The sequence below is a fragment of the Bos taurus genome, chromosome 29 (genome assembly GCF_002263795.3).
Source record: "Bos taurus isolate L1 Dominette 01449 registration number 42190680 breed Hereford chromosome 29, ARS-UCD2.0, whole genome shotgun sequence".
Taxonomy (NCBI): Eukaryota; Metazoa; Chordata; class Mammalia; order Artiodactyla; family Bovidae; genus Bos; species Bos taurus.
In genome coordinates, this window is record NC_037356.1 from 5,610,302 (window position 1) to 5,743,700 (window position 133,399).

Sequence of the window (133,399 nt, forward strand, 5' to 3'; positions counted from 1 at the left end):
TCATGGAAAATCTGTCCTCTGTCCTTGAAGGGGTTTTTAGACTCTCCATGGAATTGAATCCCTCGTGGAAAAATAGTTTTCTGGGGAGATTCAACTCTTGTACATTGTCCTAAAACTTCTTGTGGGTTTTCATTTGGATTCCTTTGAGGACATCTGATTTCTTGGAAAACTGGACACATAATTTCTTGGAATATTTCTTTGGGAACATCCATTGTCTTGGACTATTGAACACTCGAATCCTGTTCCCTGAAGTGAACCACTTTCTCCTCGGACTCCTTTGTCTCCTTGAAATCTTGAATGTATTTCAGCTTTATGTTCTCTGAGAACTACTTGTCTTTCTCAGACAGGACAATTGTCAGGCCCTGATACTCAGTGTGGGGTGTTTTGGGAAGTATTAGGGCCATAAGTTCTTTAAAAAATGGGTAAGCTTTCAGGGGCTTCTTTGATAAATTAGAAGAGTGTGTGTGTGTGTGCATGCATGCGCACATGTGTTTTGTTTTTTTGAGGAATTTTTAAATATTCCTTAATTTCCAGGAATAATTCTTAAACTGCGCAGTTTGCTCATGTTATAAAAGTTTCTAAACATTGCATTATACACATTTCTCCAGAAGTGTCTTACAAGTAACTTTTCCCCAGTCTATCAGGGACAGAGGTATTTTGAATGTGTGGCCATCACTTGGCAGGGGACTATTCTACATGTCTTCCAGTAATTTTACAAGATCTTCCTTGGACACTGGAAACTCCATTTCTAGAATTTGGGGCCACTTACAAGGTGCCAGTGATGTAATCACCACCCCAAGAGCATCCTCACACTAAAGGTATGGCAGGTTAATTCTTACTTGAAGTTCTGTAGTGTGTGGGATGCAATGATTCTGCAGAGCAAGGGAAGGAAAATTCCTTTCCTTGTATTTGCTAAATGAGAAAATCACACCACCTTTGTTATATATCAATTTTATAATCTAAGTTGACCCTTAAAAATAAAATGAAAATTGTTGCAAATCCTGAATTGAAATTTATGTTTGGATTTCAAATGCGAGATCTGTACTCTTCAAAATTCCCTTATCTCTTCAGTACATTTTCCACCCAGTTTTACAGGGCTTATCCTAAATGGAACATAACAAAAAAAAATGAGTTATTCAATCAAGAGAGTTAGAATCAGAGATGTAATCCAGGAAAGTGAAGTAAAAAGGTGAAAATGAAAAGAGAAGTGGCTGAAAGTAAAGGCCTTGGATTCTGTACCGCAGAGAACGGCCTTCTGTGAATTGAAGGACCAAGGGTCCAAGAGAAGTTCAGGAGATAAAATGAGATAAACAGAGAAGCTGGCCTGACATCTGTCAAAAAGAGACTGATTGTCTCAGGGAAATCTCGAAATCAACATTATAAAACAAGCGTATGTAGTAGATATTATTAATCACAAAATAATAGAATTTCCTTAAGCTGTGAATCTGCAGCTCAGTTTCCTCTCTACTCTTGACTTTATCCCTAGTACTTTATATCTGTTATGTTGACTATCTTTTGGAAAATTTTGTCAATGAAGGAAAAATATTTTGTCTATTAAGTTCAGTTAAATCACTCAGTAATGCCTGACTCTTTGCAACCCCATGAACCCCAGCTGCCAGGCCTCTCTGTCCATCACCACCTGCCAGAGTCCACCCAAACCCATGTCCATTGAGTCAGTGATGCCATCCAACCATCTAATCCTCTGTCGTCCCCTTCTCCGCCTGCCCTCAATCTTTCCCAGCATCAGGATCTTTTTAAATGACTCAGCTCTTCGTATCAGGTGGCCAAAACATTGGAGTTTCAGTTTCAACATCAGTCCTTCCAATGAACACCCAGGACTAATCTGCTTTAGGATGGACTGGTTGGATCTCCTTGCAATCCAAGGGACTCTCAAGAGTCTTCTCCAACACCACAGCTCAAAAGCATCAATTCTTCAGCACTCAGCTTTTTTTTTATAGTCAACTCTCATATCCATACGTGACTACTGGAAAAACCAAAGCCTTGACTAGATGGACCTTTGTTGACAAACTAATGTCTCTGCTTTTCAATATGCTGTCTAGGTAGGTCATAACTTTCCTTCCAAGGAGTAAGTGTCTTTTAATTTCATGGCTGCAATCACCATTTGCAATGATTTTGGAGCCCCCCAAAATAAAGTCAGCCACTGTTTCCACTGTTTCCCCCTCATTTTTGCCATGAAGTAATGGGAATGGATGCCATGATCTTAATTTTCTGAATGTTGAGTTTTAAGCCAACTTTTCCATTCTCCTCTTTCACTTTCATCAAGAGGCTCTTTAGTTCTTCTTCACTTTTTGCCAAAGGATGGTATCATCTGCATATCTGAGTTTATTGATTTTTCTCCTGGCAAACTTGATTCCAGCTTGTGCTTCCTGCAGCCCAGCGTTTCTCATGATGTACTCTGCAGAGAAGATACATAAGCAGGGTCACAATATATAGCCTTGGTGTACTCCTTTTCCTATTTGGGAACCAGTCTGTTGTTCAATGCCCAGTTCTAACTGTTGCTTCCTGACCTGCATACAGGTTTCTCAAGAGACAGGTCAGATGGTTTGATATTCCCATCTCTTTCAGAATTTTCCACAGTTTATTGTGATCCACACAGTCAAAGTCTTTGGCATAGTCAACAAAGCAGAAATACATGTTTTTGTGGAACTCTGTTGCTTTTCTGATGATCCAGCGGATGTTGGCAATTTGATCTCTGGTTCCTCTGCCTTTTCTAATACCAGCTTGAAAATCTGGAATTTCACACTTCACGTATTGCTGAAGCCTGGCTTGGAGAATTATGAGCATTACTTTACCAGTGTGTGAAATGAGTGCAATTGTGCAGTAGTTTGAGCATTGTTTGGCATTGCCTTTCTTTGGGGTTGGAATGAAAGCTGACCTTTTCCTGTCCTGTGGCAGGAGTTTTCCAAATTTGCTGACATATTGAGTACAGCACTTTCACAGCATCATCTTTTAGGATTTGAAATAGCTCAACTGGAATTCCATCACCTCCACTAGCTTTGTTCGAAGTGATAGTTCCGAAGGCCCACTTGACTTCACATTCCAGGATATCTGGCTCTAGGTGAGTGATCACACCATCATGATTTTCTGGGGCTTTTGTCTATATGAATTATTTAATTCATGTGTTTCTTCACTGACTGACTTAACAGTTCTATATGTTCTGTTCTGAGTACTGCACGGAGAGTGGGAATGTAACAATAATATGAAATAAGATGAGAACTATCTGAACTGTCACAGGAATTTCCCTCAAGTAGTAAAAATATTTACTAACTTGAGAAAAGTTTGCTGAAGAGTGTGATGAGATGGTATATGCTGAGAGTGAGTAAATGGTACTGGGCATTGGTTCCTTTTGGAGGTCACGCACATGTCCCACAATGAGACAGTCCTGGTTTTATAATTTTGTATAGTTCTAAAAACCATTGATTATGTAATTTAAAAGTAGTGATCTTTATGGTATATAAATGTAGTTTAAAATAATCCTTATTTTAAAAAGAAAAGCGATTGACTATATTCTATGAAATACTCCATAATAAATGTTTATTAAAATTTAATTAACAGATTTATGCATACAACACCTTTATGCCATTTTATAAACATACACTCACTATGTTACATTAAGTAACAATGTGCTGCTGGACACAGTCAGGTATCCTGTGGCCTCCCATGAAGTGAAGGGCAGCAATATCCCCAGAAAAGAAGCCCCAATAATGGTCCAAAAAATGGACAATTCATGGAGATTTAAGGCAAAGGAAAGGTATCATAGGGGAGGAGAAGGCAGAAGGAAGGAAACTATATATGAGGGAACTTCTGAAAACATCATAGAAGCTCACAGTTCCATTGTCATAATCCAAAAACACGCCAATCTTACCCAGAGGCCTTTTCACAAACTGCACTAAGGGTGGGGAGGTGGTGGACAGAATATACTGACTGTTCACCTTTGTAGAACGCAGAAAATATGCTTCTTCAGCACCAATACTGATACTGGAATCACTTGTGAAGATGCTTTTACAGACCCCCAGAACCCAGCTGGAAGACTGGGCCACGTCCAGTTCCCAGTAATGCCTCCCGGAGGTGAAGCCCCAAGCTCCCCAGGACACAATACATGACCCGCCCTGGGGCTGTCTGGACGCGATGGGGTGATCATCCTCAAACAGCGCACTTTCATCATCAAGGATTGCATGGTGAACGATCGTTGTCAGACTCAGAACATTATCCACTGTAGAAAGAATAAAAACTGTGTTAGCCAGTCGAATTTCCATGTCTCTGAGAGGTAGAGGCTTTCTACACAATAAGCTTTTTTATCAGAGAAATGCAAATCAAAACCACTATGAGGTACCATTTCACACCAGTCAGAATGGCTGCGATCCAAAAGTCTACAAATAATAAATGCTGGAGAGGGTGTGGAGAAAAGGGAACCCTCTTACACTGTTGGTGGGAATGCAAACTAGTACAGCCACTATGGAGAACAGTGTGGAGATTCCGTAAAAAACTGGAAATAGAACTGCCTTATGATCCAGCAACCCCACTGCTGGGCATACACACTGAGGAAACCAGAAGGGAAAGAGACACGTGTACCCCAATGTTCATCGCAGCACTGTTTATAATAGCCAAGACATGGAAGCAACCTAGATGTCCATCAGCAGATGAATGGATAAGAAAGCAGTGGTACATATACACAATGGAGTATTACTCAGCCATTAAAAAGAATACATTTGAATCAGTTCTAATGAGGTGGATGAAACTGGAGACTATTATACAGAGTGAAGTAAGCCAGAAGGAAAAACATAAATACAGTATACTAATGCATATATATGGAATTTAGAAACATGGTAACAATAAACCGGTGTACGAGACAGCAAAAGAGACACTGATGTATAGAACAGTCTTATGGACTCTATGGGAGAGGGAGAGGGTGGGAAGATTTGGGAGAATGGCAATGAAACATGTAAAATATCATGTAGGAAACGAGTTGCCAGTCCAGGTTCGATGCACGATGCTGGATGCTTGGGGCTGGTGCACTGGGACGGCCCAGGGGGATGGTATGGGGAGGGAGGAGGGAGGAGGGTTCGGGATGGGGAACACATGTATGCCTGTGGCGGATTCATTTTGATATTTGGCAAAACTAATACAAATATGTAAAGTTTAAAAATAAAATAAAATTAGAAAAAAAAATAAGCTTTTTAATTTTCCTTCTCCAAGGAAATCAAAACAAAGACAGCAAAGGGAGTTAGAGTGACTCTTCTCTGAAGAATAAAAGTTATTACTATCTCTGTAGCATACAGAAGTACATCAAATTAAAGAGAAAATTTAAAAAAGACATATATCATGAACTGGGTAAAGTCTGACTTAGGTCAATCTCTTCATAGTTTACTTTAGGATTCACCAAAAAGCATTGATTCTTATATTAGAAAACTTTTCTTGTGTCCTTTGTACTTAATACTATGGAAACTACAGATGGTACTTTGTTATCACATGGACACTTATGGGGGTATTATCTGTACCTATTACATTTTCAAAGGTCAAAAGAATTGATAGAAATCCATCTGTGAATAATTTGGGAGCTTCAAAAAAGATATTTTAACTGACAGTGTTCATGCATCCCTTGCCTTAAAGTTGTTGTAAGATTGAGAGCATTATAATTCTTCTACCAAAGCCCATTTCAATTTTTCTGTCATTTATTCCTAATTTTAGAAATAATAAATCTTCTTTGTACAATGTGTAATAAATGTAGCTATAATGAAGTGAAGTGAAAGTGTTATCCTTCAGTCCTGTTTTACTCTTTGCGACCACGTGAACTGTGTGTAGCCCACCAGGCTCCTCTTTCCGTGGAATTGTCCAGGCAAGAATACTGGAGTGGATTTCCGTTCCCTTCTCCAGGGATCTTCCCGACCCAGGGCTCGAACCTGGGTCTCCTGCATCGCAGGCAGACTCTATCATCTGAGCCACGAGGAAAGCCCATACAGTAAATTAAAAGCAGCAATGACGGATTTAAGCTCAAGAGTGAAATAAACTGAGTAAACAACATATTGATGGTCACTCACAGAACCAAATATTCAGTCTCTATAATCACAGTAACAACCAGGTTGCTCTCCCTTTGCTCATCCTATATCATAAATATGTGTGTGTGTGTGTGTGTGTATCTGGTTTTGCATTTTCAGGAAATTACAGGTGGCAAACATCAGACTTGGTGTTTATAATGTGACTATAGAGGCAACAAAAGAATCTGAAATGCAGTACTTGGATGCAGTCTCAGAAACCACAGAATGATCTGTTCATTTCCAAGGCAAGCCATTCAATATCACAGTAATCCACCTCTATGCCTCAACCAGTAATGCTGCAGAAAATGAAGTTGAACAGTTCTAGGAAGACCTACAAGACCTTCTAGAACTAACACCCAAAAAAAAGATGTCGTTTTCATTATAGGGGACTGGAATAAAAAAATAGGAAGTCAAGGAATACCTGGAGTAACAGGCAAATTTGGCCTTGGAGTACAGAATGAAGCAGGGCAAAGGCTAACAGAGTTTTGCCAAGAGAACGCACTGGTCATAGCAAACACCCTCTTCTAACAACATGTGAGAAGATTCTATACATGGATCACCAGATGGTCAATATTGAAATCAGATTGATTATATTCTTTGCAGCCAATAATGGAGAAGCTTTACACAGTCAGTAAAAACAAGACTGAGAGGTGAGTGTGGCACAGACCATGAAATCCTTATTGACAAATTCAGACTTAAATTGAAGAAAGTAGGGAAAACCATGAGGCCATTCAGGTATGACCTAAATCAAATCCCTTGTGACTATGCAGTGGAAGTGAGAAATAGATTCAGGGGATTAGATCTGATATAGAGAATGCCTGAAGAACTATGGACAGAGGTTCATGACACTGTACAGGAGGCAGTGATCAAGACCATCCCCAAGAAAAAGAAAAGCAAAAAGGTATATTGTTGTCTGAGGAGGCTTTATAAATAACGGTGAAAAGATGAGTACATAAAGGAAAAGGAGAAAAGGAAAAATATGCCCATTTGAATGTAGAGTTCCAAAGAATACCAAGGAGAGATAAGAAAGCCTTCCTCAGTGATCAATGCAAAGAAATAGAGGAAAACAATAGAATGGGAAAGACTAGAGATCTCTTCAAGAAAAGTAGAGATACCAAGGGAACATTTCAGGCAAAAATGGGCACGATAAAGGACAGAAACGGTATGGACCTAACAGAAGCAGAAGATAATAAGAAGAGGCAAGAATACACAAAAGAACTATACAAAAAAGATGTTCATGACCCAAATAACCACGATGGTGTGATCACTCACCTAGAGCCTGACATCATGGAATGCAATGTCAAACGGGCCTTAGGAAGCATCACTATGAACAAACAAAGCTAGTGGAGGTGATGGACTTCAGTTGAGCTATTTGATCCTAAAAGATGATGCTGTGAAAGTGCTTTACTCTATATGTCAACAAATTTGGAAAACTCAGCAGTAGCCACAGGACTGGAAAAGGTCAGTTTTCATTCCAACCCCTTAGAAAGGCAATGCCAAAGAATGCTCAAACTACTGCACAACTGCACTCATCTCACATGCGAGTAAAGTAATGCTCAAAATTCTCCAACCCAAGCTTCAACAGTACTTGAACCCTGAACTTCCAGATGTTCAAGCTGCATTTTGAAAAGCCAGAGGAACCAGAGATCAAATTACCAACATCTGCTGGATCATAAGAAAAAAAAGACAGTTCCAGAAAAACATTCTATTTCTGCTTCATTGAATACACAAAGCCTTTGAATGTGTGGATCACAACAAACTGTGGAAAATTCTAAAGAGATGGGAATACAAGACCACCTGTCTCCTGAGAAATCTGCATACAGGTCAAGACGCAACAGTTAGAACTGGACATGGAACAACAGACTGTTTCCAAATCAAGAAAGGCATAAGTCAAGGCTGTATATTATCACCCTGCTTATCTAACTTAAATTCAGAGTACGTCATGAGAAATGCTTGACTGGATGAAGCCCAAGCTGGAATAATGACAGTTGGGAGAAGTATAAATAATCTCAGATGTGCAGATGATACCACCCTTATGGCAGAAAGTGAAGAAGAGCTAAAGAGCTTCTTAATGAAAGTGAAGGAAGAGGGTGAAAAAGTTGGGTTAAAATCAACGTTCAGAAAACTAAGATCATGGCATCTGGTCCCATCACTTCATGGGAAATAGATGGGGAAACAACAAAAAAGTGATAGACTATTGGGGGGGAGTGGTCCAAAGTCACTGCCAGTGGTGACTGCAGCCATGGAATTAAAAGATGCTTGCTCCTTGAAAGAAAATTTATGACCAACCTAAACAGCATTTTTAAAAGCAGAGGCATTACTTTGCTTACAAAGATCCATCTAGTCAAAGCTATGGTTTTTCCAGTAGTCATGTATGGATGTGAGACTTGGACTATAAAGAAAGGTGAGCATGGAAGAATTGATGTTTTTGAACTATGGTGTTGGAGAAGACTGTTGAGAGTCCCTTTGACATCAAGGAGATCCAGCCAGTCCATCCTAGAGGAAATTCGTCCTAAATGTTCACTGGAAGGACTGATGCTAAGGCTGAAACTCCAATACTTTGGCACCTGATGTGATGAACTCACTCTTTTGAAAAGTCCATGATGCTGGGAAATACTGAAGGCAAGAGGAGAAGGGAACGACAGAGGATGAGATGGTTGGGTGGCATCCCTGGTCCAGTGGACACGAGTTTGAGTAAACTCCAGGAGTTGGTGATGGACGGGAAAGCCTGGCGTGCTGCAGTCTATGGGATCGCCAAGAGGCAGACAAGACTGAGCGACTGAACTGAACTGATAGAGGTAGAAAAGGTGTTAGCAACTTCAGGAATTTATGCACCACCTTCATAACCAAAAAAGAAAAAAAAAAAAGAAAAATAAAATGAAAATGAAAGAAGGGTTGTTCCCAAGAAGCTCTAATGAAATGTAGTCCTGATCACCAAAAGGCTGACTCTTACCTCTGAAGTTGTTCAGCATGTGTAGAAATCCAGAGACAGGCCAGGAAGGGAGCTCTGGGTTCACGGGCTGAGGCTTCTGTATCTGTGTCAGATGAGTCCTGTACAAAGGACATCGATTCCATGTCAAGACCAATGGCTAATCACATGAGCATAGCAAAACAGCAGACTTTACCACAGGATCCCATATGTTCTCAGGATTCTCCTACTTTTGGTGATTTGCATATATAATATATTCTACTCATTTGAGAATATAAAAATGTTGCCATATATTTTACTAAATAGAAATTACATCAAATTTCATTTTCCCCATTTTTCTCAGACAATATTCCAAATTTGTACTCACTAAACTTCATTCCCTTCCTCAATTCCATCCATTCAAAGATCCTGGGTATTTTACAGAGAGCAAAAAATTCAGGCTAAGCCTGTGAGACTTCACTCACAAAGTAGTCATCAAGGATACATTCTGTGTCTAAACAGAAGTGCTCACTGACCAGACATGTTTACTCTTGTCAGTCCAGCAAAGTGACCCAGGTCCAACCTGGCTGTCCTGGTCCTGAACGTCTCACTTAGAAGTGGGTAGCAGAAAGGTGCTCTGTGTGAAGTCCTGCCTGCAGGGCGCTTGCTGTGATGGAACAGGCTGAGTCACTGCTGCTCAGTATTAACAAAATCACAGTCTCTTGTCATGGTAGGGAATATGCCTCTTTCATGCCTTTTTCACCTTTCAATCCACTAGGATAGGTGCTTCCTCTGTGATGTCTTAGAAAAATCCCTCGCTAAGGTTTATTGTGGTCAAGCTGGAGAGAATGGGTTGAGTAGGTGGAACAAAGCCCAGAATGGCAGCAGGTTTTCAGATATAGTTGATTGCAGTCAAATGAAAAGGAAATGACTGAGACCAAGGGTCAGAAACCCTTGAAATTCTTTTGAAATAAAATAGAAAATGGCCAAAAAGACAATGTGGTAATCCATATGCTAGGGTTCTGTACTTGTGGATTCACACATGCATTCAATCTGTACATTCTGGGCTATGTATTTGCTTATTTATTCTTTTATTTTATCATAGGATCAGAGCTACTATTCTAACTATGTTTCATATACAGTGCATACCAGTCAATCCCAAATTCCCAGTGTAAACTTCCTTCCCCTTTGCTTTTGTTCTGAGTGGAAAAAAATTCACAAAACAGTCCAGAAACGTCCAAAAATGTAAAAATTGAAAATGCCACATACCAGGGAATGACTTATGTAGCATTTACTTTATACTGTATATGTTGTAAAGTTGTCTAGAGATGACAAAGTGTACAGGAGCATGTGTATTAGTTATCTGCGAATAACATGGTATTATGTATAAAGAATCCTGTCCTGAGATTTAGATATGGGGGAGGACCTGAAATCAATCCCCAGGTCCCAAGCAAGAACTTTGGGTCCACTTCATCAAAAAGACAAAAATGTTTCAGAAATCAAAAATCATTAATGTATACTCACGTTTCCAGCACATTTTCCAAGCCCTGCAAAGGAAAAAAAAAATCATGTTAATCATTAGAGTTCTGTTTCCATCTCCTATTCGTATTCTTGTTTCATAATAAGACACAGTTTTCTAAATCTCTTCTAAGTAACACTCAGAAGCAATCTTCATAACAGACCCTAACCTAAGACATGATGGGCTTCCTCAGGTCTCATTAAGGAAGCAAAGGGGACAGGAAGGGTCTGCACAATGCTGCAGCAACATCTAGGTTTCCAGTGTCACTCACTGCCCACTGCTGTCTTCAGGAAGTGATCTCACCACTTATGGTAACAATTAAGGTAAAGCAGACAATTGCATAAAAAGAACCATCGGTTGCATTAAAATTGATACCAGTTCTAAATATCTTGTCTGTATACAGTAAGAACCTCAGTGTCTTCAGGAAGAGTGGATAACAGAGAGTGCCAAGGGTTTAGGGGAATGTATACTGAGATTTACTCCAAGAAAATTAACTTCCCCCTGGTCACAGAGTCTTGCTGATTGTGTAATCATCTGTCTGGATAGGTAATATTTCAGTGTCACGGCACTCGTCTAGAAGAGTATTTCTCTCTCTGAGGATGGACCCTCCTTTCTCACCTGGAGCAGCTCCATGTCCGGCTTGTGGCACATCTCAGTCAGCTCTTTGTACATTTCTTTCAGACTTTCTCTGTACTGAGACATTCTGAACACACTCTCCTTGAGTTCTTCACAAATCTCTTTGGCTTCTCGCTCCAGGGCCTCCAGATGCATTTGCTCCTCCTCCCGGAGCAACAGAAGCATCCTCTGATATTCAAGCTTGATCATCACCTTCCTTAAGGCCACATAGTCCTGCAGAGATAGTGGATCCAAAGCATTACGTATGTTCACATTCAAAAGAAAACTCCAAATATTATTTCCTTAGTGTCATCAAGGAAGTTCCTGACAAACTGCCACATGCATTCAAAGAGTCTTGAATATTTTCAGGTCCTTATTGCCCATGCTTTCTCTGAATTCCTAATCTCTTTGCCTGTTTAAATCAAGTCATCTGAGGGACCCCAGGCTGTCTCCCAAGGAAGATTCTTCCGGGATCTTACTCCATCAGTTATTTCCTCTCCGACCTGAGTCTTGTTTTTTTCTTGTTCCTTTCTCTGATTCTTCTAAATATTCTTTCATGAAGTAAACCTCATTTTGAATATGTGTATTTTCTTTTTTCCTGCATGCTGACTCTCTTCAGTCATGCACAACTCTTTGTGACCTTGTGGACTATAGCTCACCAGGCTCCTCTGTCCATGGTTTCTCCAGGCAGGAATACTGGGGTGGGCTGCTATTTCCTCCTCCAGGGCATCTTCCCAACCCAGGGATGTAATCCAGGTCTGTTGTGGCACCCGCACTGCAGGCAGATTCTTTACCCCTGAGCCATCAGTTTTCCTCTAGGTACGACTCTCTTCCTCTCTTCTCCTTCACAGTCACAGTTAGTGCAATGCATCTTATACCCCATGTCTGAAAAGGCTTTTTCCAATCTTCAAAATGTGGCCTTGGAATACATTTCATGCCTTGGTCTTTGAATATACTAGCATTCTTTGAACTACCATATATTAGCCTGTTCTCATTCCAATTACTGATCAGTCATTTGAAACCACTCCTCCAGGGAAGAGACCAGTAGCCTTTCACAGGAACTTACATTGGCCTAAAAAAAAATCTAAGGTAAAATTATATCAATATTTATACAAATAAATAGGAACATTTTTATTCTTACCTCAAAGGACTGAGTTGTGTTAGCTTCCTGATTCAGACAGATTTGGATTTCTTCTCTCATTTTCCATAAAGAGCTCATTCTCTTCAGGAGTTTCTCCTGCAAAATACCCACAGGATTTAGTGACACAGAAGATGACACTGTAAATTTAATCCCCTTATTCATGAGAAAAGGCATTTATTAGTTACACAGAAAACTTGACTTAGGAGGCTGTTGTCAGACTTTTCCACATTAATTTGATGCCAATATTTGAATATCAAGGAATAGAACTGTATACTAGAGAATTGGGGGAACTTTACAGATAATGGAATCCATGTCCCATGATACTGAGACTCAGACTCAAATAGCCCGAGTAAGAAAGCCTCAAGCTCCCATCAGAAGCCTGTGTCCCTGGTGCCACTCGCCCCGGGATGCTGCATTTCCACACGTGTGGACAATTGGGCAACAACACTGAGAGGACACATTATATGTGAGGATCCACATTCAGAAATCCCACCTCCACTATCTCCATCCCCAGCACCATCATAGCATCCTCATCTTCCTCTCTGACTTAGGAGCCTCTGGATCCCAAACTGCTTGAGAGGCATCACCTACCCGGGATTCCTCAGCAGCCCTGTGTATTGGACTGTGGCTGTGAGCTGCGTGCTCGGGGCGTTCAGAGCAGGGCCCACAGAGCAGGGTCTGGTCAGCCTCACAGAAGAGGCCTTTGGCTTCCTGGTGTGTCACACAGATCTGCTCCTCAGAGCTGTGGTCGTGGTCAGCTCTGGCCTGCCTGGCAAGGGAAGCCAGCCTCTTGAGGGCAATGTTGGTTTTGTAATCAGGCCTCGCTGATATTCCCCTGCACTCCGGGCACCTCCTTGGTGTCTGGCCTTCTTCCCAGCAAAGGCTCAGACAGGGACGGCAGAAGCTGTGCCCACAGTCTATGGTGACAGGGTCCAGGAAGCAGTTCATGCAGATGGAGCAGGTGAGTTCACTCTGGAAGACCTGCAGTGTGTCTGAATCCATGTTTCTGAAAATTAAAGAAAGAAATAAGAGAGGGTAAGAGAAAAAGTCTTTCTTCTGCCCTCATTGGGAAAAATAAATCCTTTGGACAAAGTCCTGTCTTGAACTCTAATTTCCCTATTTGCTTACCTCCCCAGAACAAACCTAGAAATGGTGACTGCATACACCTTGGATTTACTATTATACAAAAGATGAAATACAATAAGAGTCCTTAGCAACTTTTTTGTTTCAAATAAACCAGGATTTCAATCATACTAAAATTAGTAATACATGGAGAAGCTTAAAGATTAGTGTGAGTGTGCTCACTCCTGTCTGACTTGTTGCTACACCATGGACTCTAGCCCACCAGGCTCCTCTGCCCTTGGGATTTCCCAGGCGAGAATCCTGGAAAGGGTTGCCTTTCGCTTCTCCAAGGGCTCTTCCCAACTCAGCGGCTGAACCCATGTTTCCTGCGTCTTCTGCATCGGCGGGTGGACTCTTTACCACGGAACTCCCTGGAAGCCCCTTAAAGATTAGATGGAGGGTAAGTGTTGGGATGACTTCAGAGTTACTTTATTAGCTGACTCTGACAGAAGCACACACAGAACCTCAGTCTGTCTCTCTCTCGACCTCCACGACTCCCTGACTGGAAGCCACACTAGCACACCCTTCCTTTCTCTCCTCAGGGCCTCAGTTCCTTCCATCATCAAAGTGATAGAAGTGCTTTTCTAAAGACAAAGAAATTTGTTTACAAAGAACTTAAACTTCATACAGTCAATGTTGGCTTTAATCTGATATCCTAAAGAGTTCAGAGCTTGCTTCCAGCTTAAATAACAAAACTGCTGCTTTCAAGATAAAAAGAAGAAAAAAAAAGAATGTCACTTCTAGTTCAGTAAAGCAAGTTTTCCCGGGATTGGTTCATATCATCATAGTATGTCATATTTTGAACTGGTGAATGTTCAGGTATCACAATAATCAGGAAACAATAGTCAGCATGAATATAATCATTTGTAGACTGATAGCATCAAGGACTATGATAATATTAAAACAATAATAGGAGAACTTAATATGTGTTGCCTAGTATTTCTCAGCATTGAATTAAATCCTTTCCTATAGATTAACTGCTTTCATCATCTCAACAATATTTACTAATTTTTTATTTTTACCCACATTTGATAAGGAGGTTACTTGATATCGTGTAGGCAAAAATAAGTTATTTGTCTGCAAATCCCACATGGAATCAATGCTTGAGGAAGTGCTCAAACATAGATAGTACTGACAGAATAAATACAACTAGCTTTTGTGTCCAGGACTGCCATTAAAGTTTTATTTTTAACTGAACATATCAGAATTTCATTGTACCTTGATCAGAACTCACTTTGGTTGTAGTTAATGAAGTTTCCACTCCTTTTCAGTGGGTAAGTCTCAAATTCAGTTCAGGATTTAGATGCTCCACTGCTGGTGGCAGAAACTTTGAAAAGTCTTCACAGCTCAGCCAACTCCACACACCACAGCTCTGGGCTCCAGAGAAGACTGAACTTGGTTCTTGCTGAATGTTTAATATTCTCCAATGACCACGCCCATTTCTTCCAAGTGATAGGGTTACCAACTCCATGAAAAGGTATAGGTGCACATGATTAGATTTTGCAGAGTTGGAAACACATCAGGATGCCAATGATTGAATTCAAATGTTTGAAACCTACTTGATCCAATCGCCAAAATCCAACCTCTGATAAAAGTCTCACCATGAATTCACCTTTGTAACTTACGGAGTTTTGTTTTGGAATAAACTATCCAAGTATAAATTTAACAACTCCATTTAATGACCTAATTATAGTTTTAATAGCACCTACCCATCTAGACCTATCACCCACTAGATTTACTTGCCTTTCTGAATTTGCCTGCATTCATTCGGAGATATTTCTTCAGAATGAGGAATCCCTCACATTCTATTTTTCAAGCCGGATACTCAAGCTCCCCCTAAATACACATACTGCTCTGGCCAGGATAGCCAGAAGTTGTTGTTTGGAAGTAACTGAACTCTGCAGGACTGAATTTCATATCTTCATTTCACAAACTATATGATAGTCTAATTGCAGCAACCAGTAATCTCACCAGTAACAAGTGAGAGTGTGTGAGTGCTAAGTTTCTTCAGTTGAGTCAGACTCTTTGCAAAACCCAGGGACTGTAGCCCACCAGACTCCTCTGTCTGTGGGATAATCTAGGCAAGAATCCTGGAGTGTATTGCCATGCCCTCATCCAGGGGATCTTCCCAACCAAGGGATCGAACCCTCAGCTCTATGCGTCCTGCATCGGCAGGTTCTTTACCATTAGCGCCACCTGGGAAGGCCACAAGTGAGAAGAGGGATGTGAGTTTCCTTCTAGGAGTCACGGTGACTCAGCTTGTTCCATCACAGCAAGCCTGCTTGTTCTCTAAAACCCAGCAAACTTTGCCTTACCTGACATGGAATAGGGGAAGGGAATGAAGTTCAATGAGTTGAAAATTGAAATAATGTCTGAAAAAAAGAGGAAAGGTTAAATTGAATATAATTTATATTTTGAAAACATAATATGGTAAGATTTTATATTCCCAAAGGCACCATTGCTGGTTTTTAATTTTCTCTGTATTATAACTGAATATACTATTCATTGCACAAAGAATATTTATTATTTGTAAAATCGGGAAGAATTGACAAAAAAGATTAAAATTGTCTTAGGTCAAATAATTGTAAGGATCATATACTGAATCTAAATATTAGATCCATATCAAGTAACTGAAAGGCAAGAGATATGTGAACATGGTTATCTGGAACATCCTTTTTGAAGTTTTCTGTATTCATTGATGAAGTGCGATCAAATTTTTGGACCCTTGAAAATGTAATAGGTAAAAAAAAAAGAAAATGTAATAGGTAGAGAAAACCCCCCAATAAATATCCACATGATAGCAAAGTGCCATCTACGTGCTCCATGCCTTTAACAAAAGGGACACAAGAAAAACTTTCTACTAAAAGATAAAAATAATGTTTTGGGTGAGTCCTGAAATAAAGTATCAAGATAACGGAGCTTGTGCGTGCTCAGTTGTGTGTGACTCTGTGACTCCATGGACTATATAGCCTGCCAGGCTCCTCTGTCCATGGGATTTCCCAGGAAGAATACTGAAGGAGGTTGCCATTTCCTTTTCCAGGGGATCTTCCTGACCCAGAGATCAAACCCTATCTCCTGTGTCACCTGCAGTGGCAGGGAGATTTCTTTTGCCACTGAGCCTCCTGGGAAGCCCCAAAGTATCAAGAGGCTGACATTAAATCAGACTTCACAGTTTATAACATACCTCTCTTGCTTTTGTTTTACTCTCTCTATGTGATTGGAGGTGTTTCTATATGCGGTAGTGATACTAATAACTTTTGTTCTTCCTAGAAAAGTCAGTCTGAACTCTCTGGGTTTTGTGCTCTGTCTTTCCTTGGAGAAGGGAAACTGAACTCACTCACTGAATAGAGAGACTTTCTCTCTGAGGATATGGAAATGCCATTAACTGACCTGGTTTTTCTCTTTCTCCCTTGGATAACATTCTCAGTCAGAAAATTACCATTCACAATGTGAGCCTTTCAGAGGACGATACAAGTGTGATGTTTTGAAATCACCATTACTGATTTTTATTTTGAAAAATAAACATATAACAAAAAATGTAAGTGTTGCTACAGAAAAATATTGAATCCAAAACAGTATATAAAGGCTTCAGCTCCATAGTTTGAACTCCTACAGCCCAGAATTCCAAGGCCACTGCAGTGGGAGGGAGAGCAGAAAGCGGTCCTCAGGCCCCTCTGACCTGCAGGCTGGAGACAAGCAGCCCCAACCTCAGGGTCAAGGTTTCCCCCTGGAGATGGGCGTTTGGAGTCCTTTTTCTGGCATCATCGCTGATGGAGCCACCTCCTTCTACAGAGATGTGCCTTCCCTGAGAGCAGCGTGTCTTTCAGGAGAGCCTGGTCTGCCAGGGTCTGAGCCCAGGCCATCCTGGTGGTCAGTGGGCTCCGGCCCCGCCACTGAGGGACCCACCCGAGGTGGGCACATGGGGCTGGAGGCGCTCAGACACCTGTTCCAGGGGCTCTGGGAGGTACACCAAGTCTGCACGGCCACAGGGCTCAGACTCCGCGTTTCTGGGAAGGATTTTGGTTTCTGTCTGCCCAGGAACCCAAAGGCCCAGTAGGGAGTCAGGAGGACATGCATGGCAATGGGAGAATGGCCCTATTCCCGGATCTTAAATGGGCTGCTCCAGGGAACCCCAGTATCTTTTTGTCTGCAAGTGCCTGACAGGGCCCCAGACTCCGGCCGTCCTGAGGATACAGTCTCCCGATGGACGTGGCCCGAGTGTCAGAAAAGAACTCTGATCCGCAGGCACCATGTGCGGGTCTTGGCAAGAGTCAGTGTTGGAAACAGGAGTGCTGGACCACTGAGCCTGAGGGGGTTCATGTGGATTCCGGGGCTGCGACCTCATCGAGGCTCTCAGGAACTCCACTGGCTCCTGAACCCTGCAGTTTCCCCGGCATTGCACCTGCCCACCTGCCGCCTCTTTCTGTGCGAAGCCCCGAGGGTGGTTCTCTGTCCAGGGTGAACTCAGGAGAGAAGCAGAGAAGCGACTGAGTCAGAAAAAGAAAGGTAAAGATCTTGTGATATTGACCATATGTGGAATCTAAAATAATGGTACCAATGAGGTTATTTACAAAAGAAAGACACAGATGTAGAAAACAAACTTAAGGTTCCAGGCGCTAAGAAACAGGGTGGAGGATGGGAGGGATAAAGTGAAGATCTGGATGATCATACACCCATTCCTATGCATGAAACTGTCAGAAATAAGGATCTACTGTGTAGCACGGGAAATTCTCTTCTGTACTCTGTAATGACCTGTATGGGAAAAAATCTTTTACAAAAAAGAGTGGATACATGTATGTATGTAATTGATTCACCAGACTGTACAAGAGGAACTAACATAACCTTGAAAATCAAGGATAGTCCAATGAAAATTAAAAAATACATAAATGTTCTCATCTAGTAACCTTCCCTGAGTGAAGTGTCATGGCCCATCATTGAATAAATAGAAAAATGTTTTGAGGACTAGAATGCAAACACACTGTAATAAAGAAAACCTGAAGAGATAGTTGCCCAAACTTAACAGATAATATCATATTTCTTTCACAAATTGTCTATTATTTTCTAGTCAATCTTGTGTTGTACAAAACAATGACATAATCTTTAACTCCACAACCTAGCATCAATATTTCCACTGTGCATGTATATTGAATAATAGAATGAGAAGTTATGAGGTCATATGCAAGCAATGAGGATCAGGTATAGAGTCTTAGAGAAAAACCCACCAACAGCTATTGTGTGTGGACTTACAGACATAAAGAGAAAAGCAATAGAGTGTAACCTAAACAGAAGAACAAAACAAAAAATAAGCAAACAAAAATATTCTGAAGGAAAAATTTCATGCAGAACTGAATGAAAAGAATAAAACGTGAAAGACTTTTACTTCAGTGAGGTTGAGAATACCTGTCAGAGACTAGCGGGCTATCTCAGCACAGTCAGTGGTATTTTGGGGAGACTGAGTGTCCCGTGTTGAAAAATGGAATCTGAAGGACTCTACTTTCTGAAGAAGTGTCACAGAGCGAATGCAGGCAAACTCAGACAGACAAGTAAATCTAGTGGGTGATGAGCCTGGATGGGTCAATGAAATTTAGGACTATTACATTGTTCATGAAATGAAGGTATGAAATTCATGCTTGGGGAGTTCAATTATTTCCAAACAGCAACTTCATGGATAACAAGTGTAAACCATGGTGTGACTTCACCAGAATGAAATATGTAAAGACATATATATGAAACACACACATATATACATACATTTTTAGGTATGTGTGTATATATATATATATATATATATATATACACGCATACTTATATATATGTGTGTGTGTGTATATATTTGCATACTTGTGTGTTTTCTGTATATATATGTGTGTGTGTGTGTGTGTGTGTGTGTGTGTGTGAGTGTGTGTTTATGTGTGTGTGTATACACATGAGAGGAACTTGTATCAAAGGAGACTAATGAGATTTTAAACCATGCTGCTCCCTTTCCTTTCTTCCTCCAACAGTTCCACTCTGCCCTTCAGTTTCCTGTCTGTTCCATTCCTACCACTTACATGAACAGGTTGTCTAGGAAGTTACAGCTCCTTTATTGGAAGATTTAATAGATTTTTGTCTTAATTTCCAAGTTTCATTTCGCTTAACAGCTTCCCATTTTGACTACAGTTCTTTAGAGTAAGAGAAGTTTGAATTAATCAGATATACTGGAGTTAAAAACTTCTTGCCGTGGGTTTAGAAAATTGAGAGTTTCTCAAATACTTGTTTGGTGTGCACAGTGCACGTGTCCTTAGCCACGTCTGACTCTTTGGGACCCTTTGGACTGTAGCCCACCAAGATTCTCTGTCTGTTGAATTCTCCAGTCAAGAATACTGGAGTAGGTTGTCATTTCCTCCTCCAGTGGATCTTCCTGACCCAGGGATCAAACCCATGTCTCATGTGTCCCCTGCATTACATTTTATGTGAATTCTTTACTCACTGAGCCATCAGGAGAAAATAAACAAACCAAACACTAGATGGCATAGGGGCTTCCCTGATCGCTCAGTTGATAAAGAATCCGGCTGCAATCAACCTAGATGTCCATCAGCAGATGAATGGATAAGAAAGGTGTGGTACATATACACAATGGAGTATTACTCAGCCATTAAAAAGAATCCATTTGAATCAGTTCTAATGAGGTGGATGAAACTGGAGCCTATTATACAGAGTGAAGTAAGCCAGAAGGAAAAACACCAATACAGTATACTAATGCATATTTTTGGAATTTAGAAAGATGATAACAATAACCCTGTGTACGAGACAGCAAAAGTGATGCTGATGTATGGAACAGTCTTATGGACTCTGTGGGAGAGGGAGAGGGTGGGAAGATTTGGGAGAATGGCATTGAAACATGTAAAATATCATGTATGAAACGAGATGCCAGTCCAGGTTCAATGCACGATACTGGATGCTTGGGGCTAGTGCACTGGGACGACCCAGAGTGATGGTATGGGGAAGGAGGAGGGAGGAGGGTTCAGGATGGGGAGCACATGTATACCTGTGATGGATTCATTTTGATATTTGCAAAACTAATACAATTATGTAAAGTTTAAAAATAAAATAAAATTAAAAAAAAAAAAAAAAAGAAAGTGCCAGAGAAGTTTCAGGAGAATGTTCAAAAAGTAAAGTCTCTCCAACAAAACAGTTTATCCATGAAGTGGAAATTCCACGGAGAGCCCAAGAAGCCACCGATGAATGGCTATCACAAGTTCCACCAGGATCTCTGGTGAAGCAGGGAGCTGAAAGTGGTGCCCCCGAGGGAGCGCATGGTGGAGATCAGTAGACACTGGCAGCGGGTCCCCCAGGACCAAAAGGAGCTTTATAAGAACCAGGCAGAGGGACTGCAGACACAGTACAAGGTGGACCTTGATCTCTGGCTCAGGACTCTGTCTCCTGAAGAATATGCTGCTTACAGAGAGGTGACCTGTGCTAAGCATAGGGACATGAGCGTGATGGGGGACCCAAACCCCAAGATTAGAAGGATGGGTCTGCAGTCCCCATCATCAGGGAATCTGCAAGGAAGACTGAGAAAGGAGCAAGGGCTTCAGGCTCCAGAGTTAGCATCATCAGACACGGTTGGAGAACATTCTCCTGCCTCAGGGAGATCAGAGGAAAATGAGGAAGAGGAGGAAGGAAGCTGCTCCTCAGCTCCCAGCAGTGAGGATGAAGATGGACATTCTGAGCCAGAGGACCACGGCTCCAGCTCATGGTCCTCAGGGGACTCCTCTGACTCAAATTTCAACTGAGTTTAGTTCACAAACTGAAGGGACAGAACTTCCCAGCAAAAGTCCATGGGGCTCTTCTCTCCATGCTTTTTCATTGCCTTCCTTCTTTCCCTCGCTCTTCAAACAAAGTGGGACCTGTTGGAAAGAAAGAATCTTTTGCTGTAATTTCTGGGCTATCCATCTACCCCATGTTCACCCAGAGATAAAGTCAAGACAATAACACTTCCTGGAATAAACCCTGAGCTGACTGGTCTGCGGGGCACCCTGGACTAGACTAAGCTCCCTGAACTGGAAAGGTTTGCTCTCCTCACCCTCTGCCTGCCAGATGTGTGAGGGGCTCCAGGGGTCTGTGAGCCCCTTCTCTGTGACCTTGTCCCTCAGGACTCAGGCAGTGAGCTGGGGAGGGAAGATCTGATTGACTGGAAGTAGGAGACTTACCTTAAAGAAAGCTGTCAGGCCCTGATGTCTCTGCCCCTTCTCTCTGAGGTGAGGAGCTGGCCCTTCCTTACCTTGGAAGTGGGGCCAGCACGTGGGCAGCAGCATTTCCATGTATGTGTGCATCCCGTGAACTGTCCATGAGATTTTCTCACTTATCAAAACCTCAAAATTAAAAATGTGTAACCCCTCCACCTGAATTGGCTTTTCCTTAAAACCAGCCTCCTCTGACCCAGTGGCCCTGAGTTTTCAGGCCATGTCTGAATTTCTGCAGGTTTCTGCCCCAGCCCCTTCATTCTGATTTAAGTTGTAAGTAAAACTTGTTTTTACCACAGACTCAAATTGTATTATATTAGGACTTGTGTAGTTTGTGTGTCAGTCTTTTAGTTCACAGATACTAAACTGTTGGGGGTTCATCTACCACTATGTGTTCTTTGGAGAGAATGATGCTGAGGCTGAAACTCCAGTACTTTGGCCACCTCATGCACAGAGTTGATTCATTGGAAAAGACTCTGATGCTGGGAGGGATTGGGGGCAGGAGGAGAAGTGGACGACAGAGGATGAGATGGCTGGATGGCATCACCGACTCGATGGACGTGTGTTTGAGTGAATTCTGGGAGTTGGTGATGGACAGGGAGGCCTGACATGCTGCGGTCCATGGGATCCCAAAGACTCGGACACGACTGAGTGACTGAACTTAACTGAACTGATGACACATTTTTATTATTTTGGTTTATTGATGTATTTGAAAGTGTATTTAAAGCTAGTGCCATCTTATTAAAATTTTTTTTTCTAAACTTTCCTGGCTATTTTCATTTTTGATTCTCATGGACAATTAGTATCACACAAGTAATGCTCTTATATATGATAATTGTTTAATTTGGAGACTTCCTCTTCAACCATGATGTCTTAGTGGAATATTTTATTCCTCATGAACATACAGTTGGGGAACTTACTGTAGAGCACATGGAAGTCTGCCCAATTTTGTGTGGCAGCCTGGATAGGAGGGAAGTGTGGGGAAGGATGGGCACAGGTATACTCATGGCCGAGCCCCTTTGCTCTTTACCTGAAATTACCAGAATATTATTACTTCTCTCCATTTTTTTTTTTTACAGATTAATTTCCTTATTTTTCACAGAGCTCAGTCTTCTTGCAGTGCAGGGCATGTTTCTTAGGGGGAGCTAGGGCAACTCATTGCTCCAGCTTCTCCTTGGGGTGGCTTTCCTGGTTTTGGAGCAGGGCCCTGGAGCAGTGGCTCAGTAGTTGTGACACATGGGCTTCAGTGCTCCAGGGCCTGGGAAATCTTCTGGGACCAGGAATCAAATCCATGTCCCCTGCATGGGAAGGCAGATTCCTAACCACTACACCAGCAGGGAAAACCTACCACAGAATTATAACGGGCTATACTGCAATACACATAAAAGTCTTTAAAGAAAGAGGCAGGAAAACACAAATACTAGATGAATATAGGCTAAAATTCTGAATTTTCTAAAAGAAGAAGACAACATTGGTTAAAATACTAAAATATGCATTTACCTGTTGCTTCACCTATACATGAACTGGGAATAAAACTCCAGTCCTATAGGATCTAATTTAAGATTAAGATTTAGTGCTTCCAAAATGACTTGCTCACAGTTCATTCACACCCACAAAATGTTAAGTGGATTTCTTTCCTCTTGGAAAATCTAAACATGTCTTTTGGTTGAAAAGACTCAGGGAGGAAAGCAGGAAGCACTGCTCACTGCCTGCCAGACAGCTTCTCCCTTTTATTCTAGAAATGTGATTGAAGCCAGCAGTCTAGCAACTCAATCCCAGAGATACTTCTACCTCTTTGGCAGTGGGATCCAGGTACTCCACATCATTGGACCTTCCTTCCCAGAACCTGCTCAGCCTGCACTTCTGACCCCTTCCCTGTAGAAGGACAGGCAGCAGCAGGAGGAAAGCAGGGGTCAGGGTCTCACCTCTCAGGATTCTCAGGCTGCCATTTCCTCCTCCAGGAGATCTTCCCATCCCAGGGATCAAACCCAGATCTCCTCCATTCCAGGAAGATTCTTTACCCTCGAACCACCGAGGAAGCCCAGGCTTGGCTCTTAAATACTCCCATGAAATAAAGCGACTCTACATTCAGGTGGTGACTCCTGTTTTAGTCGACAGTTTCAGTCTAATCCCTGGAACTCAGGTGAGTGGGGACAAGACACCGTGGGTTGGGAAAAGGCCTTGGAAGAGCGGCTCAAATGACAAAAAAAAAATGAACAAACTAAAACATGGAAAATATGCTTTATTCAGTGATTTTACAGAAGATTGTAGCCAGAAAGGTGTCTTCTCAGGTGGCCCTGAGGAACTATTCAAAAGTTATAAGGGAAGCCAGAGTACAGAAGGTCACGGGCTGAAAAAAAAATTCAGAAAGCATCAAAAGATTACTATGGATGATGGACATGTTACATCTCAAATTAATGATTTTTTTTTTTTTTTTGGATGGCTATAATAATTTTTTTAAATTTTATTTTATTTTTAAACTTTACATAATTGTATTAGTTTTGCCAAATATCAAAATGAATCCACCACAGGTATACATGTGTTCCCCATCCTGAACCCTCCTCCCTCCTCCCTCCCCATACCATCCCTCTGGGTCATCCCAGTGCACTAGCCCCAAGCATCCAGTATCGTGCATCGAACCTGGACTGGCAACTCGTTTCTTGATTTTCATGCTTTTAAATAATTGTTATTTATTTTTATAATCTTATTTGTTTGATTATTTTGGCTGTGCTGGTTCTTTCTTTCTGAGCGCAGCCTTTTCTGGTTGTGGCGAGCAGGGGCTACTCTCAAGTTGAAATGTGTTGACTTCTTTTGGTGGCGTCTCATCTCATAGCATGGGACTGGCTTGTGGGTGTCAGTGGTCATAGCCCCCAGGCTCTAGTCGGGTGCTCAGCAGTGTTGGTGCTTGGGCTTAGTTGCTCCACAGTCTGTGGGGTCTTCCTGGACCAGGGATCCAACCTATATCCCTGGTGCTGACCAGTGAATTCTTAATCACAGGCCCCCAGGGAAGTTCCTTTTCATGCTTTTCTCTATGAAAAGAGGTAAGAGTCTGGGCTTATTGAAGTCATGTTTATGATATGCATCTTAACTCCCTCAGGACACCATCCTGTTTTCCTCTCCTTGAATTCCCCTCAGGGCACACTGTCTTGTGGGGGCTGCAGTGGATAACGGCCTTTTACTGCAACATCCTTTGTTTACTGAAATGACAAGTGAAATATTTATCCCCAAGCAAAGGCTTAGGAGAAGACTGAAAATAGAACTGACTTGCTTTTCAGTTGCTTTGTCGTGTCTGTCTCTTTGTGACTGCAAGGAATGCAGCATGCCAGGCTTCCCTGTCCTTCACCATCTCCCACATTTGCTCAAATTCATGTCCATTGGGTTGCTGATGCCATCCAACCATCTCATCCTTTGTCAAGCAGTTCTCATCCTGCCCTCAATCTTTCCAAGGATCAATTTTTTTTTTTAACATAATGGTATACATTTAATGGTGTTTATGATTAATTATTATAATTTTTATTTAATTAATTTTTTATTATTATTTTAATTGGAGGCTAATTAATTTACAATATTGTATTGGTTTTGCCATACATCAACATGAATCTGCCACGGGTGTAAACGTGTTCCCCATACTGAACCCCCCCTCCCACTTCCCTCCCCATACCATCTCTTGGGTCATCCCAGTGCACCAGCCCCAAGCATCTTGTATCCTGCATCAAACCTGGACTGGCGATTTATTTCTTATATGATATTATACATGTTTCAATGACATTCTCCCAAATCACCCCCCCCACACACACACACACAGTCCAAAAGACTGTTCTTACATCTGTGTCTCTTTTGCTGTCTCGCATACAGGGTCATCATTACCATCTTTCTAAATTCCATATATATGCATTAGTATACTGTATTGGTCTTTTTCTTTCTGGCTTACTTCACTCTGTATAATTGGCTCCAGTTTCATCCACCTCATTAGAACTGATTCAGATGTATTCTTTTTAATGGCTGAATAATACTCCATTGTGTATATGTACCACTGCTTTCTTATCCATTCATCTGCTGATGGACATCTAGGTTGCTTCCATGTCCTGGCTATTATAAACAGTGCTGCAATGAACATTGGGGTACACGTGTCTCTTTAAATTCTGGTTTCCTCGGTGTGTATGCCCAGCAATGGGATTGCTGGGTCATATGGCAGTTCTATTTCCAGGTTTTTAAGGAGTCTCCACACTGTTCTCCATAGTGGCTGTACTAGTTTGCATTCCTATCAACAGTGTAACAGGGTTCCCTTTTCTCCACATCCTCTCCAGCATTTATTGATTGTACACTTTTGGATCACAGCCGTTCTAACTGGTGTAAAACGGTACCTCATTGTGGTTTTGATTTGCATTTCTCTGATAATGAATGATCTTGAGCATCTTTTCATGTGTTTGTTAGCCCTCTGTATGTCTTCTTTGGAGAAATGTCTATTTTGTTCTTTGGCCCATTTTTTGGTTGGGTCATTTATTTTTCAGGAATTGAGCTGCAGGAGTTGCTTATATATTTTTGAGATTAGTTGTTTGTCAGTTGCTTAATTTGCTATTGTTTTCTCCCATTCTGAAGGCTGTCTTTTCACCTTGCTTATAGTTTCTTTTGTTGTGCAGAAGCTTTAATTTTAATTAGATCCCATTTGTTTATTTTTGCTTTTATTTCCAATATTCTGGCGGGGGGTCATAGAGGATCCTGCTGTGATTTATGTCGGAGAGTGTTTTGCCCAGGCTCTCCTCTAAAAGTTTTATAGTCTCTGTTCTTACGTTTAGATCTTTAATCCATTTTCAGTTTATTTTTTGTATGGAAAAGGTCAGTTTTCATTCCAATTCCAAAGAAAGGCAATGCCCAAGAATGCTCAAACTACCAATAATTGCACTCATCTCACACGCTAGTAACGTAATGCTCAAAATTCTGCAAGCCAGGTTTCAGCAATATGTGAACTGTGAACTTCCTGATGTTCAAGCGGGGTTTTAGAAAAGGCAGAGGACCCAGAGATCAAATTGCCAAAATCCGCTGGATCATGGAAAAAGCAAGAGAGTTCCAGAAAAGCATCTATTTCTGCTTTGTTGACTATGCCAAGCCTTTGACTGTGTGGATCACAATAAACTTTGGAAAATTCTGAAAGAGATGGGAATGCCAGACCACCTGATCTGCTTCTTGAGAAATTTGTATGCAGGTCAGGAAGCAACAGTTAGAACTGAACATGGAAGAACAGACTGGTTCCAAATAGGAAATGGAGTTCATCAAGGCTGTATATTGTCACCCTGCTTATTTAACTTTTATGCAGAGTACATCATGAGAAACGCTGGACTGGAAGAAACACACGCTGGAATCAAGATTGCCAGGACAAATATCAATAACCTTAGATATGCAGATGACACCACCCTTATGGCAGAAAGTGAAGAGGAACTAAAAAGCCTCTTGATGAAAGTGAAAGTGGAGAGTGGAAAAGTTGGCTTAAAGCTCAACTTTCAAAAATCAAAGATCATGGTATCCGGTCCCATCTCTTCATGGGAAATAGATGGGGAAACAGTGGAAACAGTGTCAGACTTTATTTTTATGGGCTCCAAAATCACTGCAGGTGGTGACTGCAGCCATCAAACTAAAAGACGCTTATTCCTTGGAAGGAAAGTTATGATCAACCTGGATAGCATATTCAAAAGCAGAGACATTACTTTGCTGACAAAGGTTCATCCAGTCAAGGCTATGGTTTTTCCTGTGGTCAGGTATGGATGTGAGAGTTGGACTGTGAAGAAGGCTGAGCGTGGAAGAATTGATGCTTTTGAACTGTGGTGTTGGAGAAGACTTTTGAGAGTCCCTCGGACTGCAAGGAGATCCAACCAGTCCATTCTGAAGGAGATCAGCCCTGGGATTTCTTTGGAAGGAATGATGCTAAAGCTGAAACTCCAGTACTTTGCCCACCTCATGCGAAGAGTTGACTCATTGGAAAAGACTCAGATGCTGGGAGGGATTGGGGGCAAGAGTAGAAGGGGACGACAGAGGATGAGATGGTTGGATGTCGTCACTGACTCGATGGACGTGAGTCTCAGTGAACTCTGGGAGTTGGTGATGGACAGGAGGCCTGGTGTGCTGCGATTCATGTGGTCACAAAGAGTCAGACAGGACTGAGCTACTGATCTGATCTGATCTAATCTGATGGTGTTAGAAAGTGTTCTAGTTTCTTTCTTTTACAAGTGGTTGACCAGTTTTCCTAGCACCACTTGTTAAAGAGATTGTCTTTTCTCCATTGTATATTCTTGCCTCCTTTGTCAAAGATAAGGTGTCCATAGGTGCATGGATTAACTCTGGGCTTTCTATTTTGTTCCTTTGATCTATGTTTCTGTCTTTGTGTCAGTACCGTATTGTCTTGATGACTGTGGCTTTGTAGTAGAGCCTGAAGTCAGATAGGTTGATTCCTCCAGTTCCATTCTTCTTTCTCAAGATTGCTTTGGCTCTTCAAGTTTTTTTATATTTCCATACACATTGTGAAATTATTTGTTCTAGCTCTGTGAAAAATACCATTGGTAGTTAATAGGGATTGCATCGAATCTATAGATTACTTCGGATAGTATACTCATTTTCACTATATTGATTCTTCTGATCCATGAACATGGTATATTTCTCCACCTATTAGTGTCCTCTTTGATTTCTTTCACTACTGTTTTATAGTTTTCTATATATATAGGTCTTTAGTTTCTTTAGGTAGATACATTCCTAAGTACTTTATTCTTTTTGTTGCAATGGTGAATGGAACTGTTTCCTTAATTTCTCTTTCTTTTTTCTCATTATTAGTGTATAGGAATGCAAGGGATTTCTGTGTGTTGATTTTATATCCTGCAACTTTACCATATTCATTGATTAGCTCCAGTAATTTTCTAGTGGAGTCCTTAGGGTTTTCTATGTAGAGGATCATGTCATGTGCAAACAGTTAGAGTTTTACTTCTTCTTTTCCAAATTGTATTCCTTTTATTTCTTTTTCTGCTCTGATTGCTGTGGCCAAAACTTCCAAAACTATGTTGAATAGTAGTGGTGAGAGTGGGCACCCTTGTCTTTTTCCTGACTTCAGGGGAAATGCTTTCAATTTTTCACCATTGAGGATAATGTTTGCTGTGGGGTTGTCATATATAGATTTTATTATGTTGAGGTATGTTCCTTCTATTCCAGCTTTTTGGAGAGTTTTTATCATAAATGGATGTTAAATTTTGTCAAAGGCTTTCTCTGCATCTATTGAGGTAATCATATGGCTTTTATTTTTCAATTTGTTAATGTGGTGTATTACATTGATTGATTTGCTAATATTGAAGAATCCATGCATCCTTGGGATAAAGCCCACTTGGTCATGGTGTATGATCTTTTTAATATGTTGATGGATTCTGATTGCTTGAATTTTGTTAAAGATTTTTGCATCCATGTTCATCAGTGATATTGGCCTGTAGTTTTCTTTTTCTGTGGCATCTTTGTCAGGTTTTGGTATTAGTGTGATGGTGGCCTCATAGAATGACTTTGGAAGTTTACCTTCCTCTGCAATTTTCTGGAAGAGTTTGAGTAGGATAGGTGTTAGCTCTTCTCTAAATTTTTGCTGGAATTCAGTTGTGAAGCCGTCTGGACCTGAGATTTTGCTTGCTGGAAGATTTCTGATTACAGTTTCCATTTTCGTGCTTGTTTTGGGTCTGTTAAGATTTTCTATTTCTTCCTGGTCGAGTTTTGGAAAGTTGGACTTTTCTAAGAATTTGTCCATTTCTTCCACATTGTCCATTTTAGTGGCATATAATTGTTGATAGTACTCTCTTATGATCCTTTGTATTTCTGTGTTGTCTGTTGTGATCTCTCCATTTTCATTTCTAATTTTATTGATTTGATTTTTCTCCCTTTGTTTCTTGATGAGTCTGGCTAATGGTTTGTCAATTTTTTTTATCCTTTCAAAGAACCAGCTTTTGGCTTTGTTGATTTTTGCTATGGTCTCTTTTGTTTCTTTTGCATTTATTTCTGCCCTAATTTTTAAGATTTCTTTCCTTCTACTAACCCTGAAGTTCTTCATTTCTTCCTTTTCTAGTTGCTTTAGGTGTTGCATTAGGTTATTTATTTGACTTTTTTTTATTGTTTCTTAAGGTATTGCTATGAACTATCCCCTTAGCACTGCTTTTACAGTGTCACACAGGTTTTGGGTGGTTTTGTTTTCATTTTAGTTCATTTCTATGCATATTTGGATTTCTTTTTTGATTTATTCTGTGATTTGTTGGTTATTCAGCAGCATGTTGTTCAACCTCCATATGTTGGAATTTTTAATATTTTTTCTCCTGTAATTGAGATCTAATCTTACTGCATTGTGGTCAGAAAAGATGCTTGGAATGATTTCAGATTTTTTGAATTTACCAAGGCTAGATTTATGGCCCAGGATGTGATCTATCCTGGAAAAGGTTCTGTGCGCATTTGAGAAAAAGGGGAAATTCATTGTTTTGGGGTGAAATGTCCTATAGATATCAGTTAAGTATAACTGGTCTGTTGTACCATTTAAAGTTTGTGTTTCTTTGTTAATTTTCTGTTTAGTTGATCTATCCATAGGCGTGAGTGGGGTATTAAAGTCTCCCACTATTATTATGTTATTGTTAATTTCCCCTTTAATACTTGATAGCATTTGTCTTACATATTGGGGTGCTCCTATATTGGGTGCATATATATTTATAATTGTTATATCTTCTTCTTGGATTGATCCTTTGATCATCATGTAGTGTCCTTCTTTGTCTGTTTTCATAGCCTTTGTTTTAAAGTCTATTTTATCTAATATAAGTATTGTTACTCCTGCTTTCTTTTGGTCTCTGTTTGCATGGAATAGCTTTTTCCAGCCCTTCACTTTCAGTCTGTATGTGTCCCCTGTTTTGAGGTAGGTCTCTTGTAGACAACATATATAGGGGTCTTGTTTTTGTATCCACTCAGCCAGTCTTTATCTTTTGGTTGGGGCATTCAACACATTTATGTTTAAGGTAATTATTGATAAGTATGATCCTGTTGCCATTTACTTTAGTGTTTTAGGTTCGAGTTTATACACCCTTTTTGTGTCTCCTGTCTAGAGAATATCCTTTAGCATTTGTTGGAGAGCTGGTTTGGTGGTGCTGAGTTCTCTCAGCTTTTGCTTGTCTATAAAGCTTATTATTTCTCCTTCATATTTGAATGAGATCCTTGCTAAGTACAGTAATCTGGGCTGTAGGTTATTTTCTTTCATCACTTTAAGTATGTCTTGCCATTCCCTCTTGGCCTGAAGAGTTTCTATTGAAAGATCAGCTGTTATCCATGATGGGAATCCCCTTGTGTGTTATTTGTTGTTTTTCCCTTGCTGCTTTTAATATTTGTTCTTTGTGTTTGATCTTTGTTAATTTGATTAATATGTGTCTTGGGGTGTTTCACCTTGGGTTTATCCTGTTTGGGACTCTCTGGGTTTCTTGGACTTGGGTGATTATTTCCTTCTGCATTTTAGGGAAGTTTTCAGCTATTATCTCCTCAAGTATTTTCTCATGGTCTTTCTTTTTGTCTTCTTTCTTCAGGGACTCCTATGACTCGAATGTTGGAGTGTATAATATTGTCCTGGACGTCTCAGTTTGTCCTCATTTCTTTTAATTCATTTTTCTTTTTTCCTCTCTGATTCATTTATTTCTACCATTCTATCTTCTATTTCATTAATCCTATCTTCTGCCTCCGTTATTCTACTATTTGTTGCCTCCAGAGTGTTTTTGATATCATTTATTGCATTATGCTTTATATATTGACTCTTTTGTTATTTCTTCTAGGTCCTTGTTAAACCTTTCTTGCATCTTCTCAATCCTTGTCTCCAGGCTATTTACCTGTGATTCCATTTTTATTTCAAGATTTTGGATCATTTCCACTATCATTATTTGGAATTCTTTATCAGGTAAATTTCCTATCTCTTCCTCTTTTGTTTGATTTGGTGGGCATTTATCCTGCTCCTTTACCTGCTGGATATTCCTCTGTCTCTTCATCTTGTTTATATTGCTGAGTTTGGGGTGGCCTTTCTGTATTCTGGCAGTTTGTGGAGTTTTCTTTATTATAGAGTTTCCTCACTGGTGGGTGGGGTTGTATCGGTGGCTTGTCAAGGTTTCTTGGTTAGGGAAGCTTGTGTCGGTGTTCTGGTGGGTGGAGCTGGATTTCTTCTCTCTGGAGTGCAATGAAGTGTCTAGTAACGAGCTTTGAGATGTCAATGGTTTTGGAGTAACTTTGGGCAGCCTGTATATTGAAGCTCAGGGCTGTGTTCCTGTGTTGCTGTAGAATTTGTGTGGTATGTCTTGCTCTGGAATTTGTTGGCCCTTGTGTGGTGCTTGGTTTCAGTGTAGGTATGGAGGTGTTTGATGAGCTCCTATCAATTTATGTTCCCTGGAGTCAGAAGTTCTCTGATGTTCTCAGGGTTTGGACTTAAGCCTCTTGCTTCCAGTTATTAGTCTTATTTTTACAGTAGTTTCAAAACTTCTCCTTCTATACAGCACCATTGATAAAACATCTACGTTAAAGATGAAAAGTTTCTCTACCGTGAGGGTCACCCAGATAGGTTCACAGCATTACATCAAGAAGAGAAGAGGGAGGAGGGAGTTAGAGGTGACCAGAATGAGATGAGGTGGAATCAGTAGAGGAGAGAGTGGGCTAGCCAGTAATCACTTCCTTATGTGCACTCTACAACTGGACCGCTCAGAGATGTTCATGGAGTTATACAGAGAAGAGAAGAAGGAGGAAGGAGACAGAGGTGGCCAGGAGGATAAAAGCGGGGAATGAAAAGGAGGGAGACAGATCCAGCCAGTAATCAGTTCCATAAGTGTTCTCCACCGTCTGGAACACACAGAAATTCACAGAGTTGGGTAGAGTAGAGAGGGCTTAGGGAGGCGACACAGGCAACCCGGTGGAGAAAAAGGAGAGTCCAAAGGGAGAGAGAGCAGTCAAGCCAGTAATCTCACTCCCTAGTGAAAAATGGGTCCTGAAGATTGGGTTCTTAAAGGTACAAAATTGGTAACAAATACATAAAAGCAAAAATTAAAAATCTAGAGTAGAGTTTGGAATTCCAAAAATACGATGTTAAAGAAAAGAAGAAGGAAAAGAAAGAGAGAAAAAACGAACAAACAAAAACAAACAAGGTCACAAAATTATAAAGAAAATATAGGTACAAAATTGATAACTAATACCAAAAAGCAAAAGTTAAAAATCTAGAGTAGAGTTTGGAATTTCAAAAATACAATGTTAAAAAAAAGAAGAAAAAGAAAGAGAGAGGAAAAAAAAAAAAAAAACAGACAAAGTCGCAAAAATTATAAAGAAAATACAGGTACAAAATTGATATCAAATACCAAAAAGCATAAATTAAAAATCTAGAGTAGAGTTTGGAATTTCAGATATACAATGTTATATAAGAGAAGAAGAGAAAGAAACAGAGGGGGGAAAAAAAAGTCACAGAAATTACAAAAAAACTATAGGTACAAAATTTATAACAAATACCAAAAAGCTAAAATTAAAAATCTAGAGTAGGGTTTGGAATTTCAAAAGTACAATGTTAAAGAAAAGAAGGAAAAAAAAATAAACAAGTTCAAAAAATTATAAAAATATATATATGAAGTTTGCTGTAAAAAAAAGGGGTCTTTTTTTTGCAAAGTAATAGGTTATAAAAGCGATAATTAAAGGAATAATAGAGGACTTAAAATTTTTTATAAAAATTAAAAAAAAAGAAAGAAAGAATGATCATAAAAATAGTAAAAATACATCTAGGACTTTCTCTGGTTTTGTTGTGAGTATTGTGGGTTCAGTTCATTTTTGGCTAGTTCCTTGGTCCAACTTATATTTCTCAAGATCTATAGACCCCTTCCGATGTAGTCGGTAGTAACCACAGGGTTTTAATCTATTGCCTGTAGCTTCCAAGGCGGTTCTCTCTGTTATACCTTCTTCTGTTTGCTGGTCTCTTCAGTGTCTGGTTTCCACCCTGACACAAAGGGAATGGTGGAGGACACTTTTTTTTTTTTTTTTTAGGCTCACTTGTTCAGTCGCGCTGTGGGGAGGGAGGGATGGATGCTGCAAACAAATAACACTGGCGTGTACTCTCAGTGCCTCAGCCACACTGGCTCTGCCCCTGCTCACGGCGCGTGTAGCCTTCCTGCCCACACTGCTCAGGCTCTAGGTTGTTCCGCTGGGATCAATCCGAGGCCGGCCCTGGGCTGCATGTACCTCCCAGGTCCAAGCCGCTCAGGTTCAGGCACTCAGGTAGTCCTCAGAGGCGCAGACTCAGTTGGGCCTGCGTTTTGTGCCCTTCCCAGGTCCAAGCACCTCAGGTGATGAGGTGTTTGGCGAGCGCGATTGCTGCGACTTATCGCCTCCCTGATGCTCGGTTATCTAGAAAACAATTTACCCATGAATTAGAAATTCCATGGAAAGCCCAAGAAGCCCCCAATGAATGTCTATCACAAGTTCCACCAGGATCTCTGGTTGAGCAGGGAGCTGAAAATGGTGCCCCCGAGGGAGCACATGGTGGAGATCAGTAGACGCTGGCAGCGCATCCCCCAGGACCAGAAGGAGCTTTATAAGAAGCAGGCATGGGACTGCAAACACAGCACAAGGTGGACCTTGATCTCTGGCTCAGGACTCTGTCTCCTGAAGAATATGCTGCTTACAGAGAGGTGACCTGTGCTAAGCGCTCGGCGCACCTTCTCAGGCAGATGTTGACCATCCAGACCCCCAAGAAGTTTTAGTTAGCAAAGAAGCCTGCTTACAGTTTTATAGATAATGTCTCTCTGGGGCTGCAATTGCCCCCTTCCGGTTCTGGCTGCCTGTCACCAGAGGGGGAAGGTCTGCAGCCAGCTATCTCTGTTCAGTCCTTTGTTCCGTGCATGGGCCTGGCGGTGTCTTAGGTTAGGGCTGGCTTTTCGCGTGGTAGATATCCCACAGTCTGGTTTGCTAGCCCAAATTATTTCGCTCAGATAGCGCTCAGGGTATTCAGGCCAGGTCCTTACTCTAAGCGATGTAGCCTGCGCCGCGCCTTCCTGCCCAGCCCCCGCTTGCTAATGGTGTGTGCAGGCGTCTGTGCTGGTTCTCCGCTGGGGGAGTTACTGTAGGGCTCGCAATCTGCGGGTTTTAATTGTTTATTTATCTTTCCTCCCTGTTATGTTCCCCTCTGTGCTTCCAAAGCTCGGCACAGATTCGGCAGTGAGAAGCTTTCCTGGTGTTTGGAAACTTCTCTCTTTTTAAGACTCCCTTCCCGGGACGGAACTCCGTCCCTCCCTCTTTTGTCTCTTTTTTTGTCTTTTATATTTTTTCCTACCTCCTTTCAAAGACTTGGGTTGCTTTTGTGGGTGCCTGATGTCCTCTGCCGGCATTCAGAAGTTGTTTTATGGAATTTACTTGACATTTAAATGTTCTTTTGATGAATTTGTGGGGAAGAAAGTGTTTTCCCCATCCTACTCTTCTGCCATCTTGGCTCCTCCCCAAGGATAAATAAAACTGACAAACCATTAGCCAGATTCATCAAGAAACAAAGGGAGAAAAATCACCTGCTCAATCTTGAGAGTGCAGACGGTGGAAATATCGCTGAGGTGTCTGAACTGCTGGGTCCATACATTTCACAAAAACCTAGAAAACGTGCTGCCTAAAAGCCAAGATGACTGGTCCAGAGAAAACATTGTGCAATTACTGGAATGTACAAAAAAAAAAAAATTCTATCCAGTGACAAGCACATGTTCAAAATAACTCAGTCAGTGATGGACTGGGGAAAAATAGCTTGTAAAGAATTTTCTGGGGAAATGTAAAAACTCAAATGGTTAGAGATTTCCCATAATGTTAGAAAGCTTCACACTTTGGCAGAATTAGTCCTGGAAGCTAAGGAAAATGTTCAATCCTTCCAAAAGCAGAAAACACAAGAAACATCCTGATTTACCCAAGAACCCCCTTGACAGCTTACCTCTGCTTTTTTAAAGAGATGAGACCTCAGTACCTCTAAAAACACCCCAAGATGAGCAACCAGGAGCTGACTAAGGCTCTATCTGAGGAATACAAGAAACTGCCAGAACAGCTCAAGCTGAAATACAGTCAAGATTTCCAGAAAGAGAAGCAGGAGTTTCAGGAGAAAATGGCTCTATTTAGAGAACAGCACCCTGATCTAGTCCAGAACTCCTAAAAAACTGATGTCCCTAAAGGAAGTCAAAGCAAAGTGCCAAAGAAGTTTCAGGAAAATGTGCGTACAGTGAAGTCTCCCCCAGAAAACAATTTACCCATGAAGTAGAAATTCCACAGAAAGCCCAAGAAGCCCCCAATGAATGGCTATCACAAGTTCCACCAGGATCTCTTGTTGAGCAGGGAGCTGAAAGTGGTGCCCCCGAGGGAGCACATGGTGGAGATCAGTAGACGCTGGCAGCGCATCCCCCGGGACCAGAAGGAGCTTTATAAGAAGCAGGCATGGGACTGCAGACACAGTACAAGGTGGACCTTGATCTCTGGCTCAGGACTCTGTCTCCTGAAGAATATGCTGCTTACAGAGAGGCGACCTGTGCTAAGCGTAAGAACATGAGGGTGACGGGGGGCCCGAATCCCAAGATTAGAAGGATGGGTCTGCAGTCCCCATCATCAGGGAATCTGCAAGGAAGACTTAGTGAGGACCTGGGGCTTCAGGCTGCAGAGTTAGAGTCATCAGACACGATTAGAGAACATTCTCCTGCTTCAGGGAGATCAGAGGAAAATGAGGAAGAGGACGAAGGCAGCCACTCCTCAGCCCCAGCAGTGAGGATGAAGATGGACATTCTGAGCTGGAGGACCACAGCTCCAGCTCGTGGTCCTCAGGGGACTCCTCTGACTCGAATTCCAGCTGGGTTTGGTTCACAACATGAAGAGCCAGAGAGCTTTCAGCAAAAGTCCATGGGCCCTTCTCTCTATGCCTCTTCATTGCCTTGCTTTTTTCCTTCCGTCTTCATACAAAGTGGGACCTGTTGTAAAGAAGGCATCTTGTGCTGTGATTTCTGGCCTCTCCATCTACCCCACGTTCCCCCCGAGAGAAAGTCAATGCAATGACGCCTCATGGAATAAACCCTGAGCTGATTGGGCTGCAGGGCACCCGGGACTAGACTGAGCTCCCTGAACTGGAAAGGTTTACTCTCCTCATGCTCTGCCTGCCAGACGTGTGAGGGGCTCCAGGGGTCTGTGAGCCCCTTCTCTTTGACTTGTCCCTCAGTACTCAGGCATGGAGCTGGGGAGGGGAAGATCTGATTGACTGGATGTAGGTGAGTTGCCTTTAAGAAAACCGTCTCTTGTCCCTTCTCTCTGAAGTGAGGAGCTGGCCCTTGCTTATCTTGGAAGCCAGGATGGGCCTGTGGGCAGCGGCATTTCTCTCTGTATATGTATCCTTTGAGCTATCAGTGGAATTTTTCTTACTGATTTCAAAAATTAGAAATTAAAAGTTAAAACTGCTCCATTTGAGTTAGCTTTCCCATAAGACCAGCATCCTTTGACTCAATGGCACTAATTTTCCAGCTCACATCTAACTTTCTTCTGGTTTCTGCGCCAACCCATTCCTCATGCTGAAGATTGTAAGTGAATCACGTTTTTACCATAGGCTTGTTTTGTGTGTGTGTGTGTGTGTATTATGTTATGAGATTGTACTAAATAGGTGTTATGTATAAACATTTTAATCCATAGGTTACTAAACTGTTTGCTAATTTATGTAGCAGAATGACACTGTTTTAATATTTTGTCTTATTTATATATTTGAAAATGTGTGTAAAGTCAGTGTCATCTCATTAAACTTTTTAAAATATTCTTGGCTGTTTTCATTTTTGGCTCTCATGTACTGTTAGTATCACAGAAGTAGTTGTCTTCTTATATATGAAAAGGAATGAGTTTTGAGAGTTCATCTTACTCCTTGATGTTTTAGGGAAACATTTTCTTCTTTATAAATGTACAGGCAGGGAACCTACTGTATAGCACATGGAAGTCTGCCCAGTGTCATTTGGCTGCGTGGATGGGAGGGAGGTTTGAGGAGAATGGACACACTTGTCTGCGCGGCTGAGTCCCTTTGCTGCTCACCTGAAAGCCTCACACTATTTCTATGATTACTTATTTTTTGTTTTGGCTGCACTGGGTCTTCCTTGCTGACCAAGGGCTTTCTCTAGCCCAGGAAGTGGGGCTCCTCTTCCTTGCAGTGAGTGCGCTTCTCTTTGGGGTGGCTTCTCTTGTTGCAGCCACAGACTCCAGCTCATTCACTCAGCAGCTGTGGCACATGGGCTCAGCTGCACTATGGCCTGTGGGATCTTCTCAGACCCTGGAGTGAACCCATGTCCCCTGTACTGGCAGGTGGATTCTTAACCACTAGATCACCAGAAAAAGCTTACCACATTGCTATTCAGCTATATGCCATTACAAAATGAAAAGTTTTAAAAACAGATGCAGAAAAATACAAGTACTAGATTAATATAAGTTCAAAGTCTGAATTTTTTAATGGAAGATGATGGCATTTGTTAAAATTACAAATCTGTATTTGTTGCCTCATCTACCCAGTCATGAACTGGGAATAAAACTGCAATCATAAAAGCTCTAATTTAAGATTAGATTTAGTGCTTCTAAAATGACTGACCCACAGTTCATTCACACCCACAAAATGTTAAGTGGATTTCTTTCCTCCTAGCAAGGCTAAACGTATCTATTGATTGAAAAACTCACAGAAAAGAGAGGGAAACACTGCTCACTGATGGCCAGACAGCTTCTCCCTTTCCGCTAGAAATGAAATTGAAGCCAGGAGTCTAGCAACTGAGCCCCAGAGATATTTCTACATTTTTGCCAGCACGACCTAGTGCTCTACTTCATTAGACCTTCTTCTCAGAACTGGCCCAGCTTGCACTTCTGATCCCTTCATTGTAGAAACACAGGTGTGGGGACAGCAACAGGAGGAAAGCAGGGGTCAGGGACTCACCTCTCAGGATTCTCTGTCTGCCCTTTCCTTGTCTGCAGCTTCTCTTTCAGTGAAGGCCAGGAGTTCTTGAACTCTTAGTCCTGGAGTCCTTCCTAGTTATTCTGCCTCTCTCTCCAGGAGTGGAGCCCACCAGTTCCCCTGGGGGTGCAAGCTCTGGAGGTGAGGGGCGCAGACTCTGAGTGTAAAGAGCAGCTCTGAGACCCCTGCAGCCCCCCCACCCCCTCCTACACATCCTCCAAGGGGGCCTCTGCTCTGAGCAGAGCCTCACCCTCACTTTCCCAGATGTGCCAGGTACACGAGCCGGTCTGGGGCCTCAGGGAAAAGCTCCCTCCCTGGACAAAACCATGTTGGGCTGTAAGAGTTTCAGTGCCTATGGAAGCGGGGATGAGAACACAGAGCCCAGTGTTGCCCCCTCAAAGGTCTACAGGGTCCCTTCCTGCCCTGAAGAAAGGTCCCACCAGGCAGCCACCCCTGAGTCCAAGGCCGAGTCTACTGGGGCCCCACACAACTGTGGGCAGATTGGCCTTGGGCGGGCAGGAGATCACCTCCCTCCTGGGTTCAGTCCCTTCAGAAGCTGCCAGGATTCCTTGGTACCACAGGGCTTTCTGTACCCTGGGAAATTTTGTGAGGTCCTGGAGAACCACGATTTTTCATCCCTAAACTTCCTCCATTGAAATGCAAGATCAAACCAGTCCATCCTAAAGGAAATCAGTCCTAAATATTCACTGGAAAGACTAAAGCTGAAGCTGAAGCTCCAGTACTTTGGCCACCTGATTCAAACAGATAACTCATTGGAAAAGTCCTTGGTGCTGGGAAAGATTGAAGGCAGAAGGAGAAGCGGGCGACAGAGGATGAGATGGTGGATGGCATCACCAACCAACATATTTAACTACCAAGACGTTTTTAGGGGAAATTTTTTAACTGTACGGTACCCTATCATAATTTCTATTTGCATTTAACTTGTAATTCAAATGTCTTGAATTAATTTATAGTTCTCTGTGACTCTGGGGCCTCCCTGGTGGCTCAGAGGTAAAGAATCCGCCTGCAGTGCAGGAGTCACAAGAGGCACATGTTTGATTACTGGGTCTGGGAGATCCCTGCAGGAGGGCAAAGCAACCCACTGCAGCATTATCCCATGGAGATTTCCATTGACAGAGGAGCCTGCTGGGCTACAGTCCATGGGATTGCAAAGAGTCAGACACCACTGAAGTGACTGAGCATGCACGTGACTCACTGAGCAACTGACATACCTAAGAATGATTCCAGGTCTTAAGGAACCCTTTTTTTTCACAGTCTTCTCTCATTATCCAAAAATGTATAATAGGCTTGAATCCCGTTATCATTTCACCAACTTTCAGGTAGATTTGTCCATATTATCATGGTAGAAATATGATTCTAAATATTTAAATTGAAGATTGGTAAAGAGGTTAAGATTGACAATACAGAACCATTATTGAAAGACCCCAATGTGTGGTTCCACCAATGGACCAAAGTCATCTTGAAAGTGGTTGAGCCAGCCCATCTGTCTAGTGATGGCTTCTGGACTGAGTTTTGGGTTCATAAGTTGGCACATGGACAGCAACACTGACTCATCCCTGCAAAGAGATTCCTGTAAGAGTTTCTTTTTTGTGTCAATGTATTTACAAATGATAGACAGTAACTTGAAAAGTTATCTCATATTGCATTACACATGCATAAACATCATATAAATGTTGCATCATTCTTAGAGAATTTTTCTAAATTTTCTCTTGTCTGACTCCACTGTCCTGACTCTCAGAGGTACTTGCCTCTCTCATTTACCCCTGAAACAGAGCAGAACCCTATGCTCCTTCCTCCCTCTACCCACAATTTCCTTAGCCTGTCTTTTGTCTATAGAAAAACTTTAGTCAAAGAATAAGTGTAATCTAAGAAGTGAGATGAGTACAATTGTGCAGTAGTTTGAGCATTCTTTGACATTGCCTTTCTTTGGGATTGGAATGAAAACTGACATTTTCCAGTCCTGTGGCCACTGCTGAGTTTTGCAAATTTGCTGGCATATTGAGTGCACCACTTTCACAACATCAACTTTAAGGATTTGAAATAGCTCAACTGGAATTCCATCACCTCCACTAGGTTTGTTCATAGTGATGCTTTCTTTTTTTTTTTTTTAATTTAAATTTATTTATCTTAATTAGCGGCTAATTACAGTATTGTATTGGTTTTGCCATATATCAACATGAATTGGTAGTGATGCTTTCTAAGGCCTACTTGACTTCACATTCCAGGATGTCTGGCTCTAGGTGAGTGATCATACCATCGTGATTATCGTGGTCATGAAGACCTTTTTTGTACAGTTTCTCTGTGTATTCTTGCCACTGGTAAAAATGCTCAAAATTCTCCAAGCCAGGCCTCAGCAATATGTGAACCGTTAACTTCCAGATGTTCAACTTGGTTTTAGAAAAGGCAGAGGAACCAGAGATCTAATTGCCAACATCTGCTGTATCATCAAAAAAGCAAGTGAGTTCCAGAAAAACATCTATTTCTGCTTTATAAACTATGCCAAAAGCTTTGAATGTGTGGATCACAATAAACTGTGGACAATTCTGAAAGAGATGGGAATACCAGATCCCCTGACCTGCCTCTTGAGAAACCTACATGTGGGTCAGGAAGCAACAGTTAGAACTGGACATTGAACAACAGACTTGTTCCAAATAGGAAAAGGAGTACATCAAGGCTGTATACTGTCATCCTGCTTATCTAACTTCTATGCAGAGTACATCATGAGAAATGCTGGGCTGGAAGAAGAACAAGCTGGAATCAAGATTGCTGGGAGAAATATCAATAACCTCAGATATGCAGATGACACCACCCTTATGGCAGAAAGTGAAGAGGAACTAAAAAGCCTCTTGATGAGAGTGAAAGAGGAGAGTGAAAAAGTTGGCTTAAAGCTCAACATTCAGAAAACAAAGATGATGGCATCCGGTCCCATCTCTTCATGGGAAATAGATGGGGAAAGAGTGGAAACAGTGTCAGACTTTATTTTTGGGGGGCTCCAAAATCACTGCAGATGGTGACTGCAGCCATGAAATTAAAAGACACTTACTCCTTGGAAGGAAAGCTATGACCAACCTAAATAGCATATTAAAAAGCAGAGACATTACTTTGCTAACAAAAGTCCATCTAGTCAAGGCCATGGTTTTCCCAGTAATCATGTATGGATGTGAGAGTTGGGTGGTGAAGGAAGCTGAGTGCCGAAGAATTGATGCTTTTGAAGTGTGATGTTGGAGAAGACTCTTGAGAGTCCCTTGGACTGCAAGGAGATCCAACCAGTCCATTCTAAAGGAGATCAGCCCTGGATGTTCTTTGGAAGGAATGATGCTAAACCTGAAACTCCAGTACTTTGGCCAACTCATGCGAAGAGTTGACTCACTGGAAAAGACTCTGATGCTGGGAGGGATTGGGGGCAGGAGGAAAAGGGGACGACAGAGGATGAGATGGCTGGATGGCATCACCAACTCGATGGAAGTGAGTTTGAGTGAACTCCGGGAGATGGTGATGGACAGGGAGGCCTGGCGTGCTGCAATTCATGGGGTCGCAAAGAATCAGACACAACTGAGCAACTGAACTGAACTGAACTGAAGAAGTGAGAAAACCTAGACACAAAGGAAAAGCAGTGAAACAAGATAAAATAATAATAGTTTAGTCATTAAGCAAAGTCAAGAACCTTTAATTCCTCTCCAAAGACTATGCATAATATTCTGAGCCATATGCTTTGACCTGTTTTATAGAAACTAAAAGCCCCACTTGATGGAAGAAGTTAACTGCATGAGAACCAGACTTTCCATGGCGTAAGCAGCACAATTCCAAGAACTGGCCTCAGAGAAACTGGAAAAATAAAAATGACTCTACATTTGAAATTAACTGTACTTAACAGAATCAAATGATGCTAGTCAGACAACCTCATGACCCAATTCAAGATGACTGTCGGAGCTGACTGCACTGTTTCTGCATGGAGCCCTTTCCTTTCTCCTACACACCCTAAACTCCCCATTTAAAAATCCTTACCCTCAAATCATCAGTGGGGAGTGGGAATTTGGACATGTGGACCCTCTCTGACAATTGCTGGTCTCCAAAGTAAAGCCAACTTTCATTTAGACCAACCTTACCTTTGGAGTAGACTTTCAAGCAGTGGGCAGCCAGACCTGCCTTCCAGTTGATGCTACCTGGAGGAAATGAGCCTGGGCACCAGAAGAAATCTGTGATTTGAATCTTAGAAACATCGGCAGCAGTTTACCCCTTGACTCCTTCAAGACATACGCCTGCATCACAGGAAGAGAGGAAAAAGCCCGGACTAACTTCCAATAAAGGGACACGGAATCATTTTCACTAGAATGAACATTGGGGTGCATGTATCTTTCCAGGTTAGTCTTTTAGTTTCCTTCAATAAATACTCAGAAATGGATTTGCTGGATCATGTTGTATTTATGACTCCTATTAGATCACATGGTAGTAATGTACTTTGAAACTGAAAGTTGGATTAACTAAAAGCATTTTAAATACAATTTTCTTTTTCTTGTTGGCTTAAAGCTCAACATTCAGAACATTAAATTCATGTTATCTGGTCCCATCACTTCATGGCAGATAGATGGGGAAACAGTGGAAAGGGTGGTTGACTTTATTTTTCTGGGCTCCAAAATAACTGCAGATGGCGATTGCAGCCATGAAAATATAAACTCTTACTCCTTGCAAGGAAGGTTATGACCAACCTAGATAGCATATTGAAAAGCAGAGACATTACTTTGTCAACAAAGGTCCGTCTAGTCAAGGCTATAGTTTTTCCAGTGGTCATGTATGGATGTGAGAGTTGGACTATAAAGAAAGCTGAGCGCAAAGAACTGATGCTTTTGAATGGTGGTGTTGGAGAAGACTCTTGAGAGTCCCTTGGACTGCAAGGAAATCCAACCAGTCCATCCTAAAGGAGATCAGTCCTGGGTGTTCATTGGAAGGACTGATGTTGAGGCTGAAACTCCAATACTTTGGCCACCTGATGTGAAGAGCTGACTCATTGGAAAAGACCCTGATGCTGGGAAAGATTGAGGGCAGGAGAAGAAGGAGACAAGAGGATGAGATAGTTGGATGGTATCATCAACTCGATGTTTGGGTAGACTCCGGGAGTTGGTGATGGACAGGGAGGCCTGGTGTGCTGTGGTTCACAAGGTCTCAAAGAATCGGACATGATAGAGCGACTGAACTGAACTGAAGTATTCTTTATTACACTCAGTGAAAAGTTTTGCTGTTTATTCTGGTAAATGAAATTTCAAGATTTCTGTCACTTGAGGTCTCTCCTCAATTAAAATTTCTGAACTTTCCAAGATATGAAATCTTATTTTCTCTATGTCATTCTGTTAAGATATATATGCATTTATATTTAGTGTGCCTATGACAGAGAATTTCTTGAGCTTATAAATTTTACTGGTAGCCCATTCAACATTTTTGTTAAATAATATTACTGTTTTTCTTTCTGATGTTGGTTATACTTTATAAACTTTTTAACAGTTGTGGAGCATATTTTTAGTTATGACTTTGTATGGCTATTTATTGAGACAGTTATATTTCAAGCAGGTTGGTTTTTGTTACTTGGGATTTATCTGTACATATAGCAGACATAAACCTCCTAAGCTAGATGGGTCAGCCAGTATTAGATTGTGAGTTTCACAGGAAAAAAAAAAAAAAGTACAAGATGTGCTGCATCTACCCAACAGGATGTCCTCATTTAGTCCAATAACTTTACAAATTACATCATGAAAAAGAGGTTTTAAAGCTGAGGCTTGGTAAGGCGTATGCACAGAAGAGATAAGAGAATTACAAATCTTGCCTTAACCCACTGAACTGGGTAAACAGAGACAGGAGTTCTTGGCATCCAACTACCTTAGAAATTAACAGACAAGACATAGAATGAAAATTGCACAGTATTCAAAGAGATAGTTTTATTTAACATTTTATACACCTTTATACAGTTGACATGAGCTTAGTCATTCAGTCATGTCCAACTCTTTGTGACCCCATGGGCTGTAGCTGTCAGACTCCTCTGTCCATGGGATTTTTTTCCAGGCAGAAATACTGGAGTGGGTTGCCATCTCCTACTCCAGGGGATCTTCCTGACCAGGGAGTAAACCCAAGTCTGCTGCTTGGCAGGAAGATTCTTTATGGCTGAGCCATCCAGGAAGCCCATGCATTTAACATTTCAACCCTTAAACAAATCAATCAATATGCTTCATAAAGGAAGGCAAAGTTACAGAAAATCAAGCAGACATTAAATTAGTAATGTCAATTATTTACATTTCTGATATCTGTTTTCAGATTTCTACATTGTCCTTGATCAAGAGTGTCCGAGAGCATAGAAAAGGTCTGAGAGGAGAGGAAAAGGAGCAGGAGAGGAAACTGCAAATGAGAGAACTATTGGCCACATTCACGAAGCTCACGACACCACTGTCAAAATCCAGGAACAGCCCCACCCGGCCCAGAGGCCTTTTGACATATTGAGGTGACAGTGGGGAGGCGGTGAAGAAACTGCACTGACTGTTCTCTCTGATACAGAGAAGTAGAAAAATTCCCTCTGAGTCAAGGACCATGTCACTGTCTCTCATCCAAGAATCATTACAAAATCCAATGGCCCAGTTACAACAGCCCGCCACATCCACCTCCCAGTAGCATTGACCAGAAGTGAACGACTCAGCTCCCCAGGCAAGAAAATATTTAGATCTTGGTGGAGAGTTGTTGACACCAGGACCATCAGGTACAGCCAGGAGACATCTCAGATCTTCAAACACAGGGACACAAGGAGTGACTCTTTCATTATCCAGTGCAACGTACACTGCAGGAAGAAGGAAGAAAAATTATCCAATATCGACAGGTCTGTCTCCGTAAGAAGATTTGAGCCAGACCAAATGGGAGAAATGATTTGTGTCTATGAGAACTACTGCTACCTCTTGGCCATCACTTCTACAATTCCTACATTTACTTTTCGTGAAACCATGTCTGGACACGGCAAAGGCAGCAAAGGTCTGGAGAAAGGCGGCCCTAAGCGCCATACAAAAAAATAAATAAATAAATAAAATTGGCAATTAATTAAAAAGTTCACTATCAGAAACCAATATAACTCGCCCTTCTCCTCAGAAAATGCACAGTAATACCAATAATAGTAAGAACTCCCAAGCTGTTTTCACTTTTCCTGACAAGATTTTTCACTAAAGCATGCAAAGTTAAAATGAAAGCAGAATGTCCTATTTTTTGAAGTAGTTTCTTTGTGAGAATTTTCTGCCAGCATACCTTGAAGCAAAAAGGGATAAATCTAATGAAAAAAGTTGTCAGCTTACTTTGCCAATGTTTTGTATAAAGTGTGTATAAAATTTCCTTTTTGTTTGTAGTAAATTTGACCATAAAGAGGATTTATATTTTGTATTTATTACAAATAGTTTTATAAACTGAGTTAAAATTCTCTAAGCATCTCAAAACCAATGATAACATTCATTCCGTAAAACCTGGTCTGTATTGAACGTACATGCAAAGTTACATGTTACTTTTAAACAGTCAATAATGTACCTCAGCCTGCTACAGACAATCCATTATGTTTTCCTATTGTTTACCCTCTAGATAGCTTACTACCACTCATTATAAATGTTTTTTTTTTTTTTTTCCAGATGCCATTTAGTTTTACTCCATATACAATATTCTCCTATAAGGGTAAGTGTGGATATTAAAATTTCCAGCATAGTCCACAGATTGGACAGTGGGGAAAGGTAACCCATAGGACAGTAACAGAGGCCAGTGTATCCCACCCCTACCAGAGGGCTGCCTGTTACCTTGGAATTGGTTGAGCCAGTCTATGAGTCCAGGGATGGGCCACGCACTGAGCTGTGGGACTACAGGCCGGGGCATGTGCAGCTGCACTGACTCACCCCTGCAAGAAAGGACACTTCATTACTCTTCTGGAGCTCAAATTTTCATCATAGTAATTATGGCTGCATGACTCTAAAGAGGCGTCACTTCAATCCTCAAACTTAGGTTCCAGTCCCATGAAAGTAATCCCCCAAACTAGAGGATTTATGTTATCAAGATCAAATAATATTCTATCTCATCTATCCCAGGGCTAACACAGCAATCATAGCATTATTAAGTTCAAATAAGTCATGACAGTATCTGGTTTCCTGCAGCCAATCTCAGGGTTACGGAAAATGACTTGAAATGAAGGACATTCAAGAGGGGCACTCTGACTTTTAATCCACTTGAGTCACCAAAGAAATGCTCAGTGTCTGTACAACCACAGCTAGTGGAGGAGGAGCTTAGCTTGGGTAGCAATCCCAATTCCTGGGACCCAGTTTTCCTGAGGGCATCATAATCTTTCTTTTTTGCCTCCCCATGTGCTGTACATGGAAACCCTGCACCCAGATGATCCTCTGTTGGCCCATTCTCTCCCTGATTCCATCTTAGGTTTCTATCAACCCTTATTTCCTGCACATAATCCTGTCATGACTTTGGGTACATTCCCCTTGCCTTTTTTCTTTATCTGAAACTTAAAATCGTCAGTGGTAGTTGTCCTCATGTGATCTTTGCACAAAATCCTGCAAGTAATTCTCCTGCCCAGCTTCACCTTGGGTAAACAACACGCAAAACTCTATCTTTGGATAAAGGGAAATCTAAATACATCCTGAAAGAGGTTATAGTGTCCTGATAACTCATGCTCCCATTTCAGTCCCAACTGACTAATCACAGTTAAAATTATCAAAACTTGAAAATGTGGGCAACCTTACCTTTTCCACATGTTTTCGTAACACTGTAAAGAGAGAAACAGAAAGGAAGTCTTAGTGTATTTCACAACATTCAGATCAGAGACACAGTTTCTTGTTTCCAAGGGTGAGTGAATCCACATTTCAGCACAGTATCATGCTCACAGAAACAGAAAGGGAAATGAGTTGCAGGGATTCCCAAATTTCTCATTATTGCCAGGTCCACATGCCAACTGGTACATCTTCAAGCATCCTTCTCTGTGGCAGTTTTTCAGCAATTGAATACTAGGAGAATTTAAGAAGGGTTCTCTAGGATTTCTTTTTTTTTTTTTAACCAGTGCTTTTTTTAAATTTTATTTTTAAACTTTACATAATTGTATTAGTTTTGCCAAATATCAAAATGAATCCGCCACAGGTATACATGTGTTCCCCATCCTGAACCCTCCTCCCACCTCCCTCCCCATACCATCCCTCTGGGTCGTCCCAGTGCACTAGCTCCAAGCATCCAGTGAAGCTTTGAAATTCTTGTGTATGGCAAGAATGGTCCTTGGTCATTAGCATTACCCAGACAGATAAAAACTCTCATAGAAAGCATGATTTCAAACACATGATGAAAGACAAAGGAGAGGTGGGTATTATCCAGGAAACACCATGACTCTCCAAGCCTCCATCCTTACCTGAATCAGCTCCATGTCTGACTTACAGCACAATTCCTTGAGCTCCTCATATATCTGCCTTAAAAGTTTCCGCTTTAGGTCCATATTGTATTGACTTTCTTTGAGTTGTTGGAAAATCTCCTTGCTTTCCTCTTCTATTTTCTCTAAACGATGTTTCTCTCCATAGTAGACTAAGTAAAACATCTTCCAATACTGAGTTTGGTTCATCTTCTTCCACATGGTCACATAACTCTAGAGTGACAATGAATTAATCAGCTCTTGTATTACCACTGATTTCATCCATAACGGTTATCTACTTTTTTCCTTCCACATTTAGAAATTTGGTACATTCATTAAACACAGTAATGTCAGAACACTTTGTGTTGTTGTTCTCAGTGCTTTTTATTCCACTGAAACTGAAATCAATGTTTTGACTCCAAACACTGCCTCAAAGAGTCACTTCTTAAAAACAGGTATCTGTGATTTAATAATAATGTTATCAAGCGCTGCATTTATTATGCCAGCAAATTTGGAAAACTCAGCAGTGGACACAGGACTGGAAATGGTTAGTTTTCATTCTAATCCCAAAGAAAGGCAATGCCAGAGAATGTTCAGATTACCATACAGTAGCACTCATCTCACTGCTAGCAAAGTAATGCTCGAAACTCTGCAAGTTAGGCTTCAACAGTATGTGAACCGAGAACTTTCAGGTATTCAAAATGGATTTAGAAAAGGCAGAGGAACCAGAGATCAAATTGCCAACATCCACTGGATCATAGAAAAAGCAAGAAAATTCCATTATCTTTTTTGCTTCATTGACTATGCTAAAGCCTTTGACTGTGGGGATCACATCAAACTGTGGAACATTCTTAAAGAGATAGGAATATCAGACCACTTTACCTGACTCCTGAGAAACCTGTATACAGGTCAAGAAGCAACAGAACTGGACATGGAACAACGGACTGGTTCCAAATTGGGAAAGGAGTACATCAAGGCTGTATACTATCACCCTGCTCTTTTAATTTGTATGCAGAGTACACCATGCCAAATGCCAAGATGGATGAAGCACAAACTGGAATCAAGATTGCAGGAGAAATATCAGTAACCTCAGATATCCAGATGACACCACTGTTATGGAAGAAAGCAAGGAGGAACTAAAAACCTCTTGATGAAGTTGAAAGAGGAGAGTGAAAAAGCTAGCTTCAAACCCAACATCCAAAAAACTAAGATTAGGGCATCTGGGTCCATCACTTCATGGGAAATAGATGGGGAAACAATGGAAACAGTGACAGACTTTACTTTCTTGCACTCCAAAATCATTGCAAATGGTGACATTAAAAAATGTTTGCTCCTTGGAAGAAAAGCTATAAAAACCTAGACAGAATATAAAAAATAAAGACATTATTTTGCCAACAAATGTCCACATAGTCAAAGCAATGATTTTTCCAGTAGTCATGTATGGATATGAGAGTTAGACCATAAAGAAAGGTGAGCGCCAAAGAACTGATGCTTTGAATTGTGGCATTGGAGAAGTCTACTAAGAGTTCCTTGGACTGCAAGGAGATCTAACCAGTCCATCCTAAAGGAAATCAGTCCTCAATAATCATTGGAAGGACTGATGCTGAAGCTGAAGCTCCAGGACTTTGGCCACCTGATGGGAAGAGCTGACTCATTAGAAATGATCCTGATGCTGGGAAGGATTGAAGGCGAGTAGAGAAGGGGATGACAGAGGATGAGATGGCTGGATGAGCAAGCTAGGGGAGATGGTGAAGGATAGGGAAGCCTGGTGTGTTGCAGTCCATGGGGTTACAGTCTGACTTCACTGAGTGACTGAACAACTGAATCATGTTATATAACTTACAGAGTACTCTAATGACTAAATCTATTGAGTCTACCTCAGGTTTTCCCTAGTAGCTTATCTGGTAAAGAATCTGCCTGCAATGCAGGAGACAGTTCAATTCCTAAGTCAAGAAAATCTGCTGGAGAAGGGATAAGCTACTCACTCCAGGATTCTTGGGCTTCCTTTGATGGCTCAGCTGGTAAAGAACCTACCTGCAATGTGGGAGATCTGGCAGATCAAACATATTTGATCCCTGTTTTGAGAAGATCCCCTGGAGAAGGGAAAGGCTATCCACTCCAGTATTCTGGCCTAGAGATTCCATGGACTGTACAGTCTACAAGGTTGCAAAGAGTCAGACATGACTGAGCAGGTTTCACTTTCATCCTCAGATATTTTATCTACAGATTGACTCTTTCTACTAGGAAATAATAGCAAACATTAATTCACAGAATTAGATAAGACTTTTCTGAAATATTTATTTTCAGGTCCACAGACTGCATGCAAACCAGAACTTTGTGTGCATGAGTACAGACTAACTCCCCCTGCCTGCTGCTCTACAGTCCACTTCTTGAGTGACTTCTCCTCTATCCTTAGAGGCGACACTGGTTAGCAAACAACCACCTTCTGGTCTTGGTTCCCACTTCTTCCTTTTTATCACTCTCTCTTTTCCTTCTTTCCTGTTAACATTTTAAAATACTTGACTCACAATGTTTTAAGGAAAAGAAAACGTCAATTATTGACTAAAATCTTCATGTGGTTCTTGTGTCATCTTTACTTCCAATTAGCATATTTTTTAATCACAAGTGTACGTGCATAGCATGTATGTGTGTACTCTGTCAGGTTTGCCACCCCATGGACCATAGCCCACCAGGACCTTCTGTCTTGGTGATTTTCTAGCAGGAATACAGGAGTGAGTTGCCATTTCCTTTTCCAGGAGATCTTCCTGACCCAGGTATCAATCCCGTGTCTCTTGCATCTCCTGCATCAGCAGGCAGATTCTTTACCACGGCTCTGCCTGTGAATCTCACATTCACTTGATTCATTTCTTAGTAACATGCATAGTAAGAACTATGTGGATTCAACAAAGGAGGTTCTTGATAAGATGAATATGGTTTCATTATAATTCTGGAAATTGAAGAGAGTCCATTGCTTTGATGAAAGATTGAGTAACAAGTGAATATGGAATCTGTCAACACAGCCATAAACTCTTCAATTTCCAGCATTTTAAAACCAGATTCATCTTATCATCAAGAACCTCCTTTGCTGAATCCACATAGCTCTTACTATGCATACTATACATACTAAAAGTGTCTTCCTATTACACCAATCCTTCCTTTATAGAATGTATACACTTTAGGGTTCAAACAAAAAACTTTCTCCCTGATTCCCTTAATTAGTTTACTTTAATAGCTCCACACAGAAATACCTTGCATTCCTATACACTAATAATGAGAAAATAGAAAGAGAAATTAAGGAAACAATTCCATTCACCATTGCAACGAAAAGAATAAATACTTAGGAATATATCTACTTAAAGAAACTAAAGACCTATATATAGAAAACTATAAAACACTGGTGAAAGAAATCAGTGAGGACATTAATAGATGGAGAAATATACCATATTCATGGATCAGAAGAATCGATATAGTGAAAATGAGTATATTACCCAAAGCAATCTATAGATTCAATGCAATCCCTATCAAGCTACCAACAGTATTCTTCACAGAGCTAGAACAAATAATTTCACAATTTGTATGGAAATTAAAAAAACCTCGAATAGCCAAAGCAATCTTAAGAAAGAAGAATGGAACTGGAGGAATCAACCTGCCTGACTTCAGGCTCTACTACAAAGCCACAGTCATCACGACAGTACAGTACTGGCACAAAGACAGAAATATAGATCAATGGAACAAAATAGAAAGCCCAGAGATAAATCCACACACATATGGACACCTTATCTTTGACAAAGGAGGCAAGAATATACAATAGAGAAAAGACAATCTCTTTAACAAGTGGTGCTGGGAAAACTGATCAACCACTTGTAAAAGATTGAAACTAGAACACTTTCTAACACCATACACAAAAATAAACTCAAAATGGATTAAAGATCTCAAGGTAAGACCAGAAACTATAAAACTCCTAGAGGAGAACATAGGCAAAACACTCTCTGACATACATCACAGCAGGATCCTCTATGACCCACCTCCCAGAATATTGGAAATAAAAGCAAAAATAAACAAATGGGACCTAATTAAAATTAAAACCTTCACCACAAAGGAAACTATAAGCAAGGTGAAAAGACAGCCTTCAGAATGGGAGAAAATAATAACAAATGAAGCAACTGAGAAACAACCAATCTCAAAAATATACAAGCAACTCATGCAGCTCAATTCCAGAAAAATAAATGGCCAATCAAAAAATGGGCTGAAGAAATAAACAGACATTTCTTGAAAAAGACATACAGATAGCTAACAAACACATAAAAAGATGCTCAACACCACTCATTATCAGATAAATGCAAATCAAAACCACAATGAGATATCATTTCAAGCCAGTCAGAATGTCTGTGATCCAAAAGTCTACAAGCAATAAATGGTGGAGAGGGTGTGGAAAAAAGGGAACCCTCTTCACTGTTGGTGGGAATGCAAACTAGTACAGCCACTATGGAGAACAGTGTGGAGATTCCTTAAAAAACTGGAAATAGAACTGCCTTATGATCTAGCAATCCCACTGCTGGGCATACACACTGAGGAAACCAGAATTGAAAGAGACACGTGTACCCCAATGTTCATCACAGCACTGCTTATAATAGCCAGGACATGGAAGCAACCTAGATGTCCATCAGCAGATGAATGGATAAGAAAGCAGTGGTACATATACACAATGGAGTATTACACAGCCATTAAAAAGAATCCATTTGAATCAGTTCTAATGAGGTGGATGAAACTGGAGCTGATTATATAGAGTGAAGTAAGCCAGAAAGACAAACACCAATACAGTATACTAACCCATATATATGGAATTTAGAAAGATGGTAATGATAACCCTGTATGCAAGACAGCAAAAGAGACACAGATGTATAGAACAGTCTTTTGGACTCTGTGGGAGAGGGAGAGGGTGGGATGATTTGGGAGAATGGCATTGAAACTTGTATAATATCATATATGAAACAAATCATCAGTCCAGGTTCGATGCATGATACTGGATGCTTGGGGCTGGTGCACTGAGACAACCCAGAGGGATCGTACGGGGAGGGAGGAGGGAGTGGGGTTTGGGATGGGGAACACGTGTATACCCGTGGTGGATTCATGTTGATGTATGGGAAAACCAATACAATATAGTAAAATAATTAGCCTCTAATTAAAATAAATAAATTTAAATTTAAAAAAAATATGAAAAAAAATAGCTCCTCTTTCCCTGATGGACCCATTAATACAAAGATTCCTGTAGTTATTTTCCTATGTAAAAATGTTTTTCTTTTCATCTTTAGAACACTACTGTGGTGGCCATCTCATGCCTAGACTATATAGAAAATTGTGAACTGTTTCTCTCCAGACAAAAATTATTCACTAAGTTCCATCCTCATTCACCCAGGTGCCTGCTACCTCTTTGTTAGAGTATTTGCCAGAACCTCAAAGTGCAACATTTCCCAAACTAATATTTTCTTAAACCAAAGTAGCAGTTCCTTCTTTGTTTATATGCTGTGATGCTCTACCTTCAGAGCAGAAACTAGGTCTCAAGTTTTATATTTTATCCTCTTTACATTGTACATCAATATGTCCTATTTTCTGACATTTCTCTAAAATCAAGAATATCTCTTGAGTTCTATCATTTCCCACTACCTGGGCTCCATCTATTCCTGACCTTAGCTTTAAGAATTTCTCAACTTTCAGATCTAGCTTCCAGTGTTTCTGTGCTCGGTCACTTTCCTTCATATCAAGGTGACACAACAGAGAAGCAGTGGCGAGTGTGGTGTGGGAAAGGAATGGGTCTAGTGTAAGACATGTGATTTATTTATCTCTTCCTGAAAACTTGTTCCACAAAGAGGCACCTGCCTCCAATTCTACTCTCATCCAAGCTTACGTCCATACATGTTCCTCTATATAAGCCTTTTCTGATCATATGTAAAATTCATTTTGTCCAACTACTTATTTACCTTTATTGCTAAAATGTTCTCAAAAGCACTTAATCACAATGGATCACTCTACAAATGTTGTATTAGAATTGTTCATTGACTTTCCCACTACTCCATTTGACCCTCAGTACATCTGATCCTTGAGTACAAGGAAATCTGCCCCTTTTCTCTATTTCTACATTGGCTTATAACAGTTATCATGACACAGCAGGCTCTTCAGTGTAAACTATAACCTTAATTGTAATACCTCTGAACAATTGAGTCAGTTGTACTACATCTCCTTGTCATTCACATAATCCCGCTTAAATTACCTTTATAGTGATGATAAGTAGCTTCTAATGTTGCTTGTTTATTGTTTCACATCATTAAATCTTTACTCCTTGAGAATCTAGCTCTACTGTTATTTCACCACTTCTGTTTGTGGTGCACAATTCATACTTTTGAATCAACAAATGATAGATCCCAATTTCTCAGCCATGAATTTAGCTCACATTTGAAACTGATCTATCCACCATTTCCAGCCATATCTCTCAGCACTGCCTCTCTAATGATACATGTGTCAGCTAACATGGAATATGTAGAATCTCAATATTCAGATAATTTCTAATTTCTAGCCTTCAACTCTTACATATGTACCTGCCTGACATTCCCTTTAATTTGAACTTAAATTTGTCCTTCACTATCCAAATACAAGGCTTCCCTTGTAGCTCAGTCAGTAAAGAATCTGCTTGCAGTGCAGGAAACCCAGGGGTTCTGATCCCTGGGTTGGGAAGATCCCCTGGAGAAGGAAATGGCAACTCACTCCAGTGTCCTTGCCTGGAAAATCTCATGGACTGAGGATGGAGGAGCCTGGTGGGCTGCAGTCCATTGGGTCACAAAGAGTTGGGCACGACTGAGTGACTAACACTTAACACTTATCCAAATAGTTAGAGAGAATGTCTTCCTGAATTTTCAAAAAATTTCCTTCTGAGAAACCCTAGATTTATCTCATTGACAAATTATGGTTGTAATTTTTCTATAACCAGTGGAATGTTATTGTGTTAGCCAGGAAATTAGAACTTTTATTTTGATATTTTGATTTTAAAAAGAAATCCAATAAAGTGACATGCCTAATTCTACATGATGAGATGAAGGCCTTTGTTATTGGCCTGTCATGTATATTGAAACATAAACATTATGATTTTTAACTAAACTCTTATCAAATAATCACCACATGTCCCCAGCTTGTGCTGAATGAATTAGAATTTCTTGCTTACCTCCCATGTTCTTATTTTGTTTGTTTCTCTGTTCAAATTTCTTTTATTTTCTTGTATCTTTTCCCACACAGACCTCATTATCTTCAGAAGCCTTTGCTGCAAAAGAACCAACAGTGTGAGTATCAGAGAGGTTGATATTGAAATTTTTCAGATCCTTGGGGATGAAAGATAGCGGCAAATATCAGATGATCACCCAGGAAGAAAAATGATCCACTTATTGTGCCTTTTAAGACCAAGTGTCTACTGTGAAGGAGGTTTGTAACCATAGAATAGATATAACATTGGAAAGGGTGCTTCTCCATAGAGAAAAACTGGCCCTCAAACTTGATTTCCCCTCACTAATTTTCATTATGTAAATTCCATCTCAGATTTTAGTTGTCTTGCTGCTAGTTCTCATCTCCTATCTCACGATTCTTTTAGCTAAAAGACAGTGTTTCTGATTAGACTCTATTAGATTAGGCTGTTGTCACCACGACTGCAATGCACAATAGTCACTGATATTAACAGGATTTGCCCACCTTGGTCTTACACAGACTTGGCACATCCTCACCATCAACTGGAATTGTAAAAATTTTAAATGTAAAACCTTAACTGTTTAAGTTGAGGGCTTCCTTTCTTAAGTAGTTTATCTTAGGAGTGAAATGAAGTGGCTCAGGCATGTCCGACTCTTTGGGACCCCACGGACTGTAGACTAACAGGCTCCTCCATCCATGGAATTTTCCAGACAAGAGTACTGGAGTGAGTTGTCATCTTCTTCACCAAGGGATCTTCCCAACCCAGGGATCGAAGCCGGGTCTCCCGCCTTGCAGATGCGTTACTGTCTGAGCCACCAGGGAAGCCCATTTATCCTAAGACCTGGCCCACAAGGCTAGTTAGTGTCTGCTTTATATTTGACATGAATGAAGAATAGTTATCTTCAGTTTCTTTGGCATTCACTCTCAGACAGAAAGTCCCCCAGATTCAAACATCCGTCTTAGTCACTGCTTACCCGGTATTCCTCAGCCGTCCACTCAACAGAGCAATGCGTGTGAGCCCCATGCTCCACAGACATACAACAGACTAGGCAAAGCACCTCCTTGGTGATTTCACAGAACAAGTTCTTTGTTTTCCCGTGAAGCTCACACATCTTTTCTGCAGACCTAGGTACATCGTAGGGTCCTGTCCGTCTGGCAAGGAATACTCGAGTCTTCAAAATGATATTGGTTTTCAGGCTCAGTTGATGGGGTGTTTCCCTGCACACAGGGCAGCGAGGAGGCCATTGGCCTTCCTCCCAGTAGAGACAGAGACACGGCATGCAGAAGCTGTGCCCACAGCCCAGCGTGACCAGGTCTATGAAATACTTCACACACAGGGAACAGGTGACTTCATTCCGGAGGCTTTTGGAACTCATGTTTCTGAAGAGAGAAAAGAAAAAAGAACACTGTGTTACCATGAGGCCATAAACAGTATCAAGGGGCCTGAGACTTACTTCCCACTCAAAGCAACACGTTAGTGTATAGAGCAAGACAGGTGATGTATTGCATGCAATGGAAAGAGGGTAACCGAGTGCCCTCATGAGAGTCAGACAGGATACTGTCAGACACAGCTTTTCCATCAGGGATTCCACTCTCATCCAATCCGACACAATCCTCTGCCACAGAGTCTTGTTCATATTCCACCCAAAACAATCCTCCTGATCCTTCTGCCTGTGATAGAACTTAAAGGGTATATGGCCTTTTAAACTTTATGGCAAATGAGGTTTGAAGAAAATATTATTAGGAGGATTTTGCCAACTTTTTAATGCTCGTTAATAAAAACATAAGGAAGAGTCAACTGTTTGGGGTTCGTCTGGACAGAATTTGCAGTTGATGCACAAGGCTTGTCTTTTTTTTGTGACCTCATAGTGCATTTGCTTGGAGACTGAAGCATACAACCTGAAGGGAATGGAGAAACGGGAGACCTGGGCTTTTGACAATGTCACGGAGGCAATAAATAACCAACTCTGGTAAAGATAATCAATAAATATTAGAGGATAATCAGGGAGGAATCATCAGTGAATGTGAAAATATTTGGGAAATAGTATAAGCTCAAAGGTTATTTCTGCCTGCAGTGAAGGAGACCTGGGTTTGATCCTTGAGTTGGGAAGATCCCCTGGAGGAGGGCATGGCAACCCACTCCAGCATTCTTGCCTGGAGGATCCCCAAGGACAGAGGAACCTGGCGGGCTGCAGTCCATGTGGTCACAAAAAGTCAGACACAACTGAATGATAGCACAGCACAAAGACCATTTGCTGGTAAGTTCCTCATTTTATTATCACCATGTCATATGAAACTGCTTATTTAAATTAGGTTATCATACATTGTGGCTAAATATTTGATTTAACTATATGATTACTGTTATCTTCCCAGTCTATGAGAACTTGAATGTAAGAGGCTACTTATTTACTAGGCTGAGAATTTATTTTTTGTCCAAAGTAGACAGAAAGTAAACAATTACTGAAGTGAATAATTATAAAACAACTTAGAATACCTGTTGAAAATGAGTAGCGAGGAAATTATGGTGCACAGATTCATTTATACAAATAAAAATTGTTGACAGGGAAGTTATGGACTTTAGTTGAGGATCACAAATTTTTTTTTCCAGTATAGAACATAAAGCCATTAACTCAAATATGCCTTATAGTAGGAGATAGTTTGAAGAATAGGGAGAAAGTATAGATGAGCTCCGAGTAGGAGTGAGCTGGAAACTGGCCAAGGTTCACTATGAGTAAAATCATTTCTATATTGATAATACTAATTATAATAACAGTATTAAAATGATAATAAAAGAGGCAAATATTAATATTTTAATTATGTTTACTAATTCTGCACATTGGATCAGCTTCTCTGAAATGGATTACCTATTTTAATTTTCTCAACAATATTATTAACCAATTTTTTATCTTTGCCTACATTTTATAAGGAGGTTATTTAACATGCAGTGGGTCAAATAAGTTACTTGTCTACAAATCACATATTGAATAAATGATTGATCTAGTACTCACATATACATGCTACCAGTAGGGAACATAATTTAGCTCTAGTTTCCAAGATTACCCATGAGCCTTCATTTTTAAGTGAACATAGCAGAAATTCATTGTACCTTGATCATAACTCAGCTTTGGGTTCCATTAATGAAATGTCCTATTCCATTTAGTAAGCAACTCAGTTAAATTCAGATCAAGGAATAAGAGCTTACCTCCTGGTAGTGGTAACTTTCAAAAGTCTTCACCACCCAGCCACCTCCAAACACAACAGCTCTGGGCTCTGGAGAAGAATCAGCTGGGCTCTTTGCTGGATGCTTTATATATTCCCCAAAGACCATGCCCACTTCTTCCCAGTGACAGGGTTATCAAACCTGTGGAAAGGTGCACATGATGAGCTTTTGGAAGAGTTGAAAACACACCCTAACACCATTGACTGAAGTGAAACCTCTGAAACCTACTTAATCCAATTGCCACAATCCAATCTATAGTAAAATAGCTATGCCCTAAATTCATATTTTTAATCTCCGGAAATGTTGTTTTTAAAATAAATGAATTTCCAAAATATGAATTTTGTATATGTGTTTAACAGATTATGCTCCTACTAAGTCACTTCAATCGTGTCCAACTCTTAGTGACCCCATGGACTGTAGCCCACCAGGATCCTCTGTCCCTGGGATTCTCCAGGCAAGAAGAGTGGAGTGGGTTGCCACCTCCTCTAGGGGATCTTCCCAACCCAGGTATGGAACCCACGTCTCCTGAGGCTCCTGCATTGCAGACAGATTCTTTACCACTGAACTATTGGGGAAACTCTTAACAAAATGTATTTCAATCCTAATCAGTAACTCATTACCACCCACTTGATCAATTGATTTGTCTGAATCTGCCTGTATTATTTCCTTGACTTTTTTTTTTTTTTCCAGAAATACGAATCATTCTCATTTCATTTTTCAACTCAGCTCAGTCAAGCGCCCCAGTACCACTTACAGCACTGGCAGAAATAGCCCTCTATTGTTTGATGGATCTTGTTAACTTCATCTGAACTAGCATTCTCTGAAATTTTATACTGTTCATTGGGTTCTCCACGAATTTCTTCCCTCTGTGTTTTTTTTTGTTTTTGGTAGCACACTAGTGCTTTTTTTCTTTCCATCTATAACTGCACACACAGTAGCTATCGGTGGTTCTTCTCTAAGTGTCTATCCCTTGTCCTAGTACCCTAGGTACTCATGCCCTCTCATTCTACTGTTCGATATATAAGCACAATTGAAATACTGATGCTATGTAGTAGACTAAATGATCACATCATAGTTGTATACAGCATGATTGACTGACAGAAATCATAGTTTTTCTGAAAGAAATATGAGATTATCTGCTAATTTTCATCAAATATCTCCAAAGGTTTTCTTTATCTTGGCTTGGTTTGCATCCTCTTCCTGCTCCGTAAGACATTTTCCTGTTCAGTCAATGATTGGGCATGGAGCTTTACTCAGGAAGGACACCTGACATGAATATTAAAACACTCTCTTTCAACTAATGAGATGATCAGTCATCACAAATCTGCTCTTCTCATAAAGCCATGTCTAAAAAAGTGAAGCCTATTCTTAAGATGTTAATATTTTAAAATTTATCTATTGGTATATGGCTGTTCTGGGCCTTTGTTGCTATGCATGGGCTTTCTCTACTTACAGGGAGAGAGTCTACTCTGTGCGGTGGTGTAGGGGCTTCTCATTCCAGTGGCTTCTCTCGTTGCCACTTCTCTTGCTGCAGAGTACAGGATCTAGGCTCACGGCTTCAGCAGTTGCAGCACTCAGGCTCCATTGTTGTGGTGCATGGGTTTGGTTGCTCTGTGGCACGTAGGATCTTTCCGGACCAGGATCGAATCCACGTCTCCTCCATTGGCAGGTGGATTCTTAACAACTGGACCACCAAGAAAGTCCTCAAATTAATCTTTTATACTGTCTTCTCTTGGAATTTGAAGATTAATAATAATATGTGTATCCCTGATATTGCTGTATTTTGTGTTCCTCTGGTCATACAACAATAAATTTACAATTTCAAATTTGATGTATGTTTTTTTGGGGAAAGATCATAGTGTATTATTGTGCAATTCCATTGTAAAATATATCCTTAGGTCTTTAGTGGGATATGAAATTCTGTTCATTGCCCAACTTTCCAACCCTCTCTCCCCACGAAAAAAAATTGTACTTTATTGTTAGAAATAACCTGACTAGAGGTAGTGTTGGCTTTGTAACAAGTTTCACTTTGACCTCGCTGAAGGCTTTGAGATCTTAGCTCCAGTTACTTTACTTTCCTCACTTCTTTAGCTTCTCTCATTTCTGTTCACAAATTGGAATGCACCGTAATTCAAGGGAGAATTTAATCCACAAGAGGAGAGTTGCAAATATGCTCTCCCTGGACTTTGCTGCCAACATTATTACTTATGTAAATTGAAAGGTGAGCTTGGACTACATCAACTGACAGATGGAAATATGAAAATTTGAACACACCATGTGCTTTGAATAAACTGTCTACATAGAATATGCAGAATTTTATATTGGGCTGTACTGTATGTTCACCTACTTGGTAAGAAGAGGAACCTTATTTTTAGAGTCTAACAATAAAATCTAGAACTATGTTGTTATAAATAAGTTGGGTGGAAGAAATCTAGGACATGAATGAAAACAACACTAGAGTCCTCTCTCCCATCCTCTTCCCTGTAAAACATTAAAATAACAAAATCAAAGACCATGATATATGATTATTTTGTATCCTTTAGATTGAGATAAGGAGCACACCCATCACATGTAAAACATTCTGCCCATTTATAGTCTTTCTCACCAAACTTTCCCCACATAAGACTCACCAAACTTTCCCCACATAAGACTCCCCACATAAGACCATGATATATGATTATTTTGTATCCTTTAGATTGAGATAAGGAGCACACCCATCACATGTAAAACATTCTGCCCATTTATAGTCTTTCTCACCAAACTTTCCCCACATAAGACTCCCCACATAAGACTCCCAGTTCCGTCCCCAGGCATCACTGATCTGTATTCTGTTGTTATTGATTAGATATGCTTTCTAGAACATTATATAAATAGAATCATATACTACAACCTCTTCTTTTTTAATCTCACTTTCTTTTGCTCAGAATGATTATTGTGCCATTCATCTTTTTGTAATGTGTTTTAATATAAATGTCATTTCATGTATTGCAAAGTAGTGCTTCAGTTTATGGATATACCACAATCCATGTATCCATTTACCTGTTTAGCAGGTACTTGGGTTATTCCTATTTTACTGCCATCTTACTATGGTTTATTGATATTTCCTGTAAAGCTGCTATGGGTCTTGTGCTGAAATCCTGGAGAAGAGAAGCTCTGTTTCTGTTGGTGGGCATGTGGTCTCACCCTGTAGCAGTTGATGCTATCTTGCTCTCATGAAGCAGAGCCACCTGAGAGAGGTGTGTGTGTGTTAAGTCATTCCTGTCATGTCTGACATTTTGCGAGCCCATGGGCCTCACTAAGGAGAGCTGAGAGGTCAGGAGAGATGATTACTTGATTCCTGCTGACATCATTGAGTTCCAAGAACAGCCCTGCTGGAAGCTGTCTGCCTGTGGACTTAGTTACCACCTGCACCTAAAACCTCAGAATGTGCAGATATTGGACAGGCTTACCAGGTGACTCAGTTGTAAAAAATCAACCTGCCAATGAAGAAGACATAGGAGACTCAGGTGTGATCCCTGGGCCAGGAAGACCCCCTGGAGGAGGAAATGCAACTCACTCCAGTGTTCTTGCCTGAAGAATCCCATGGTCAGAGACGTTGGGTTGCCACAGTCCATGGGGACACAGAGAGTCAGACATGATTCAGCATACACCTAGTCACACAGATGTTGGTTATGGAGTCACTTGTGGAAGTGTGCAACTGTGAGAGAAGAAAAGATTACCTACGTGTCTGCCTTTGCATGTGTGTTTCCAAGAAGAGAAATCTTCACAGAGCTTTCCAGAGAAGGCTCAGCTCAGGAATTCACAACAGAAAATCTTGTCAAACTGCAGTCCGCCAGATGGGTGGTCTGAGGCGTCTTTGCTAGTGGGTCTTCTCCCTGTGTGGCCCAGAACTCACCCCTCACAGTCAGTTCAGTCAATCGGTCATGTCCGACTCTTTGCGACCCCATGGACTGCAGCACACCAGGCCTCCCTGTCCATCACCAACTCCTGAAGTTCACTCAAAGTCATGTCCATTGAGTCGATGATGCCATCTAACCCCTCTCATCTTTTGTCGTCTGGATCTCCTCCTGTCTTCAATCTTTTCCGGCATCAGGGTCTTTTCAAAGGAGTCAGTTCTTTGCATCAGGTGGCCAAGCTATTAGAGTTTCAGCTTCAGCATCAGTCCTTCCAATGAATATTGAGGACTGATTTCCTTTAGGATGGACTGGTTTGATCACCTCCCAGTCTAAGGGACTCTCAGGAGTCTTCTCCAACACCACAGTTCAAAAGCATCAATTCATCGGTGCTTAGTTTTCTTTATAGTCCAACTCTCACATCCATACATGACTACTGGAAAAACCATAGCTTCAACTAGACGGACCTTTGTAGGCAAAGTAATGTCTCTGCTTCTTAATATGCCATCTAGTTTGGTCATAACTTTTCTTCCAAGGAGCAAGCGTCTTTTTATTTTATGGCTGCACTCACTATCTGCAGTGATTTTGGAGCCCCCCAAAATAAAGTCTCTCACTGTTTCCCTATCTATCTGCCATGAAGGGATAGGACCAGGTGCCATGATCTTAGTTTACCAAATGTTGAGTTATAAGCCAACTTTTTCACTTTCCTCTTTCACTTTCATCAAGAGGCTCTTTAGTTCTTCTTCGCTTTCTGCCATAAGTGTGGTGTCATCTGGGTATCTGAGGTTATTGATATTTATCCCAGCAATCTTGATTCCAGCTTGTGCTTCATCCAGTCCAGCATTTCTCATTATGTTCTCTGCATATAAGTTAAATAAGCAGGATGACAATATACAGCCTTGACATACTACTTTCCCAATTTGGAACCAGTCTGTTGTTCCATGTCTACTTCTAACTGTTGCTTCCTGACCTGCATACAGATTTCTCAGGAGGCAGGTCAGGTGGTCTGGTATTCCCATCTTTTGAAGAATTGTCTGCAGTTTGTTGTGATCCCCACAGTCAAAGATTTTAGCATTGTCAATAAAGAAAAAGTAGATGTTTTTCTGGAACTTCCTTGCTTTTTCAATGATCCAGCACATGTAGACACTTTGATCGCCCCTCACATACTCACAAGTACTCGTTATGGCCTTCTCTCCTTTGGGCTCTGCTGTGACTGGCTCCAGGTCCTCCAGCTGACTCAGGGGAATCTGCACATGATGCTCCAGGTCTGACCAGGTGTGCTGAGTGTGCATGGACTCAGGATTGGGTCCTCAGGGGTGGCCTGGAGGGGTGGTGTGGAGAGAAGGCCTTCCCTCTTGACCTCTGGGCCCTGCTTGTGGAGAAACCTCAGCGGCCACCTTCACCAGGAGCTCGAGTTGGCCCTCACTGGCAGTGTGGCACCCTGGCCTCTCACTCGGGGAGATGGACAGGGTATCCCCATCCATCGGCTCCTTGCTTCTCTAAGGTGGGACTCTGCAACGACAGTGACCAGCAGCCAGCCTGGAGGTATCAGAGCCTCGTGTAGTCATTATCTTATCCCTGCCTCTTCTGACCACTTGACCTTCTGTGCCCAGAGCAGGCCCACACCTGAGTCTGCGCAGGCATCCACCAGGTAGGAAGACATCTGTCTAGAGGGCTTGGGATAAACCTTGGAAGGAAGAGTGCTGTTCTGGTTTTCCACATCTCATCCCACCAGCTCCGACCTGGGTGTGCATGTGATTGGCCCGCCAGAATTCTGACACCCCATCAGTCTGCTCTTGCTGGAGGCTGATCCACTCAACATAAATCCTGCATTTCCACACATACAGGGAGGGGACCTAGGGCTACCTGGCTGGGATCAGATGGGTGACCTGTCCTGAGCTGGCCTGCCCTGCACCTCCTGGGGTTACTTTTGGGTCCCTCTGGGGAAATGGCCAAAGGCTCCAGGGTGAGATCTGACCCAGCGTCTGGAAGGTCAGATAGCACTCTCACTGGGAACTTTCCCAAGGCCAGGGCCTTGGGGTATTGGGACGCAACCTAACAAATCCCTTCCTCCTCTCCCACCCAGTGAGCTGTGTAGGGGGCTTCTCTAGAAGAGGGAGCCTGGTTACCCAGATTCCAAGTTTGGGGGCTCTCTTGCCCGGAAGTGAGGTCACGTTCTGGGATCTGCTTGTCCTGGCTTCCCCCTTACTCAAAGCTCCCCCAGGGCATCTGTGAGCTGCTGACTGCTCTGTCCTCCCCATGCCACGTCCATCACAGTGACTCCAACACAGCCTACCCCACAGTCCCTGGGAAGCCTGGGTGTGGCCAGGGACCCAGCCTTGAGGAAGCAGCTGGGTTCAGACCTGGCTCCTCCTCCTCCTCCTCATATGACAGGAGACAAGCCATGTGCATCTCAGCGTCTCCCCAGAACCCTACCTGCACAGTGGGCATCACTTTGGCATCTGCTTCCTAGGGAAGCCATCAGGTGTATACACCTTTAAACACCTAGAGTGCCTGTAAAACTCATGGCTTGGTATCACATGGAACTCATGAACACACTTAGCAAAGGAAGGATGACATAAAAGGCTGACTTGGCACAGAATGCAGCTGAAACAGTTCTGGGTCCCCTCTGGGGTCTGGGGACAGTCACTCCCTTTTCTGCTTGTTTCCTAGATTCCCACCCCCCACCCCTCCGCCACGGGAGAGTTGAAATTCAGTAAAATTCAGACATCTTCCCCTCTTGCATACAAACAACAACAAAAGAGATGCTATGAACATATATATATATATATATATATATATATATATATATATATATTTATGTACTTGTATAGATGTATGCTTTCATTTTTCTTAGGTAAATACTTAGGACTCAGATGAATAGATCGTATATCTAACTTTTTAATAAATGACAACATAGCTACACTATTTCATATTTCCAGTAGCAGAATATGAGTATTTAAGTTCCTTCATGTTTTTGACAATACTTAGTAGGTACAGTTTTTAATGTTTAAAAAGCGGCATATTTTTTGATTTAATTTGCATTTCCCTAATGATTAATGATGTTGAATATCATTCATTATAAATATTCACCACCTATATATCTTCTGTGGCAAATCATCTGTTTGAATCTCATACTCATAATTTATTGGATTGTTTTATTATTCAAATCCCCACCAACAATGAAAGTTTCTGTTACTCCACATGCTTGCCAGTGTTTGAGATGTTTCCTACTCCTTCACATTTTATACGACAGTCAGCACTTCTTAATAAACTCCCCTGGGGCCTCGCCCAGGAAGAAGAGAGAGGGATGTGCAGACGCACAAGTAGGTTTAGGTGCCTGCAGAGCTACGTAAGTGAGCCAGAGTTGAGGTTGCAGTCACAAAAGTCCTAAGAATCCCTGATGGCTTCATTGTCCTGAGTCTTTTATTTTCCCACCAAATTTTGCCAGGGCATCTGCATATGGTGCCCACAGATCCAACTTCTTTCTGAAACTTGCACCACCTCCATCCTTCAAGAGTATCCTAAGGGATATGGTCAGGACTCCTTGACACTGCCAGGGAGTTGTGGACAAGATTCCTGAGTTCCTTAAGAGCAGCCTGTTTACCCCCAGGAATATGGCTGTTCTCCCATCACAGCTCACGTCCTCCTAACTCCCTACTTGGCCTCAACAGCTCCTGGCCAGACAGAACCTCAGGTCTTTCCCAGACAATCCTGGGATCTGGCATGTTGTGTAGACCTTAAGCATCCCTCGAAGAGCTGCTGGAGGCAGGGTGTCTGGAACAACTACATGCCTGGTAAACTGCCCCACCCCTGCACCCCTCTTCCCCTCTCTCCACATTCTCGACCTGTGACCCTGTTCACAGGCAAGCACTGCAGAGTCCTTGTCCGCATGAGCCTTGATGAGCCTTGAACACCAGAGAAGCTACGGCTGTAACAGTGGGCTCCTGGGCTCTGCCTCCTTCCTCGGCTGAAGGAGGCGGCAGTGAGTGCCCTGGCCTGGAGATCCCCAGTCTGAACACCTGTGGACTGGAGAAGGAGACATTGCTCCAGGGATGGAGGGCTCCTAGGCTCTTCTCAGCCTGAAGAGAAGTAGAACCACACCCTCCACAGAGCCGCTGTGCTTCCAAGACACACAAGGAAGTCTTAGCTCTGGGAACAAGAGGCCCCTCCAGGCCGAGTAGGCCTCTGGTCATCTTCACCAACCCTGGTTTCTTCTGTAGGTCTTGGTGGTGGTTCAGTGGATTTTGTTGAAAATGACATAGTCTTCTTGGGATCATTCATCACCCATGCAGTCTTTATCACACTTTCATAAACACAAAAAGAAGTGCATAGAAAGAATGAAAGTTTCTCACTCATGTCCAACTCTTTGCAACCCCATGGACTATATAGTCCATGGAATTCTCCGGGCCAGAATACTGGAGTGGGCAGCCTTTCCATTCTCCAGGGCATCTTCTCAGCCCAGGGATCGAACCCAGGTCTCCCACATTGCATGTGGATTTTTTACCAGAGCAGCCACCAAGGAAGCCCAGGAATGATGGACTGGGTAGCCAATCCCTTCTCCAGGGATCTTCCCAACCCATGAATCGAAGTGGGATCTCCTGCACTTCAGGCAGGTTCTTTACCAGCTGAGTTACAGGGAAGCCCCCAGAAAGAATGTAGCATTCCCTTTAATCCTGGAGCTTGGATGGACTAGGGAAGCAGCCTCTGCTCCATGAAAGGTTTAAGCCCAGACCCGTCCCTCATGACTTTCGGGTGTCGGGATTTCTCCATTCACATGGGCCCTGTCCCAGTGACCAAAGTTCTCCACCATGCAAGCCCTGAAGGAACAGGGGAGGACTCACCCTCCATACCACACCCCTCACACCCAATACAGAGACCCAGCTGCCCCCAGCAGCCCCTCACCCTCAAGGTCTTGTCACTGATTCTAATGAATTCTCAGGATCAAATCTTATGGCCTTTGGTTTCCTCCTTCCATCCTTTGAAGCTGGCTGGATTAACTGAGTCATTTTCCAAGTCCAAAAATTAGTAGATAACTGGAAATACCTTGTGGTCCCAGACATATCTCGTCCTTTGTATCACATATTCACCAGAAAATTATCAAAGCCTAGTAGAGCTGGCTGTGTGGTCTACAATTAGGAATAAGAAAGCCTGGGCCCTCAGGGGAGGTTTTACACATGTATATATATGTGTGTGTGTGTGTGTATACATGTATACATATATATATATATATATATATATATACACACACGCATATATATATATTTGTATACTTTTTTTTCTGTAATGATTTCTTAGAAAAGTTTGCTATTGTCAAGCCAGGACAAAATGACTTATAGATGGTTCCTTAGAGGGAGTGACCTCAGGGACTAGAGACGATGTGTGAAAGAGAGGAATATGAAACTCTGCAGAACTGACCTTCAGAAACAGCTGGAGGTGGCCCCGCAGGTGGTGGAGAAAGATCTGGGGAGACAGGGCTGTGGGGCTGCGGGTTTCTGGGGTTGAGGAGCAGAGAGGGCCTCTCAGAGCCATGTTCTCCCGAGATGGGAGAACAAGGCGCAGTCCTCATGGAGGTCTGGCCCAAGGGCTCTGCTAGGGACTGTCTCTCTAGAGCCACTTCATGAACAGTCTTACCAGTTCTATTATATCTGAAAAGTTACTTTCTTCTCTCTGAATGCTTCCTAAATATTAAGTGAGAAATGTGCTCCTTTAATGGTATTTACATGCAGTTAGTCTTCCTGGACTTTTATAAGGGTGAACATGGGTCAAGATAGCTTTCTTCACTTCATCAGTCTACAGTTCTCCGTTATGTTCATAAGGTGTTCAATAATGTGATCTCTTCACTTGTGCCATCTCCTGCTTCTCTTTCCATGTCTTTCCCTGAGACATTCTTTTTCTCTGCTCCCACTGCCTCAGTCTTTCTCCCTACAAATTTTATTGCCAGTACTTTTTTCTCAGTACAGAGCTTGGCCCTGGAAGAGAGTTTTAGTTGATTATGTCTGAGACTTGCAGGAACCAGATGGTACCAGTCACTTCACATGTTGTTGTGGACTCCTGGCCTGTTTCAGTCTCCACTCAGCCTACTCAGGTACATCAGTTTTTCTTAAAGTGACCTGCCAACGTTTCAACATATTTCTATTGATAACTTTTGGGCTTCTAAAATTGATCAGATATCATGTTTCTTCCTTTTGCTTCATCTAAACAGATTCTGATGGGGCTTCCAAGGTGGCTCAGTGGTTAAGGAGTCTGCCTGCCAATGCAAGGAGATGCAGGAGATGTCAGTTTGATCCCTTGGTTGGGAAGATCCCCTGGAGGAGGAAATGGTAACCCACTTCAGTATTCCTGCCTGGAGAATCCCATGGACAGAGGAGCCAGGAAAGATACAGTCCACAGAATCATAAAGAGTTAGACATGACTGAGTGACTGAGCACAGGCACACAAACAGATTCTGCTACCCCCATGGAACTTAGATATCCCTGATTAATCTCCACTAGCTCATACTTTGGGACTTTCAACCAGTTTTGTTGTAGAAAGTGTTCAGGAGTTTTGATTTCTTCTTTTTTTTTTAGTCTGTTTATTTGGCCATGCTGGGTCTTTGTTGCTGCAGGCTTTTCTCTAGTTGCAGCGAGAGGGGCTCTTCTGTAGTTTCTGTGTGAGGGCTTCTCATTGTGGTGGCTTTTCTTGTTGCTGACCATGGCTGAAGGGCATGTGGGCTTCAGCAGTTGTGGTTCCCGGGTGATACAGCACAGGCTCAGTGGCTGTAGCTCAGGGGCTTAGCTGCTCTTGGACACATGAAACCCTCCCGGATCCAGATCAATTGCGTGTCTCCTGCACTGGTGGGCAGATTCTTTACTATGGAGGTACCAGGGAAGCCCAGGAGTTTGATTTTGGATCTTAGTTTTTCTTCTGTTTTATTTAGAATTTTGGAAATAGTCTTAAGATACATTGTACTACTTACATATTTCCAGAATTCCAAAGTATAATTTTGAGAAATGCATTATACAAATAAACAAAAAATGACTCCTATCTGAATTGTCCTGTTTCTGTAGTTTCCATAAGCTGTATATAAGAGAGGACGAGCACAGAGGAGTTGTTCCAGAGACGGAGTCCTTCAAGGCACATTCTCTGCTTTACTCTGAATATTTGAGCAGACTCTGCTCTCTCTGGATGTCACTTCCACCACTCTTTTTCCCGAGGCTGCGGTGGTGTCACTTCAGTCGTGTCTGACTCTGTGTGACCCCATGGACTGTAGCCCGCTAGGCTCCTCTGTCCATGGGATTCTCCAGGTAAGAACACTGGAGTGGGTTGCCATGCCTTCCTCAGGGGATCTTCCTGACCCAAGGATTGAACCTGCGTCTCTTATGTCTCGTGCCTTGACAGGCTGGTTCTTCACCACTAGGGCCACCTGGGAAGCCCCAATCCTTTTCTACTTTATCCCTATTTATTCAAGGACAAATTTGGGGATAATTTCCTGTCAGAAGAGTTTTCATTTCAAAAAGTGTCCTGCACTTCTATCAATTTCCACTGCACCACAGAACTGAACGGAACTAAAGGCATGAGACTGGAGTGCACATGAATAGGATCAGTTCAGTTCAGTTCAGTTCAGTCGCTTAGTCGTGTTCGACTCTTTGCGACCCCATGAATCGCAGCACGCCAGGCCTCCCTGTCCATCACCAACTCCCGGAGTTCACTGAGACTCAGGTCCATTGAGTCAGCAATGCCATCCAGCCATCTCATCCTCTGTCATCCCCTTCTCCTCCTGCTCCCAATCCCTCCCAGCATCAGAGTCTTTTCCAATGACTCAACTCTTTGCATGAGGTGGCCAAAGTACTGGAGCTTCAGCTTTAGCATCATTCCTTCCAAAGAAATCCCAGGGTTGATCTCCTTCAGAATGGACTGGTTGGATCTCCTTGCAGTCCAAGGGACTCTCAAGAGTCTTCTCCAACACCACAATTCAAAAGCATCAATTCTTTGGCGCTCAGCCTTCTTCACAGTCCAACTCTCACATCCATACATGACCACAGGAAAAACCATAGCCTTGACTAGACGGATCTTTGTTGGCAAAGTAATGTCTCTGCTTTTGAATATGCTATCTAGGTTGGTCATACTTTCCTTCCAAGGAGTAAGCGTCTTTTAATTTCATGGCTGAGTAAGTGTCTTTTAATTTCATGGCTGCAGTCACAATCTGCAGTGATTTTGGAGCCCCAAAAAATCAAGTCTGACACTGTTTCCACCGTTTCCCCATCTATTTCCCATGAAGTAATGGGACCAGATGCCATCATCTTCGTTTTCTGAATGTTGAGTTTTAAGCCAACTTTTTCACTCTCCACTTTCATTTTCATCAAGAGGCTTTTGAGTTCCTCTTCACTTTCTGCCATAAGGGTGGTGTTATCAGCATATCTGAGGTTATTGATATTTCTCCTGGCAGTCTTGATTCCAGCTTGTGTTTCTTCCAGTCCAGTGCTTCTCATGATGTACTCTGCATATAAGTTAAATAAGCAGAGTGACAATATACTGCCTTGACGTACTCCTTTTCCTATTTGGAACCAGTCCATTGTTCTATGTCCAGTTCTAACTGTTGCTTCTTGACCTGCATACACATTTCTCAGGAGGCAGGTAAAGTGGTCTGGTTTTCTCATCTCTTTAAGAATTTTTCACATTTTTTTTGTGATTCACACAGTCAAACATTTTAGCATAGTTAATGAAGCAGAACTAATATTATTCTTTAAAAATAATAGATTTTATTAATATTCTCAAACAACTGATTCCACATTAAAACCAAACCAAAACACTGCAAGACAGTTCACAATACTGACTAATGTAAAATTAAATATAGAAATTCCTTGACATCTCTCAAGCTCACAGAGAGTAAGCTTAGAAGCCAAAAGTGTAGTAACATGATCATTTTATTGAGTTTCAGAATGTATATCTAGAACATTTACTTTGTGGGTGGTCTTGCATAATAAACTTACAATGAAGCAAGTGGATTTACTTTTGTATTTGATAAGTTTTGTGGCACAGAACCTCACAATGGCTCTGTGACATGCCGGGTGGGCAGGGCTAGACAACAAAGGGGGAAGTGAGAGTAGCAGCCGTATTGCAGCATGCACACACCTTCTGTGATTATTCACTCAGGCACTGCACTAAGCTAAGGCTGTCATGAGGGAAGTTTGCATGTAAGAATCTTACCCTGAGTTTAAACTAGAGAGCTTACACTAATTCATCTTCTCACGGTTGCTTGAAGGGCAGACTTTTAATAAACACACAGTTACAGGCCCAGTGTCGTCCTCTACAGTGAGCTCCGGGCTAGTCCCATCTTCAAGCTCTTCCTCTGAGGTGATCTAGTGCACCAGTTTCTCCATAAGAGGAAACATTATAGTTGGATCTGGTGATCTCATTTTTGTCATTTTTTGTAAAATACAGAAACATAGAGAAATAAAGTCACTGTCATGCCAGCATTCCTAAAAAGACTTCATGACTATGACAAATCATACTATTGTAGTAATTATCGTATACTGGCATATTTCACTTAGGAAAGGAGAGTGCTAAGGAAATTGGTTAAGACTTGGATTATAAATCCCTTGGGGTTGTTGTTAACAAGAACCTGCCCCAGCAAAGAATGGTTGTGCTTTGCAACTTGCTGTCATTTGAAAAAGCTTGTTTATAAGCACTTAGGAGCATCAGCCACTTGAAATGTACACAAACGGCACATATGTCTTAAAAGACTTAAAGACAGGGTCAAGATTCCCACTCCTTTCAAAAACTCTGCGTTCTCAAACTGATTGTTCAGTGGAAAATATGTCAGGGAAGAAAGGTAAGGATATGTGTGATTTCCTCAAAATATTTTTTGGCTTAATTTTTCCAAAGTGGTCACTGTTGTTTCTGTTTTGTTTGAGAGTAACCTATTGATGAAATTGACCCAAAGGGGTGTCTGAGCTGGGGCCTTTCTCTACTGTCTCCCATGAGCTGGGTGGGAAGCACCAGGCAGAGAATTTCCTGGCCTGTTGTTGCTGGGGGCACTGAGGGGCTTGATCTCTGTGAGGATATGGGGCAGATAAATTTCCTTCTAGACTGGTGACCACAGGAGTTCTTACATTGAAGTGCTTTTTTACAATTTAAAATTCAATGAATCAATACAATAAAGCTCTTCTTCCATGACAGAACATATTTAATAAAACCTCAGAAAATAAATTTCCAAGTTTTTCAAGACATTTGCTAAACTCTATAGAGATGAAAGAATTTTTCCAACTTGTTTAGTAAATTAAAAATAAAAATTAAGGCCATTCAGAGAGTCACAGGTTGGGTTCGTGGTACAAGCACTGACTCTTGAGGAGAGGATATTGGCAGATATGTTTATGAAGATAAGCCAATTTGTTAAAGCAGTCTTGCCTTGTTTTAGGAAATCTAATCATCCATATTAACCCCATTGGAAGACTGGTGAAACGTAATCACTTGAACAAATGGGTGGGGTTCAGAGACACAATATAAGGAGACTCCAGGAGGCAAAGTCAGTCTTCTCCAGAACTGAGAGGGAGTGTTTGGAGTTCACCTGCATCTTGAGACTTCTGAAAGTCACACTTGGAACTCTTGACCCCTGAGCCAACTTCATATTATTCTCCAGGGTAGACTGTTTCTACAACTCCTTAGGTGAGTACACAATTCACCACAGAGCAGCTTCTGGGACTCTTCTGAGGGAAAACAAACTAAATTTCCTAATTTTAATTTATCGGTAAAATGAGATTTTTTTTCAGTGTAACAGCCCTGTTTACCAACTTAGTGAAATAATCCTGTTCCGGTTTTGTTAGCTTGTCTTGACATGCACTGTGGAATGATTAGGGGGATTCATTTTACTTCTGTGATTGTGTTTCTTTCTTAGTTGTCCCCATGCATTTTAAGGACTCAGAAAGTGGCTGACTGATATGTTTTGTGTTAGATGTAGCTTCTAAAAATATTTCTTAAGACTATTCGATTCAATATGTAGCACCTATCATCACTTAACCCGAAAAGTGAAATGTGTCTGTATATACCAGAGAGAATACTCTATGCTAGAGCTAGATAATGCACACAATGAGCTGCTTAAAATATTGCTAAAGTGAGGTAACTATCATCCCTCCCAAAATAAACATTTTTGACTGAAATCTTAAAGAAGCTAGGGAATGATTGAGCAGTCAGAAAAGTGACACTACTGAGCATACAGAGATGAGAAACTCAAGACGCTTCTATGCTTAACAAGCACAGGCAAAAGGACCTAATTTTTTTACAATGTAAAATTTAAATCACATGAATTTTTTTGATGATGACTATTTCTATAACATGTAAAATGCATCGGGTGAGTATGGATAGAAAGAAAAATTCAACCACTTAGTATATTCATGTAAATAAACTCTGGTTGGAATAAGTTACAATTTGCCAACATTTAATTTCCTCTTTATTGACTCTGAGTGTACTCAAAGTGCTTTACAAAGAAAAAAATATTTTTGGAAAAAACTGCAGATTGAGATAAAAAAAAGCACATCTAAAGAAAATGCATGATAATTACATGAAATAATACAAATACAAGCTTAATCAACTGTGTCACACCAAATCAATGACTGGCATAGAGAATAGTGACTGTTTGCAGAAATTAGGATGCACCACGTAGAGCTGTCAATTAGGTCAAGCTCCTGAAGTCATATTATCTAGAGGAAAACAAGACCTCATCAAAACCGAGCTTCTCCAGTAGGTAGAGGGGAAAGAGTTCAGAAGATAGTGTTGGTTAGGCCACTGAGAAAATTGTCTGCAACTCTTGAAAGTTGTGTTTCTGTTTTCCATTTGTATCGAATGAAAAATCCAGATTCTTCTGCTCCTAAAGCAGTGTATTATTTAGTCACAACCCAAGTCTAATTTTGTTTGTTCCTTTTTTGGCTTGGGGAAAGAGGAATAAACTCCTGATGTTCTTCCCTCAGGAAAATGGACTCAGAAATCCCAGAAGCCTTCCAGAAGGAGCTCACCTGCCTCGTCTGCCTGAATTTCCTTCTAGACCCAGTCACCATAGGCTGTGGACACAGCTTCTGTAGGTCCTGTCTTTGTCTTTTCTGGGAACAAGCTAAAGTCCCTGCCAGTTGTCCAGTGTGCAGACAACGATCAGAACAGACAAGCTTCAAAACCAGTTTTCTTCTGAAGAATCTGGTGTCCACTGTCAGAAAAGCCAGTTTCAGGCAATTCCTGAAGTGTGAGGAACACCTGTGTGCGACCCACAAGCAGAAAAAGACGATCTTCTGTGAAGCCAACAAGAGCTTGCTCTGTTTGGTCTGCTCTCAAGGTCAGGAGCACAAGACTCACAGACATTGTCTCGCTGAAGAGGCTGCTGAGGAATCCTGGGTGAGTGATGCCTCTGAGAGCACTTAGGAAGCTTGAGGATGGTACACCTAAGAGAGTAAAATGATGATGCTTAAACCCTCTCTTTACTGAGTTGGTAAAGAATCCACCTGCAATGCAGGAGACCCCAGTTTGATTTTGGGTTGGGAAGGTCCCATGGAGAAGTGATAGGCTACCCACTCCAGTATTCTTGGGCTTTCCTCATGGCTCAGCTGGTAAAGAATCCACCTGCAATGCTGGAGACCTGGATTTGATCCCTGGGTTGGGAAGATCCCTTGGAGAAGGGAAAGGCTACCCACTCCAGTATTCTGGCCTAGAGAATTCCACGGACTATACAGTCCATGGGGTCACAAAGTGTTGGACACGACTGAGTAACTTTCACTCGAGTGCCACGTACAGATCTAGTTAACAATAATAAAGCAGTGAAGAATATAGAGCAGTATCCCTGCTTTATGGAACTTGTATCCAATGGCTGGCTGATGAAGCTAACTGAAATTACTTGGGTGATATATTATTATGCTATTGACACTGTTGGGCCTTAATTTTAAGAAAGAAACTGTAAAATCTACAAGTGCAAAAATACTTTTAATTGAATACAGGTTTTCTAATCCTGGACAAGAAGGAAGATGCACTACATTGGATTTTATAGAAGATAAACATAACTATATCCAAATTTTGATATAAGTGGCCACAGCAGCTGAAAATTAGTCATACCTTAGGCAGATAATTACCTATTGGTGTGTGGATTTTTAGTGTAGAATTTCATACAACAGATCATGAGTGAGGAAAAATAGGGACACCTGATGACCTGTCGTGGTCTGTTAGTGTCTCCCTCAAGGACCTTTATCTAATAATCATCAGTACACCCCAATCTTTGGGCTCTGAAACTCCAATGTATTTGCTTTTCTTGTACTAAAATTCATAATTCTTTTACAGGAAAAGTTGGCAAAGCAAATGACATCTTTATGGGAAAAGATTCAAGAAACTGAAAGAAATCTCAAGAAAAGTAGCAGAGGAACTGACCCTTGGATGGTAAGTAGAAGAACATATTTCTCTGAGAAAACAGATTGAGGCAGACAGTGAGAAACTTACCATTAATAAAGTGAGCTGAATTCAGAGAGTGAGTTGAACACCATCAGAAAAAAACCTTCTAAGCACCATTCAACCAACATTTTCATGCCTCTCAAGCTCTTTAGGATCCAGTGGATCAATAACTAAAACAAAAGACCCATTAGAAGAAAGTTCTAAGGTGGAGGTTTATGGTGTGATGTGGATGATTACATAGACGTGATTTAGGATCTCAAGGAAAATTTCTCAAATTTAAGATCAATTCCAGTTTTGAAGTTCAAGTAAATGTTTAAAGATTCATGGGTTATTTCAGGCACAGATTTCTGTCAGTCATACCTTCCAGAAAGTAAAAGGCATGTCATTGGGAACCACAAAGTGCTTCAATCTGATTAGTACATGAGCCCAGGTGATACAAAGCAAACACAAACAGCACTTTAAGGAGTGTGCCCATCACGGTGAAGAGTGACTGCTCTCTAGCTAGACAGTGATATTGGTTCAAGTTGGAGAAAATGTAACATGTTAAACAACTCAGGGGGAAAGGAACAAGGAGAAAGAGTTGGAGCATGAGAGAGTGAATCATTCAATACCAGGAGAAATATGAAATGGAATGAAGAGAAATGATCTTCCAAACAATATGGGAAGAAGCTTGTGAACTTATGGGGAGGAAGAAAACTGATTCATAGAGAAAAGAACACTAGAAAGAAATGATTGAGGCTGGAAAACTGTTCAAGGACAGGCAATAATTTTTAGAAAGATGTTTCCTGAGATTACCAACACTGAAAGTATTATGTAGCATGGCACTAAGAGAGAAAGCCAGGAGATACTAGGTGAAACACAAGCTTACGTATTAGCATTGAAATGAGGATATTGCATATGACAGATGAATCACCCATAAATTTCAATTGCTTACATGGGCTCTTTCGCATTTAACAGGAGGCATATGAAAGAAATGATTCATGAAAAGATTTTGTCCAAGTGTTTCAGGAACTCCTGAATTAGATGAAAGTTGTTTGAAGAAAGGGTAGGTTTGGTTTCTGATCAATTAAAAAGAATGAAAACAAGGTGAAGGAAAGAAGAATGAACTTGGCTTCTGAGATGAGGGAGAGCATTCATTTAGGATGGATATAGCTTCTTGGGAGAGAACATGAATCATAGCAAACTAAATGATGTTGAAATTCATCTCTCAACAGTTTTATGTGTATCGACATGGAGACATGATTAGGAGAACTTATCAGATGGCACCCCCATTTCTCCCAGAAGAAGAAGATTACTATGTAGAGAGTATTGTAAAAGAAGGCCAAAACATATACAATCAACTCAGAAGAAGGCAAGAGGAAATAATCAGAAAGAAGAGAGAGCTCCGAGAAATACACAAGGAGCTCATTCAAATGTGCTCTAAACCAGACGTGGAGCTGCTCCAGGTAAGAACTGAGGATGTGTTTGAAAATACATTACCTGACGTTCACACCTTTGACTTCCCTAACATGGTATATTTCTTCATCCCCTGCGACTAAGGTGGGATTCTCTCCTACTTGGAAATATTATAGATAAAGTGCAACTCATGCAAATTATGCCTGAGCAAGCTTTATAGCATTCTGATCCTAGATATTCCCCAGGAAATATTCCCTTTTCAAAATCTCCTTTTGTAACTTGCTTCTATTAAAACCAGAAAGGAACAGCTTATGTACTGATTCCATTTTTTGGTCTTCAAATGTGCAATGGGAGACATTTGGACAAAGCTCATATGTGTATGTATATACATATATACAAACACACATATACATGTATGTGTGTGTATATATGTGTGTGTGTGTATGTATATTTCCACTTCCTGTTGAGATACACCGGGTTTCAATAGACATTAGTTTGGAGTTTATTACACTTTGGGTAAAAGCCCTAGGAAAGATCAATATGCAGAGAGCAGAGGGTGAATCATCAGTACTCTTGTCCTTTCTCTGTTACACCTTTCGTTTTATTAACTCCTCAAAAAATACATTCTATCCATATAAAATATGTTGTCCCAGAGGGTTTTTTTTTTTTTCAAAAAGAAAAGGAAAACAGATTTCTCAGACTGTTTCTGGTGGTGGTGATTAAAACTCTACTGAAGTTTTGCAAACCCAAATCCTGGTTGCCTGTATATAAGGTCTAACTTGTCTTTTTTTTTTTTTTTTCTTGACAGGAATTGGAAGACAAACTGAAATGGTAAGATTTTTGATACTGAAGAGGGCACCTGGGGGCTCTGAAAGAGATGCAGCAGCACTTAACAAAGTGATGATGTAACTTACCTAGATAATGCTAGATTGCTTGTATACATTTGTCTGCACCTGTTTTGCTGAGTATGATTTCTTGCTCAAAAGGAAGTTAGCCTTTTTGCTACTGTGGCAGAGAGAGGTATTATCCAGCTCAGTGCAAAAATTTCTTAAAGGTCAGTAATTTCTGATTTAGATTTCAAAATCACCAGCACCTAGAGGTGCAAAGACTAGTTTTCCCCAAGTTTGAGGTTAGAGAGGCAATTACCTCTGAGAAATGGGCTGGAATCAGGGCAAGAAGAAGAATGAGAATAAATTTCCAAAAACAGCTCAATTCTATCCCATGAGGGTGGAAAAGGGATTTAGATGAAGAATGTTGAGCTGAAGAATGCTGTCTTATTGTAAAGGCTGTGTTTAAGAAGCCCTGGGCAGCAGAAGGATGAACCCCATCTTTCTCTTACAGGAGTGAGTCAGCACAGCTGCACGTGCCTCAGCCTCTGCTCCCAGAACTCCCTGCGCGCCCCATGTCTGGGCTGATGGACTGGCTCAACCACTTCCGAGGTGAGTGTCACCCCATTGGGGTGTCTGCCCTGCAGGTTCCTTCAGTGATGGTGTCCACAGAGTCTTTTCCTGCTTAGCTTTCACCTTGTGCAGGGGAACAGCCTGCAGATAGACAGGTGAAGACATATACGGTCACAAAGTCACTAAAATCCTTACAGAATACATGCAGGCTGGTGCAGATACTGATTTGATTCAGGCCTCATCAAATATTTTTAAATTTCATAAAATTTTGTGTAATGAAAAAAGTAACATGCTCCCAAAATGGCTTCTTGAGCCCTAGAAATATCATGACATACAATGTCAGCTGTTCACTGACTTCTAGAAAACTGGTAAATAAAACAGGATATTAAATTTCAGAGTTTAAGTGCAGTTAGAGTTTTAAAATATTTTTTAAGAATACATTTTCTTCTCTTTTTTATTTATATTATTTTAGAAGTATTTTTCTCTTTATTTAGTTTTAACCACACTGGGTCTTTGTTGCTTTGCACGGGTTTCTCTTGCTGTGGGGAGCCAGGTTACTCTTCACTTCAGTGGTTGCCTTCTCATTGCAGTGGCTTCTCTTGCTGCAGAACACAAGAGACTCTTGATGAGTGAGCTTCAGTAATTGTAGCATGTGGGCTCAGTAGTGGTGGATCCTAGGCTCAAGAGCACGGGCTCAGCAGTCATAATCCACAGGTTCAGTTGCTCCACAACATGTGGACTCTTCCCAGATTAGGAATGTCCCCTAAATTTGCAGGAAGCATCTTCTCCACTGTGCCACCAGGGAAGTCCTAAAAACATTTTGGCTTAAAAAGTTCTTAGGAATTGAAGGCATAAAGTGATTTTTCCATTCACATAATTTTACAAAATATATAAGCCTCAAAAATCAAATGTAGAAATCACAAGTAAGCAAATGGTTGGATGATGAAGCCACAATGAACACCATGATAAACTTCACCCTGGAGGGTGACTTAGCAGGAAGTGGAAGACTAGGCTTCAGTTTGGAACCACGGATCAAAGACAGAAAAGCCCTACAAATAAACTACTTTGAAGAAGCCATCCTTAGGTTGTACTTCTTCAGTGTCCATTTGCTAACTTAACTGAATGGTAGAGTGATCACCAATTGTCCATTCTACAATGCAGCTTTTTTCCTTGCACAGTGGTGGTGAAGGTGGGGATAAGATATGCTGTCATGGTCTTGGAGGTGATCGATGCCCAGGAGTCCAATCCTTTAGATGTAATAAATATACAATACACCCAGCCAGAAGTCACCTTGACCTCCCTCTAACTTATAATCTCTGAACTTGTAGGTAGTTTTTTCCATTTTAATTAGTTCTTTCTTCAGCAGATATGTCAGCAATATTTAAACCTAATACTTTCCGATCAGAACTGCCCTTCCAATCTTACAATATATTTCCAGTGAGACTCCAGGTGGACCACCTTCTCTGGTAGATAATTTGAATTTTAACATTGATTTTGACTGGCATTTTCCCTCATCTCTCCACAGTCAACTTTTCACTCAGTAATGAAGTAAGCAGTCAGCACATCAGGTTGTTCGATGATGCAAGACGTCTGACGTATGAACATGACAGCCTCCATGCATCTTTGGATGGTGGAACATTGAAGTATTTTGCCTCATGGGGAGACCAGAGCTTCACCTCAGGCAAACAGTACTGGGAGATGCTTGTGGACCGCTCTTGGGACTGGGCTGTAGGTGTCTGTAAGGATTCCTGGATAAGGAAGGACGATGGCATACTGGACACGTCCAACAATGACAACTTTCTCCTTGTGTGTGTGAAGCAGGATGACCATTACCAACTCTGGACCACAGCCCCCACCACGCCTCTGTACATAGAGAGACCTCTGGGCAGGGTTGGGGTGTTCCTTGATTGTGACAGTGGGAGTATTAGTTTTGTGGATGTTGCCAAGCGCACCCTCCTTTGGAGGTACGATGATGGCGTGTGCACTTTCCCTGTCAGGCCCTTCTTCTGCACCGGCCACAGGTGAGGATCTGAGTCACGGCCCAGACGGGGTGCTCAGGACTCCTTCTCTGAGGGAGCCCTTGTCCACTGCAGCATATCAAGGAGACTTCCTGATCTTTAGGCTCTTTCTACTGTAATGCAGCTTCTTTTATTGTTATTTGATGTGAAGATAGTGTCAAATGCACACTTCACTTGGTTGTCCTCCATATTGCTGACAATAAATTCTTCTCTTGTTACCATGTGTCCAGAATATATGCTGTGGGTTTTCACTTCCTTTATGAGCTTCCTAAATTCACCACAATATGATCATGTGCTTCCCACTTCCTGGAACTCAATACAGGAACCCAGAACCTGCACAGCATAGGCAGACCTGGTCACCAACCAGGCCTACATCAGCCTGCAAACTTCTCCTGCTTCCTCATAATCTACTGCCCTATATACATCTATTCAACCTCAAGATGAAATCTGATTTGCAGGGAAATTGCCATTGCCCTGGAAACCGGGGAAAGCATTTCTTTTAGAGAACTCAGGATTTGCATGTCTTTTTCTATTACAATAGTATAAGGGAAAAGACAGACAGAACAATCTCCTAAAGGATGGACGCTATGGCTTCCCTTTGGCACATCTGAAATACCACCATCATTATCACCATGCTTGAGGGCCATTATTAAATAAGGGCTACTTGAAGACACCTAGTGTGATTTACAACCATGGATATGATAACCCAGAAAGTTAAGTCAATGAGGGTGGGATAAGCAGGATAAAGTGACAATACATATTCTCGTTGGGATAAAGCTGGATGGTGTGGAATTTCATTGCACTACATAGCATGGCTCACAATTAAATACATTTGAATTATTTCTGAGACTTTTCCGTTTAATATTTCCTGAACAAGGTTTTAACCACATGAGTAATTGAAATCAAGAAAAGCAAATCTGCAGATGAGTGGTTTACTATATATTAAAAAAAAATAATCTAGAGAAAGGGGTTAGAGAATTGTTTGGACTTTGAATAATTTCCAAGTTTTCCTGTTGGTCATGTTACTCTGGAACACAGGATTAACATCTGGGTCATCAAAAAAGAAAGAAAAAACATAGCAAGTTATGAACCTTGTATACCATGGGGCCTTGCATAAATATGAATTTCCACTCTAACAAAGGTTGAGAGAATCTGTTTGAATTTGTCATATTGTCAATAAAGCATTATATGTGGGTTATTTCTGGAAAACAACAGGATTTTTGAAAGTAACCAATTAATGCAATTGCCTTATATTAATGTGTGTGAGGAAAAATCAGACTGATAGTTGAAAGAAAGGATGCCATGAACATACTAGTGCACATCATGAACTGAAATGAAAGTGAAAGTTGCTCAGTCGTGTCCAACTCTTTGCAACCCCATGGAATACAGTCCACGGTATTCTCAGGCAAGAATACTGGATTGGGTCACCTTTCCCTTCTCCAGGGGATCTTCCCAACCCAGGGATTGAAACCAGGTCTCCTTCATTGCAGCAGACTCTTTACCAGCTGAGCCACAAGGGAAGCCCAAGAATAGTGTAGTGGGTAGCCTATCCCTTCCCTAGGGGATCTTCCCAACCCAGGAATCGAAACAGGGTCTTCTGTATTGCAAGTGGATTCTTTACCAACTGAGCTAAAAAAAACTAAAACAAAATAAGTTAATAGATGCTTAAGAATAATTTAAACTTATGTTAATTTAAACATAAATTTAAATCATATTAGTAGCTGCAAATTTTGTCTTAAAGCTTTGGAGTGTCTTTAAAGGTCACCATCTGGACAATAATACATCATCACTATTAATGTTTTTTTAAGAAAACTGGCAAAACACAGTAAGAGATAAACTGTAGGTATAAAAAGTCAAGTATGGTCATTATTTCTGATGTAACAAATGTTCACCTGAAACACACTAATAAACAATAAAGTAAAGAAAAAAAGAGTGTACAAAAAATAAAATAACTAAATAAATCACTAAGATTTCTTCTGGGAACAAGATTAATATTCAAACTCAATTTTTTCATATATAAAAGATACAACTACTTATGAAAGATACAATTGTTTATGAAAACAAAAAAAAGGAGAAAAGCCAGGAACCTAGAAGGGGAGAAAAGAACAAATAATGAGAGAGCCTTAATCTTAAACAGATTTCCAGTATCATTCATACATCAGTGGGATATGTATTAGTGACAAAGAGTCAGGATTTCTGCTAAGAATAAATGCAGAAGCTGGCTGGAAAACAAGTGGAGTACCTCATTCAAAGGAAACATGAATTTTTTTTCTAGTTTTACTTTTCTAAGTCAGAAAGAAACACTTTATTGGCAGATCAGAGCTTAAATATACATATGGAAATATTTCTGCCCCAATCTATTCACTTCCAGCAGGAGAGTGGCCTACTTTTATATTAAGGAAGTAAGGAAGTGAGATACCAAGATTTTGGAAACTTTCTTAATGTCACCTAGCCCATCTCTCATTAAAATTTCCCCACTGTAGTTCCAGTACAGGGGTCCATGAGGAGAAATCCATAGAAAAGGAATGGCTCATAGAACAATGATGAGAACATTGCAGTTGGTAATTATGATTGGGGCTTTACTTTGTAAAATGTTTCCTTTATAAACTCCTTGGTAATTAAATTTGTTGCAATGAGAAAAATCATAAAAGTACATGAATAAAAATAAAATAAGCATGCAAGCAAATTTTATGAACAAAATCATGCAAGTTGATGATTGTTGAAGGTAGATGACAGTCTGGAGGGCAACTAGCAAGCAGCGGAAACTGCACCTCACATGCTATCAGGAGTAAAGAGCAGAAAATTACTGATGATACATTTCTTCTAAGAAAGTGCATTTATATTTTCTTCCTAAATGTAAATTTTCCAAGCTGGTATCTCCAAATAACCCAGGCAAGGCCTTTAATTAGGTCTAAGAGTGGTCCCCTTCTTCCTTGAACCAAGAAGAAGTGGAAGTAAGTTTTATTCCTAAGAACTTGCAGCAATAAAAAATCACCATTTTCCGTGAAAATTTTGGGTACATCTATATTAATATACTGAGAGTTGTGTTGTCAGTCAATGGACCATAAATAACATTTATACTACTACTACTACTACTAAGTCACTTCAGTCGTGTCCGACTCTATGCGACCCCATAGATGACAGCCCACCAGGCTCCCCTGTCCCTGGGATTCTCCAGGCAAGAACACTGGAGTGGGTTACCATTTCCTTCTCCAATGCTTGAAGGTGAAAAAGTGAAAGTGAAGTCGCTCAGTCGTGTCCGACTCTTAGCGACCCCATGGACTGCAGCCTTCCAGGCTCCTCCATCCACGGGATTTTCCAGGCAAGAGTACTGGAGTGGGGTGCCATTGCCTTCTCCAATAACATTTATAAAGTTAAGCTAATAGGTATCATAAGTGTATCAGGTTTGTATCAGTTAGGGTTCAATTATAGAAGGAGAGAGAAAGAAAGACAGAGCTCATGTTCACAGGGAATTTGCTCCTGTGATGGTTACGGAAAAGTGTGAGGACAGGAGGGCACTTCCTCAGGGAGGGTAAACACAAGCAGGCTGGAATCTGAGTTATTCAGGGCAGAGCTGTTGCCTGCAGGAGACTGAGGCATTGGGAGTAATGCTGATCCACATACTGTCTGAAATTTTATTCCATGAATTACTATACATCTTTTAAAGACCTCCTGTTGATTAAATCAGTGCATCTGCATAATCTCCTTAGATTAGAGTCTATATCATGGATTTACACCCTCCAAACCTCTTCACAGCATCACCTAGATTAATGTCTGCTTGAATAATTGCAGGAGATGTGAGTGTTTTACAAAGTGGCTGGTGGATTACCTTAAATCCTAATATTACAGCCTAGTCAGATTGAAACAACAGAAACCCATTACAAGACCATATGCCATTAAGCATAATTAATTATAAATCTCACGCAAATTTTATCAATTTAAGTTTTGTACATAGAACTGCCCACCTACAGAATGACCTAAATATACACTATATTTCTCAATAAATGCAACAGTTTAGAAAACACTAATGATTGCAGTGATAATAATATGGTAATGCTAATAATATTGAAATTTTGGTACCTTAAATCATGTTATGTGATCTTGGCTGACATCTGTGCCTTTTAATCTTTAATGTTTGTTGCAGTCCTCTAATGGACCAGAACCTGGTGGTCTGGAGTTGACAATAAGAAAGTAAAGGAGAGAAAGAGGCTGATATTCCTTGGTTTACACAGAAAGCCAATAAAGCCCCTTGCACAGGGGCTTGCTCTGTTCATGGAGGCTGCAGAGCGCCTTCTTGAGAGGGTCTTAGAAGCCCGGGCAGAAAGTGAACTCAGAGTGCCTCTGCGCTCCAAAGAAATAGCCTGAAAGAGAGAGAGAGAAAGAAAGAGAAAGAAAGACACGGGGACCAGAGCTCTGATGGCGCAAAGGTGTTTTAATCAACATGGTGTGGGCATATATACTGTAGTTATTTTCAGCAAAGATAAAGATTAAAATTCTAGACTGACAAAACATAGGCAATCCATATTAGAGAGAGAGAGTTGTAAATAATCACTTTTATCATATGGTTCATAAAAAGGATCAGATCAGATCAGATCAGATCAGTTGCTCAGTCGTGTCCAACTCTGTGCAACCCCATGAATCGCAGCACGCCAGGCCTCCCTGTCCATCACCAACTCCCGGAGTTCGCTGAGACTCATGTCCATCGAGTCAGTGATGCCATCCAGCCATCTCATCCTCTGTCGTCCCCTTCTCCTCTTGCCCCCAATCCCTCACAGCATCAGAGTCTTTTCCAATGAGTCAACTCTTTGCATGAGGTGGCCAAAGTACTGGAGTTTCAGCTTTAGCATCATTCCTTCCAAAGAAATCCCAGGGCTGATCTCCTTCAGAATGGACTGGTTGGATCTCCTTGCAGTCCAAGGGACTCTCAAGATTCTTCTCCAACACCACAGTTCAAAAGCATCAATTCTTTGGCGCTCAGCCTTCTTCACAGTCCAACTCTCACATCCATACATGACCACAGGAAAAACTATAGCCTTGACTAGATGAACCTTTGTTGGCAAAGTAATGTCTCTGCTTTTGAATATGCTATCTAGGTTGGTCATAACTTTCCTTCCAAGGAGTAAGCATCTTTTAATTTCAGGGCTGCAGTCACCATCTGCAGTGATTTTGGAGCCCAGAAAAATAAAATCTGACACTGATTCCACTGTTTACCCATCTATTTCCCATGAAGTGATGGGACTGGATGCCATGATCTTCGTTTTCTGAATGTTGAGCTTTAAGCCAACTTTTTCCACTCTCCACTTTCACTTTCATTAAGAGGCTTTTTAGTTCCTCTTCACTTTCTGCCATAAGGGTGGTGTCATCTGCATATCTGAGGTTATTGATATTTTTCCCGGCAATTTTGATTCCAGCTTGTGTTTCTTCCAGTCCAGCGTTTCTCATATTAAAGACAAATGACACAAATAAATTTTGTGTAAAATACTGAAAAGTGTAAAGAAAAGTATAAAGTACTAAAGTACTGAAAAAATTAAATTTTATGTGTTCTTCAAGTAAGCTGTCAAGATTTTGACATTGCCAGATTTCACAGAGTTCATGATATATCTATATCTATATATTTACTTTTTCTACATGATTTAAGGAGTTTCCATGTGTTATAGATAAATAATAGCTGTTGTTCTTCATAGAAGCACCTGTTTGAACTCCCTTTTGTATTCATTTCCTATTTTCTTGGAGGAAAGAAAATGAAAAGACTCCTTGTATAGAGACCCTCTGCCTCTCAGGGCATGGAAATCCCACATGCTAGTCTGATTTTTGCTCTTTCTGCAGTGGATAATGTTCTGACTCAGACAATGACCACTCACAATATAAGACTTTCTGAGATGACTGCCATTGCCTGTCTAGACAGCCCAGGGTGGAGAGACTCTTGTGGTGTGGGGAGCTCACGCCTTCCACTTCCCAGAGGCAGTACTGAAAGGCGGATGTGACCCACTCCTCTGACTGGACTGTGAGAGTCTGTACAAACTGCTTGACAAGTGATAGCGCTATCAGTATTATTCTGAAGAAGCATTTCTTCTTTTTCTTATGAAGGTGAACAATCATTAATTTCTGCCCCCCCAGCTTCCTACCCATAGTTCAGTATGTGAAAAGGCCTCTGCATAGGATTGGATTGTTTCTGGATTCTGACAATGGAGCTGTGAGCTTCTGGTGTTTCCAGAGGATCCCTCATATATAGCTTCCTTCTTTCCTCCTTCTCCTCCCATCTGGAGCTTTCTGTTGCTTAGGTCTCCATGAAATGCCAAGTTCTGTGACAGTTTATTTGGTGACTTTATATCTGAGGAAAATACAGTCCTGAAACATCACGTGAGGCTACAGGATGATACCTGTCTGTCTCTGATCTCACTGTGATTTAATGGAACAGTATGATTGTGTGTTTATAAAGTAGCATAACCAGGTTGAAAGTATAACTTTGTTAATTAAGTTATCTAATAGTAAAAACGCTTGTGGAGCATTTCTCAAATATAATCAGTGGATATTTGGTTTACATATAATAGTTTTATTAGAATAAAAGTAGCATGCCATAAGTTTCATGTACACTATAAGAAATGTGTCTTCTTTGCATAGTTGAATCATATTTGAGTAGACGGATAATGTGGTATATATTGCAGCCTCATAAACTAAAGAAATAACTCAGTTTTTCTTGAAGAGTAACCTCGTTGTGTGGATTCAAGTAGTTGACAGACATTGTGAAACCCTTTCTCTTTGTCCAACATTTAGACTTTCTCTAAACCCTAGTCATTCACCATATTATAGCTCATCAACAGATTATCCAGGAAGTTTTTCCTGACTGTACAGCTCAGCTTCAGTTCAGTCAGTTCAGTGGCTCAGTCGTGTCTGATCCCCTTTGAGACCCCATGAATCGCAGCACGTCAGGCCTCCCTGTCCATCACCAACTCCTGGAGTTCACTCACAGCTCAGCTTAGTTTCTATTAAAACATACTCTCTGGTGAGATAACATCTTATCATAATATTCAACAGAATTTCTTTAAATACCTAGGTGCATTTTACTAGGGGACTGCAGATTCTGAGAAAGTAAGCACAGTCTTTGCCTTATTTACTTCTCTGTTCCCACTGTCCAGTTCAGCACTTAGAACGTGGCACACAATAAATAAAGGTGAATTAATAAGCAAATACATGAGTGAAAGAGTTAAAACTCTGAAATATTATTCTGTGGTTATTGAAGTTTTCCAAAATCTACCGAACATATTACAAATAAAATAATAATGAATAATGTCAACGAGATAGGAAACTGATTTTCAAAGTCACAACCAAAAAAATTTCATTAGCTTGAGATATGAAATATCTATAGTGTAATATTATTATATGGGGCTTCCCAGGTGGCACAGAAGTAAAAAATCTGCCTGCCAATGCAAGAAACACAAAAGTTGCGAGTTCAATCCTTGATCAGTAAGATCCCCTGGAGAAGGAAACAGCAGCTAATTTTCCTCAGGTTGTAGGTAACAGAGGCAAGTGCCTCTGAGAGTCATGACAGTGGAAGCAGACAGGCAAAAAGAAAAATGAGAAAGATTTTCTAAGAATGATACAAATTCACCTGATGTTTCTGCCTGATTAGTATAAAATGAGAAAAAGTTCTGATGAACTTTTTCAGGTTAATGTGTATTAGTAAACATTGATGAAGCCTTTGGCACCAAAAGAGGAACTCTTGCGGGAATCCTCACTGCAGTAATGAGTCAGTCTTGCTGTCCATGTGCGGGCCTGTGACCCCGGAGCCTATTTCAGGAGCCATCACTGGGCGATGGTCAGGCTCAGCCACTTGCTGTGAACTTGCAGCAATACACAGGTCACAACTTTCCTGTGCTGTGAAAAGCAATTAGAGAAACGTAGCTGTGATTTCCCTACCCTTTATAATCTCACAATTTTTACAATATTTCCCAGTTTCTTCTGTAGATTTGCTGACTGTGCTTGAGACTGATATTTTTCCAATCAGAACTCCAAGCATGTCATAGCCTGTTATTTTTTTCCAGAAAGAATCTAGGTGGAGGCTCTTCTATGAGAGACAACTTCATTGTTAAAAAGGATTTTACTGGACTCCCCTGTGGTTTCCAAGGTGTAAAGTTCCTAACAGTACAGGACAGCGCCCTCTCCTGGTCTCCTGCCTCTCCTGGTCTCCTGCTCTCCTCCACTATGTCATCTAAAAGTGAAGGTCACTCAGTCCTGTGCAACTCTTTGCCACCCATGGACTATACAGTCCATGGAATTCTCCAGGCAAGAATACTGGCATGGGTAGCCATTCCCTTCTCCAGGGGAATCTTTCAAACCAAGGGATCAAACCCAAGTCTCCCACGTTGCAGGAAAATTCTTTACCAGCTGAACCACAAGGGAAGCCCAAGAATACTGGAGTGGGTAGCCTATCCCTTCTCCACCGGATCTTCCTGGATTAGGAATTGAACTGGGATCTCCGGCATTGCAGCTGGATTCTTTACCAACTGAGCTATCAGGGAAGCCCGTATGTCATGTAGGTTTTTGGTGTTTTTTTTTTTCTCCTGATGACTCAGTGGGTAAAGAATTCACATAAAATGTAAGGTAGGGGACACATAAGACACGGGTTTGATCCCTGGGTCAGGAAGATCCCCTGGAGGAGGAAATGACAACCTACTCCAGTATTCTTGACTGAAAAATTCAACGGACAGAGAACCTTGTGGGCTACAGTCCAAAGGGTCCCAAAGAGTCAGACGTGGCTAAGGACACGTGCACTGTGCACACCAAACACGTATTTTGGAAACTTTCTCAAATTTCCTAAACCCTTCCATGGCAATAAGTTTTTAACTCCAGTCTATCTGATTAATTCAAACTTCTCTTACTCTAAAGAATTGTGGTCAACATGGGACGCTATTAAGTGAAATGAAACTTGGAAATTAAGACAAAAATCGCTTAAATCTCCCATTAAAGAGCTGTAACTTCCTAGACAACCTGCTCATGTTGGTGGTAGGAATGGAACAGACAGGAAACTGAATGAGAGCGTGGAATTGTGGGAGGAGGAGAGGGAAGGGAGCAGCATGGTTTCAAATCTCACCAGTCTCCTCTGATACAAGCTCCTCTCATGTGCGCACACACACACACATATATACACAACACACAAGTGTGCATACATATATATACACAAAAAATATGTATATATATGTGTGTGTGTGTGTGTTTCATATATATGTCTTTACATATTTCATTCATGGTGAAGTCACACCATGGTTTACACTTGTTATCCATGAAGTTGTTGTTTGGAAATAATTGAACTCCCCAAATATGAATTTCATACCTTCATTTCATGAACAGTATAATAGTCCTAATTTCATTGACCCATCCAGGCTCATCACCCACTAGATTTACTTGTCTGTCTGAGTTTGCCTGTATTTGCTCTGTGACACTTCTTCAGAAGGCAAAGTCCTTCAGATTCCATTTTTCGACACGGGACACTCAGTATCCCCAAAATACCACTGACTGCACTGAGATAGCCCTCTAGTCTCTGACAGGTATTCTCAACCTCACTGAACTAAAATTCTTTCACGTTTTATTTTTTTCATTCAGTTCTGCATTAAAATTTTCCCTCAGAATATTTTTATTTGCTTATTTTTTGTTTTGTTCTTCTGTTTAGCTTACACACTATTGCTTTTCTCTCTATGTCTGTGACTCCACACACAATAGCTGTCGTTGGTTTTCTCTAAGACTCCTGATCCTCATTACTTGCATATGACCACATACCTTCTCATTCTATTATTCAATATGTATGCACAGTGGAAATATTGATGTTAGGTTGTGGAGTTAAACATTATGTCATTGTTTTGTACAAGATTGACTAGAAAATAATAGACAATTTGTGAAAGAAATATTATATTGTCTGTTAAGTTTGGGCAACTATCTCTTCAGGTTTTCTTTATTATACTGTGTTTCCATTCTAGTCCTCAAAACATTTTTCTATTTATTCAATGATGGGCCATGATACTTCATCAGGGAAGGTTACTAGATGAGAAAGTTATTCAATTTTATTGGACTATCCTTGATTTTCAAGGTTATTTTAGTTTCTCTTGTACAGTCTGGTGAATCAATTCTATACATACATGTATCCACTCTTTTTTATAAAGGATTTTTTCCCATACAGGTCATTACAGAGTATAGAAGAGAATTTCCCGTGCTACACAGTAGATCCTTATTTCTGACAGTTTCATGCATAGTAATGGGTGTATGATCATCCAGATCCCCACTTTATACCTCCCATCCTCCACCCTGTTTCTTAGCGCCTGGAAACCTAAGTTTGTTTTCTCCAGCTGTGTCTTTCTTTTGTAAATAACCTCATTGGTACCATTATTTTAGATTCCACATATGGTCACTATCACAAGATATTTATCTTTCTTTTTCTGACTCAGTCACTTCTCTCCTGAGTTCACCCTGGACAGAGAACCACCCTTGGGGCCTCCCACAGGAGGAGGTGGCAGGTGGGCAAGTGCAATGCCAGGGAAACTGCAGGGTTCAGGAGCAGCGGAGCTCCTGAGAGCCTCCATGAGGCCGCAGCCCCAGAATCCACATGAACCAACCCCCTCCAGCTCAGTGGTCCAGAACCCCTGTTTCCAACACTGACTCTCGCCAAGACCCGCACATGGTGCCCGCGGATCTGAGTTCTTTTCTGACACTCGGGCCACGTCTGTCGGGAAACAGTATCCTCAGGACGGCCGGAGTCTGGGGCCCTGTCAGGCACTTGCAGACAAAAACATATTGGGGTTCCCTGGAGCAGCCCATTTAAGATCCAGGAATAAGGCCATTCTCGCATGGCCATGCACGTCCTCCTGACTCCCTACTGGGCCTTTGGGTTCCTGGGCAGACAGAAACCAAAATCCTTCCCAGAAACGCGGGGTCTGAGCCCTGTGGCCATGCGGACTTGGCGTCCCTCCCGAAGCCCCTGGAACAGGGGTCTGAGCGCCTCCAGCCCCATGTGCCCCCCTCGGGCGGGTCCCTCAGTGGCGGGGCTGGAGCCCACTGACCACCAGGATGGCCCGGGCTCAGACCCTGGCAGACCAGGCTCTCCTGAAAGACTCGCTGCTCTCGGGGAAGGCACATCTCTGTAGAAGGAGGTGGCTCCATCAGCGATGATGCCAGAAAAAGGACTCCAAACGCCCATCTCCAGGGGGAAACCTTGACCCTGAGTTGGGGTTGGGGCTGCTTGTCTCCAGCCCTGCAGGTCAGAGAGGCCTGAGGATCTCTTTCTGCTCTCCCTCCCACTGCAGTAGCCTTGGAATTCTGGCCTGTAGGAGTTCAAACTATGTAGCTGAAGCCTTTATATACTGTTTTGGATTCAATATTTTTCTGGAGCAACACTTACATTTTTTGTTATATGTTTATTTTTCAAATAAAAATCAGTAATGGTAATTTCAAACATCACACTTGTATCATCCTCTGAAAGGCTCACATTGTGAATGGTAATTTTCTTTTTTTTTTTTAATTTTATTTTATTTTTAAAATTTACATAATTGTATTAGTTTTGCCAAATATCAAAATGAATCCACCACAGGTATACATGTGTTCCCCATCCTGAACCCTCCTCCCTCCTCCCTCCCCATACTATCCCTCTGGGTCATCCCAGTGCACTAGCCCCAAGCATCCATTATCGTGCATCGAACCTGGACTGGCAACTCGTTTCTTACATGATATTTTACATGTTTCAATGTCATTCTCCCAAATCTTCCCACCCTCTCCCTTTCCCACAGAGTCCATAAGACTGTTCTATACATCAGTGTCTCTTTTGCTGTCTCGTACACCGGGTTATTGTTACCATCTTTCTAAATTCCATATATATGCGTTAGTATACTGCATTGGTGTTTTTCCTTCTGGCTTACTTCACTCTGTATAATAGGCTCCAGTTTCATCCACCTCATTAGAACTGATTCAAATGTATTCATTTTAATGGCTGAGTAATACTCCATTGTGTATATGTACCACTGCTTTCTTATCCATTCATCTGCTGATGGACATCTAGGTTGCTTCCATGTCCTGGCTATTATAAACAGTGCTGCGATGAACATTGGGGTACATGTGTCTCTTTCCCTTCTGGTTTCCTCAGTGTGTATGCCTAGCAGTGGGATTGCTGGATCATAAGGCAGTTCTATTTCCAGTTTTTTAAGGAATCTCCACACTGTTCTCCATAGTGGCTGTACTAGTTTGCATTCCCACCAACAGTGTAAGAGGGTTCCCTTTTCTCCACACCCTCTCCAGCATTTATTATTTGTAGACTTTTGGATCGCAGCCATTCTGACTGGTGTGAAATGGTACCTCATAGTGGTTTTGATTTGCATTTCTCTGATAATGAGTGGTGTTGAGCATCTTTTCATGTGTTTGTTAGCCATCTGTATGTCTTCTTTGGAGAAATGTCTATTTAGTTCTTTGGCCCATTTTTTGATTGGGTCATTTATTTTTCTGGAGTTGAGCTGTAGGAGTTGCTTGTATATTTTTCAGATTAGTTGTTTGTCAGTTGCTTCATTTGCTATTATTTTCTCCCATTCTGAAGGCTGTCTTTTCACCTTGCTAATACTTTCCTTTGATGTGCAGAAGCTTTTAAGGTTAATTAGGTCCCATTTGTTTATTTTTGCTTTTATTTCCAATATCCTGGGAGGTAGGTCATAGAGGATCCTGCTGTGATGTATGTCAGAGAGTGTTTTGCCTATGTTCTCCTCTAGGAGTTTTATAGTTTCTGGTCTTATGTTGAGATCTTTAATCCATTTTGAGTTTATTTTTGTGTATGGTGTTAGAAAGTGGTCTAGTTTCATTCTTTTACAAGTTGTTGACCAAATTTCCCAGCACCACTTGTTAAAGAGATTGTCTTTAATCCATTGTATATTCTTGCCTCCTTTGTCAAAGATAAGGTGTCCATATGTGCGTGGATTTATCTCTGGGCTTTCTATTTTATTCCATTGATCTATATTTCTGTCTTTGTGCCAGTACCATACTGTCTTGATAACTGTGGCTTTGTAGTAGAGCCTGAAGTCAGGTAGGTTGATTCCTCCAGTTCCATTCTTCTTTCTCAAGATCGCTTTGGCTATTCGAGGTTTTTTGTATTTCCATACAAATTGTGAAATTATTTGTTCTAGCTCTGTGAAGAATACTGTTGGTAGCTTGATAGGGATTGCATTGAATCTATAAATTGCTTTGGGTAGTATACTCATTTTCACTATATTGATTCTTCTGATCCATGAACATGGTCTATTTCTCCATCTATTAGTGTCCTCTTTGATTTCTTTCACCAGTGTTTTATAGTTTTCTATATATAGGTCTTTAGTTTCTTTAGGTAGATATATTCCTAAGTATTTTATTCTTTCTGTTGCAATGGTGAATGGAATTGTTTCCTTAATTTCTCTTTCTGTTTTCTCATTATTAGTGTACAGGAATGCAAGGGATTTCTGTGTGTTGATTTTATATCCTGCAACTTAACTCTATTCGTTGATTAGTTCTAGTAATTTTCTGGTGGAGTCTTTAGGGTTTTCTAGGTAGAGGATCATGTCATCTGCAAATAGTGAGAGTTTTACTTCTTCTTTTCCAATTTGGATTCCTTTTATTTCTTTTTCTGCTCTGATTGCTGTGGCCAAAACTTCCAAAACTATGTTGAATAGTAATGGTGAAAGTGGGCACCCTTGTCTTGTTCCTGACTTTAGAGGAAATGCTTTCAATTTTTCACCATGGAGGATAATGTTTGCTGTGGGTTTGTCATATATAGCTTTTATTATGTTGAGGTATGTTCCTTCTATTCTTGCTTTCTGGAGAGTTTTTATCATAAATGGATGTTGAATTTTGTCAAAGGCTTTCTCTGCATCTATTGAGATAATCATATGGTTTTTATTTTTCAATTTATTAATGTGGTGTATTACATTGATTGATTTGTGGATATTGAAGAATCCTTGCATTCCTGGGATAAAGCCCACTTGGTCATGGTGTATGATCTTTTTAATGTGTTGTTGGATTCTGATTGCTAGAATTTTGTTAAGGATTTTTGCATCTATGTTCATCAGTGATATTGGCCTGTAGTTTTCTTTTTTTGTAGGATCTTTGTCAGGTTTTGGTATTAGGGTGATGGTGGCCTCATAGAATGAGTTTGGAAGTTTACCTTCCTCTGCAATTTTTTGGAAGAGTTTGAGCAGAATAGGTGTTAGCTCTTCTCTAAATTTTTGGTAGAATTCAGCTGTGAAGCCGTCTAGACCAGGGCTTTTGTTTGCTGGAAGATTTTTGATTACAGTTTCAATTTCCGTGCTTGTGATGGGTCTGTTAAGATTTTCTATTGCTTCCTGGTCGAGTTTTGGAAAGTTGGACTTTTCTAAGAATTTGTCCATTTCTTCCACGTTGTCCATTTTATTGGCATATAATTGTTGATAGTAGTCTCTTATGATCCTTTGTATTTCTGTGTTGTCTGTTGTGATCGCTCCATTTTCGTTTCTAATTTTATTGATTTGATTTTTCTCCCTTTGTTTCTTGATGAGTCTGGCTAATGGTTTGTCAATTTTATTTATCCTTTCAAAGAACCAGCTTTTGGCTTTGTTGATTTTTGCTATGGTCTCTTTTGTTTCTTTTGCATTTATTTCTGCTCTAATTTTTAAGATTTCTTTCCTTCTACTAACCCTGGGGTTCTTCATTTCTTCCTTTTCTAGTTGCTTTAGGTGTAGAGTTAGGTTATTTATTTGACTTTTTTCTTGTTTCTTGAGGTGTGCCTGTATTGCTATGAACTTTCCCCTTAGGACTGCTTTTAAAGTGTCCCACAGGGTTTGGGTTGTTGTGTTTTCATTTTCATTCGTTTCTATGCAAATTTTGATTTCTTTTTTGATTTCTTCTGTGATTTGTTGGTTATTCAGCAGTGTGTTGTTCAGTCTCCATATGTTGGAATTTTTAATAGTTTTTCTCCTGTAATTGAGATCTAATCTTACTGCATTGTGGTCAGAAAAGATGCTTGGAATGATTTCTATTTTTTTGAATTTACCAAGGCTAGCTTTATGGCCCAGGATGTGATCTATCCTGGAGAAGGTTCCATGTGCGCCTGAGAAAAAGGTGAAATTCATTGTTTTGGGATGAAATGTCCTATAGATATCAATTAGGTCTAACTGGTCTATTGTATCATTTAACGTTTGTGTTTCCTTATTAATTTTCTGTTTAGTTGATCTATCCATAGGTGTGAGTGGGGTATTAAAGTCTCCCACTATTATTGTGTTATTGTTAATTTCTCCTTTCATACTTGTTAGCATTTGTCTTACATACTGCGGTGCTCCCGTGTTGGGTGCATATATATTTATAATTGTTGTATCTTCTTCTTGGATTGATCCTTTGATCATTATGTAGTGACCTTCTTTGTCTCTTTTCACAGCCTTTGTTTTAAAGTCTATTTTATCTGATATGAGTATTGCTACTCCTGCTTTCTTTTGGTCCCTATTTGCATGGAAAATCTTTTTCCAGCCCTTCACTTTCAGTCTGTATGTGTAACCTGTTTTGAGGTGGGTCTCTTGTAGACAACATATGTAGGGGTCTTGTTTTTGTATCCATTCAGCCAGTCTTTGTCTTTTGGTTGAGGCATTCAACCCATTTACGTTTATGGTAATTACTGATAAGTATGATCCCGTTGCCATTTACTTTATTGTTTTGGGTTCGAGTTTATACACCGTTTTTGTGTTTCCTGTCTAGAGAATATCCTTTAGTATTTGTTGGAGAGCTGGTTTGGTGGTGCAGAATTCTCTCAGCTTTTGCTTGTCTGAAAAGCTTTTGATTTCTCCTTCATACTTGAATGAGATCCTTGCTGGGTACAATAATCTGGGCTGTAGGTTATTTTCTTTCATCATTTTCAGTATGTCTTGCCATTCCCTCCTGGCTTGAAGAGTTTCTATTGAAAGATCAGCTGTTATCCTGATGGGAATTCCCTTGTGTGTTGTTTGTTGTTTTTCCCTTGCTGCTTTTAATATTTGTTCTTTGTGTTTGATCTTTGTTAATTTGATTAATATGTGTCTTGGGGTGTTTTGCCTTGGGTTTATCCTGTTTGGGACTCTCTGGGTTTCTTGGACTTGGGTGATTATTTCCTTCCCCATTTTAGGGAAGTTTTCAACTATTATCTCCTCAAGTATTTTCTCATGGTCTTTCTTTTTGTCTTCTTCTTCTGGAACCCCTATGATTCGAATGTTGTAGCGTTTAATATTGTCCTGGAGGTCTCTGAGATTGTCCTCATTTCTTTTAATTCGTTTTTCTTTTATCCTCTCTGATTCATTTATTTCTACCATTCTATCTTCTAATTCACTAATCTTATCTTCTGCCTCTGTTATTCTACTATTTGTTGCCTCCAGAGTGTTTTTAATTTCATTTATTGCATTATTCATTATATATTGACTCTTTTTTATTTCTTCTAGGTCCTTGTTAAACCTTTCTTACATCTTCTCAATCCTTGTCTCCAGGCTATTTATCTGTGATTCCATTTTAATTTCAAGATTTTGGATCAATTTCACTATCATTATTCGGAATTCTTTATCAGGTAGATTCCCTATCTCTTCCTCTTTTGTTTGGTTTGTTGGGCATTTATCCTGTTCCTTTATCTGCTGGGTGTTCCTCTGTCTCTTCATCTTGTTTAAATTGCTGAGTTTGGGGTGTCCTTTCTGTATTCTGGCAGTTTGTGGAGTTCTCTTTATTGTGGCGTTTCCTTGCTGTGTGTGGGTTTGTACAGGTGGCTTGTCAAGGTTTCCTGTTTAGGGAAGCTTGTGTCGGTGTTCTGGTGGGTGGAGCTGTATTTCTTCTCTCTGGAATGCAATGAAGTGTCCAGTAATGAGTTATGAGATGTCTATAGTTTCGGGGTGACTTTGGGCAGCCTGTATCTTGAACCTCAGGGCTGTGTTCCTTTGTTGCTGGAGAATTTGCTTGGTATGTCTTGCCCTGGAACTTATTGGCCCTTGTGTGGTGCTTGGTTTCAGTGTCGGTATGGAGGCATTTGATGAGCTCCTGTCAATTAATGTTCCTTGGAGTCAGGAGTTCTCTGGAGTCAGGGTTTGGACTTAAGTCTCCTGCTTCTGGTTATCGGTCTTATTTTTACAGTAGTTTCAAAACTTCTCCTTCTATACAGCACCATTGATAAAACATCTACATTAAAGATGAAAAGTTTCTCTACTGTGAGGGTCACTCAGAGAGCTTCACAGGGTTACATGGAGAAGAGAAGAGGAAGGAGGGAGTTAGAGGTGACCCAAATGAGATGAGGTGGAATCAATAGTGGAGAGAGGGGGCTAGCCAGTAGTCACTTCCTTATGTGCACTCCACAACTGGACCGCTCAGAGATGTTCACGGAGTTATACAGAGAAGAGAAGAAGGAGGAAGGTGACAGAGGTGGCCAGAGGATAAAAGGGGGGAATGAAAAGGAGGGAGACAGATCCAGCCAGTAATCAGTTCCCTAAGTGTTCTCCACCGTCTGGAACACACAGAAATTCACAAAGTTGGGTAAAGTAGAGAGGGGTTAGGGAGGAGACACAGGCGACCTGGTGGAGAAAAAGGAGAGTCCAAAGGGAGAGAGAGCAGTCAAGCCAGTAATCTCGCTCCCTAGTGAAAAATGGGTCCTGAAGATTGGGTTCTTAAAGGTACAAAATTGGTAACAAATACATAAAAGCAAAAATTAAAAATCTAGAGTGGAGTTTGGAATTTCAAAAATACAATGTTAAAAAAAAAAGAAGAAAAATAAAGAGAGAAAACAAACAAATAAAAACAAACAATGTCGCAAAAATTATAAAGAAAATACCAGGTACAAAATTGATATCAAATACCAAAAAGCATAAATTAAAAATCTAGAGTAGAGTTTGGAATTTCAGATATACAATGTTATATAAAAGAAGAAGAGAAAGAAGCAGAGAAGAAGAAAAAAAAAAAAGTCACAGAAATTATAAAAAAAAAAAAACTATAGGTACAAAATTGATAACATATACCAAAAAGCTAAAATTAAAAATCTAAAGTAGAGTTTGGAATTTCAAAAATACAATGTTAAAGAAAAGAAGAAGGAAAAAAAAAAACAAGGTCAAAAAATTATAAAATACATGTATATGAAGTTTGCTGAAGAAGAAAAAAATAGGGTCTTTTTTTTTTTTTTGCAAAGTAATAGGTTATAAAAGTGAAAATTAAAGGAACAATAGAGGACTTAAAATTTAAAAAAAAATTAAAAAAAAAGAAAGAATGATCGTAAAATAATAAAAATATATCTAGGATTTTCTTGGTTTTGTTGTGGGTATTGTGGGTTCAGTTCATTTTTGGCTAGTTCCTTGGTCTGACTTATATTTCTCAAGATCTATAGGCCCCTTCCTATGTAGTCCGTAGTAACCACAGGGTTTTGATCTATTGCCTGTAGCTTCCAAGGCGTTTCCCTCTGTTATATCTTCTTCTGTTTGCTGGTCTCTCAGTGTCTGGTTTCCGCCCTGACACAAAGGGGACGGTGGAGGACACTTTTTTTTTTTTTTTTAGGCTTACTTGTTCAGTCGCGCTGTGGGGAGGGAGGGATGGATGCTGCAAACAAATAACACTGGCGTGTGCTCGCAGTGCTTCAGCCACACTGGATCTGCCCCGCGCACGGCGCGTGTAGCCTCCCTGCCCACGCTGCTCGGGCTCTAGGTTGTTCTGCCGGGAACAATCTGAGGCTGGCCCTGGGTTGCATGTACCTCCCAGGTCCCAGCCGCTCAGGTTCAGGCACTCGGGTAGTCCTCAGAGGCGCAGACTCAGTTGGGCCTGCGTTTTGTGCTCTTCCCAGGTCCGAGCAGCTCAGGTGATGAGGTGTTTGGCGAGCGCCAATGCTGCGACTTATCGCCTCCCCGCCACTCGGTTATCTGGGTGTAAAACCGGCGCACCTTCTCAGGCACATGTTGACCGTCCAGACCCCCAATAAGTTTTTGTTAGCAAAGAAGCCTGCTTACAGTTTTATAGATAATGTCTCTCTGGGGCTGTGATTGCCCCCTTCCGGCTCTGGCTGCCTGTCACCGGAGGGGGAAGGTCTGCAGCCAGCTATCTCTGTTTAGTCCTTTGTTCCATGTGCGGGCCTGGTGGTGTCTTAGGTTAGGGCTGGCTTTTCGCGTGGTAGATATCCCACAGTCTGGTTTGCTAGCCCAAATTATTTCGCTCAGATAGCGCTCAGGGTATTCAGGCCAGATTCTTACTCTCAGAGATGCAGCCCGTGCCGCGCCTCCCTGCCCAGCCCCCGCTTGCTAATGGCGGATGCAGGCGTCTGCGCTGCTTCTCCGCTGGGGGAGTTACCGTAGGGCTAGCAATCTGCAAGTTTTAATTGTTTATTTATTTTTTCTCCCTGTTATGTTGCCCTCTGTGCTTCCAAAGCTCGGCACAGATTCGGCAGTGAGAAGGTTTCCTGGTGTTTGGAAACTTCTCTCTTTTTAAGACTCCCTTCCTGGGACGGAACTCCGTCCCTCCCTCTTTTGTCTCTTTTTTTTGTCTTTAATATTTTTTCCTACCTCCTTTCGAAGAGTTGGGTTGCTTTTCTGGGTGCCTGATGTCCTCTGCCGGCATTCAGAAGTTGTTTTGTGGAATTTACTCGACATTTAAATGCTCTTTTGATGAATTTATGGGGGAGAAAGTGTTCTCCCCGTCCTACTCCTCCGCCATCTTGGCTCCTCCTCCATGAATGGTAATTTTCAGACTGAGAATGTTATCCAAGGGAGAAAGAGAAAAACCAGATCAGTTAATGGCATTTCCATATCCCCAGAGAGAAAGTCTCTGTATTCAATGAGTTAGTTCAGTTTCCCTTCTCAGAGGAAAGACAGAGCACAAAACCCAGAGAGTTCAGACTGACTTTTCTAGGAAGAACAAAAGTTATTAGTATCACTACCGCATATAGAAACACCTCCAATCACATAGAGTAAAACAAAAGCAAGAGAGGTATATTATAAACTGTGAAGTCTGATTTAATGTCAACCTCTTGATACTTTGGGGCTTCCCAGGAGGCTCAGTGGCAAAAAAAAAAAAAAAAAAATCTGCCTGCTAATGCAGCTGACACAGGAGATACGGTTTGAAATCTGGGTCAGGAAGATCCCCTGGAAAAGGAAATGGCAACCTCCTCCAATATTCTTCCTGGGAAATCCCATGGACAGAGGAGTCTGGCAGGCTATATAGTCCATGGAGTCACAGAGTCAGACACAACTGAACACGCACAAGCTCCGTTATCTTGATACTTTATTTCAGGACTCACCCAAAACATTATTTTTATCTTTTAGTAGAAAGTTTTTCTTATGTCCCTTTTCTTAAATGCATGGAGCATGTAGATGGCACTTTGCTATCACATGCATATTTACTGGGGGATTTTCTCTACCTATTACATTTTCAAGGGTCCAAAAATTTGATAGCACTTTATCAATGAATACAGGAAACTTCAAAAAGGATGTTCCAGATAACCATGTTCACATATTTCTTGCCTTTCAGTTACTTGATATGGATCTAATATTTAGATTCCGTATATGATCCTTACAATTATTTGACCTAAGACAATTTTAATCTTTTTTGTCAATTCTTCCTGATTTTACAAATAATAAATATTCTTTGTGCAATGAATAGTATATTTAATTATAATAAAGAGAAAATTAAAAACCAGCAATGGCGCCTTTGGGAATATAAAATCTTATCATATTATGTTTTCAAAATATAAATTATATCCAATTTAACCTTTCCTCTTTTTTTCAGATATTATTTCAATTTTCAACTCATTGAACTTCATTCCCTTCCCCTATTCCATATCAGGTAAGGCAAAGTTTGCTGCGTTTTAGAGAACAAGCAGGCTTGCTGTGATGGAAGAAACTGAGTCACTGCGACTCCTAGAGGGAAAATCACATCCCTCTTCTCACTTGTGGGCTTCCCAGGTGGTGCTAATGGTAAAGAACCTGCCGATGCAGGACACATAAGAGCTGAGGGTTCGATCCCTTGGTTGGGAAGAACCCCTGGAGGAGTGCATGGCAATCCACTCCAGTATTCTTGCCTAGATTATCCCACAGACAGAGGAGTCTGGTGGGCTACCGTCCCTGGGTTTTGCAGAATCTGACTCAACTGAAGAAACTTAGCACTCACACACTCTCACTCATTACTGGTGAGATTACTGGTTGCTGGAATCAGGACTACCATATAGTTGTGAAATGAAGATATGAAATTCAGTCCTGGAGAGTTCAGTTACTTCCAAACAACAACTTCTGGCTATCTTGGCCAGAGCACTATGTGTATTTAGGGGGAGCTTGAGTACACGGGTTGAAAAATAGAATGTGAGGGATTCCTCATTCTGAAAAATATCTCCAAATGAATGCAGGCAAATTCAGAAAGGCAAGTAAATCTAGTGGGTGATAGGTCTAGATGGGTAGGTGCTATTAAAACTATAATTAGTTCATTAAATGGAGGTGTGAAATTTATACTTGGATAGTTTATTCCAAAACAAAAACTCCATACGTTACAAAGGTGAATTCATGATGAGACTTTTATCAGAGGTTGGATTGTGGCAATTGCATCAAGTAGGTTTCAAACATTTGAATTCAATCATTGGCATCCTGATGTGTTTCCAAATCTGCAAAATCTAATCACATGCACCTATACCTTTTCATGGAGTTGGTAACCCTATCACTTGGAAGAAATGGGCGTGGTCATTGGAGAATATAAAACATTCAGCAAGAACCAAGTTCAATCTTCTCTGGAGCCCAGAGCTGTGCTGTGTGGAGTTGGCTGAGCTGTGAAGACTTTTCAAAGTTTCTGCCACCAGCAGTGGAGCATCTAAATCCTGAACTGAATTTGAGACTTACCCACTGAAAAGGAGTGGAAACTTCATTAACTACAACCAAAGGTGAGTTCTGATCAAGGTACAATGAAATTCTGATATGTTCAGTTAAAAATAAAACTTTAATGGCAGTCCTGGACACAAAACCTAGTTGTATTTATTCTGTTAGTACTATCTATGTTTGAGCACTTCCTCAAGCATTGATTCCATGTGGGATTTGCAGACAAATAACTTATTTTTGCCTACACGATATCAAGTAACCTCCTTATCAAATGTGGGTAAAAATAGAAAATTAGTAAATATTGTTGAGATGATGAAAGCAGTTAATCTATAGAAAATGATTTAATTCAATGCTGAGAAATACTAGGCAACACATATTAAGTTCTCCTATTATTGTTTAAATAGTATCATGGTCCTTGATGCTATCAGTCTACAAATGATTATATTCATGCTGACTATTGTTTCCTGATTATTGTGATACCTGAACATTCACCAGTTCAAAATATGACATGCTATGATGATATGAACCGACTCCGGGAAAACTTGCTTTCCTGAGTTAGAAGTGACATTTTTTTTTTCTTCTATTTGTCTTGAAAGGAGCAGTTTTGTTATTTAAGCTGGAAGCAAGCTCTGAACTCTTTAGGACATCAGATTAAAGCCAACATTGATTGTATGAAGTTTAAGTTCTTTGTAAACAAATTTCTTTATCTTTAGAAAAGCACTTCTGTCACTTTGATGATGGAAGGAACTGAGGCCATGAGGAGAAAAAGGAAGGGTGTGCTAGTGTAGCTTCCAGTCAGGGAGTCGTGGAGGTCGAGAGAGAGACAGACTGAGGTTCTGTGTGTACTTCTGTCAGAGTCAGCTAATAAAAGTAACTCTGAAGTCATCCCAACACTTACCCTCCATTCTAATCTTTAAGGACTTCCAGGGAGTTCTGTGGTAAAGAGTCCACCCGCCAATGCAGAAGACGCAGGAAACATGGGTTCAGCCGCTGAGTTGGGAAGAGCCCTTGGAGAAGGGAAAGGCAACCCTTTCCAGGATTCTCGCCTGGGAAATCCCAAGGGCAGAGGAGTCTGGTGGGCTATGGTCCATGGTGTAGCAACGAGTCAGACAGGAGGGAGCACACTCACACTAATCTTTAAGCTTCTCCATGTATTAATAATTTTAGTATGATTGGAATCCTGGTTTATTTGGAACAAAAAAGTTGCTAAGGACTCTTACTGTATTTCATCTTTTGTATAATAGTAAATCCAAGGTGTATGCAGTCACCATTTCTAGGTTTGTTCTGGGGAGGTAAGCAAATAGGGAAATTAGAGTTCAAGACAGGACTTTGTCCAAAGGATTTATTTTTCCCGATGAGGGCAGAAGAAAGACTTTTTCTCTTACCCTCTCTTATTTCTTTCTTTAATTTTCAGAAACATGGATTCAGACACACTGCAGGTCTTCCAGAGGGAACTCACCTGCTCCATCTGCATGAACTGCTTCCTGGACCCTGTCACCATAGACTGTGGGCACAGCTTCTGCCGTCCCTGTCTGAGCCTTTGCTGGGAAGAAGGCCAGACACCAAGGAGGTGCCCGGAGTGCAGGGGAATATCAGAGAGGCCCGATTTCAAAACCAACATTGCCCTCAAGAGGCTGGCTTCCCTTGCCAGACAGGCCAGAGCTGACCACGACCACAGCTCTGAGGAGCAGATCTGTGTGACACACCAGGAAGCCAAAGGCCTCTTCTGTGAGGCTGACCAGACCCTGCTCTGTGGGCCCTGCTCTGAACGCCCCGAGCACGCAGCTCACAGCCACAGTCCAATACACAGGGCTGCTGAGGAATCCCGGGTAGGTGATGCCTCTCGAGCAGTTTGGGATCCAGAGGCTCCTAAGTCAGAGAGGAAGATGAGGATGCTATGATGGTGCTGGGGATGGAGATAGTGGAGGTGGGATTTCTGAATGTGGATCCTCACATATAATGTGTCCTCTCAGTGTTGTTGCCCAATTGTCCACACGTGTGGAAATGCAGCATCCCGGGGCGAGTGGCACCAGGGACACAGGCTTCTGATGGGAGCTTGAGGCTTTCTTACTCAGGCTATTAGAGTCTGAGTCCAAGTATCATGGGACATGGATTCTATTATCTGTAAAGTCCCCCCAGTTCTCTAGTATACAGTTCTATTCCTTGATATTCAAATATTGGCATCAAATTAATGTGGAAAATTCTGACAACAGCCTCCTAAGTCAAGTTTTCTGTGTAACTAATAAATGCCTTTCCTCATGAATAAGGGGATTAAATTTACAGTGTCATCTTCTGTGTCACTAAATCCTGTGGGTATTTTGCAGGAGAAACTCCTGAAGAGAATGAGCTCTTTATGGAAAATGAGAGAAGAAATCCAAATCTGTCTGAATCAGGAAGCTAACACAACTCAGTCCTTTGAGGTAAGAATAAAAATGTTCCTATTTATTTGTATAAATATTGATATAATTTTACCTTAGATTTTTTTTTAGGTTCCTGTGAAAGGCTACTGGTCTCTTCCCTGGAGGAGTGGTTTCAAATGACTGATCAGTAATTGGAATGAGAACAGGCTAATATATGCTAGTTCAAAGAATGCTAGTATATTCGAAGATCAAGGCATGAAATGTATTCCAAGGCCACATTTTAAAGATTGGAATAAGCCTTTTCAGACATGGGGTATAAGACGCATTGCACTAACTGTGACTGTGAAGGAGAAGAGAGGAAGAGAGTCATACCTAGAGGAAAACTGATGGCTCAGGGGTAAAGAAGCTGCCTGCAGTGTGGGCGCCACAACAGACCTGGATTACATCCCTGGGTTGGGAAGATGCCCTGGAGGAGGAAATAGCATCCCACCCCAGTATTCCTGCCTGGAGAATCCCATGGACAGAGGAGCCTGGTGAACTATAGTCCACAAGGTCACAAAGAGTTGTGCACGACTGAAGAGGGTCAGCATGCAGGAAAAAAGAAAATACATATATTCAAAATGAGGTTTACTTCATGAAAGAATATTTAGAAGAATCAGAGAAAGGAACAAGAAAAAAACAAGACTCAGGTCGGAGAGGAAATAACTGATGGAGTAAGAACCCGGAAGAATCTTCCTTGGGAGACAGCCTGGGGTGCCTCAGATGACTTGATTTAAACAGGGAAAGAGATTAGGAATTCAGAGAAAGCATGGGCAATAGGGACCTGAAAATATTCAAGACTCTTTGAATGCATGTGGCAGTTTGTCAGGAACTTCCTTGATGACACTAAGGAAATAATATTTGGAGTTTTCTTTTGAATGTGAACATACGTAATGCTTTGGATCCACTATCTCTGCAGGACTATGTGGCCTTAAGGAAGGTGATGATCAAGCTTGAATATCAGAGGATGCTTCTGTTGCTCCGGGAGGAGGAGCAACTGCATCTGGAAGCCCTGGAGCGAGAAGCCAAAGAGATTTGTGAAGAACTCAAGGAGAGTGTGTTCAGAATGTCTCAGTACAGAGAAAGTCTGAAAGAAATGTACAAAGAGCTGACTGAGATGTGCCACAAGCCAGACATGGAGCTGCTCCAGGTGAGAAAGGAGGGTCCATCCTCAGAGAGAGAAACACTCTTCTAGACGAGTGCTGTAACACTGAAATATTACCTATTCAGACAGATACAATCACAGACAGACACAATCAGCAAGATTCTGTGACCATAGGAAAGTTAATTTTCTTGGAGTAAATCTCAGGATCAGATCAGATCAGATCAGTCGCTCAGTCATGTCCGATTCTTTTCGACCCCATGAATCACAGCACGCCAAGCCTCCCTGTCCATCACCACCTCCCAGAGTTCACTGAGACTCGATGAGTCCATCGAGTCAGTGATGCCATCTCATCCTCTGTTGTCCCCTTCTCCTCCTGTCCCCAATCCTTCCCAGCATCAGAATCTTTTCCAATAAGTCAACTCTTCAGATGAGGTGGCCAAAGTACTGGAGTTTCAACTTTAGCATCATTCCTTCCAAAGAAATCCCAGGGCCGATCTCGTTCAGAATGGACTCGTTGGATCTCCTTGCACTCTCTGTTATCCACTCTTCCTGAAGACACTGAGGTTCTTACTGTCATACAGACAAGATATTTAGAACTGGTATCAATTTTAATGCAACCAATGGTTCTTTTTATGCAATTGTCTGCTTTACCTTAATTGTTACCATAAATGGTGAGATCGCTTCCTGAAGACAGCAGTGGGCAGTGAGTGACACTGGAAACCTAGATGTTGCTGCAGCATTGTGCAGACCCTTCCTGCCCCCTTTCCTTCCTTAATGAGACCTGAGGAAGCCCATCATGTCTTAGGTTAGGGTCTGTTATGAAGATTGCTTCTGAGTGTTACTTAGATTTAGAAAACCATGTCTTATTATGAAACAAGAATAGGAAAAGGAGATGGAAACAGAACTCTAATGATTAACATGATTTTTTTTTTCCTTTGCAGGGCTTGGAAAATGTGCTGAAAATGTGAGTATACACTAATGATTTTTGATTTCTGAAACATTTTTGTCTTTTTGATGACGTGGACCCACAGTTCTTGCTTGGGACCTGGGGATTGATTTCAGGTCCTCCCCCATATCTAAATCCCAGGACAGGATCTTTTATACATAATACCATGTTATTCACAGATAACTAATCCACATGCTCCTGTACACTTTGTCATCTCTAGACAACTTTACAACATATACAGTATAAAGTAAATGCTACATAAGTCATTCCCTGGTATGTGGCATTTTCAATTTTTACATTTTTGGAAGTTTCTGGAATGTTTTGTGAATTTTTTCCACTCAGAACAAAAGCAAAGGGGAAGGAAGTTTACACTGGGAATTTGGGATTGACTGGTATGCACTGTATATGAAATATAGTTAGAATAGTAGCTCTGATCCTATTATAAAATAAAGGAATAAATAAGCAAATACATAGCCCAGAATGTACAGATTGAATGCATGTGTGAATCCACAAGTACAGAACCCTAGCATATGGATTACCAACATTGTCTTTTTGGCCATTTTCTATTTTATTTCAAAAGAATTTCAAGGGTTTCTGACCCTTGATCTCAGTAGTTTCCTTGTCATTTGACTGAAATCAAATATATCTGAAAACCTGCTGACATTCTGGGCTTTGTTCCACCTACTCAACCCATTCTCTCCAGCTTGACCATAATAAAACTTAGTGAGGGATTTTTCTAAGACATAACAGAGGAAGCACCTATCCTAGTGAATTGAAGGGTGAAAAAGGCATGAAAGAGGCATATTCCCTACCATGACAAGAGACTGTGATTTTATTAATACTGAGTAGCAGTGACTCAGCCTGTTCCATCACAGCAAGCGCCCTGCATCACACGGAGCACCTTTCTGCTGCCCACTTCTAAGTGAGACGTTCAGGACAAGGACAGCCAGGTTGGACCTGAGTCACTTTGCTGGACTGACAAGAGTAAACATTTCTGGTCAGTGAGCACTTCTGTTTAGACACAGAATGCGTCCTTGATGACTGCTTTGTGAGTGAAGTCTCACAGGCTTAGCCTGAATTTTTTGCTCTCTGTAAAATACCCAGGATCTTTGAATCGATGGAATTGAGGAAGGGAATGAAGTTTAGTGAGTGCAAATTTGGAATATTGTCTGAGAAAAATGGGGAAAATGAAATTTGATGAAATTTCTATTTAGTAAAATATATGGCAACATTTTTATATTCTCAAATGAGTAGAATATATTATATATGCAAATCACCAAAAGTAGGAGAATCCTAAGAACATATGGGATCCTGTGGTAAAGTCTGCTGTTTTGCCATGCTTGTGTGATTAGCCATTGGTCTTGACATGGAATCGATGTCCTTTGTACAGGACTCATCTGGCACAGATACAGAAGCCTCAGCCTGTGAACCCAGAGCTCCCTTCCTGGCCTGTCTCTGGATTTCTACACATGCTGAACAACTTCAGAGGTAAGAGTCAGCCTTTTGGTGATCAGGACTACATTTCATTAGAGCTTCTTGGGAACAACCCTTCTTTCATTTTCATTTTATTTCTTTTTTTTTTCTTTTTTGGTTATGAAGGTGGTGCATAAATCCTTGAAGTTGCTAACATCTTTTCTACCTCTTTCAGTTCAGTTCAGTCTCTCAGTCTTGTCTGACTCTTTGTGATCCCATGGACTGCAGCACGCCAGGCTTCCCCGTCCATCACCAACTCCTGGAGTTTACTCAAACTCATGTCCACTGAACCAGTGATGCCACCCAACCATCTCATCCTCTGTCGTTCCCTTCTCCTCCCACCTTCAGTATTTCCTAGCATCAGGGACTTTTAAAATGAGTGAGTTCATCACATCAGGTGCCAAAGTATTGGAGTTTCAGCCTTAGCATCAGTCCTTCCAGTGAATATTTAGGACCAATTTCCTCTAGGATGGACTGGCTGGATCTCCTTGATTTCAAAGGGACTCTCAACAGTCTTCTCCAACACCATAGTTCAAAAACATCAATACTTCCATGCTCACCTTTCTTTATAGTCCAAGTCTCACATCCATACATGACTACTGGAAAAACCATAGCTTTGACTAGATGGATCTTTGTAAGCAAAGTAATGTCTCTGCTTTTTAATATGCTGTTTAGTTTGGTCATAAATTTTCTTCCAAGGAGCAAGCATCTTTTAATTCCATGGCTGCAGTCACCACTGGCAGTGACTTTGGACCACTCCCCCCCCCAATAGTCTATCACTTTTTTGTTGTTTCCCCATCTATTTCCCATGAAGTGATGGGACCAGATGCCATGATCTTAGTTTTCTGAACATTGATTTTAACCCAACTTTTTCACCCTCTTCCTTCACTTTCATCAAGAGGCTCTTTAGTTCTTCTTCACTTTCTGCCATAAGGGTGGTATCATCTGCATATCTGAGATTATTTATATTTCTCCCAACTGTCATTATTCCAGCTTGGGCTTCATCCAGTCAAGCATTTCTCATGACGTACTCTGAATTTAAGTTAGATAAGCAGGGTGATAATATACAGCCTTGACTTATGCCTTTCTTGATTTGGAAACAGTCTGTTGTTCCATGTCCAGTTCTAACTGTTGCTTCTTGACCTGTATGCAGATTTCTCAGGAGACAGGTGGTCTTGTATTCCCATCTCTTTAGAATTTTCCACAGCTTGATGTGATCCACACATTCAAAGGCTTTGTGTATTCAATGAAGCAGAAATAGATGTTTTTCTGGAACTCTCTCTTTTTTTTCTTATGATCCAGCAGATGTTGGTAATTTGATCTCTGGTTCCTCTGGCTTTTCAAAATGCAGCTTGAACATCTGGAAGTTCAGGGTTCAAGTACTGTTGAAGCCTGGGTTGGAGAATTTTGAGCATTACTTTACTCGCATTTGAGATGAGTGCAGTTGTGCAATAGTTTGAGCATTCTTTGGCATTGCCTTTCTAAGGGATTGGAATGAAAACTGACCTTTTCCAGTCCTGTGGCTACTGCTGAGTTTTCCAAATTTGTTGATATATAGAGTAAAGCACTTTCACAGCATCATCTTTTAGGATCAAATAGCTCAACTGAAGTCCATCACCTCCACTAGCTTTGTTCATAGTGATGCTTCCTAAGGCCCGTTTGACTTTGCATTCCATGATGTCAGGCTCTAGGTGAGTGATCACACCATCGTGGTTATTTGGGTCATGAACATCTTTTTTGTATAGTTCTCTTGTGTATTCTTGCCTCCTCTTCTTATTATCTTCTGCTTCTGTTAGGTCCATACCATTTCTGTCCTTTATTGTGCCCATTTTTGCCTGAAATATTCTGTTGGTATCTCTAATTTTCTTGAAGAGATCTCTAGTCTTTCCCATTCTATTGTTTTCCTCTATTTCTTTGCATTGATTGCTGAGGAAGGTTTTCTTATCTCTCCTTGCTATTCTTTGGAACTCTACATTCAAATGGGCATATTTTTCCTTTTCTCCTTTTCCTTTATGTACTCATCTTTTCACCATTATTTATAAAGCCTCCTCAGACAACAATATACCTTTTTGCTTTTCTTTTTCTTGGGGATGGTCTTGATCACTGCCTCCTGTACAGTGTCATGAACCTCTGTCCATAGTTCTTCAGGCATTCTCTATATCAGATCTAATCCCCTGAATCTATTTCTCACTTCCACTGCATAGTCACAAGGGATTTGATTTAGGTCATACCTGAATGGTCTCATGGTTTTCCCTACTTTCTTCAATTTAAGTCTGAATTTGGCAATAAGGATTTCATGGTCTGCACCACACTCACCTCTCGGTCTTGATTTTACTGACTGTGTAAAGCTTCTCCATTATTGGCTGCAAAGAATATAATCAATCTGATTTTGAAATTGACCATCTGGTGATCTATGTATAGAATCTTCTCACATGTTGTTAGAAGAGGGTGTTTGCTATGACCAGTGCGTTCTCTTGGCAAAACTCTGTTAGCCTTTGCCCTGCTTCATTCTGTACTCCAAGGCCAAATTTGCCTGTTACTCCAGGTATTCGTTGATTTCCTATTTTTTTATTCCAGTCCCCTATAATGAAAACGACATCTTTTTTGGGTGTTAGTTCTAGAAGGTCTTGTAGGTCTTCCTAGAACTGTTCAACTTCATTTTCTGCATCATTACTGGTTGAGGCATAGAGTTGGATTACTGTGATATTGAATGGCTTGCCTTGGAAATGAACAGATGATTCTGTGGATTCTGAGACTGCATCCAAATACTGCATTTCAGACTCTTTTGTTGCCTCTATAGTCACATTATAAACACCAAGTCTGATGTTTGCCACCTGTAATTTCCTGAAAATGCAAAACCAGATACACACACACACACACACACACACACACACATATATATATATATGACATAGGATGAGCAAAGGGAGAACAACCAGGTTGTTACTGTGATTATAGAGACAGAATATTTGGTTCTGTGAGTGACCATCAATATGTTGTTTACTCAGTTTATTTCACTCTTGAGCTTAAATCCATCACTGCTGCTTTTAATTTACTGTATGGGCTTTCCTGGTGGCTCAGATGATAAAGAGTCTGCCTGCGATGCAGGAGACCCAGGTTGGAGCCTTGGGTTGGGAAGGTCCCTGGAGAAGGGAATGGAAATCCACTCCAGTATTCCTGCCTGGACAATTCCATGGAAAGATGAGCCTGGTGGGCTACACACAGTCCACATGGTCGCAAAGAGTAAAACAGGACTGAAGGACTAACTCTTTCAGTTTCACTTCATTACAGCTACATTTATTACACATTGTACAAAGAAGATTTATCATTTCTAAAATTAGGAATAAATGACAGAAAAATTGAAATGGGCTTTGGTAGAAGAATTATAATGCTCTCAATCTTACAACAACTTTAAGGCAAAGGATGCATGAACACTGTCAGTTAAAATATCTTTTTTGAAGCTTCCAAATTATTCACAGATGGATTTCTATCAATTCTTTTGACCTTTGAAAATGTAATAGGTACAGATTACACCCCCATAAGTGTCCATGTGATAACAAAGTGCCATCTGCAGTTTCCATAGTATTAAGTACAAAGGACACAAGAAAAGTTTTCTAATATAAGAATCAATGCTTTTAGGTGAATCCTAAAGTAAACTTTGAAGAGATTGACCTAAGTCAGACTTCACCCAGTTCATGATATATGTCTTTTTTTAATTTTCTCTTTGATTTGATGTACTTCTGTATGCCACAGAGATAGTAATAACTTTTATTCTTCAGAGAAGAGTCACTCTAACTCCCTTTGCTGTCTTTGTTTTGATTTCCTTGGAGAAGGAAAATTAAAAAGCTTATTGTCTAGAAAGCCTCTGCCTCTCAGAGACATGGAAATTCAACTGGCTAACACAGTTTTTACTCTTTCTACAGTGGATAATGTTCTGAGTCTGACAACGATCGTTCACCATGCGATCCTCGATGATGGAAGTGCGCTGTTTGAGGATGATCACCCCATCGTGTCCAGACAGCCCCAGGGCAGGTCGTGTGTTGTGTCCTGGGGAGCTTGGGGCTTCACCTCCGGGAGGCATTACTGGGAGCTGGACGTGGCCCAGTCTTCCAGCTGGGTTCTGGGGGTCTGTAAAAGCATCTTCACAAGTGATACCAGTATCAGTATTGGTGCTGAAGAAGCATTTTTTCTGCGTTCTACAAAGGTGAACAGTCAGTATATTCTGTCCACCACCTCCCCACCCTTAGTGCAGTTTGTGAAAAGGCCTCTGGGTAAGATTGGCGTGTTTTTGGATTATGACAATGGAACTGTGAGCTTCTATGATGTTTTCAGAAGTTCCCTCATATATAGTTTCCTTCCTTCTGCCTTCTCCTCCCCTATGATACCTTTCTTTTGCCTTAAATCTCCATGAATTGTCCATTTTTTGGACCATTACTGGGGCTTCTTTTCTGGGGATATTGCTGCCCTTCACTTCATGGGAGGCCGCAGGATACCTGACTGTGTCCATCAGCACATTGTTATTTAATGTAACATAGTGAGTGTATGTTTATAAAATGGCATAAACGTGTTGTATGCATAAATCTGTTCATTAAATTTTAATAAACATTTATTATGGAGTATTTCATAGAATATAGTCAATGGCTTTTCTTTTTAAAATAAGGATTATTTTAAACTACATTTATATACCATAAAGATCACTACTTTTAAACTACATAATCAATGGTTTTTAGAACTATACAAAATTATAAAACCAGGACTGTCTCATTGTGGGACATGTGCGTGACCTCCAAAAGGAACCAATGCCCAGTACCATTTACTCACTCTCAGCATATACCATCTCATCACACTCTTCAGCAAACTTTTCTCAAGTTAGTAAATATTTTTACTACTTGAGGGAAATTCCTGTGACAGTTCAGATAGTTCTCATCTTATTTCATATTATTGTTACATTCCCACTCTCCGTGCAGTACTCAGAACAGAACATATAGAACTGTTAGGTCAGTCAGTGAAGAAACACATGAATTAAATAATTCATATAGACAAAAGCCCCAGAAAATCATGATGGTGTGATCACTCACGGAGAGCCAGATATCCTGGAATGTGAAGTCCAGTGGGCCTTCAGAATTATCACTATGAACAAAGCTAGTGGAGGTGATGGAATTCCAGTTGAGCTATTTCAAATCCTAAAAGATGATGCTGTGAAAGTGCTGTACTCAATATGTCATCAAATTTGGAAAACTCCTGCCACAGGACAGGAAAAGTTCAGCTTTCATTCCAACCCCAAAGAAAGGCAATGCCAAACAATGCTCAAACTACTGCACAATTGCACTTATTTCACACACTGGTAAACTAATGATCATAGATCTCCAAGCCGGGCTTCAGCAATACGTGAACTGTGAAATTCCAGATTTTCAAGCTGGTATTAGAAAAGGCAGAGGAACCAGAGATCAAATTGCCAACATCTGCTGGATCATCAGAAAAGCAACAGAGTTTCACAAAAACATGTATTTCTGCTTTGCTGACTATGCCAAAGACTTTGACTGTGTGGAACACAATAAACTGTGGAAAATTCTGAAAGAGATGGGAATATCAAACCATCTGACCTGTCTCTTGAGAAACCTGTATGCAGGTCAGGAAGCAACAGTTAGAACTGGGCATTGAACAACAGACTGGTTCCAAATAGGAAAAGGAGTACACCAAGGCTATATATTGTGACCTTGCTTATGTATCTTCTCTGCAGAGTACATCATGAGAAACGCAGGGCTGCAGGAAGCACAAGCTGGAATCAAGATTGCCGGGAGAAAAGTCAATAAACTCAGATATGCAGGTGATACCACCCTTTGGCAGAAAGTGAAGAAGAACTAAAGAGCCTGTTGATGAAAGTGAAAGAGGAGAATGAAAAATTTGGCTTAAAACTCAACATTCAGAAAATTAAGATCATGGCATCCGTTCCCATTACTTAATGGCAAAAATGAGGGGGAAACAGTGAAAACCGTGGCTGACTTTATTTTGGGGGGCTCCAAAATCATTGCAAATGGTGATTGCAGCCATGAAATTAAAAGACACTTACTCCTTGGAAGGAAAGTTATGACAGGTAGACAACATATTGAAAAGCAGAGACATTAGTTTGTCAACAAAGGTCCATCTAGTCAAGGCTTTGGTTTTTCCAGTAGTCACGTATGGATATGAGAGTTGACTATAAAAAAAAGCTGAGTGCTGAAGAATTGATGCTTTTGAACTGTGGTGTTGGACGAGACTCTTGAGAGTCCCTTGGATTGCAAGGAGATCCAACCAGTCCGTCCTAAAGCAGATCAGTCCTGGGTGTTCATTGATGTTGACTGATGTTGAAACTGAAACTCCAATATTTTGGCCACCTGATGCAAAGAGCTGAGTCATTTAAAAAGACCCTGATACTGGGAAAATTGAGGGCAGGAGGAGAAGGGGACGACAGAGGATTAGAGGGTTGGATGACATCACTGACTCACTGGACATGGGTTTGGGTGGACTCTGGCAGTTGGTGATGGACAGGGAGGCCTGGTAGCTGGGGTTCATGGGGTTGCAAAGAGTCAGACACTACTGAGTGACTTAACTGAACTTAATAGACAAAATATTCCTTCATTGACAAAATTTTCCAAAGATAGCTAACATAACAGATATAAAGTACTAGGGATAAAGTCAAGAGTAGAGAGGAAACTGAGCTGCAGATTCACAGCTTAAGGAAATTCTATTATTTTGTGGTTAATAATATCTACTACATACGCTTGTTCTATAATGTTGATTTCGAGATTTCCCTGAGACAATCAGTCTCTTTTTGACAGATGTCAGGCCAGCTTCTCTGTTTATCTCATTTTATCTCCTGATCTTCTCTTGGACCCTCGGTCCTTCAATTCACAGAAGGCCATTCTCTGTGGTACAGAATCCAAGGCCTTTACTTTCAGCCACTTCTCTTTTCATTTTCACGTTTTTACTTCACTTTCCTGGATTACATCTCTGATTCTAACTCTCTTGATTGAATAACTCATTTTTTTGTTATGTTCCATTTAGGATAAGCCTTGTAAAATTGGGTGGAAAATGTACTAAAGAGATAAGGGAATTCTGAAGAGTACAGATCTTGCATTTGAAATCCAAACATAAATTTCAATTCAGGATTTGCAACAATTTTCATTTTATTTTTAAGGGTCAACTTAGATTATAAAATTGATATATAACAAATGTGGTGTGATTTTCTCATTTAGCAAATACAAGGAAAGGAATTTTCCTTCCCTTGCTCTGCAGAATCATTGCATCCCACACACTACAGAACTTCAAGTAAGAATTGACCTGCCATATCTTTAGTGTGAGGATGTTCATGCTCTTGGGGTGGTGATTACATCACTGGCACCTGGTAAGTGGCTCCAAATTCTAGAAACGGAGTTTCCAGTGTCCAAAGAAGATCTTGTAAAATTACTGGAAGACATGTAGAATAGTCCCCTGCTCAGTGATGGCCACACATTCAAAATACCTCTGTCCCTGATAGACTGGGGAAAAGTTACTTGTAAGACACTTCTGGAGAAATGCGTATAATGGAATGGTTAGAAACTTTTATAACATGAGCAAACTGTGCACTTTAAGAATTATTCCTGGAAATTAAGGAATATTTAAAAATTCCTCACAAAAACAAAACACATGTGCGCACACGCACACACACACACACTCTTCTAATTTATCGAAGAAGCCCCTGAAAGCTTACCCATTTTTCAAAGAACTTATGGCCCTAATACTTCCCCAAACACCCCAAGCTGAGTATCAGGGCCTGACAATCGTCCCGTCTTAGAAAGACAAGTAGTTCTCAGAGAACATAAAGCTGAAATACATTCAAGATTTCAAGGAGAAATAGGAGTCTGAGGAGAAAGTGGTTCACTTCAGGGAACATGATTCGAGTGTTCGATATTCCAAGACAATGGATGTTCCCAGAGAAATATTCCAAGAAATTATGTGTCCAGTTTTCCAAGAAATCAGATGTCCTCAAAGGAATCCAAATGAAAACCCACAAGAAGTTTTAGGACAATGTACAAAAGTTGAATCTCCCCCAGAAAACTATTTTTCCACAAGGGATTCAATTCCATGGAGAGTCTAAAAACCCCTTCAAGGACAGAGGACAGATTTTCCATGAGGATTCATGGTCAGGTCTAGTTGCAAGAATCTCCCTGCAGGAGACTGGAGATTGGCAGATCCTGCCAAGGCATCCTGAACAGTCAGAAATAGCATTATAAGAACCAGGCTGAGGAGGTGGAGAAACAGTACAAGGTGGACCTGGGTCCTCGGCTCTAGAGTTAGTGTCATGAAGGATGTGCTGTAGATGGGGACCGTAGATCTGCCTGAACTTGGGCTCAGGGATTCCCTCATGCTCATGTTCTCACACTTGCTGTAAGTTGTCTCTCTTATGCAATAGATACATATTTTTTTTTTTTTTTTGCAAATTGTGAACCCATATGGACACATCATTGTCAACCAAGCCCATAGTTTTTACTGTGGTTATATGAAAATATTTTTATTTTAAAACATAAAGGTCTTTGAATTAGATAGATACATATTAGGTAGATAGGCAAATAGCTAGTTATTTCAGACTCTTCAAAATACTTTTATATTTTACATTCTTAAACAAATATTTGTTAAAGATGATTTTGAATTTTTTTTAAATAACAAGCAATTAAGTAGTGCACAAGGCATTTGGTATTCAAAAATGACCATTAGATTTATTTCCCATGGAGTGCTGTGTATGAAGTTTCATTCACTGGTATGCTTTTTCATATATGTTTTTAGGATGCACTGTACATAAATGCTTTTGATTTCTTAAAGTTTCCAGAAATTTTCAATTTTTATTCTTTTATTAATAGATGACTAAAATATTGAATTCATTTGGAAATTTTCTTATCAGTTTGTGTCACTTGCTTCCCTAACTGGCTTTAATTTGCAAAATTAGGTCTAAGCTACAGTTCTTTTTACCTAAAATCAGGAGATTTTCTCATAAGTTATTTTTGCCGTGAAGTGCAATAAGTCTTATAACCCAAGATAGATAGTGAGATATCCAGTCAAGTGGGGCTCTTCTTGTGAATTTCAGTTCAGTTCAGTTGCTCAGTCTTGTCCGACTCTTTGCAACCCCATGAATTGCAGCACGCCAGGCCTCCCTGTCCTTCACCAACTCCCCGAGTTCACTCAAACTCATGTCCATCGAGTTGGTGATGTCATCCAGCCATCTGATCCTCTGTCGTCCCCTTCTCCTCCTGCCCCCAATTCTTCCCAGCATCGCAGTCTTTTCCAATGAGTCAGCTCTTCGCATGAGGTGGCCAAAGTATTGGAGTTTCAACTTAAGCATCAGTCTTTCCAGTGAACACCCAGGACTGATCTCCTTTAGGATGGACTGTTTGGATCTCCTTTCAGTCCAAGGGACTCTCAAGAGTCTTCTCCATCACCAAGTTCAAAAGCATTAATTCTTCAGCACTCAGCCTTCTTCACACTCCAACTCTCACATCCATACATGACCACAGAAAAAACCATAGCCTTGACTAGACGACCTTTGTTGGCAAAGTAATGTCTGTGCTTTTGAATATGCTATATAGGTTGGTCATAATTGTCCTTCCAAGGAGTAAGCGTCTTTTAATTTCATGGCTGCAATCACCATCTGCAGTGATTTTGGACCCCAAAAAATAAAGTCTTGTGGATTTAAAGCACATATTTTCTAATTCATTCAGCATCTACTGTTTTCTAAGTCATGTCTTATTCAGTTCAGTTCAGTTGCTCAGTCGTGTCCAACTCTTTGGGACCCCATGAATTGCAGAACACCAGGCCTCCCTGTCCATCACCAACTCCCGGAGTTCACTCAAACTCATGTCCATCGAGTCAGTGATGCCATCCAGCCATCTCATCCTCTGTTGTCCCCTTCTCCTCCTGCCCCCAATCCCTCCCAACATAAGGGTCTTTTCCAATGAGTCAATTCTTCACATGAGGTGGCCAAAGTACTGGAGTTTCAGCTTTAGCATCATTTCTTCCAAAGAAATCCCAGGGCTGATCTCCTTCAGAATGGACTTGCTGCATCTCCTTGCAGTCCAAGGGACTCTCAAGAGCCTTCTCCAACACCACAGTTCAAAAGCATCATTTCTTTGGCACTCAGCCTTCTTCACAGTCCAACTCTCACATCCATACATGACCACAGTGATTTTGGAGCCCCCCCCAAAATAAAGTCTGACACTGTTTCCACTGTTTCCCCATTTATTCCCCATGAAGTGATGGAACCAGATGCCATGATCTTTGCTTTCTGAATGCTGAGCTTTAAGCCAACTTTTTCACTCTCCTCCCTCACTTTCTAAAAAGAGGGTTTTTAGTTTCTCTTCACTTTCTGCCATAATAGTGGTGTCATCTGCATATCTGAGGTTATTGGTATTTCTCCCGGCAATCTTGATTCCAGATTGTTCTTCCAGTCCAGCGTTTCTCATAATGTATTCTGCATATAAGATAAATAAGCAGGGTGACAATATACAGCCTTGACGTACTCCTTTTCCTATTTGGAACCAGTCTGTTGTTTCATGTCCAGTTCTAACTGTTGCTTCCTGACCTGCATACAGATTTCTCAAAAGGCAGGTCAGGTGGTCTTGTATTCCCATCTCTTTCAGAATTTTCCACAGTTTATAGAGGATAAAAAACCTAAAATTGTAATTCTTGACTTTATAATATGTCATTCTATCCTTGAAGATTGAACAGATTTTCTAAGCATGTCTTGTTGCATAGGATACAAGCCTAAATGTTACAGTTCTTGACTTTATAGTATTTCATTCTTGAAGATTGAACAGTAACTGTAATCAGTAATAGAAAGCATTATCTTTGAGAGAGCCATGCAAAGCATATGTAGGGTCACAATATACAAAGGGTGACTGATACAGGAGCCAAGATGAAGTGAAAGTAGTAATGAGAATGAGGCAGGAGAGTCGGAACAGTCAGTCACAGAAGTTAATGGGCAGGACAGTGTACAGATCCAGGTGTGTGTCCCAGGCCTTCCCTTCCCCGGCTGTGACCCAGTGTTCCCAATTTCTCTACCCTGTGTCCTTGAAACTCTCATTGCCAGTGCCCAGAAAAACGACAACCACCTTAGTGCAGGGGCAGAAAATAAATCCCTGCTTGTAATTTTCCTTTCTGGATCAATAGCAGGAGAGATCTGGCAACACTTACTCTGGAGACTGAAACTACTAGTTACTGTCCTCTTTCGTGTTTGCACACAGTTTGAAAATATTTAATCTGGGTATCATGTACAATATACAATCTAAGACAGGGAATTTAAATCAGCTGACTGTTTCAGGAATTCTATTGATGGGAAAACAGTTGTTTGGATGAAGCTGTGCCCTGTTTATGTCTCTCTAATAGACCAATAACTCCAGAGCCCTTTGCTATGCATGACTTGATGAGAGAGTGTGTGGGAGGGTAAAGGCAAGTAGAGGTTTAGTCCAAAATGACTTAAAAATGACACAGTCAGGAATTGGGTTAAATGAATTTTAGTTATATAAAATTTGAGGGCATTTCCACATGAGTTTTATTCTTCATTATGTAGTATTATTATTTTAGAACATATAAAAATGAGTAAATTAATTTCTGTCTTACTACAAACAATTCCAGTTTCCTCTTTCATGAATTTGTGATACTGTAGGCTTTTTGCACATTTACAATTAAATGTTCAATATTAATTTTCTTCAAAGAGAAAATGGGAATGTATATGACAATAAAGAAAACTAAACATTTTCCTACATGTTTTTCCAAATCTATAACTGCACATTTGTTTGTGATAATATCACCCAGACAAAAGACATTGTTAATAATCACAATGTTTTCCAGTCTCCCATTGGTGCATCTTAATTTAATATCTTTTTAAGTGTTCATGTCCCAAATAAGCAATGTAAGATATTTTCACTAGCAACCCGGAAGCCATTAACTTTTAAAATACTAAAACTGTAGTACTAAGAAAATTAGTAGAAAGTCTATTTTCTTTTAATTATAAAATGTTTACTACTGCTTACAAAAGATACACAAGGGGAGACTTCCACTTCTTAAGATGGAAAAACAGAGACTAGGTTTTCCTTCCTGCATGATCCCAAAACTGCAAGAAATCATGGCTTCTAAATGTATAAGCACATTACAAGGAAAATACACACAAAAAACTGGAGAACACCAGAAATTATAATTATGTTGGTAAACATATAAGGCTTTGTTATTTGAAGCTCTTTCAGAAGGAGTACAACCTCAGAGACCTCTGGAACAGTGTTAAACACCACAACATTCAAATCATAGGAGTCCCAAAAGAAGAAGACAAAAAGAAAGAAATACATGAGAAAATACTCGAGGAGATAATAGTTGAAAACTTCCCTAAAATGCGGAAGGAAAAAACCACCAAAGTCCAAGTAACCCAGAGGGTGCCTAACAGATAAACCCAAGACAAAACACCTCAAGACACATTAATCAAATTAACGAAGATCAAACACAACAAGCAAATATTAAAAGCAGCAATGGAAAAGCAACAAACAACACACAAGGGGATTCCCATAAGGATGACAGCTGATCTTTCAATAGAAACTCTTCAGGCCAGAAGGGAATGGCAGGACATACTTAAAGTGATGAAAGAGAAAAACCTAAAACCAGATTATTATCCCCAGCAAGGATCTCATTTAAATATGAAGGAGAAATCAAAAGCTTTACAGACAAGCAAAAGCTGAGAGAACTCAGCACCACCAAAGCAGCTCTACAACAAATGCTAAAGGATCTTCTCTAGACAAGAAACACATAAAATGTTTATAAACTCGAACCCAAAACAATGAAGTAAATGGCAACGGGACCATCAGTTCAGTTCAGTTCAGTTCAGTCGCTAAGTCGTGTCCAACTCTTGCGACCCCATGAATTGCAGCACACCAGGCCTCCAATAATTATCAATAATTACCCTAAATGTAAATGGCTTGAATGCCCCAACCAAAAGACAAAGACTGGCCGAATGGATACAACACTGATAAAAGAAATCAAAGACGACACAGATGGAGAAGTATACCATGTTCATGGATCAGAAGAATCAATATAGTGAAAATGAGTATACTGCCCAAAGCAATCTATAGATTCAATGCAATCCCTATCAAGCTACCAATGGTATTTTTTACAGAACTAGAACAAATAATTTGACAATTTGTATGGAAATACAAAAGACCTTGAAGAGCCAAAGCAATCTTGAGAAAGAAGAATGGAACTGGAGAAATCAACCTGCCTGACTTCAGACTATACTACAAAGCTACAGTCATCAAGACAGCATGGTACTGGCACAAAGACAGAAATATAGATCAATGGAACAAAATAGAAAGCCCAGAGGTAAATCCATGCACTTATGGACACCTTATCTTTGACAAAGGAGGCAAGAATTTACAATGGAGAAAAGACAATCTCTTTAACAAGTGGTGCTGGGAAAATTGGTCAACCACTTGTAAAAGAATCAAACTGGAACACTTTAACACCACACAGAAAAATAAGCTCCAAATGTATTAAAGATCTAAACCAGACACAAAACTATAAAACTCCTAGAGGAAGACACAGGCAAAATACTCTCTGACATACATCACAGCAGGATCCTCTATGACCCACCTCCCAGAGTATTGGAAATAAAAGGAAAAATAAACAAACAGGACCTAATTAAACATGAAAGCTTTTTCACAATGAAGGAAACTATAAGCAAGGTGAAAAGAGCTTTTGGAACGGGAGAAAATAATAGCAAATGAAGCAACTGACAAAGAGTTAACCTCTAAAATATATTAGCATCTCATGCAGCTCAAAACCCAGAAAAATAAATGACTCAATCAAAAAATGGGCCAAAGAACTAAACAGACATTTCTCCAAAGAAGACATACAGATGGCTAACAAACACATGAAAAGATGCTCAACATCACTCATTACCAGAGAAATGCAAATTAAAACCACAATGAAGTACCATGTCACGCCAGTCAGAATGGCTGCTATGCAAAAGTCTACAAAAAATAAATGCTGGAGAGGGTACAGAGAAAAGGGAACCCTCTTACACTGTTAGTGGGAATGCAAACTAGTACAGCCACTGTGGAGAACAGTGTGGAGATTCCTTAAAAAAACTGGAAATAGAACTGCCATACGACCCAGCAATCCCACTGCTGGGAATACACACCGAGGAAACCAGAATTGAAAGAGACACGTCTACCCCAATGTTCATCGCAGCACTGTTTACAATAGCTAGGACATGGAAGCAACCTAGATGTCCATAGGCAGACGAATGGATAAGAAAGCTGTGGTACACATATGCAATGGAATATTACTCAGCTATTAAAAAAAATGCATTTAAATCAGTTTGAAAGAGGTGGATAAAACTTCAGCCTATTATACACAATGAAGTAAATCAGAAAGAAAAACACCAATACAGTACATTAACGCCTATACATGGAATTTTGAAAGATGGGAACTATGACCCTATATGTGAGATAGCAAAAGAGACACAGATGTAAAGAACAGACTCTTGGACTCTGTGGGAGAAGGCGAGGGTGTGATGATTTGAGAGAATAGCATTGAAACATGTATATTACCATATGTGAAACAGATCACCAGTCCAGGTTTGATACATGAGACAGGGCACTCAGGGCCTGTGCACTGGGATGACCCTGAAGGATGGGATGGGGAGGGAGGTGGGAGAGGGGTTCAAATGGGGACACATGTATACCCATGGCTGTTTCATGTCAATTCATGGCAAAAACCACTACAATATTGTAAATTAATTAGCTTCCAGTTAATATAAATTAATTAAAAATAATAATAATATGGGAATGCTAACAATGATAATAACTGAAATCTTGGTATCTCAAATCACCTTATGTAAACTTGACTGATATAAGGGTCTTTTAATCTTTAATTTTTTATCTTTAATTTTATATTATTCAGTGTGTGAATTTTTTTTCCCTGCTGATCCTCTTCTCAATTAGATGTATTGGTCTCAATATGTTAATAAACCAGTTAGGTTACACACAAACACACACACAAAAAGACATGTATCAGCCTAAATCTTTAGCTTAAAATTACCATCATTTTTTACAAGGAAGGAAAGACCTTCTGCTAAAAAAAAAAAAAAAAATGGTTCTGGGAGAACAGGACAGCTTCATGTGAAAACCTGAAGCAGAACATCCTTTAACATCATTGTTGTTCTTCAGGCACTAAATGGTGTCCATAGCTCTTCAATCCCATAAACTGTAATAAGGCAGGCTCCGCTCTCCTTCAGAGTTTGCTATCTCCCAGAGTTTGCTCAAATTCATGTCCATTGAGTTGGTGATACTGTCTAACCATCATTTCACCTGCTCCCTTGTCCTTTTCCCTTCAATCTTTCTCAGCATCAACGTGTTTTCAAATGAGTTGGCTCTTTGCATCAGATGACCAAAGTATTGGAGCTTTATCTTCAGCATCAGTCCTTGAATTAATATTCAGGGTTTATTCCCTTTGGATTGACTGGTTTGATACACACAAACAAACTCAATGGATTAAAAACCTAAAATAAAACCAGATATTATTAAACTCTTAGATGAAAACACAGGCAGAACTCTCTTTGCCATAAATCATAGCAATATATTTTGCCAGACTTATCCTAGAGTAAAGGAAATTAAAAAAAAAATGGAACCTAATTAAACTCAAAAGGTTTTTCACAGCAAAGGAAACTGTAAACAAAACAAATAGAAAACCCACAGAATGGAAGACAATATTTGAAAATTTTGGGACTAACAAGGGATTTGTCTCCAAAAATTTATAAAGAGCTCATGTAGTTCAATATCAAAAATAATAATTAAAAAATAGGCAGATGACTTAAATAGACATTTCTTCAAAGAAGATATACAAATGGCCAAGCAGCACATGAAATAATTCTCAACACCAAATAATTACAGGAGAAAAACAAATCACAACTACAGTGAGATATAACCTCATACCAATCAAAATGGTGGTCATCAAAGGTACTACTACTACTAAGTCGCTTCAGTCGTGTCTGCTTCTGTGCAACCCCATAGACGGCAGCCCACCAGGCTCTTGCACCCATGGGATTTTCCAGGCAAGAATACTGGAGTGGGTTGCCATTCCTTTCTCCAATGCACCAAAGTGAAAAGTGGAAGTGAAGTTGCTCAGTCGTGTCTGACTCTTAGTGACTCCATGGACTGCAGCCCACCAGGCTCCTCTGCCCATGGGATTTTCCAGGCAAGAGTACTGGAGTGGGGTGCCACTGCCTTCTAAGTTACTACTAGCAGTAAATTCTGGAGAGGATGTGGAGAAAAGGGAACCTGCCTACACTGTTTACCGGGATGTACATTGGTAAGGCCACCATGAAGAACACTTACAACTCCTTACCAAGCTAAAAGTAGAGCTACTGTATGATCCAGCAATCCCATTCCTGGGCAGGTATCCAAAGAAAAATGTGGTTCAAAAGAATACACGAACCCAAACATTCATTGGCAAGTTGTTTACAATTGTCAAGACCTGGAAGGAACCTAAATGTCCATAGACAGATGAATGGATAAAAAAGATGTATTGCATATATACAATAAGATATTATTCAACCATTAAGAAGAACCAAAAATGCCATTTGCAGCGACATGCATGGACCTGGAGACTGTCATACTGAGTAAAGTAAGGCAGAAAAAGAAAGATCAGTATCATATGATATTGGAATCTATGAAAATGATACAAATAAAGCTATTTACAAAATACAGTCACAGATGTAGGAAAAGATAACTTACTAAAAAATATCTTAGAAGCTAGGAAGTGGGGAAGGATTAATTAGGAGATTGGGATTGACATATACACATTACTATAGACGAAATACACATTCCTATGAATACATATATGCTAAGTCACTTCAGTCGTGTCTGACTCTGTGCAACCCCATAGATAGCCTCCTACCAGGCTCCTCTGTCTCTGGGATTCTCCAGGCAAGAACACCGGAGTGGGTTGCCATTTCCTTCTCCAATGCATGAAAGTGAAAAGTGAAAGTGAAGTCACTCAGTCGTGTCCCACTCTTAATGACCTCATGGACTGCAGCCTACCAGGCTCCTCTGTCCATGGGATTTTCCAGGCAAGAGTACTGGAGTGGGGTGCCATTGCCTTCTCTGGAATATATATATATATATATATATATATGTGTGTGTGTGTGTGTGTGTGTGTGTGTGTGTACAACTGAAACTAACACAACATTGTAAATCAATTATACTTCAAAAATTAAAAAAATAAGAATATAAATTTCCCCATCTAGTATCTTTCCCTGAGTAGAGCATCATGGACCTCTTTGATAAATTGGAAAATGTTTTGAGGAATAGAATGTAAGCACAGTCAAAATAAAGAATCTCTTAAGAGATAATTGCCCAAACTTCACAGACAATATCATAGTTGTTTAATCGATTGTCTATGATTCTTTTAGTCTACCCTGTAGTATACAACTATGCCATAATCATTAATTTCACAACCTAGTATCAATATGTCAAATGTGCTTACATATTGAATAATAGAATGATAAAGTATGAGATGATGTTCAGGGAATGACTAAAGGCCAGAGCCTAAGAGAATAACCACCAACAGCTATTGTGTGAGCAGTGTGTGCAGTTATAGACAGAGTGAAAGCAATAGTGTGTAATCAAAATCAAAACAGAACAACAAAAAAAAGCAAATATCAAGTCCTCAGAGGGAAGACTTTCTTGGAAAACTGAATGAAAAGTATGAAATTTAAGAGAATATTAGTTCTTAAGAGGTTGAGAACATCCATGAAACAGCAGAAGGCAAGAATATTAAGTGGTATTATTGGGGAGCTTGACTGCTCCAGGTGAAAAATGGAATGTGAAGAACTCTTTCTGATAAAATATCAAGAAAGTAATTCAGGCAAATTCAGACAGGTTACCACAAATATTGGGTGGTCATGGGTCACAGTAATTGGGGCTACAATAAATTTTATAAATGGAGATATGAATTCATAATTGGGGAGTTCAATTATTTTTCAAACAGAACTTCAAGAACTAGGAATGTGCAGTCAACCTCTGACTTTTTACCTGAGATTGGATCATGATGATTGTATTAAGTAGGTTTCAAAAGGTTTGCATTGATCACTGACCTAGAGCCAGACATCATTCACATTATGTGAAGTCAAGTGGGCCTTAGAAAGCATCACTACAAACAAAGCTAGTGGACGTGATGGAATTCCAGTCGAGCTATTCCAAATCCTGAAAGATGATGCTGTGAAAGTGCTGCACTCAATATGCCAGCAAATTTGGAAAACTCAGCAGTGGCCACAGGACTGGAAAAAGTCAGTTTTCATTCCAATCCCAAAGAAAGGCAATGCCAAAGAATGCTCAAACTACCGCACAATTGCACTCATCTCACATGCTAGTAAAGTAATGCTCAAAATTCTCCAAGCCAGGCTTCAGCAATATGTGAACCATGAACTTCCTGATGTTCAAGCTGGTTTTAGAAAAGGCAGAGGAACCAGAGATCAAATTGCCAACATCCGGTGGATCATGGAAAAAGTGAGAGAGTTTCAGAAAAGCATCTATTTCTGCTTTATTGACTATGCCAAAGCCTTTGACTTTGTGGATCACAATAAACTGTGGAAAATTCTTCAAGAGATGGGAATACCAGACCACCTGATCTGCCCCTTGAGAAATTTGTATGTAGCCCAGGAAGCAACAGTTAGAACTGGACATGGAACAACAGACTGGTTCTAAATAGGAAAAGGAGTTCGTTAAGGCTGTATATTGTCACCCTGCTTATTTAACTTCTATGCAGAGTACATCATGAGAAACGCTGGACTGGAAGAAACACATGCTGGAATCAAGATTGCCGGGAGAAATATCAATAACCTCAGATATGCAGATGACACCACTATTATGGCAGAAAGTGAAAAGGAACTAAAAAGCCTCTTGATGAAAGTGAAAGTGGAGAGTGAAAATGTTGGCTTAAAGCTCAACATTCAGAAAACGAAGATCATGGCATCCGGTCCCATCACTTCATGGGAAATAGATGGGGAAACAGTGGAAACAGTGTCAGACATTATTTTTCTGGGCTCCAAAATCACTACAGATGGTGACTGCAGCCATGAAATTAAAAGACGCTTACTCCTTGGAAGGAAAGTTATGACCAACCTAGATAGCATATTCAAAAGCAGAGACATTACTTTGCCAACAAAGGTTCGTCTAGTCAAGGCTATGGTTTTTCCTGTGGTCATATGGATGTGAGAGTTGGACTGTGAAGAAGGCTGAGTGCTGAAGAGTTGATGCTTTTGAACTGTGATGTTGGAGAAGACTCTTGAGAGTCCCTTGGACTGCAAGGAGATTCAACCAGTCCATCCTAAAGGAGATCAGTCCTGGATGTTCATTGGAAGGATTGATGCTATAGCTGAAACTCCAGTACTTTGGCCACCTCATGAGAAGAGTTGACTCATTGGAAAAGACTCTGATGCTGGGAGGGATTGGGGGCAAGAGGAGAAGGGGACGACAGAGGATGAGATGGCTGGATGGCATCACTGACTCGATGGACACGAGTCTCAATGAACTCTGGGAGTTGGTGGTAGACAAGGAGGCCTGGCGTGCTGTGCTTCATGGGGTCTCAAAGAGTCGGACATGACTGAGCCACTGACCTGATCTGATCTGTTGTCCTCTGAATGCATTTACAACTCTTGAAAAATTGAATCATGGGCACCTATACCTTTCTCCAGGGTTGATAACCCTATCAGTTACTTGAAGGAAGTGGGCATGACCTTTGGAGATCATATAAAGCATCCAACAAGGTGCCAAGCTTATCTTCTCCAGAGCCCAGAGCTGCTGAATTTGGAATTGACTGGACAGTGGAGACTTTTGAAAGTTTTTTCCACCAGGAGGTGGGCACCTAAACCCTGGACTGAATTTAAGAGAGTTACTTACTGAACAAGAGAGAGCATTTCTGTAACAGTACTGAGGTAAGTTCTGATCCATGTATGATGAATTTGTGCTATGTTCAGTTAATAATGAAACTTTAATGGTAATCATGGGCATAAAAGTTAATTTTTTCTCTTATTGATTGGTAATATTAAGTAATTTAATCATTCTTATTTCATTACCTTATATATTCCTAGGTGTCCTTAGGTCTTAAAAGAATGGGAATCTGTGTTGTGGAAAGAGCAGAGTGTACTTTGGGAAAGAGCCAAGGACTATCTCAGGGTGAGAACCAAGACTCTGGAAAAGCTGTAAAGGGAGAAGAGGAAAATTGTAATAGCCAATACTTTTAATTTTATGTGCTTGAAAGACACTTTTGTTCTTTTAAATTACTGAAGTTAAAGAAAGAGATTTCATTTTTATCTGAATTTAGGTAAGCTCAAAATCCTTGCAACTAAGGTCTAGAATATGTTCCAGAACCTGAGTTGATTCTGTGGAGTTGGGAGACTTTTCTTGTCCAAGAAAAGATGAGCCCCACAGATTTAGCAGATATGTCAGGGAGATCACTGGACTTGGAACGTCCTCCACCCAGAGCATTCTGAGGCAGTTATTTCTATTTCTTAAACAGCAGTGACTTCCTTTACTCTCTGGGTAACTGAAGGAACAATTTCATGTCTGCACTGTGTCCTGTCCTGTGGAAGTGCTGTGGCATAAAGTGAAACAGACAGCAAAGGATCAGCAGAGCCTGGAGAATCCTCCTGAGAAGCCGCAGTTCTGACTCCCAGTGTCTCCTGTGTCCTGTGCACTAAGGCCGGTCCTTACAAATTAAATATTAAGAATATTAACAATGGGTCTTTAATTTGTAACATACTGACATGCGGCCAATATATTCTCCCAAGAATTAAAGGTACTGACAGAAAGAAAGAAAGCATTAGCTAGGAAGAGTAAGAGAGACACACCACAAAAATTATCCCATTGGTGAAATACCCAACTAATGACTTTTCTTTGTTTTGAGAAATCTCTCTTTCTTAGTTTTAGCACCCAGGAAAGCAGAAGTATTTGGATGAGTCTTTGAATGAAAAGATTTTCTCAACAGTATTTTATTGGCATACATGAGTGTGTATGTGTATGACTCTGCGGAGTTTGTGTGTGGAAGGAAATAAGAAACAGCTTAACTACTGCCCATAATGGTTGATTGAACCAATAATATTTTGTGATATGAATCTCAAAAAAATGATGCCTTTTAAATATTTCCTTCTACAAGAAAAAAGTTAAAGATGAATGATTCTCCTTTGTGGTTACTATAATCCATTTATAGTATATGTAATAGAATTCTGCTGATGAAATGATGGAAATATAAATTTACACCAAAGCCTCTTCTGTATTTCAGAAGGGGATAGGCAGAAGTTTATTTCCCCTTAGTATCAAATGAAAAAAAAACAGGGAAAAGTAGCCGTATACGTAGTACCCATAATTTCCATAGAGTCATGGTGAGAAGGGAGAAGAGGCAGAGTTCAGTGATGTAGTGTCTATATTTTCCTCATAGGAGTAACATGTACATCCTTGCTAGAGTCAAGATCTTATCATGTTAGATATATTGATTAATATTCTTTCTGTGTTCATGCTTGCATGCTGATTTGCTTCATTCCTCTCTAACTCTTTGTGACCCCATGGACACTAGCCCACCAGGCTCCTCTCTCCATGGGATTCTCCAGGCAAGAACACTGGAGTAGGTTGCCATGCCCTCCTGCAGGGGATCTTCCTGACCCAGGAATGGGACTTGAGTCCCTGACATCACCTCTATTGGCAGATGGGTTCTTTAGCGTCACTAGCACCACCTGAGAAGGCCAATATTTTATTTACTAGGTTAAAAACTTCATAGTACAGGTATCAGTGCATGAAAGAAGTTAGGATAGCACTAAATGATTGAACTGGCAGTTGGGCTTCCCTAGGAGTTCAGATGGTAAAGCATCTGGCTGCAATGCAGGAGACCTGGGTTTGATCCCTGGATCTGGACAATCCCCTGGAGAAGGAAATGCCAACCCACTCCAGTATTCTTGCCTGATGAATCCCATGCACAGAAAAGCCTGGTGGGCTACAATCCATGGGCCGCAGAGTCGGACACAACTGAGCGACCAACACACACACACACACATGTACATGTTTCATATTATTGTTAGAGACCAGAGTCTCACAGCCCTGCTGCCTCATGTTTGGGTGCTAAGTGCTGTATTTGAAGGCACAGAAGAGAGGGGGTGAAAATGAAGTGCTAGCCACTGTCCATGGAGGTCACCATGTTTATCAGTTTCCTAGGGCTCCCACAGCACATGAACCCACATGGGGTGGCTTAAAACCGGTGTATTCTCTGACAGTCCTGGGGGCTGGAAATCAAGGTGCTGGCAGGGCCATAATTCCTCCAAAGGCTCTAAAGGGTTTGTCTATCTCTTTCAGTGTCTGGTGGCTCCTGGAATTCTTAAATTATGACAGATTAATTTAAATTCTGCCTCTCCATATGACGTTTCTTGCTGCATCTAAAACACTCCTCTTTTTTCTTTTATCAGGACTCCAGTCAGCAGATTTCGGATCCACTCTCTACCCTGAATGGTCTCATCCTGACATCCTCCAGGCGATTACATCAGCAAAGACTTTATTTCTAAAATAGGTCATATTTAGAGGTACTGGCTGTTGGGATTTGAATATGATTTGGGAGGGCATAAGGGGGACATTGATCTCACTACCTCATCCAACAGAATGAAAGATTATTGCCCTCAAATCTGAGGTCTAATGTTTTGCTGGGGAAAGTAAAAATCTCACTTTTTTTTTTTTTTCTTGCTTTGCTTTGTAGGTAGTTTTTCAGATTTGCCAAGTTTGGCCAATGAATTCCTTAGAATATTTTTCTAGGACTACAATTATTGAGTGAGAAGCAAACATATTTTTTAATAATTTTAATGCATATAATGAAAACATCCTCTGTTAATCTCACACAAACATATCAAATTATGTGAAGGTATACATTTTTACTGTCAATAAAACTGGATATTATCTCTCTTAAAGATTTGCCAAATTAATAGTTGACTAGTGTTTAATACTTCATAATAATAATTTAATTATTAATTTACTTGCTTTCTACTTAATATATTGTAGGTTATTTATTTTCAATAATACTGAATCTTCTAAATCTTAGTCTGAAATTGATATTAGAAGCATAAAAATGCAACATTTATGAATTCCCTTAATTAATTTTTATAATAACATATTAAAACTAATTAGAACTATAGACCTCTGAACAATATTTATATGAAGATTATGAATGTGATGGGTTATTCTAATAAAAATAGTGGTGTTTTCAGGAGCAGTTCATTCTCATTACCAAAATATTATAAAATATATATAGAGAGATGAAACTTTTTTTAAAAAGCAAAAAAGTTTACTGCCATGAACATTTCCAAGAATTTTAACATTTCTCACATATATTTTTGTACATGATTTCAGTTTTGCCTGTGTATAGCAATAAGTAAAAATATATATATCGAAAATTAAGCCATATCTTTTCATTGTTTTTTAAACTAAATGTTTATTTCATTTTTTCCAATCCTATTCTATTGTTTGTCACTTAATCACTAGATGGAAAGTACATTTATAATTAAATTTGAAAATAGATAAAGCCAGTTTCAAAAAATCATGAAGTCTGATATTGTCAAGCATTCTTTGATCTAATAAGTAATCATATCATGCTAGACATACTTTAGACCACCTCAGGTTTAATCCAATTGCTTTCTTCAATGCCCATGGACTTTTAAAAATGAATTGCTCATATTTAATCACCATATAATCAGAATTAAATTAGCCAAGGATGACAGAATATGGGGCCTCTGTTTCTCTAGTTCCAAAATTATCCTCAATAATTACTCATATTTTCATGTATGCTATGTGGTGATAGAAACGGATTAGAACTGAAGGGATTAAAAAGTCCATTCTAAACTTGACCTGTTAGTAGAACCTCAGTTCAGTTCAGTTCATTTCAGTCACTCAGTCCTGTCTGACTCTTTGCGACCCCATGAATCACAGCAAGCCAGGACTCCCTGTCCATCAGCAACACCCAGAGTCTCCTCAAATTCATGTCCATCAACTCGGTGATACCATCCAGCCATCTCATCCTCTGTAGTCCCCTTCTCCTCCAGTCCCCAATCCCTCCCAGCATCAGGATCTTTTCCAATGAGTCAATTCTTTACATCAGGTTGCCAAAGTATTTGAGTTTCAGCTTTAGTATCAGTCCTTCCAATGAACACCCAGGACTGATCTCCTTTAGAATGGACTGAGTGGATCTCCTTGCAGTCCAAGGGACTCTCAAGAGTCTTCTCCAACACCACAGTTCAAAAGTATCAATTCTTCTGTGCTCAGCTTTCTTCACAGTCCAACTGTCATATCCATACATGACCACTGGAAAAACCATAGCCTTGACTAGATGGACCTTTGTTGGCACAGTAACCACTCTGCTTTTTAATATGCTCTCTAGGTTGGTCATAACTTTCCTTCCAAGGAGTAAGCGTCTTTTAATTTCATGGCTGCAGTCACAATCTGCAGTGATTTTGGAGCTCAAAAAATAAAGCCTGATGCTGTTTCCACTGTTTATCCATCTATTTCCCATGAAGTGATGGGACCAGATGCCATGATCTTCGTTTTCTGAAAGTTGAGCTTTAAGCCAACTTTTTCACTCTCCACTTTCACTTTCATCAAGAGGCTTATTAGTTCCTCTTCACTTTCGCCACAAGGGTGGTGTCATCTGCATATCTGAGGTTATTGATATTTCTTCCAGCAATCTTGATTCCAGCTTGTGCTTCTTCCAGCCCAGCATTTCTCATGATATACTCTGCATGTAAGTTAAATAAGCAGGGTGACAGTATACCGCCTTGACATACTTCTTTTTCTATTTGGAACCAATCTGTTTTTCCATGTCCAGTTTTAACTTTTGCTTCCTGACCTGCTATATCATGTGAAAAAAAAAAGGTCAGAGATTATCACAACATGGAAAGATGCATATTCAACTACCTTATTAAAGTATAATAAAATACGGAGGGAATTGGAGTAGAATGTGAGACCCTCAATATGAGAACAGAATGGATAATTATTATAAAAATCAATGGTGATAATAAACCAGCCCTGGAGGACTTAGGCAGTGGATGTTAATGGAGATGAG

General features: G+C 40.6%; 2 protein-coding genes and 1 pseudogene across 2 annotated transcripts; 2 read left to right on the forward strand and 1 right to left on the reverse strand.

Annotated features, from left to right (window-relative positions):
• Nucleotides 1-3,746: 3,746 nt before the first annotated feature.
• LOC112444922 (tripartite motif-containing protein 64-like) lies at nt 3,747-13,366 on the reverse strand. The gene is made up of 6 exons (XM_024987637.2): nt 12,831-13,366; nt 12,240-12,335; nt 11,089-11,332; nt 10,423-10,432; nt 9,010-9,107; nt 3,747-4,234 (listed from the first exon to the last, which is right to left on the reverse strand). Exons 1-6 carry the CDS (start codon nt 13,239-13,241, stop codon nt 3,747-3,749), a joined length of 1,347 nt encoding a protein of 448 aa, XP_024843405.1. The 5' UTR covers nt 13,242-13,366.
• A 20,676-nt stretch (nt 13,367-34,042) lies between these two features.
• Nucleotides 34,043-80,543, forward strand: LOC786425 (upstream-binding factor 1-like protein 1; annotated as a pseudogene).
• Nucleotides 80,544-103,093: 22,550 nt separating this feature from the next.
• On the forward strand, nt 103,094-112,678 carry LOC786377 (tripartite motif-containing protein 64). Its single transcript, XM_059883070.1, has 5 exons — nt 103,094-104,165; nt 104,661-104,756; nt 105,655-105,885; nt 108,139-108,317; nt 112,136-112,678. Exons 1-5 carry the CDS (start codon nt 103,755-103,757, stop codon nt 112,668-112,670), a joined length of 1,452 nt encoding a protein of 483 aa, XP_059739053.1. The 5' UTR covers nt 103,094-103,754; the 3' UTR covers nt 112,671-112,678.
• The last annotated feature ends 20,721 nt before the right edge of the window (nt 112,679-133,399 follow it).

Coding starts and splice junctions, on each gene's coding strand:
- LOC112444922 (XM_024987637.2), bottom strand. CDS start 13,241: ATGGATTCAGACACACTGCAGGTCTTCCAGAGTGAACTCACCTGCTCC. Junction 12,336..12,830: donor GGGCTGCTGAGGAATCCCGG/GTAGGTGATGCC, acceptor GGTATTTTGCAG/GAGAAACTCCTGAAGAGAAT. Junction 4,235..9,009: donor CATGCTGAACAACTTCAGAG/GTAAGAGTCAGC, acceptor TTCTTTCTACAG/TGGATAATGTTCTGAGTCTG.
- LOC786377 (XM_059883070.1), top strand. CDS start 103,755: ATGGATTCAGACACACTGCAGGTCTTCCAGAGGGAACTCACCTGCTCC. Junction 104,757..105,654: donor ACACAACTCAGTCCTTTGAG/GTAAGAATAAAA, acceptor CTATCTCTGCAG/GACTATGTGGCCTTAAGGAA. Junction 108,318..112,135: donor CAGGACTACATTTCATTAGA/GCTTCTTGGGAA, acceptor TCTGCCTCTCAG/AGACATGGAAATTCAACTGG.